Source organism: Sparus aurata, chromosome 16 (genome assembly GCF_900880675.1).
Source record: "Sparus aurata chromosome 16, fSpaAur1.1, whole genome shotgun sequence".
Lineage (NCBI taxonomy): Eukaryota > Metazoa > Chordata > Actinopteri > Spariformes > Sparidae > Sparus > Sparus aurata.
Window position 1 is genome coordinate 7,889,673 of NC_044202.1, and position 111,603 is coordinate 8,001,275.

General features: G+C 41.5%; 8 protein-coding genes and 10 gene segments (V, D, J or C); 10 read left to right on the top strand and 8 right to left on the bottom strand.

Moving 5' to 3' along the window:
* The first annotated feature begins 1,182 nt into the window (after positions 1-1,182).
* LOC115566363 (Ig kappa chain V region Mem5-like) lies at positions 1,183-58,727 on the top strand. The segment is given in 4 exon segments: positions 1,183-1,272; positions 1,381-1,682; positions 57,267-57,300; positions 58,135-58,727. Coding segments are annotated over 4 exon segments (708 nt in total).
* On the bottom strand, positions 3,979-4,691 carry LOC115566372 (Ig kappa chain C region, B allele-like). The segment is given in 1 exon segment: positions 3,979-4,691. A coding segment is annotated over 1 exon segment (312 nt).
* Positions 6,160-6,828, top strand: LOC115566368 (immunoglobulin lambda variable 3-25-like). The segment is given in 2 exon segments: positions 6,160-6,271; positions 6,364-6,828. Coding segments are annotated over 2 exon segments (378 nt in total).
* LOC115566365 (Ig kappa chain V region 3547-like) lies at positions 7,957-8,664 on the top strand. The segment is given in 2 exon segments: positions 7,957-8,022; positions 8,109-8,664. Coding segments are annotated over 2 exon segments (360 nt in total).
* LOC115566367 (Ig lambda chain C region-like) lies at positions 8,970-10,763 on the bottom strand. The segment is given in 1 exon segment: positions 8,970-10,763. A coding segment is annotated over 1 exon segment (405 nt).
* Positions 13,681-14,583, top strand: LOC115566366 (Ig kappa chain V region 120-like). The segment is given in 3 exon segments: positions 13,681-13,780; positions 13,862-13,956; positions 14,065-14,583. Coding segments are annotated over 3 exon segments (465 nt in total).
* Positions 14,798-16,632, bottom strand: LOC115566373 (Ig kappa chain C region, B allele-like). The segment is given in 2 exon segments: positions 14,798-15,384; positions 16,307-16,632. A coding segment is annotated over 1 exon segment (312 nt).
* On the top strand, positions 16,880-19,741 carry LOC115566374 (immunoglobulin lambda variable 7-43-like). The segment is given in 3 exon segments: positions 16,880-17,093; positions 17,186-17,265; positions 19,309-19,741. Coding segments are annotated over 3 exon segments (399 nt in total).
* Positions 22,691-28,335, top strand: tspan37 (tetraspanin 37). Of its 3 annotated transcripts, XM_030392214.1 has the most exons (8): positions 23,741-23,943; positions 25,124-25,315; positions 25,390-25,464; positions 25,585-25,683; positions 26,504-26,656; positions 26,773-26,856; positions 27,001-27,113; positions 28,226-28,335. In XM_030392214.1, exons 1-7 carry the CDS (start codon positions 23,881-23,883, stop codon positions 27,076-27,078), a joined length of 744 nt encoding a protein of 247 aa, XP_030248074.1. In that variant the 5' UTR covers positions 23,741-23,880; the 3' UTR covers positions 27,079-27,113; positions 28,226-28,335. The 3 variants fall into 3 exon arrangements, with proteins under 3 accessions (XP_030248075.1, XP_030248073.1, XP_030248074.1); XM_030392215.1 differs by lacking the exons at positions 23,741-23,943; positions 28,226-28,335 and adding an exon at positions 22,691-23,051 and having other exon boundaries at positions 27,001-28,050; XM_030392213.1 differs by lacking the exon at positions 28,226-28,335 and having other exon boundaries at positions 23,670-23,943; positions 27,001-28,050.
* Positions 28,235-36,655, top strand: elavl1a (ELAV like RNA binding protein 1a). 4 transcript variants are annotated; one of them, XM_030392211.1, is made up of 7 exons: positions 28,235-28,382; positions 29,788-29,847; positions 31,546-31,726; positions 32,216-32,319; positions 32,929-33,082; positions 33,213-33,438; positions 33,705-36,655. In XM_030392211.1, the coding sequence occupies exons 2-7, from the start codon at positions 29,812-29,814 to the stop codon at positions 34,027-34,029; spliced, it is 1,026 nt and encodes a 341-aa protein (XP_030248071.1). In that variant the 5' UTR covers positions 28,235-28,382; positions 29,788-29,811; the 3' UTR covers positions 34,030-36,655. The 4 variants fall into 4 exon arrangements, with proteins under 4 accessions (XP_030248071.1, XP_030248069.1, XP_030248070.1 ...); XM_030392209.1 differs by having other exon boundaries at positions 28,236-28,382; positions 31,534-31,726; XM_030392210.1 differs by having other exon boundaries at positions 28,236-28,382; positions 32,929-33,091.
* On the bottom strand, positions 37,738-47,776 carry slc1a8b (solute carrier family 1 member 8b). Its single transcript, XM_030392207.1, has 11 exons — positions 47,250-47,776; positions 45,755-45,834; positions 45,107-45,322; positions 42,445-42,487; positions 42,119-42,332; positions 41,108-41,207; positions 39,741-39,974; positions 39,453-39,647; positions 39,232-39,366; positions 38,997-39,144; positions 37,738-38,389 (listed from the first exon to the last, which is right to left on the bottom strand). The coding sequence occupies exons 1-11, from the start codon at positions 47,406-47,408 to the stop codon at positions 38,243-38,245; spliced, it is 1,671 nt and encodes a 556-aa protein (XP_030248067.1). The 5' UTR covers positions 47,409-47,776; the 3' UTR covers positions 37,738-38,242.
* LOC115566371 (Ig kappa chain C region, B allele-like) lies at positions 49,808-52,229 on the top strand. The segment is given in 2 exon segments: positions 49,808-50,760; positions 51,643-52,229. A coding segment is annotated over 1 exon segment (312 nt).
* On the bottom strand, positions 52,507-53,207 carry LOC115566370 (Ig kappa chain V region 3547-like). The segment is given in 2 exon segments: positions 52,507-52,980; positions 53,088-53,207. Coding segments are annotated over 2 exon segments (357 nt in total).
* Positions 58,728-59,107: 380 nt separating the features above from the next.
* On the bottom strand, positions 59,108-62,159 carry LOC115566064 (uncharacterized). Its single transcript, XM_030391809.1, has 5 exons — positions 62,105-62,159; positions 61,713-61,990; positions 59,869-59,966; positions 59,693-59,787; positions 59,108-59,584 (listed from the first exon to the last, which is right to left on the bottom strand). The coding sequence occupies exons 1-5, from the start codon at positions 62,145-62,147 to the stop codon at positions 59,274-59,276; spliced, it is 825 nt and encodes a 274-aa protein (XP_030247669.1). The 5' UTR covers positions 62,148-62,159; the 3' UTR covers positions 59,108-59,273.
* A 1,087-nt stretch (positions 62,160-63,246) lies between these two features.
* LOC115566257 (serine/threonine-protein kinase PAK 2-like) lies at positions 63,247-77,428 on the bottom strand. Of its 8 annotated transcripts, none has more exons than XM_030392052.1 (16): positions 77,145-77,428; positions 75,009-75,073; positions 71,067-71,260; positions 70,879-70,985; positions 69,311-69,458; positions 69,198-69,214; positions 68,979-69,092; positions 68,553-68,676; positions 68,387-68,450; positions 68,210-68,258; positions 67,809-67,921; positions 67,607-67,724; positions 66,616-66,715; positions 66,330-66,526; positions 66,073-66,210; positions 63,247-65,831 (listed from the first exon to the last, which is right to left on the bottom strand). In XM_030392052.1, the coding sequence occupies exons 3-16, from the start codon at positions 71,242-71,244 to the stop codon at positions 65,745-65,747; spliced, it is 1,554 nt and encodes a 517-aa protein (XP_030247912.1). In that variant the 5' UTR covers positions 71,245-71,260; positions 75,009-75,073; positions 77,145-77,428; the 3' UTR covers positions 63,247-65,744. The 8 variants fall into 8 exon arrangements, with proteins under 8 accessions (XP_030247912.1, XP_030247911.1, XP_030247916.1 ...); XM_030392051.1 differs by having other exon boundaries at positions 75,009-75,076; XM_030392056.1 differs by lacking the exon at positions 77,145-77,428 and adding an exon at positions 76,200-76,219.
* Positions 77,429-78,018: 590 nt separating this feature from the next.
* Positions 78,019-86,992, top strand: hltf (helicase-like transcription factor). Its single transcript, XM_030392047.1, has 25 exons — positions 78,019-78,173; positions 78,869-79,071; positions 79,163-79,329; positions 79,468-79,613; positions 79,761-79,852; positions 80,120-80,191; positions 80,573-80,764; positions 81,019-81,093; positions 81,259-81,316; positions 81,437-81,500; positions 81,818-81,885; positions 82,218-82,265; positions 82,371-82,481; positions 82,580-82,671; positions 82,776-82,925; positions 83,030-83,162; positions 83,281-83,416; positions 83,904-84,083; positions 84,216-84,331; positions 84,431-84,612; positions 84,839-84,961; positions 85,417-85,529; positions 85,619-85,799; positions 86,225-86,305; positions 86,493-86,992. Exons 2-25 carry the CDS (start codon positions 78,874-78,876, stop codon positions 86,634-86,636), a joined length of 2,922 nt encoding a protein of 973 aa, XP_030247907.1. The 5' UTR covers positions 78,019-78,173; positions 78,869-78,873; the 3' UTR covers positions 86,637-86,992.
* A 663-nt stretch (positions 86,993-87,655) lies between these two features.
* Positions 87,656-97,985, bottom strand: gyg1a (glycogenin 1a). The gene is made up of 7 exons (XM_030392058.1): positions 97,831-97,985; positions 94,654-94,789; positions 94,376-94,550; positions 93,991-94,153; positions 92,848-92,974; positions 91,904-92,141; positions 87,656-89,989 (listed from the first exon to the last, which is right to left on the bottom strand). Exons 1-7 carry the CDS (start codon positions 97,970-97,972, stop codon positions 89,822-89,824), a joined length of 1,149 nt encoding a protein of 382 aa, XP_030247918.1. The 5' UTR covers positions 97,973-97,985; the 3' UTR covers positions 87,656-89,821.
* Positions 97,986-102,464: 4,479 nt separating this feature from the next.
* Positions 102,465-111,005, top strand: pls1 (plastin 1 (I isoform)). The gene is made up of 16 exons (XM_030392048.1): positions 102,465-102,682; positions 103,629-103,721; positions 105,193-105,353; positions 105,443-105,572; positions 106,027-106,159; positions 106,598-106,679; positions 107,436-107,601; positions 108,247-108,389; positions 108,483-108,578; positions 108,706-108,901; positions 109,152-109,230; positions 109,603-109,717; positions 109,810-109,943; positions 110,031-110,154; positions 110,253-110,386; positions 110,472-111,005. The coding sequence occupies exons 2-16, from the start codon at positions 103,652-103,654 to the stop codon at positions 110,608-110,610; spliced, it is 1,902 nt and encodes a 633-aa protein (XP_030247908.1). The 5' UTR covers positions 102,465-102,682; positions 103,629-103,651; the 3' UTR covers positions 110,611-111,005.
* Positions 111,006-111,603: the final 598 nt, after the last annotated feature.

The window sequence follows — 111,603 nt, forward strand, 5'->3', positions numbered from 1 at the left end:
CCTCACCAAGCACATAATACTTATTGATATGAATATTCTATATTGTATACTTTTATTACATCTTTATTTCATATAAAAGATTAACACTGTTACGATAACCAACATCCCACAGTGTTCATTTTCACCTTCCATTTTCAAGATAAGAAATAAGCATAAACATGAGAAAAGTATATCACATGTAAATCCTAACATACAAAACCCTGTAACATAACTTTAAAATTATACATTCCAAATGATCAGAAGTGTAGTTATTCACTTTCTTGCTGACTGATACCACTCATATCAGTCCATTAGCAGTTGCCTAGCTTATCTTAGCATGAACGCTAGAAGTAGGGGGACACAGGTTTCTTGGTTCAATCCAAGTGTTGGGAAATCCATATTTACATTAGAATTAACAAACATAAAAAAATTAAAATTCTGACACAGGAACAAACAACTCCACAAACACTGAAATGAAAACTAAACTTAAATGGATAAAATTGAGAAGGGAATGAGGTGCAGGTGGAGATACAGGTGAAGAAGCGCAGGTGAGGAGAATGAGGTGAAGAAACAGGAGAACAGGAAAGGAGCTGATTGGCTGGTGAAAACACTGGGAACAGGGCGGGGCTAACGAGGCTGAAGCAGGACAGGTGTGGAGGGAGACACAGGCCGGGGAGGAGCACAGGAACAAAGGAGGGAAACAAAGTGCAGACAGACCACAAACATCCAGAAAACACAATAAAGCAGGCAGAAATGTCAGAACCACGACAGCTGTAGAGGAGTTGATGGTCACATTTACTTGTCTATAGGGACATGCCAGCTGTTTCCACATGTTATCAGTCTCAGCTAAGCTAATACGCTAACCTACCTCTTGGACTATCAGTTTCCTTCAGTGTTGATGAAGTGTGCCAGCAGGGGGTGATATAGACCTGTTAATGAGGACAAAGTCATGTGAGATCATAAAGATGTGAAATGCAGGATGTTTAAAATGAGGAGAAGAAATGTAAAACAGCTCAAAGTCAAAATTTTCCAGATGGACTTTAAAGTGTCACATGATCCTCAAGATGATGAGCTGTCACTCCACCTCACCTCCTCTGTTTCTGTTTCACATCAACAGGTGTGTGTTTGCCTTCTTAGATATATTTTGCATGATTTTAATGCATCACTGCTCCTCAGAGTTTAAGTTCTTATGTCACAGAGAGTCTGAACTGTTTCCAGGCACTCACACTGAAAACTGCATCAGGATGATGTCGCCAATAACTCTGATTGTCATGTTGGGTTTTCTGAGTCAGGGTGAGAGATTTTGAAAACATTTAGTGGAGAGTCAGTGTGTTCCTTCCACTTAATTCATGTTTAACTTGCTTCATTCTTTTTTACAAGATGTGTCATTTCTCATTTCAGAGTCTTCTGCAAACAATTTTCTGACTCAGGCTGACAAATCCAAGTCTGTTAGTCTTGGAGGGACTGTGACCATCAGCGCCACAGGGAGCTCAGATATTGGTGATGATCTCAGTTGGTACCTTCAGAAACCTGGACAGGCTCCCAAACTCATGATATATTATTCATCAGAGCTCAACTCTGGAACTCCAACTCGATTCAGTGGCAGTAGATCTGGTTCTAGCTACACTCTGACCATCAGTGGGGTTCAGGATGAAGATGTAGGAGATTACTACGCTCTGGGCTACCATAGTGATTACACGTTCACACAGTGATTCAGAGCCGTACAAAAACCTCCTTCAGTTTGACTGAAGTGAAAACGGCCTGCTGCAGGTGCAGAGGGTTGGTGAAGAGACTGTGATGAGGAGAACTGGTCCAGTGAACACAAGAGTCATCAAGCAGAACCACAATGAATCTAAATAAAACTGATACGCAGCCCTAAACTTCAATCCTTTTCAGTAAATTCGATATAATTCGTTATAAACTGATGAAGACCAGTTTTTGTTGGACTTTAACCACTGATACAAAAAAGGTACAATGACGTCTCTGTTGATAGCTGCACTAAACTGTCTCACTAAAGACAGTCCAAAGCAGGAATGACATTTTTAGTTTATTACACTTTATTGTATTCAGTAAAATGATTTCATGTTTAAAATGTAAGATTTTATATTCAGATGTCCCAAAGTAGAACCTTCTCCTGTTCTTTCATGTATAATCTCACAGCAGTTACGATGCTGAGATGATCAAGAAGATTTTTTTCACGATAAAAAAATAAAATACACATCTAATAAAAGAAACACAAAGACACTGACTCTTTATAATCCACAGTTTTATTAAATGATGATTTCATGTTTAAAGACTCTCTCTGAGAAAAACTCATGATAATCAGCAGAAGTTGAAAAGTAAAGAACATTACACTAGAATGGTACAGGTGGAGAGACAGGTGTAGAAGCTCAGGTGAGGAGAATGAGGTGAAGAAACAGAAGAACAGGAAAGGAGCTGATTGGCTGGTGAGAACACTGGAAACAGGGCGGGGCTAACAAGGCTGAAGCAGGACAGGTGTGGAGGGAGAAGCAGGCTGGGGAGGAGCGCAGGAACACAGGAGGGAAACAAAGTGGAGACAGACCACAAACATCCAGAAAACACAATAAAAGCAGACTGAAATGTCAGAACCACGACAGCTTTAGAGGAGTTGATGGTCACATTTACTTGTCTATAGGGACATGCCAGCTGTTTCACATGTTATCAGTCTCAGCTAAACTAAAGCTCAATTAAGATAACATTCCTCTTGCACACATCAAATTGCTTCAGTGTTGATGAAGTGTGCCAGCAGGGGGTGATATAGACCTGTTAATGAGGACAAAGTCATGTGAGATCATAAAGATGTGAAATGCAGGATGTTTAAAATGAGGAGAAGAAGTGTAAAACGGCTCAAAGTCAGAATTTTCCAGATGGACTTTAAACTGTCACATGATCCTCAAGATGATGAGCTGTCACTCCACCTCACCTCCTCTGTTTCTGTTTCACATGAACAGGTGTGTGTTTGCCTTCTTAGATATATTTTGCATGATTTTAATGCGTCACTGCTCCTCAGAGTTTAAGTTCTTATGTCACAGAGAGTCTGAACTGTTTCCATGCACTCACACTGAAAACTGCATCAGGATGATGTCGCCAGTAACTCTGATTGTCATGTTGGGTTTTCTGAGTCAGGGTGAGAGATTTTGAAAACGTTTGGTAGAAATTCAGTTTGTTCCTTCCGCTTTATATTTGTTTAACTTGCTTCATTGTTATTTACAAGATTTTTCCTTTTTTTCATTTCAGAGTCTTCTGCAAACGATTTTGTGACTCAGACTGACAAATCCAAGTCTGTTAGTCTTGGAGGGACTGTGACCATCAGCGCCACAGGGAGCTCAAATATTGGTGGCACTCTCAGTTGGTACCTTCAAAAACCTGGACAGGCTCCCAAACTTCTGATATATTATTCATCAACTCGCTTCTCTGGAACTCCGTCTCGATTCAGTGGCAGTAGATCTGGTTCTAGCTACACTCTGACCATCAGTGGTGTTCAGGCTGAAGATGTAGGAGATTACTACTGTATGGGTGTTGGTTCAACGTTCACACAGTGATTCAGAGCCGTACAAAAACCTCCTTCAGTCTGACTGAAGTGAAAACGGCCTGCTGCAGGTGCAGAGGGTTGGTGAAGAGACTGTGATGAGGAGAACTGGTCCAGTGAACACAAGAGTCATCAAGCAGAACCACAATGAATCTAAATAAAACTGAAACAGACTCACAGACACTCTTCAGTATACAGTTTTAAACTTCAGTGTCTCTGCACAATTTGATGCCGAAAAGCAAAATCAGCCAAGATTGATAAGAATCCATACAACATATGAATGTCTTGTTTTATCACATTATTTTTTAATGTTTAATAGAGTATATGTCATGTTGTTTCTGCATGATGAATCCAAAGTGTTTAATTCTCCACAGAGAGGAGTATCAGTTGAAGTTATAAACCATTTTATTTCTTATGACTCTTCAGAAGATACAAGACCAAACACTTCATAAAGTTATTGATCACTTCAAGCTTTATTAGCAGAAACATGAATCATCATCATGACAGTTTTTAAGCACACTCACATCAAGCTGCTGAGCTACACACATCACTCTCTAAGTTGTTGCTGTCCAACACTTTACAGCAGTGTTGTTCTCTGTCACACAAAGCTTTAGTTTCCTCTACAAACATTCAAACTCAGACTGATCAGAGCAGCAGGTGTGTTCCTCCTGCTCCCCCCACACACAGCTCCTGTCCTGGGCTTCAGCCGGCCCCTCTAGGCCTTACACTGGCTCCTGTGGAGGGACTGGGTCTGGCTGTGGTCATGATGGAGGACCTTGCAGGTGTACAGCTCTCCTTCCATCCAGCGCTCCCGGCTCAGGCTCAGGGTGCTGCTGCTGCTGTAGCGTCCGCTCCTCTCCTCCTCCGAGCTGCTCAGGACCCCCTCTGTCACCTCCGTACCGTCCACCTCCCAGCGCACCGCGGCTCCCTGAGGAGAGTAGCCGGTCAGCAGGCAGGCCAGTGTGGCCGAGCCCCCGGAGAGCTGCTCAGAGGAGGGGGGAAGCAGAGAGACGGAGGGCCTGACCATGGGGCCCGCTGGAGGGGAGAGAGGAGACACACAAGGAGCAGATTAACTTCCAGTGCAGGACAGACAGCTGGACATGAGACACTGATGAGACATGACAGAGGTTAACACTGCTGTGGATGAGCGGTGTGCATGAAACTGTGATTAGACCGAGGAGAGGAGGTGACACATGGAGGAAATGAGAGTTTGACAGATACAACTAAATGATAAAAGTTGATGTCACTTTGACTTTTAAAACAATTCATCTTCTACTGTGACACTCAGCATGAATCAATAAGGATTAGATGATAAAATGCAAAATGACTTTGGTGTAAATCTGATTCAACAATTTCTGCAATTTCAACAATTTCTGCATTATATTGTTTGATGATAAATAATTCAACCCTTCAATGATTTTCTCTTTTAAAAATCTAACATCTGTCTCCAGTTGAAGACTTTAACATCTGTCTGTTTCACTTCCTGTTCACCACTTTAAACTAACGAGCTGTGAACACAAAATACATCTTTACTGGATGTCCATAAAAACTCACTTCTGTAGATATGAATGCTGCAGCATCAACGTTAGATTTTGTATTGAACAATTGTTGGATTTTATAAATATAAAAAATTCAAAGACAATATCTTCCACTAGTGTTAGAAAGTTGCTGAGAAATGTTACAACCATAATTTACTAAAAAACAGATGTTCTTTGTAGAAATAAGAGAAGAAAATTCCAGGTATTTGTCAAATGTTATACCACATCATCAATAACACTGAAAGAATATTGATCTCAGAAAAAAGGTTTCCAAACTGAGTTATCAGACCAGCTCAATTTCTATCAAATATATCCACAACATGTAAATCATACAGAATAAATTCTTGTATATCACATTCTGATACAAAACTTTGTCTAATATTTTTAATGTTCCAGAAATAATAAAATCTCTGGTACTTACAGTTAATGATGAGTTTGGTTCCTCCACCAAAAGTGTACCACAGTGATACAAACTCATTAAGTGGCCGTACAAAAACCTCCTGCACTGTGAACAAGCATCTATCCACTGAAAACACTCTCTGATTTTCATGATAGCACAGAAATATTTACATTTGTTGAATCTACAAAGATTGTTCAATGTTATGGATTAAAATTGAATAAATAAGAATTATTTCATTCATTTTCCTTGAATTTTCTCCTCCTGACAGAGAAACAATCACAGTCTCCTTGAAACAAGGTCATTTCTTCACAGATTACATCAGTTTATACATGGTTAAATTAACATGATGCTTTTTAAATAACCATAATTTACTGGTAACTTATATTGAACACATATTAAATATATCATGGATCTCCAGTAAACCTTGTGAGTGAATGAAAGGCAGACAAACAGACATACCATACCAACCACAGTGGATACAAACTCATCCTTAAATCCTCGACTGCACTTCTAATATAAATATGTTCCTGTGTTCCATTAAGATCATAGATGGTGTAAATCCAAGCAGTGTTTCTCCTGATGTTGTGTCCCACGTTGCTTCAGTGTGCTGAGAGCAGAGAAATCATTTCCATAGAGAGGAGGCTTTGCATGGTCAGCTGATCCTCCAGTGAACTGAGAAGGTTTATAGTCCTGTGAGTTCAACACTGCAGGACTCACATCTGTCAGTCAACACAGCAGAAAGCACAACCACCATGACTCTCATCACCATCCTCATCTGGACGCTGGCCTGCTGCTGTTTTACAGGTTGGTTCACTCAGCAACATTTCAGACATGATGTGCTGCCTTTTCTCTCATTGATTTCTGCTGATAAATCAATGATTTGTTTTTGTGTGCAGGATGCAGCGGTCAGGTGACTGTGACTCAGCCTCCAGTAGTGACATCTGCTCCAGGATCCACTGTCACTCTCACCTGTAAAATAAACCCAAAGTTTTATGTTTACTCAGATGGAGATAGTAGAGTACACTGGTACCAGCAGAAATCTGGACAAGCCCCAAAATTGGTCATCAACTTGGGTAAAAATCCTACAAGTGAGTTTTCATCCCGATTCTCTGGTAGAGGAGACGGAGTGAATGCTGCGATGACCATTAGTGGAGTTCAGGCTGAAGATGCAGCAGTTTATCACTGTCAGAGTTACCACGATGGCCCAGTGTTCACACAGTGATTTGTCATCGTACAAAAACCTCCCTCAGTCAGACTGCAGAGACTCTGAGCTGTTACAGCAGGAAGCGACTGCAGCTGCTGAAGAGGAAGAGACTCTGACACAGACCACTGAACACAGAGCTGACAGGAACCTCACCAAGGACACAATACTAATTAATACGAATATATCATATTTTATACCTTTTATACATTTTTAATATCAAAATGAACATTGTTATGTTTACCAACATCCTCCAAATTCGAACTTCAAAAAGATAAAATAAGCACAACACCTTAAAAGTGAAGAAGCTCAAGTAAGGTGAATGAGATTAAGAAACAGGAGAACAGGAGAGGAGCTGATTGGCTGGTGAAAACACTGGGAACAGGGCGGGGCTAACGAGGCTGAAGCAGGACAGGTGTGGAGGGAGAAGCAGGCCGGGGAGGAGCACAGGAACACAGGAGGGAAACAAAGTGCAGACAGACCACAAACATCCAGAAAACACAATAAAAGCAGACAGAAATGTCAGAACCACGACAGCTTTACAGGAGTTGATGGTCACATTTACTTGTCTATAGGGACATGCCAGCCGTTTCACATGTTATCAGTCTCAGCTAAGCTAAAGCTCAATTAAGATAACCTTCCTCTTGCACTATTAGTTTCCTGACTGAGGACAGGGCTCAGGCTTTCTCTTGTTTTATTTAGAGAATGATGATATTTTTCTGATGCATCTTGACCTGGAGATAGAAATTAAATTCTGTGTTTTTCTCACTATAACCTGTGAAAGTTGTGTCTCACGACATCAGGTTCAGACAGCTCTGTTTTACCAACATTAAATAGGACTCTATACTATCACAAGTCACAACTTTCTACCAAGATGTCTCAACAACAGGATTTAGGTAAATAGTGAATACATTCAAAATCAGTCGAAAATCATGTCAGTTCACAGTGAGGTCAGTGTTGTTGAAGTGTGCCAGCAGGGAGTGATATAGACCTGTTAATGAGGACAAAGTCATGTGAGATTATAAAGATGTGAAATGCAGGATGTTTAAAATGAGGAGAAGAAATGTAAAACGGCTCAAGTCTACATTTTCCAGATGGACTTTAAACTGTCACATGATCCTCAAGATGATGAGCTGTCACTCCACCTCACCTCCTCTGTTTCTGTTTCACATGAACAGGTGTGTGTTTGCCTTCTTAAATATATTTTGCATGATTTTAATGCATCACTGCTCCTCAGAGTTTAAGTTCTTATGTCACAGAGAGTCTGAACTGTTTCCACGCACTCACACTGAAAACTGCATCAGGATGAAGTCGCCAATAACTCTGATTGTCATGTTGGGTTTTCTGAGTCAGGGTGAGAGATTCTGAAAAACTTTGGTGGAGAGTCAGTTTGTTCCTTCCACTTAATTTTTGTTTAACTGGCATCATTTCTCATTTCAGAGTCTTCTGCAAATAATTTTCTGACTCAGGCTGACAAATCCAAGTCTGTTAGTCTTGGAGGGACTGTGACCATCAGCGCCACAGGGAGTTCAGATATTCGTTCTGATCTTAGTTGGTACCTTCAGAAACCTGGACAGGCTCCCAAACTCCTGATATATTGGGCATCAACTCGCTTCTCTGGAACTCCGTCTCGATTCAGTGGCAGTAGATCTGGTTCTAGCTACACTCTGACCATCAGTGGTGTTCAGGCTGAAGATGTAGGAGATTACTACTCTCTGGGCTACCATGGTGATTCCACGTTCACACAGTGATTCAGAGCCGTACAAAAACCTCCTTCAGTTTGACTGAAGTGAAAACGGCCTGCTGCAGGTGCAGAGGGTTGGTGAAGAGACTGTGATGAGGAGAACTGGTCCAGTGAACACAAGAGTCAGCAAGCAGAACCACAATGAACCTAAATAAAACTGAAACTAACTCACCAACATTCTTCAGTATACAGCTTTAGACAATAAGTTCATGCAAATTCATTCACTTTCTTCATAAATAAACTGTGAATGTTAAATTCTTGTTAACTATAACCAGTGATGTCAAAAATAATTTCTGATAGTGACACAGAACAGTCTGAAATAACAACAGTCCATGTAGGAACACATTTTGTGTTGTGTACTATATCTTTAGTAATTAATCCAAATGATTTCGTAGTCAAAATGTATAATTTTATTTTTAATTGCCAGAAAGAAATTAAAAAACTCATAATTTCATGGACCTTTAAGTAGTTAATAATATCAGGAATCATACTGAGATGATCAAGGAGATATTTTTCATGATGAACATGATAACAAATAGAAACAAAAAGACACTGACTCTTTATTATTCACTGTTTTATTAAATGATAGATGAAGTTTCTCTTAGAGTGAAACTGATCATATTCAGTTTGAAAGTCAAGAAGATGAAGAAGAACATGAAGAAGATGAGTATTAGACAGCAACATGCAGACTGAAACACTGAGCAGAGAGCTGTGAAACCTGCAGAAACATGTGAACAGAGGAGATCTGGAGCTTCATCAAGATCTCTATGAAAGCAGCAGCATCATCTCCAGACAGGAAGTGTTGCTGAAGCTCTACTCTGAGCAGCGCTCAGGCTCCAGGCTTTGAGTGACGGGGCTCTGTCCATTCAGACTGGCCTCACAGCTCACTGAGCCCGCCTTCCTCCACTGGTCTGCAGAGAGGCTCAGGGCGCTGCTCCAGCTGTAGCGGCCGTCCGTCCCCAGGACCTCCGGGCTGTGTGACGCCCCTGAGGAGCTGCTGCTGCCCCCCACCTTCCAGCCCAGCCTCCAGGTGGAGGGGAAGCCCCCGCTGGACAGACACACCAGTGTGGCACCTCCCTGCTGCAGCTCCTCTCTGGAGGGGGGGAGGACGGTCAGGGTGGGCCGCACCACACCCACTGGAGGAGAGAGAGAGAGGGGGGAGGAGAGGGGGAGAGAAGACAAAGTCATGAGAGTGAAGGCTTGGTAATAAAGACACATGACAAACTGCTCATTTCTTATATTTGATCCAATCAAACAGAATAAGTTGTGCTGCTGCTGCTGCTCTCATAAATCACTCAGTATCAGACCATCAGACACACGATTCAAGTGGAAATGCAACTAAAAAGCTTCACTGATGAAGATTATTGACGACATCTTCACATGTTTTCATAATGTGTGACAGTGAATAACTCGTCCCTGTGATGATTTTCTTCTGTTCAAACTGACAGAGCTGAAACACTCATGTGAACACAGTTCAAACCTTTGTCATCTGTCTCTTTCACTTCCTTTTAACCACATGTGAAATGAATGAAGCGTGAACACAAAGATAAGCTGCATTTACTGATAAAATCATATTTGTGTTAAACATTAATACGATTTTATTCTAAAACTGTTTGAATCTTCAAAGTAAAAAACTTGAAATCAAATATAACAATGAATTTAAGTTTCGAGCATTCAACGATTACTTAACGTAAGGTCATCCTGCACATTTTTAAGCAGAAACCAATTCAAGTAATGATAAAGAAGAACATTAAAAAGTATCTGAGCAGTTTTATGTTCCATAAAGTTTTACTGAACACTGAATACATTTTGATTTCTTCAAACTTTTGTCTCAGACTGAGAGATCAGCCTCACTTCAGATAAAAAATAAACATTTTCAATAACATACAAACATTAAACTTGATCAGAATTTTGTTCAATACTTTAAAAAGTTATATTTGCTACATGTCGTATGAAATAAAAATCTCTGGTACTTACAGTCAACTACGAGTTTGGTTCCTCCACCAAAAGTGTACCACAGTGATACAAACTCATTAAGCTGCCGTACAAAAACCTCCTGCACTGTGAACAAGCATCTATCCACTGAAAACACTCTCTGATTTTTGCAGTAACACAGAAATATTTACATCTGATGAATCTACAAAGATGGTTCAACGTTATGGATTGAAAATATTGAGGAAATAAGGATCATTTCATTCATTTTTCTTGACTTTTCTTCTCCTGACAGAGAAACGATCACAGTCTCCTTGAAACAAAGTCATTTCTTCACAGTTTATATCAGTTGATACATGGTTAAATTAACATGATGCTTTTTAAATAATCATAATTTACTGATAACTCATATTAACAGATATTAAATATATGATTTATCTACAGTAACCCTGTGAGTGAATGAAAGGCAGACAAACAGACATATCATACCAACCACAGTGGACACAAACTCATCCTTAAATCCTCGACTGCACTTCTAATATAAATATGTTCCTGTGTTCCATTAAGATCATAGATGGTGTAAATCCAAGCAGTGTTTCTCCTGATGTTGTGTCCCACGTTGCCTTCAGTGTGCTGAGAGCAGAGAAATCATTTCCATAGAGAGGAGGCTTTGCATGGTCAGCTGATCCTCCAGTGAACTGAGAAGGTTTATAGTCCTGTGAGTTCAACACTGCAGGACTCACATCTGTCAGTCAACACAGCAGAAAGCACAACCACCATGACTCTCATCACCATCCTCATCTGGACGCTGGCCTGCTGCTGTTTTACAGGTTGGTTCACTCAGCAACATTTCACACATGATGTGCTGCCTTTTCTCTCATTGATTTCTGCTGATAAATCAATGATTTGTTTTTGTGTGCAGGATGCAGCGGTCAGGTGACTGTGACTCAGCCTCCAGTAGTGACATCTGCTCCAGGATCCACTGTCACTCTCACCTGCACAACCAGCCAACGTGTTAATCTGAATTGTAATGGCATTCAATGTCTGCACTGGTATCAACAGAAATCTGGACAGCCTCCAAAGCTCATGATAAAATCTATAAAAACACTTGCATCAGGAACACCAGCTCGGTTTAGTGGCAGTGGAAGAAGCTCTGCCTTCACTTTGACCATCAGTGGAGTTCAGGCTGAAGATGCAGCAGTTTATTACTGTAAGAGTTTCCATGTTTGGGTGTTCACACAGTGATTTGCCGTCGTACAAAAACCTCCCTCAGTCAGACTGCAGAGACTCTGAGCTGTTACAGCAGGAAGCGACTGCAGCTGCTGAAGAGGAAGAGACTCTGACACAGACCACTGAACACAGAGCTGACAGGAACCTCACCAAGCACACAATACTCATTGATAATTGAATACTGTCATGATTACCAACATCCAACAATGTTCATTTTCACCTTTCATTTTCAAGATATGAAGTAAGCTAAATATATGAAAAGTGTATCACATATAAACCCAAATATACAAAACCCTCTTACATAACTTTAAAATTATTCATTCAACATTTACAAAAGTGTACTTTTTCGCTTTCTTTTTGACTGATATCACTCTTATATCAAAACATTAGCAGTCGGTTATCTTAGCTTTGCATGAAGGCTGACAGTAGGGGCACACAGTTTGCCTGGCTCGATCCAAGTGTTAGAAAGTCTATATTTACATTGAAATGACCAAATATTAACAAACAAAAACCCTGACACAGGAACAGGCAGACAACTCCACAAACACTGAACTGAAATCTGGACTTACAGTTTTTCTCGATTGCTAAGACACATTTCTTGAAAGCTTCTCTCCTTCTCTCTAAACTGTGAACACAAACCCCAATTTTCAAGCTACACTCACAAAACCTCAGACTCTTCTTGCAAAACCAAACTTTCACCTCAAAACAGTTCAATCTGTGCCCAAAACTGAACTTTGTTGTCAAATCGTGCCCCAAGTCAATCAAAATTAAAAACACTCCTGAGCAGTCACTAAACACTACATAGAAAAATAGAAAACACAATGCTCAGGACATGAAGCTGAATGCATGTTGCAAAACAAAAAACCTGTGCATTTAGCACTTGTACAAAAAGACAAAAAACAGAAATCTTGTGCATTTACAGTACACGTAGCACTTGTACAAAACAAACAGAAATCGAATGCATTTGCCACTTGTGTACAGTAAGCCCATGTAAAAAATAAAGTACAAAAATATACACATAAGTGCATTTCTCAGCCACAGCATCATGTCTCCGTACTGGGTCAGGCCACAGGACCTCATCCACATCACATGCCACATTTTGCCTGGCCAGGCAACGGGGGAAGAAACCCCTGGCATGCCGTATCCAGGCTTGGCATGCCTCCACACCTATGTCACCACAGGCTAATTCCATGGCTTGGAGGAGACCACCTCGACCACCTCGACCACCTCGACCTCCTCTCACACGAACTCTTCCTCTCAGATTTCTATCCATTGTAGTGCCTCACAAACCAGTGCTCTCTGAACTGGCTTTATATATTCCCTCACATCATTAGCCACAAGTGTGATCAATTTTGAGTTGTTGTGTTCAAGTGGTGACACCCGTGCTTATATTGTGTTTGACTTTTGCCACCTGTGCTCACCATTATGCAGCACAGGTGCATCACAATGAAAATGTGTTGGGAAGTTGTGTCTAAACAGGTGAAAAGTGCTCATGGTTTTGCCAAAAGAGTGATTGATTCAATCAGTGGGTTCAGGCAACAGAGAAATTGGTTGAGACAACAGGGTTTAGTGTTTTAGCAATTGAGAAAAACTGTAAATGGAAAAGAAACTAATGATGTAATGAGGTGCAGGTGGAGAATGAGGTGAAGAAACAGAAGAACAGGAAAGGAGCTGATTGGCTGGTGAAAACACTGTGAACAGGGCGGGGCTAACGAGGCTGAAGCAGGACAGGTGTGGAGGGAGAAGCAGGCCGGGGAGGAGCACAGGAACACAGGAGGGAAACAAAGTGCAGACAGACCACAAACATCCAGAAAACACAATAAAAGCAGACAGAAATGTCAGAACCACGACAGCTTTAGAGGAGTTGATGGTCACATTTACTTGTCTATAGGGACATGCAGGCTGTTTTACATGTTATCAGTCTCAGCTAAGCTAAAGCTCAGTTGAGATAACCTTCCTCTTGCAGTATCGGTTTCCTTCAATCTTGATGAAGTGTGCCAGCAGGGGGTGATATAGACCTGTTAATGAGGACAAAGTCATGTGAGATCATAAAGATGTGAAATGCAGGATGTTTAAAATGAGGAGAAGAAATGTAAAACAGCTCAAAGTCTAAATTTTCCAGATGGACTTTAAACTGTCACATGATCCTCAAGATGATGAGCTGTCACTCCACCTCACCTCCTCTGTTTCTGTTTCACATGAACAGGTGTGTGTTTGCCTTCTTAAATATATTTTGCATGATTTTAATGCATCACTGCTCCTCAGAGTTTAAGTTCTTATGTCACAGAGAGTCTGAACTGTTTCCATGCACTCACACTGAAAACTGCATCAGGATGATGTCGCCAATAACTCTGATTGTCATGTTGGGTTTTCTGAGTCAGGGTGAGAGATTTTGAAAACGTTTGGTGGCGAGTCAGTTTGTTCCTTCCACTTTATTTTTGTTTAACTTGCTTCATTGTTATTTACAAGATTTCTCATTTCTCATTTCAGAGTCTTCTGCAAACGATTTTGTGACTCAGGCTGACAAATCCAAGTCTGTTAGTCTTGGAGGGACTGTGACCATCAGCGCCACAGGGAGCTCAAATATTGGCAGCTATCTCAGTTGGTACCTTCAGAAACCTGGACAGGCTCCAAAACTCCTGATACATTCTTCATCAACTCGCTTCTCTGGAACTCCGTCTCGATTCAGTGGCAGTAGATCTGGTTCTAGCTACACTCTGACCATCAGTGGTGTTCAGGCCGAAGATGTAGGAGATTACTACTGTATGGGTGTTGGTTCAACGTTCACACAGTGATTCAGAGCCGTACAAAAACCTCCTTCAGTCTGACTGAAGAGAAAACGGCCTGCTGCAGGTGCAGAGGGTTGGTGAAGAGACTGTGATGAGGAGAACTGGTCCAGTGAACACAAGAGTCATCAAGCAGAACCACAATGAACTTAAAACTGAAACAGACTCACAGACACTCTTCAGTATACAGTTTTAAACTTCAGTGTCTCTGCATAATTTGATGCCAAAAAACAAAATCAGCCAAGATTGATAAGAATCCATACAACATATGAATGTCTTGTTTAATCACATTATTCTTTAATGTTTCATAGAATGTCATGTTGTATCTGCATGATGAATCCAAAGTGTTTCATTCTCCACAGAGACGGGTATCAGTTGAAGTTATAAACCATTTTATTTCTTATGACTCTTCAGAAGATAAAAGACCAAACACTTCATAAAGTTATTGATCACTTCAAGCTTTATTAGCAGAAACATGAATCATCATCATGACAGTTATTAAGCACACTCACATCAAGCTGCTGAGCTACACACATCACTCTCTAAGTTGTTGCTGTCCAACACTTTACAGCAGTGTTGTTCTCTGTCACACAAAGCTTTAGTTTCCTCTACAAACATTCAAACTCAGGTTGATCAGAGCAGCAGGTGTGTTCCTCCTGCTCCCCCCCACACACAGCTCCTGTCCTGGGCTTCAGCCGGCCCCTCTAGGCCTTACACTGGCTCCTGTGGAGGGACTGGGTCTGGCTGTGGTCATGATGGAGGACCTTGCAGGTGTACAGCTCTCCTTCCATCCAGCGCTCCCGGCTCAGGCTCAGGGTGCTGCTGCTGCTGTAGCGTCCGCTCCTCTCCTCCTCCGAGCTGCTCAGGACCCCCTCTGTCACCTCCGTACCGTCCACCTCCCAGCGCACCGCGGCTCCCTGAGGAGAGTAGCCGGTCAGCAGGCAGGCCAGCGTGGCCGAGCCCCCGGAGAGCTGCTCAGAGGAGGGGGGAAGCAGAGAGACGGAGGGCCTGACCATGGGGCCAGCTGGAGGGGAGAGAGGAGACACAGAAGGAGCAGATTAACTTCCAGTGCAGGACAGACAGCTGGACATGAGACACTGATGAGACATGACAGAGGTGAACACTGCTGTGGATGAGCTGTGTGCATGATACTGTGATCAGACAGAGGAGAGGAGGTGACACATGGAGGAAAGGAGAGTTTAACAAATACAACTAAATGATAAAAGTTGATGTAATTTTGACTTTTAAAACGATTCATCTTCTACTGTGACACTCAGCATGAATCACTAAGAATTAGACGATAAAATGCAAAATGACTTTGGTGTAAATCTAATTAAACATTTACTGAAATCTTTATATCTGCTTTATACTGTTCGACAATAAATCATCCCTTCAATGATGATGATGATGATGATGTTTAAAAATGTAACATCTGTCTCCAGTTAAAGACTTTAACATCTGTCTGTTTCACTTCCTGTTCACCACTTTAAACTAACGAGCTGTGAACACAAAATACCTCTTTACTTGTATGTTTATAAAAACTGACTTCTGTATATATGAATGCTATGGCATCAACGTTAGATAATATATTGAACAACTGTTGAATTTACAAATAGAAAAATAATGAACATATTTGTTCTGATTATTAGAAAGTTGTTGAGAGAATTGTAACAACCAAAGCTTACTAAAAACAGATGTTTTTTGTAAAAATAAGTAAAAGAAAAGTCAAGGCATTTGTCAAAGACCATAACACATGATCTATAATTCTAAAAAAATATTAATCTCAACACAAATGTTTCCAAACTGAGTTACCAGACCACCTCAATTTATATCAAAAAATGGTCACAACATAAATTAAATAGAATAAATTCATGTTCATCACTTTCTGATACAAAACTGTCTAATATTTTTAATGTTTCAGAAATAATAAAATCTCTGGTACTTACAGTTAATGATGAGTTTGGTTCCTCCACCAAAAGTCCACCACAGTGATACAAACTCATTAAGTGGCCGTACAAAAACCTCCTGCACTGTGAACAAGCATCTATCCACTGAAAACACTCTCTGATTTTTATAATAACACAGAAATATTTATATTTGTTGAATCTACAAAGATTGTTCAATGTTATGGATTAAAAATATTGAATAAATAAGAATAATTTCATTCATTTTTCTTGACTTTTCTCCTCCTGACAGAGAAACGATCACAGTCTCCTGAAACAAAGTCATTTCTTCAAAGTGTATGTATCAGTTGATACATGGTTAAATTGACATAATGTGTTTTAAATAATGATAATTTACTGATAACTCATTTAACCAGATCTTAAATAAATGATTATCTACTTAACCCTGTGAGTGAATGAAAGGCAGACAAACAGACATACCATACCAACCAAAGTGGACACAAACTCATCCTTAAATCCTCGACTGCACTTCTAATATAAATATGTTCCTCTGTCCCATTAAGATCATAGATGGTGTAAATCCAAGCAGTGTTTCTCCTGATGTTGTGTCCCACGTTGCCTTCAGTGTTCAGCTGAGAGCAGAGAAATCATTTCCATAGAGAGGAGGCTTTGCATGGTCAGCTGATCCTCCAGTGAACTGAGAAGGTTTATAGTCCTGTGAGTTCAACACTGCAGGACTCACATCTGTCAGTCAACACAGCAGAAAGCACAACCACCATGACTCTCATCACCATCCTCATCTGGACGCTGGCCTGCTGCTGTTTTACAGGTTGGTTCACTCAGCAACATTTCAGACATGATGTGCTGCCTTTTCTCTCATTGATTTCTGCTGATAAATCAATGATTTGTTTTTGTGTGCAGGATGCAGCGGTCAGGTGACTGTGACTCAGTCTCCAGCAGTGACATTTACTCCAGGATCCACTGTCACTCTCACCTGTAAAGTAAACCCACAGTTTATTGTTTGGTCAGATGGAGATAGTCATGTACACTGGTACCAGCAGAAATCTGGAGAAGCCCCCAAATTGGTCATCAACTTGGGTAAAAATCCTACAAGTGATTTTTCATCCCGATTCTCTGGCAGAGGAGACGGAGTGAATGCTGCGATGACCATCAGTGGAGTTCAAGCTGAAGATGCAGCAGTTTATTACTGTCAGAGTTACCATAGTATCAACAGTGTTTTTGTGTTCACACAGTGATTTTTCATGGTACAAAAACCTCCCTCAGTCAGACTGCAGAGACTCTGAGCTGTTACAGCAGGAAGCGACTGCAGCTGCTGAAGAGGAAGAGACTCTGACACAGACCACTGAACACAGAGCTGACAGGAACCTCACCAAGCACACAATCCTTATTGATAATTGAATACTTTTATGATTACCAACATCCCACGATGTTCATTTTCACCTTACATTTTCAATTTATGAAGTGACCAAAATATATGAAAAGTGCATCACATATAAATCCAAATATACAAAACCCTGTAACCTAACTTTAAAATTATACATTCAACATTTACAAAAGTGTACTTTTTCGCTTTCTTGTTGACTGATATCACTCTTACATCAGCACATTAGCAGTCGGTTAGCTTAGCTTTGTATGAAGACTGAAAGTAGGGGGACACAGGCTGCTTGGCTTGATCCAAGTGTTAGAAAGTCTATATTTACATTTAAATTACAAAATATTTACAAACAAAAACCCTGACACAGGAACAGGCAGACAACTGCACAAACACTGAACTGAAATCTGGACTTAAATGGAAAAGAAACTGATGATGTAGAAAGGTACAGGTGGAGAGACAGGTGTAGAAGCTCAGGTGAGGAGAATGAGGTGAAGAAACAGGAGAACAGGAAAGGAGCTGATTGGCTGGTGAAAACACTGGGAACAGGGCGGGGCTAACGAGGCTGAAGCAGGACAGGTGTGGAGGGAGAAGCAGGCCGGGGAGGAGTACAGGAACACAGGAGGGAAACAAAGTGCAGACAGACCACAAACATCCAGAAAACACAATAAAAGCAGACAGAAATGTCAGAACCACGACAGCTTTAGAGGAGTTGATGGTCACATTTACTTGTCTATAGGGACATGCCAGCTGTTTCACATGTTATCAGTCTCAGCTAAGCTAAAGCTCAATTAAGATAACTTTCCTCTTTCACTATCAGTTTCCTGACTGAGGACAGGGCTCAGGCTTTCTCTTGTTTTATTTAAAGAATGATGATATTTTTCTGATGCATCTTGACCTGGAGATACAAATGAAATTCAGTGTTTTTCTCACTACAAGCTGTGATAGTTGTGTCCCACTGCCAGAAGATTGACATAGCTCTATTTTACCTACATTAAATAGAATGCTATGCTATCACAAGTGTCAACAACAGGATTTAAGGAAAAGTGAATACATCCAAAATCCGTCAATAATCGTGTCAGTTCACAGTGAGGTCAGTGTTGATGAAGTGTGCCAGCAGGGGGTGATATAGACCTGTTAATGAGGACAAAGTCATGTGAGATCATAAAGGTGTGAAATGCAGGATGTTTAAAATGAGGAGAAGAAATGTAAAACAGCTCAAAGTCTAAATTTTCCAGATGGACTTTAAAGTGTCACATGATCCTCAAGATGATGAGCTGTCACTCCACCTCAGCTCCTCTGTTTCTGTTTCACATGAACAGGTGTGTGTTTGCCTTCTTAAATATATTTTGCATGATTTTAATGCATCACTGCTCCTCAGAGTTTAAGTTCTTATGTCACAGAGAGTCTGAACTGTTTCCATGCACTCACACTGAAAACTGCATCAGGATGATGTCGCCAATAACTCTGATTGTCATGTTGGGTTTTCTGAGTCAGGGTGAGAGATTTTGAAAATGTTTGGTGGAGAGTCAGTTTGTTCCTTCCACTTAATTTCATGCTTAACTTGCTTCATTCTTTTTTACAAGATGTGTCATTTCTCATTTCAGAGTCTTCTGCAAACAATTTTCTGACTCAGGCTGACAAATCCAAGTCTGTTAGTCTTGGAGGGACTGTGACCATCAGCGCCACAGGGAGCTCAAATATTGGTAGCTATCTCAGTTGGTACCTTCAGAAACCTGGACAGGCTCCCAAACTTCTGATATACACTTCATCAACTCGCTTCTCTGGAACTCCGTCTCGATTCAGTGGCAGTAGTTCTGGTTCTAGCTACACTCTGACCATCAGTGGAGTTCAGGCTGAAGATGTAGGAGATTACTACTGTCTGGGTGACCATGGTGGTGCAGCATTCACACAGTGATTCAGAGCCGTACAAAAACCTCCTTCAGTCTGACTGAAGTGAAAACGGCCTGCTGCAGGTGCAGAGGGTTGGTGAAGAGACTGTGATGAGGAGAACTGGTCCAGTGAACACAAGAGTCATCAAGCAGAACCACAATGAACCTAAATAAAAGAGAAACAGACTCACAGACACCCTTCAGTATACAGTTCTTAACTTAAATCATTTTCACTAAAATCAATATATTTAGTTGTAAACTGATAAAGACCCAGTTATTGTTGGACTTCAAGCACTGATATATATATATATATATATATATATATATATATATATATATATATATATATATATATATATATATATATATATATATATATATATAAAAAGCTACAGTGGTTTTAATAGCTGCACTGAGTTGTCTGACTAATGACTGTCCAAAGCAGGAATGACATTTTCAGTTCATTACACTTTATTGTATTAAGTAAAATGATTTCATGTTCAAAATGTGAGATTTTATACTCAGAGGTCACATAGTAGAACCATCTCCTGTTCTATCATGGATAATATAACGATGCAGAGAAGATCAAGAAGAGATTTTTGATGAATATATAATTTTAAAAAACAAAGACACTGACTCTTTATAATCCACACTTTTATTAAATGATGATTTCATGTTTAAAGTCTCTCTCTGAGAATAACTCATGATATTCAGCAGAAGTTGAAAGTAAAGAAGATGAAGAAGAATATGCAGAAGATCAGTATTAGACATCAACATGCAGACTGAAACACTGAGCAGAGAGCTGTGAAACCTGCAGAAACATGTGAACAGAGGAGATCTGGAGCTTCATCAAGATCTCTATGAAAGCAGCAGCATCATCTCCAGACAGGAAGTGTTGCTGAAGCTCTACTCTGAGCAGCGCTCAGGCTCCAGGCTTTGAGTGACGGGGCTCTGTCCATTCAGACTGGCCTCACAGCTCACTGAGCCCGCCTTCCTCCACTGGTCTGCAGAGAGGCTCAGGGTGCTGCTCCAGCTGTAGCGGCCGTCCGTCCCCAGGACCTCCGGGCTGTGTGACGCCCCTGAGGAGCTGCTGCTGCCCCCCACCTTCCAGCCCAGCCTCCAGGTGGAGGGGAAGCCCCCGCTGGACAGACACACCAGTGTGGCACCTCCCTGCTGCAGCTCCTCTCTGGAGGGGGGGAGGACGGTCAGGGTGGGCCGCACCACACCCACTGGAGGAGAGAGAGAGAGAGGGGAGGAGGGGGGGAGAGAAGACAAAATCACGAGAGTGAAGGCTTGGTAATAAAGACACATGACAAAATGCTAATTTCTTATATTTGATCCAATCAAACAGAATAAGTTGTGCTGCTGCTGCTGCTCTCATAAATCACTCAGTATCAGACCATCAGACACACGATTCAAGTGGAAATGCAACTAAAAAGCTTCACTGATGAAGATTATTGACGACATCTTCACGTGTGTTTCATAATGTGTGACAGTGAATAACTCGTCCCTGTGATGATTTTCTTCTGTTCAAACTGACAGAGCTGAAACACTCATGTGAACACAGTTCAAACCTTTGTCATCTGTCTCTTTCACTTCCTTTTAACCACATGTGAAGTGAATGAAGCGTGAACATAAAGATAATCTGCATTTACTGATAAATCATATTTGTGTTAAACATGAATACGATTTTATTCTAAAACTGTTTGAATCTTCAAAGTAAAAAACTTGAAATCAAATATAAAAATGAATTTAAGTTTTGAGCGTTCAACGATTTCTTAACGTAAGGTCATTCTGAACAATTTTAAGCAGAAACCAATTCAAAGTGATGATAAAGAAGAACATGAAAAAGTATCTGAGCAGTTTTATCTCCCTTGAAATATTTACATATATACTGAACACTGAATACATTTTGATTTCTGCAAACTTTTGTCTCAGACTGAGAGATAAGTCTCACTTCAGATAAAAATAAACATTTTCAATAACACACAAACATTAAACTTGATCAGAATCTTGGTCAATACTTTATAATAGTTATATTTGCCATTTGGTGTATAAAATAAAAATCTCTGGTACTTACAGTCAACGATGAGTTTGGTTCCTCCACCAAAAGTCCTCCACAGTGATACAAACTCATTAAGTGGCCGTACAAAAACCTCCTGCACTGTGAACAAGCATCTATCCACTGAAAACACTCTCTGAATTTCATTTTAACACAAAAATATTCATGTTTGTTGAATCTACAAAGGTTATTCATTGTTCTGGATTGAAAATATTGTATAAATAAGAATAATTTCATTCATTTTTCTTGACTTTTCTCCTCCTGACAGAGAAACAATCACAGTCTTTTTGAAACAAAGTCATTTTTTCAAAGTGTATGTATCAGTTGATACATGGTTAAATTGACATAGTGTATTTTAAATAATGATAATTTACTGATAACTCATTTTAACCAGATCTTAAATAAATGATTTATCTACTTAACCTTGTGAGTGAATGAAAGGCAGACAAACAGACATATCATACCAACCACAGTGGACACAAACTCATCCTTAAATCCTCGACTGCACTTCTAATATAAATGTTCCTGTGTTCCATTAAGATCATAGATGGTGTAAATCCAAGCAGTGTTTCTCCTGATGTTGTGTCCCACGTTGCCTTCAGTGTTCAACTGAGAGCAGAGAAATCATTTCCATAGAGAGGAGGCTTTGCATGGTCAGCTGATCCTCCAGTGAACTGAGAAGGTTTATAGTCCTGTGAGTTCAACACTGCAGGACTCACATCTGTCAGTCAACACAGCAGAAAGCACAACCACCATGACTCTCATCACCATCCTCATCTGGACGCTGGCCTGCTTGCTGTTTTACAGGTAGGTCCACTCAGCAACATTTCACACATGATGTGCTGCCTTTTCTCTCATTGATTTCTGCTGATAAATCAATGATTTGTTTTTGTGTGCAGGATGCAGCGGTCAGGTGACTGTGACTCAGCCTCCAGTAGTGACATTTACTCCAGGATCCACTGTCACTCTCACCTGCAAGACAAACCCAGCTGTTTACAGTGGGGATCGTCTGCACTGGTATCAACAGAAATCTGGACAGACTCCAAAGCTCTTAATATACTATGTGAGCACACGCCAATCAGGAACACCAGCTCGGTTTAGTGGCAGTGGAAGCAACTCTGACTTCACTTTGACCATCAGTGGAGTTCAGACTGAAGATGCAGCAGTTTATTACTGTAAGAGTATCCATAATTTAAACAATGACTGGCCGTTCACACAGTGATTTGTGGTGGTACAAAAACCTCCCTCAGTCAGACTGCAGAGACTCTGAGCTGTTACAGCAGGAAGCGACTGCAGCTGCTGAAGAGGAAGAGACTCTGACACAGACCACTGAACACAGAGCTGACAGGAACCTCACCAAGCAAAAAGTGAAAAAGTCCTAAAATATCTTATTTCACTGGAAGACACTATCAGTATATATCTACTCTGGTCCAGGCCTGGGTAAGACTTTTCATCTCTCTTTTTGACGTTATCCTACTTAAAGCCAAAAGAGGGCAGCGTTGATCAGATATAGAATTGCAAAGACACATTACAGGTGTCACAGGTGAATGTTAAAAACACTTTAATTCAGTTTGAATGACATAAAGTATCACTGCCCATCAGACACGGGGTGTCAGGTCTTACATATAACTATACAGACCACTTAAATAAAGTAGCATCAGCCTACTTCCAGTGAAAGTCCTGCTGTATGTAAGACTTATCAGAAAAATGTGCTTAAAGTTTCAGAAGTCTTCATTTTGCTGAGAAATCCTGTCATGGTTTGACTATAATGTTGCTGCTGCATTATAGATGGTTGAAGGTTGAGCTAATTTGAACAACTTTATATGCTGTTGGGTTGTTTAATCTACAGGAATGCTCCATATTCCATATAATCATCATGTGTTGATCATTTAATCCTTCAGGTTATCAGAGATATTCAAGTTAAAAAATCAGCAAATAGAGCACATGCTTTCTACTTGATGTGAAGGTTTTGAAAAACTTGTTGTGAGGCTGTCAGGCACATGCAGCCCAGAGTGGAATGACAAGTATGTCGTTATGCTCCACCTCTAACCAGTTATAATGCCTGTAAAACAAAGCTGAGGCTGTGGTTTACTGTCAGAGATGTTTGGGGAAGTTGATCTTTAGCCATCCCGGAAGGAAAGTTGCAATAGTCTGCGAAAACTCTACATGAAAATGACTTGCCTCAGCGCTTCATCCAACAGACTGATATCGTCTCTTTACATAAAAGCTTCATGGTTCAGTTAGGACCACCTTTGTGTTAGCGCTGAAAATGAGTGATCGGAGACAGAACGCTTTAAAAACAGCTCTTCAGCTGATGTGTCAACTTCTGTGGGTATGTAAGACAATCAGTTTCTGATTTGCTATTCAATATTGCAAGTGATGACACTTATACAGGTTTTATTAATGAAGTTACCATTTATTCCTGTATGAAATTATGTGACAGCAGAGCTACAAGAAGAAGAAATCACCTCCAGCGTTGTGTTTGAATGTTGCCCTTAAAACACATAAATATGACTGATTACACTCATCATGTGACACAAGAGTGCATGTGCAGAAACAGGAACTGAGAAGAAATACAGCATGAACACTGCAGAGAAGGGCAACTGGAAGTGAACTGGCAGCTCTTTTTTTATTATATCTTTAACACATATCTATTTTAAAAATATATATATATAATAATATTGTAATTTGTCACTACACAGGGCTGTGATTGTGTTGCCATTTAACTCATTTCTATTGTTTAAGCAGTTCTGTAAAAGCCTTTTTATCAATAAGTAAAGATATCGTGTTAAAATACTACCTTGGTAAAAGTGAAAGTCAACCGTACAAATAGTTCTTGAATAAAAGTCTAAGGTATCTGATGTTAAATGTCCAAGTAAAGGTAAATTAAACAAAATGTTGCATGTCGCCTATGTATATATTGTTCACTATGGATCGATTGATGATCGGCCTGGCTGTTTATGATTTTCTGATTATCAGAATCAAGAGATTAGATGTCCGATAAAACAAGAAACATTTTACTTTACATGGTTCGGTTGGAGCTTGCAATCTGCAGAGTAATTAGTAACTTAAGATAGCAAATAAATGTGAAATTGGAAGAAAGCAGAACATTTGTGTCCAAAAAGTAATGGAGTGCAAGTATAAAGTAGCAGAAAATTGTGAAATACTAAGTAATTAAAATGTTTACTTAAGTGCAGTACTTGAGTAAGTTTAGTCAAATAAATATAGCGCATGTATAGTGTTATAATATTATTTCACTCATGTAAATAATGTAACAGATATTAAATGTAATGGAGTTTTGAAAGCAATGTTCTGTCAGAAATGTACACAGGTATTATGATGTACTGTATACACTGTATACTGTGACCTGGATGACCCTAATTGACTCTAATTATCAATGTTTGTGATTTCTCTTAAAGCCATATAGCGTTGTCCTGTCTAGATTCTGGCTATCGGTGAGTAGATTTACAATGTATCCACACTGAAAAACATTGCATTCTTGTATTTTCCAGGTGGTGGGGTTGGTGGTGGGCCTGAGTGGAGTCTACCTGCTGATGAAGTTCAGACAGAACAGCTTATTTTTCTCTCACACCTACATCACCCTGCCGGCCGTCTTCGCCCTCTCCAGTGCCGCGTTCCTGGTGGCCACCGGCTGCCTCGGCTCCTGGCTGAGCATCAAAGATTCCACCTTTCTGCAGGGACTGGTAAGGTTGTGTGTGGATACCTGTATGTAAGTCAGTGTTTGAACCTCACATAATGAAACTGTTTTCTTCTCCAGTTTGTTTATCTGCTAGTTTTGGTCTTTTGTCTGGAGAGTACAGCATCAGCGTTGGCTTATTTTCAGTCAACACAGGTACGTGACCTACATACCAAAATTCACTGGACAGCATGTGTTTTCACGATACTGCAGATTATTCTTGGAATACAAAATAAAACACTGATGTTGTTTGTGCAAACTTCATTTTTTGCTTAGCTGGATTCAGAGATAGCTCCCCTCAGACGAGTGTTTCAGAAATACAAAGGCAGCAGCCAGGACCCCAACTCCCGTGCAGTGGATGCTACACAAGCAGAGGTGTGTGTTCATGTAATAAGTCCTGCGGCATGTTTATATCTGATGCTTAAAAGTGATGTAGCATTTCAAAATGTCAGAAACACTCTGAAATTGATCCAAAGCAATAATACCTGGATAGAACAAATACAGCCAATAATTTGCTTCATCAAAAGGCAACGAGCAAATAGTGACATGAAATCAAGCAGCAACAACTAAAGAGGAACTGCTGAAATAAGTATTAAAGGACAAGTTCAACTAAACATGAAATTTTAGTCATTATCTACTACTGATTGTTAGAAGTGCACTACTTTCTGAGTCTGATTTCTCCCCCCCCAAACTACATAGTACACCTTGAAATCAGGTGAAGTAGATGGTGACTTGTTTGATAAAATGTAAACCCAACCAACGTGCAGTCGAGCTCCTGCAGACGCTGTGTGTGCTAATGGTTTCTGCGTTAAAACGATCGCAAATAACATCTTTTCAAATCACTTTGGGATCTCATGGCGAATGGAGACCATGCAGAACGAGCTGTATGGAGCCATTTTTTGTTTTTAAGTTCTATTCTTTTTCTCCTTTTTTTACACTTAAAAACAGTTTCCATGCTGTTTTGCTGTGATGCTTCAAAAATGTTTTACAGGCTACAAAACTTCTCTTGACTGTCTATCAGCATTGGGGTGAACGTGCCCTTTAAATACCCTGTGGTTTGTAATTCCTCTAATGGCCACTAGATGCTCTCTTTGATGTAAAAATCTTCCATCTTCCCTTGATAGCGTATTATCTGTTTTGGTTTAATTCTGATTGATAGTGACAGGGTGTCTTGTCTTCTGATTCCTGTCTTTAGTTGCAGTGTTGTGGTGTCCATGACTACAAGGACTGGCTGGACACCTCCTGGTTTAACCGTACAGGAGGACACTCGGTTCCTCACAGCTGCTGCAACTCTACCTTCACCTCCTGCAACGGCACTTTGGACCAGCCATGGCAGCTGTACACACAGGTAGACATGAGCTTACAGACAAACTGCGCTCTCATGAACATGAAAAATCTCCGGTGTTAATGTCTGGCTGTATCCTTCTGTTTCTCTCTTTCTTCTCGAATGCGTCTCCGTTTCAGGGCTGCCAGGTGAAGCTGGAGATGGTCTTCCAGTTTGTGCTGAGTTTCATCATCTGGGGCTCCCCACTGGTGTTTTTGGTTGAGGTACGAAAGACTTCAAGCTTGGCATAACATGTTCATGTGTTAAACGAACAAGCTGCACTACCACGTTTCATTTTCAAATTATTGAGTATTATCTTATCTGGCTGTTAACTAGAATCCTCTCCTTTCTTTCCTCTTCTCGCGCAGATTGCTTTGTTTCTGACGATCACACAGCTGATGAGGGAACAACCGTTAATTGAATATCAAGTCCTGGGCAAAAACTAAAGACACTGTGGCAGCTGGGAGAGCTCAGTCCAGATGTAATAATACTACATTATGCTATATTATATTGTGTAAATGTGCATCAAGATATAATAGGGATTGTTGTCAGGACGATTGCTCCTGTGCTGGAGACCTCTCACCCTCACTACTGCTGACTAATGCAGATTTAGATAGATAGAATTACTTTAATGATCCCAGACTGGGAAATTATGAGTACTCCAGTACACTACAAAACATTACAGTTTCATTGTATGATACTGCTCTGGTCATAATAGGGCAGACAGTTCTCAGTGATGTATGCAGTCCCTTGTTTCCTACTCTGTGTGCCCACTCGCTGCATTGAGTGTCTCTGCATGCATTACAATGTACTGACCATGTGTAGGCTACTGTTTGCCTACACAAACAAAACAAAACCTGCAAAAACACACCGATAAACTAACATCCTCGTCTATTTTGAGTTAAGATAAGCTTTACATCGTGCATGGCCTCTTCAACCAGATCAAAATCCCAAATTATTGTTTTAGCCTCATGTTTATTGCAAAATCATTCCCTTTTTTTTTTTTTTTTTTTTTTTTACCTGAAATACCTTTTCTCCCTCTGACCTCATCAAAACACAACATGTGGTACAAGAACTATTGAAATGTAATGTTTGCTCTCACTGCAAACTGGGTACGCACGTTTGATGACGGTGATCAGTACAGAAACCACAATCGAGCATTGTGGTATCACTAAACAATATTTCATGTTTTGTACGCATTGGCAACGATGTGTCTATTTTAGGGGTCAAACTGGAGATTCCAATTGATTAAACAATGTTGAGTATGTTTTTTTTATTCTTAGGGTACAAAAACCAAACCAAAATCATGCAGCAAGTCTTTGTTGTTGGAAATGTAATGTAGTTCATCTTATAAGTCTGTTAATGTGTGGTTTATCCCATATAATCTGTCAACACCTCCAATAAAATGTTTATAGATCGTACATTTTTAGTCTCCATGAGATTTCCTTACAAATCTGTAATCTGCAGTTGTATCAAAATGAGTTGCATAGTATTTGAAAACTGAATCTACAATATATCCCAGTAACACGTGATTTAGCTCTGTTTCAGCAGTGCATGTTGACCTGGATCTTGACCACGCTGTCTCCTCTGCAGAGGCGTGGCTGGACGCGGGTGGGCGTGGCGCGTCTCGTCACGTAGCTCCTTCCTCGGTTTCTTCACTGCGTGAGGCCGACTTGGAGGGAAGTCAACGGTGCAAAGAAGGGAAAAAATAGGAGTAGGCAGCACAAACGAAACTACCTACTAAACTCTGGTAAGATTACAAAATGTCGCCATGTGTTTCCTGAGGCCTCTCAGTTGTAATACGTTGACATTTCGGTGTTTGTCAGTCGGGAATGGCTGCCATGCCGCTCCTCTGCGGCCCGGGGAGCCCTTCATTAGCTAGCGGTGGCTAACGTTAGCCTCCGTGGCCTGTTAGCAGGCCGCTGTGGTTTGGGCGCGGGGACTGAAATGCATTGATCCGACGCTCTCCAAAATAGGGGCACGGTGCTCTACGTTAGCTAACACAGCGAGACACCGCCACGTAACCTGTCCTCTTTACGTAACGCGAGTGGTTGTGTTGTCTGTACGCGATGAAGATTAAGATAGTAATAGCATGCCTCGTTTTTGTCACAATTGTTTGGACATTTGTTTACCCTTCTAATCAGGGGAGCGATGGGAGCATGCAGCTGCTAGCATGCTAACGCTAGCAGACGCTAGCCAGGCCTCTACACGTTTCCAGATCAACTCATGAAGTGACGTTATAAAACGAAACTGCTCAATTAAAACTGAACATGTGTTTGCAGAAGTCAATGTTTAGCTATTTTCTGTTGTAATTGTAATAGTTGCTATCGTATTCTGAGGGCTGTGTCGCCCCTCTGCAGCACCTGAACATACTGAAGAAATACGAGCAGGTTTTATGACAGCTACATGAGCTGGTTCTGGAATTCAAGTGCTAGGTTAAAGGTGCTTATCCAGAGAAAGCAGGTGACATTGTGAGGAAGCCCATCTGATAATTATACTCTCTGCTTTGCATTCATTCATTCATTCATTCATTCATTCAAACTCCACGTCTAAATTATGACCCAACCCTCCTGCCACAACAGCTCCACTGTGATGCTGCTCTTTCCACTGGTTAGTAGATAGAAAACACTGACACATTAGAGTAGTTTTCCACCAGGAGTGCTAGTGCTTACTGATCTAAAATGTAGGAGCACTATTTGAATAAAATGTATTAGAATAAACCTGTAACTTCCTCACTTTAATAGTGGGTGAGTGATGCTTTAGTTATGAATGCTTACAATACAGGAAACATCCAGCGATTCTTGTCATTCTTGTTAATATTGACTTTAAATTATCCCCTGGTTATGCAGCTTCAACAACCGACTGTTTTGTTTCCTGAAGACATGTTTTGTCTCATCTAGAGGTTTTTTTTTATTCAGCATTTCTTCATGACCCCCCTGAAGAGCTAAGAACCACATAAAATATTTACAAATATTCAATTTGTGGTGATGTTGTGTTTTGCCTTATTAAGGAAGCAGATGTCAAACTTTTGTCGTCCATTCGGTTGTTATTAAGCGCATATTTTTTTCATTTAATGTTCCCTAGACAGCAAATTTGCCTGGTTGCTCACTGCCACATTGACAGAGTTGTTTGATTTTTGTCTTCTCTCCACTCAGCCTCCGGAGCAGTGAAGTGTCTTCATGGCAGTTCGTCGAGGACACATTAAGTACTTGAAAGTGAGTATACGAGTATACAGCATGTGGCCTTTATAACTGAATGTCAGCAGTGCGTTTTAGATGTTTTGATTCATGATGAGTCTGTTGCCAGTAAATGTGCAGGCACACTATACAGTTAGACTTTGTGCTCAAAAAGGAACATAGCCCTGCTGTTGTTTGTGTAGCAGATGTCGTGACTGTGCAAAGTGATTTTGCTGGAACGATTGATTTGAATATTTGTTAAAAGTGAGACGGCATTAAGAGAAATCAAACACACACACACATACATACCAGCTCCCAGCGGCTATGCCCATGTTTACTAGTTTAATACAGGACTCTCATTCATCCTCTCAGGCAGCGTATCTTACCCACCAGAATACACAATCACTACCCTTCTCTTGCATGAATGGACCTCTGTCAGGTTGACCGCTGGACTAGTTCCCATTTCAGGCCTGATCCCATTTCAGCCACAAGCAAATGTGTCCACCAGGACAAGCTCTGCTGAACAGATAGCGGAAGCTGCTTTTTAAAAAAGCGTTTTGAAGTTGGGCTCTACTCTTATTGTGAGCACTTAACATTGTTAACTAAACTAATCTCAGACCATTTAGATTAAAAACTGACCTGTGACTCTGTTACTTACCTACTTTTCAGATGTAAATCTCAAATGTGTGGCCTTTACATTGCAGACCATTGTTTACGTTTGAAGAAGACTTAGTGTAAACCACTGAACTGAGAACAAGTTGCAGCTTAACTACAGTCACATGCTTGTGTGATATAAGTAGTTATTGTCATGTGGCCATGAACCTTTCAATCCCTGGTTTTCTGTCGCATTGGAAACTGCAGTTACACCACATGGACACACTTACAATTAAACCCTCTGAAAGGACTCAGTGAATGTTTTGGCATCTAAACTTAATGTAGTCCCTGATTCCTCCGGCCAGCTGATAATTTTGCATTTTCATGAATCTGCCTAACGTCTTTTTGAAGAGTGGAGGACGAAGAAGATTGTATTTTAGATAAAATATCTCTCAGTGCATGTGCCTTATAGTGTTGTACCCGCTGTGTGCTCTAGTTTGTGTTATTGTATTCCTGTCAGTGCTGTGATGGGGTTGCTTGAGGTAGCAGGGTCAGTGAGGCCTGAAGAGTATAAATGATAGGACCTCTATGGCACACTGGTTGTTCGCTGTATTTTGACTTTGTGCTGCTGGCCATGAAAGTCATGTGTTTGAATTGATTTCCTTTTGCGTTTGTGCAAGTGTAGAGTTGACGGCCTTTATTCTTGTTTTATTAGAGAAGGATCAGGCTGTTTTTGTGCAGCAAACATTTTGAAACCAGTGTAGGGCTGCAACTAATGATTATTTTTATTATCATATGATCAACTACTTAATTCTATCCAACTTATTCATTGCAAACATTATACTGTTGGTGACTTATGGGCGTGGCATCCAGCACGTCCCATCACTTAACTGAAACAGGCATTTTCCACGGTTAAAGGAAGCTAATCCTCATTCTTGGAGTATATAACAGGGTTATCATTTGTTCATGAAGATTTAGGCTTTATCAAGGAGATACTACTAATACTGTTATAATGACTGTGGCTCTGGCTAAGATTTCTAAAGCCCCAAAAGTCTTGCTGGTATGTTGGGGTTAATTGTGTCATTCCCACCCCTGCGTACTTACCTTGCTCTGTGTTTTTCTGCCCACCTGGCCGACCTGCAGGAGGTGTATGACATGTCTAACGGTTATGAAGACCACATGGGAGGGGACGAAGGGAAGGACTCCAAGACCAACCTGATCGTGAACTACCTGCCTCAGAGCATGACGCAGGACGAGCTGCGGAGCCTCTTCAGCAGCATCGGAGAGGTGGAGTCCGCCAAGCTGATTCGAGATAAAGTTGCAGGTATGCCCCGCTCTGAAGCGATATCACTTGTGACAGACCAGATCGACATTTAAACACAAGATTTTGTTTTAAATGGCAAAAGATTTGCAAAGCACTACAACCTCTGACTGTATCAGTGGTGGTTCATCTTAATGACTCTGAGAATAGTTCCGCCTGTCACTCATTTTCACATGACCTTGTCGTTACCGACAGGATGTCCTTTAAAGGCCTGTTTTCTGGCTCCTCAGTGATATTATAATAAATTAATTTTTATTGAAATATTTCCCAAATTGTTTTCCTACTTCAGTTTTTTTTTACCACCACAAAGTTTTTATTTATTCCAACCGCTCCAACCCTGTTTAACTGTAGACAGTTTGTTTGTTTGTTTATTTGTTTGTTTAGACTAGCATGCAATGTTAAGATTTGCTTTTGTTTATTTGTTTGCAGGTTTTTTTGAACTATACAACGTTTTTTTGTTTTATTTTATTGTTTTCCTTTTTTTTTCTCTAGGCCACAGTTTAGGGTACGGATTTGTTAACTATCTTAACCCTAGTGATGCAGACAGAGCTATCAGTACACTGAATGGACTAAGGCTACAGTCCAAAACTATCAAGGTAACGTGCAATAAGGTGTTCTACAATTCTCAAACCAAAGATGTCATGTCATATAACTCTCCTATGGCTCCTGTGCTGTCCGCTAACTAGCTAGTACATGTCAGCCCGAGGAAGTGATACTGCTTTTACAGCTCAGCTCACCTACTGCCCTATCTGACATGTCTGAGTTTGACTTTAATTTTACTTATTTTATTTGACACATTTTGTTGAACTTAGTGTATTTAATGCCTTAAAAAACGTGCCTTTTTCGATCAGCTTGATTTCCTTTTTGTTGCCGTTATGCTTCTGACTCATTTTTGCTCCGATTGAAGACTTAATACCTAAAACTACTTAGGTGACAGTTTGCTTATTTGATCATTTCATTTCTTTTGTAACTTTCTATTCCAAAAGTGTTAATTTTGTTGAGACAAAACCTTTCAGATGAATAAATTCATTATTGTATCGTATAAAACACCTGATATAATTGCCCTCTAAATCCAAAAGATTATTAGAACGTCAACAGTTTAATAGATGTCAATACTTGTACTTTTTGATAGTTTTGTTTCTTTTGTTTTGTACACAAATGTCAAACGCCTTTTAATCCGAAAAATTGTCGCTTCCTGTTGCCAGGTGTCATACGCACGCCCCAGCTCTGATACAATTAAAGATGCCAACCTATATATCAGCGGCCTGCCAAAGTCCATGACCCAGAAGGACGTGGAGGACATGTTTTCACGTTACGGTCACATCATTAACTCTCGTGTACTTGTTGATCAGGCCACAGGTACGACAGGTGAATGACTTCCTTGCTTTTCAAAAATACAGCAACACACGGAGCCTTTACTGACAATGATATAAAGCAGCGGTTAGGCTGCTTGTATACAGATTGTCACCAGCTGCTTTCTCCTGCCCAGGTTCATCTCGTGGGGTGGCTTTTATCCGGTTTGACAAGCGGGCGGAGGCAGAGGAAGCAGTCAAGAACCTGAATGGCCAAAAACCACCCGGAGCCGCTGAGCCAATCACAGTGAAGTTTGCTGCCAACCCAAACCAGGCGAAGAACACACAGCTCATCTCGCAGCTTTACCACAACCAGTCCCGGCGCTTCGGTGGGCCCTTACACCACCAGGCACAGCGGTTTAGGTAAGAGACTTTTATGACTGTGTGCGTGCACTCAGTCGGACTTTTCTATTTTCAGCCCAAATATCTTCAACTCCATTAATTTTAACATTAGATGGCAGCAGTTAATCAAGAATGGGATTGGCAGAACAATCTGTAATGAAAATAAGAATTGGTTTGCAGCAGACCTAAAATGAGCAGCTCGCCGAAAGAACTGTTGCAGTTTTGGTGAACTTTCACTTCGGTTTTAGCGTTAATCGACGATGTACTTCTAACATTCTCATTTCCAGGTTCTCCCCCATGGGTGTCGACCACATGGGTGGCATGGGAGGGGTCAGCGTTCCCGGGAACTCAACCTCCGGCTGGTGCATCTTCATCTACAACCTGGGCCAGGACGCAGACGAGAGCATTCTTTGGCAGATGTTCGGTCCCTTCGGCGCCGTCACCAACGTCAAGGTGATCCGTGACTTCAACACCAACAAGTGCAAGGGCTTCGGCTTCGTCACCATGACGAACTACGAGGAGGCGGCCATGGCTATCGCCAGCCTGAACGGCTACCGGCTCGGAGACAAGATACTGCAAGTGTCCTTTAAGACCAGCAAGGGCCACAAGTAGAGAGCGAGTTTGGACAATCAGGTGTAGAGGAGAGATGAAATGAGCTGTGGCAGGCTTTTAATGCAGAGAGAAGTTTGCAAAGTCTGACACATCTGTTTGAGTTTTAGTGTATTCAGAGTTAAATGAGATGTTCACTCTCTGCACCTTTCTACTTGTCTAAAAGTTGTTGTTTTTTCATCTTTGTACTCATGCTTGGGGCTTGAGGACACCCGGTAGTTTTCATTTTTAAGGAGGGAATGGAGAAGGAAAAATCTCATGAAACCCCCAAGATTACTTTTGAAAATTATCTTAAAAGCTAAAATACTGTCTGTATGTGTTGCATGTTTAACTGTGGGGACTAGATAAAGTTTTTAGCAGTGCACTGAAAATACGGAGCATAAGGAAAGCCCTGAAATGTGTTCCTAAGTATCAGCATTTCAGTGGATGATTAATTGTAAAGAAGGGGAAGAACAATATTTTGCCCGTAGGCAGTGGTCCTTTCATTGCGCTCAGTTCTGGGTCCTCGTCAAAAGTAGAAATAGATGCCTTAAATTATCATAGAGTGGATGCAGACCTACGAAACCACTCACTGTCTTGAGTTAATCTTAGAGCAAAGCACTTTTAACCAATCTGTTTTAGGTTACCATGAATATCAGTCTGTTTGATGTTGATCAGACTTTTTGCCTGCCCTCCGACCAGGTTGAAGGTTTTAAACACGACAAGCTCTGGAGGGAAATGTTTTTCTGTTTTGTTCTGTCCCTGTGCAAAGTGTCTTTTTATTATTATAAATTGTATTTCAGAAGAGTCCTGTTGAATATGAACCCGAGTCAATGATAATGGAATTAAGATGGACCAAAAGCAGGGAGAGATTAGATCCTACAACACCACAAGAGTTTATGTGAGGAGATGCACACAAAGTAATTTTAAACCTTTTAATTTTTATTTTTGAGAAGGTACTTAGGTTTTATCTGACGCTGACTGAGAATAACATCGATTTGGCTCAGTTTGCCGTCTGTTCTGTTTAGTTTTCCCTTTTTTCTTTTAATTATTTTGTTTTCCTTTTGTTTGGATTTTTTTCCATTTTTAAAGGCATAGATTTTTGTTGCACTGTAAGTTACAAACTTGTTTTAACGAGTGCTTATCTCAAGTTTGGAGAGACATTAATGGCCTTTGTTTATGATTTCAGTTTAAATTTGCTTTCTTTTTCTTCCTTTCTTTTGTTTTGGTTGTTTCTCTTTGAGCATAAACCATTAAATTTTATTTCTTTTTGCTGAAAGTTTTGTTTGGTTTGTTTCTTTTTTTATTTACCTTTTTTTTAGGATTTGGTTTGAAGTTTTGTTCTGTTGTTTTTCTAGAAGCGAAGCTGCAGTGTTGATGAAAGATCCCTGAAAAAGTTTCGACTGGAGGCTTTTGAACATCTTAGACGGGCTTAAATTAACAATATGTGGACCAATTATAGTTGAGACAAGATTATTTAACCTGCACACAGACACTTGAAGGAAAGTGACAGTCCAGCAACCAGTTGCCTGTTGAGCTTGAACCACTGAAGAGCAACATAACTTGAAAAGCTGAAGCTGTATGATGGCACTTGGGGTACTTAATGGTACTTAATGGCTTATTTATTGACATCTGACTCACTAAACCTGCTTTTGAATCCTGGATTATTTACATTTACACTAAATTTGTTGACTCCAGTGTTGTAATTATAAAGGGAAGCCGGACTGTAAATAAGTTTATACTGTTTACTTGCAGATTTAGGCCTTTACACCTACAGCTGTTGCTCTGATCTTTGTCTATTGGAGATTAATTCAACAAGTGAGGACTTTGCTTTTATTACTTGCCCAGTGAGACACTTCTGATATCATTCGTCAAGATTATTGGCATATCGCAGCTTTTAAGAGTAAAGAATTTGGTAGATTGTCTTGTTTTTACACGTCGGTTGAAAGGCGGAGCTTTAGCATCGGTACTAGAACTTGTTCTGGCTGTAACCTGACCGCAGTAATTGAACAGATAAACACAGTGATAGTTACAAGTAGCAAATGATCCTTGCTCATGTGTATTAGGCTTTTCACTTTTAAAACCAGTTATAATCCCCCCCCCCCCCCCTAAAGCTTAATTTAAATGCCTCTTCAATCTGTGCCCTCTCTGAGATGAGTTTTCCCATCACATGCTTCAGATTTTGGTCTTAAAAGTGATTTTTTTGATTTAGTATTTTCATCTTATTTTTGTGTCATGAACCTTAACTTTGTGCAATATTTCATGACTTGCTCAAAGCAGGTGAAAGAAATTTGTTGTAGTCTTGGCCTCATCTTTTTTTATTCCTTTTTTTTCTACTGACGTTTTGTTACTGCTTATTTTTCTCAGCAGTCCAGTTGGAGTTGCATGAAAGATGCAAGCGAGTTTGTTTTAGGGGCAGTCAGAATAAACTGCATTCCGCCTTAATTTATAAGAGGAAATGGTGTATTTTACATCAGAGCAGGCGCAGGTATTTATTTGACAATGTATGCGGACATACTTGTTACTTTGTTGGAGTGTTTTTACTGATTGATTTTTTTGTTTTTCTTGCTTATGAAGGACACTAAATTGAAGTCCATTAAATGTCTTCTAACATTGGATCATTTCAATAAAAACATGGTGGCTTTTCAAAGTTGAAAGAATGAAATGTCTCTCGGGAAGCTTTTTGTGGATTTGCTGAAAAAGTGATTCTCTATGCAAACGCTAAGTGTATCGACATGTCAGTGCACAGTTAGTCAAATTCAGTCATCTACTCAAGCTGATGGAAAGACAGGTGAAGTCTGCCGCGTTGTTTTGTGGACTGCAAAATTGCACCACCGTCATCATCGCTTTACATCAGCATGACTGAATTTTCACTTTCAGGTGAACTGTATTTCCTGTTTTAACAAGTAGATGCACAAATGAAGTGTAATTTAATAGCATTGTTATGATGCATCTTGTGATGTCCACTGGCCGTTAGCTTGGTCACATTGTGTTGGCCCAGTTATTACCTTCTGGGACCAGGAGGGGGAGGCATGTCTCCATATTTCCTGTTCTACACCACCATGAACACTGAGAATGTTTTTCTGCACCACCTGTAACGTCAGCGTGAAGTTACTTGACACGTAGGTGATGTAATTTAGTATGGAGGAAAAACTGCCTTTACCAAAAAAGACTATTAAACCCATGGAAAGAAAAGGCAGCAGTATAGCAGCTCTGTAGCATATATCTGCTTGATATTGCATCGCAGTAGGTTGTTCAGAGTGATCCCCTTTATCCTATGATAACTCTGCATCCATAGAGCTTTCTGCACGAGAGGCCTATGTTACATTTTGTTTGCCACTGGTCTGTGTCTTAGTGGTTGAGTTTTCCATGTCAGTGCAGAGATGTTTGAGTGTAGTTAAGAGAGCCACTAATCAGAAAAATCTCATTTGATAGCTCTAATAAATTATCAATGTTCAGCTTGGCTACCCCAAAATCTTTAAAGATACCCACTGGTAAAAGTAGAATAATAACAGACTTTAAAAAAGTTCTGAAAACATTTTCCGATCTAAAACATAACGAGTCATTGACAGTATTTGAAATAAAGCAGGTTTTATTAAAAAAAAAACATGAACACACAATTGAAAGCATAGGTATAAAAACACATCTAATCAAAACCATGTAAATATTCTTATTCATGTTTCAATATCTATGCATAAATGCATTGTCTAACATAAAGGTTCACTTCAATGAAATACAAATTTGCTTGTTGTTGATCACTTACAGTTTACTTTAAAGTCTTTCAAGTTCTCAGATTCATTTTCGAGACTGAGATCATGTTAAGGCAACTCAAAACCTTGACTGAAGTCTAAAAAAGGCCTCGTTCAGACCAAATCAGGCGTAGCAGGAAAAAAAAATGCCAGAACTCTGAATCTAAACCATCTGATTTGGTCTGAACACATGGCCGTGAATCTCTGCTACCACTGACTGATAAACACTAATCCATCTGCTACACGTCAGCGCAGCACATTATCATGTCTGCAGGTGCATTCGGAGTGTCCGTTCAAGATTTAGGTGTTACGTGTTCTGTCTAATCTGCGTGCAGACAGACAGTGCATCAAGTAATGAAGGTTTAGGTGAAGGCTGTCACCAAGCCGGATTTTTCCGGGCCCCAGACGACGCCACCTTTGGACCCGAGAGGTGAATCTCTGTGCTGTAGAAGGCAGTGTCTCTTGCTATCCAATCGTGTAAAGGTGCTTTAGACTTGGCAGAGGTTGTAGCAGGCCACGGGTCTCTCAGTCACGCAGTCTCCATCCACATCGAACACGTAATCGCAGCGGTGTGTGATGAGAGGAGCATCAGACAACGCCACGCTCTGATTGCCAAAGGAGATGACCGTGTCTCTCTGTGGGGGAGACATCACAGACAGAACAGTTTGTTAAGATGGAAATCAACTGGTTTTTGTGGATTCTGACTCTAAGATTTGTATTTTTATGCAAAAAATTATCTTTTCTAAATATCAGTTATTGGTCTCCTTGATTTCTAGTAGTCAATATCGACCTTTGACACATAGAAACACCCAAGAAGTACTTTTTGCAACTGGAAAATCCTTGCCAGGTATTTGCATGAGCCATGTTTTTATCAGAGGCTGTCACGGGCTAACTTCAACCAATCACAGCAACGAACCATAAGACTCTTGACTTCAAGGCCTTTTGAGAGAGGACTGGAAACACCTTCATTGCAGTGCTTTGCTCTTCCTTCCCTGAAGGAATACTTTCCAGTGCTACAGTAGAATCAGCGCTAACCTCGTAGTTTCTGTTTGTCAGCACACCCTTAACCCCACTCTTTGCTTCCATTGGTTCCTTATAAAACACAGATTGGTTGGAACCAAACTTTAAGCCCGGTGAGGGGATTCTCCTGTGATTTACTGATCTCTTGAATCCACCTGCCTCACAAGACAGGCCACATACACGTCCATGTTGCCCTGAGCAAACAGAGATTGTCCTTCTTACCCGTTGGTTAGTAGCTCCAATACTGGAAGGAGTCGGCGTCTCTGTACCGGTAGTGGCTGCTTTCTCAAAGTCCTTCTTGCATAAATGAGCCATTATCCCAGCCGCTAAGGCATCCCCGAGAACGTTGATCATAGTCCTGAACCGGTCGCTGAGAATCAGATGGAAAAATAACCCTGTCAACCTCTAAAAGACCCAGAGATGCTCTTTAAAGGATAGTCATTTTTGTGGTACTCACAGGACCCAATCGATGGCCACAATCAGCGAGATGTCAGCAGGCGGTAGCCCCACGGAAGTCAGGACGATCACCATGGTAACCAGACCCGCTTGAGGTATCCCAGCTGCCCCGATGCTGGCTGCTGTCGCCGTTATACTGATAAGACAAGAGTCGGGGAGAGTTAAGAGATGTGATATAAAGACCTTGTAATGCAGAGATAACGAGCTCAGAGTTTAGCTCACCTTATAGTGACCAGCTGGCCAAAGTCCAAGTCATACTCATTGACCTGAGCGATAAAGATGGCCGCCACCGCCTCGTACAGGGCCGTGCCGTCCATGTTGATGGTGGCTCCTACCGGCAGCACGAAGCGGGCGATCTGCCGGTCCACCCCGCAGTTCTCCAGGAGACACTTCATGGTGATTGGCAATGTGGCCGAGCTGTAAAGGAAGAGGAAACAGTCAGGGTTCTCCATGGGCTTCATTCCGAAGATGATCAACTAGAACCGGTAAAAACAAACGGCGTCCTCTTACCTGGATGACGTGGCCAGCGCGATGACCAGGGCCTGCAGCAGCCCTCTGATGTAGGGGAAGGGATTTTTGCGAGTGAAGAAGTAGAAGAAGAGAGGCAGCAGGATGAGGCCGTGCACAAACAAACCCGACAGGACCGTGATGAAGTACATGCCCAGCTTCTCTCCCAGGTGGGCCGGGTCGTGCATGTCCAGGATCTTCCCTGCCACAAGGAACACGATGCCGAAGGGGAAGTACCTACACGGAGGAAAGAAGAGGAGGGCCATGATCATGGATGTCCTACCCTTCACTTTTTGGCAGAGAATGTGCATGAGCATAACAAAAATAGTCTAAATAGTCCAACTTAACTGAGGTTTTGGAATCAGTCCAATAGATCACCTCAGTTAGCGACCAGGACACAGCTGCTGTATAATCCTTTGGGGCAACTCCGACCAATAAAAGTGCTTGTTTATGCCACTGACAGGGGGAGGTTGCGCACTGACAACATTACAGAAAATAGTTCTGTAGAGATTTACCTTTTTATCAAATGATTAGATCCTTTTCGTAACCAGAAAAACAAGTCTTGTTCGAGGAGAAATCTCTTGAGAGCAAGAATTTTATCTCCAAAGTCATAAATGTACAGTCATGGTTGCGACAAACGATTTCGCTGCAGCTTTTTTTGGTCATTATTTATTGCCCTCGAAACTTTTCACGACACCCTCAACGCACATGTTGTATGAGTTGATAAGAAAACAAGGGATTGGAGTGTTGGACGTTCGAGAAAACACTGTGGCTACAGTAACATCACACTCGCACACACTCTTTAAATTAACCTGCTGTGACAGCTTCATCTCCTCTGTAGCCTGACTGAAGGGATTTGCTCACATTCAGCCACAAGAGCATTAGTGAGGCTATGCAGCCATGTTGGGCCAGATAAGACTCTCAGTCTGGCAGTGCAATTCATCTCAAAGGTGCTGAAGACAGGTCCATCAAACTTGTCTTAATGATGATCCACAAGCTTTGCGCACACGGGCATTTTCAAGTTGATAGAGGTCACGGCCTTCCCCCTGAAAATGCTGTCGTATTGTTTCAAGAATCAAAGGTCTCATTTGTATTTACAGTTATTCAGCTCTAATCCTATTTGTGAAAGTGCCTCTTAGATCAATTCACACTAATGCAATCCAAGGGCTGACTCATCACCTCCTGCGAGGGGCTGTTAGGACACCTCAACAACACCTGTAACTCCCTCTGGTGTTTATTTTTACACGTAATCTGGCTCTAAACTCTGTGTGTGTGTGTGTGTGTGTGTGTGTTTGTGTGTTGTCTGTCTTTTTTTGGACATGTTTGCGTGCGTGACACTCTTTTTTAAGGGGCCGTGTGTGCTATCTTACCACATGGCAGCGTTGATGATCTTCATGACGCATTCGTTGATGCACTGGCACACGTTGACCAGCGGCGCTCCACGCTCTCCCATCTTCCCCAGCAGCAGACCTGAGAATGGGAACATTCAGTACATTGACACATGTTTTTGTTGTCCCTTATGAGTTGCCTCTGATCAGGTGTTAATTTAATACTTAATTAATGGTTAACAAGTCATGCATACGTGCCATTAATCAAGATAACTTGTCAGGTTGTGAAATGTCCCTTTGGCTTTATCGTAAAATAGTTGCGGGGTAATTTTTCTGCAAAATGAGTATTTGACTTTAGAAGCTTTAAGTATATTTCACCCAAAAAAAAAAAAAATGTTTTAACTTTTACTTAAGTAAAGAATGAATATTTCCACCATCACTGGTTGCTAGAATATGGGGGGATTCATGGGTCTTCAACTGAGGGTCAAGGATCCCTAAGTGGTCCTCAGAGTACACTAAGTTGTGTTTTTTTATTTCTATTTATTATTTTAAATAGCTATTTTTTAAATAGCTGTGCTTCACCTATGTGTTAGGGGTCCTTGGTTGTGTTGACCAAGTTGATGAAGACGCAGGTTGTCGGGTCAATGTTTATCAATTTGTAAGAAATCTAATCAGCTTGTTTTTGACTGCTTGTGTGCTTGTTGGTGCAGGCTTATTTTTAATAAGTTATTAGTGTGCTGCTTTCCCTTTAACTTCTATCTGAGTCTTCTTGATGAACTAAAGTACCAAGAAGTGTCACGTTGGAGCAGAATAAACACCAGCCAGAGGGGATTTTTCACAACCTGGCAACCCAAAAGTTGTAAGTAGGGAATAGAATAATGGCTTGTAATAGATCTACAGAAGTTTAAATTGTACCGGATATATTAACTGTGTAGTCGTTATATGTAAAAAGCTATAAACCTTTCAGTGAGTTATTACAAAGTCTCACTATAAGGATTATTTTTGAAATAAGCAACATTTTGAGATGTTCAGTGAGCTCTGTGATGATCTTACCCATGGTGGCTGAGAAGATGACAATCCCCAGTACGTTCATGCCCTTGCTGGTACTGGGAACAATCTTGTACTTGATGTCGGGTGCAGGGGTAATCTCCAGAAAGACTGGGTGACCCAGCTGAGGGTTGTGGTAGTCGGGCATGACGTACACATAGTTGGCCTGAGACTCTTTAACATCAGCGTTCTGCACAATAGGAACCAGGTCGGTCCGGTACTGGAGTGGGACGAAAAAGGAACAATCACAGAGAGCTGTTAATATCAGGATGTTGAACATTGAAGTAATTTAGTAGTATAATGAAAGCCACTGAGAGATTTTGTTCACTCACCTGCTGAAAAGTTGCTTCGATTAGATTTGACGGGATCATGTTTCTGTAAAAGACAATAAACAAACAAATCAGATCATGTTGAGTAAGAATTATAATTCAGCAGTACAGCCTGGCAAATAGCTTCGATTAGAAGTGATGAAAGCTTTGTTAATGTTTTGAAGATGATGGTCAAACTGAAATCTTGTCGATGGAAACAGGAGTGGAGCAAATATTCTAACAACAATGTTTATATTCATGGAGTCGTTAATTTTCAAATTTCCACCAATGATGAAGGAGATTTTGTCCGCTGCCAGTGAAAACGGCAAAGTGAAGGTGACGGGAACCGATCTTACCGACAGTGGTGTCATTATTCTATAGATATTACACTGTGCAATCAGCATTTAGTTCATGAAGATGAGGGATGCACAATATGGATTATTTCCGCCACGTCAGCCATCGTTCACACACACTCTTCTCTGTGTTTATTGGCATATTGAAAAAAACAACTTTCAAGGTGCGATAAAAGTAAGTAAAAGGAATTTGGCTTCATTGTATCAGCTCTATTTATCGGTTTGAATTTCACCACATCTAATGAATGGCTGATAAAATAAACAACAATATTTTTTGGGTCTGATAAAGATTGTGCATCACAAATAAATATACGTTAAAGTGAAAAAATTGTTTACTAGCAGTTTAGACAAAGTTTTCAAAGCAGGAATGTACAATCTACATGGAAATGCTTCTTATGATTGAGTAAATTATTAGAACACAACACTGTTTATGTTATATTATTGACAGTCTGACCTTACATGCAACTCATGAAAACCAACAAAATACCTCCCAACAAAACTAGCAGAGACTTTCCACATGACGAAAAGCCCTTCACACGTTAGCAAGGTGAGGATTGCACGGGGACAGCCAGGATCGTGTTCCAGGACTGTATTTATACAGCATGCGTCAATGACACTGACCTCAGGTAGGAACACGTAAGAGTTGGACTAAATGTACACCTGAACTCTGGCTTACAGCAGCACACCAGCACGCTTAAATAAGGCTTTTGGAAGAAGGTATTAATGAGCCTCTGGCATGAATGGCCCCAGCAGTAAGCCTAAACACAAACACACACACACACACACCGGTCTGCAACATTGCGTAAGGACCTTCTCAGAAAGTGCAGGCTTAACAGATCACATTAAGTGTCTCTCTATTCTTAGCTGACTTGCTGCATAGAGGTGATGCTGCAACTATCTTGCAAGCACATTTTCCCTTAATTGCTCACTTCCTTCCTCTTCTGACTGTAAGACCTCCAGGTTTTTTATGTAGATATTATAGATTTTTATCACATATGATAATCAACTTAACTGTGCCCCATTTTATCAGCTATTTCACATTTTTCATCGGATGCCTGCTGTTCGCTAAATATTAGAAGAAACATCATTTTCAGCTTTGCTTGCTGAGAGTTGTGCAAAGCCTGACTTGTTATGTTCTGAAGCTGTTGTGTCGGCTCCCAGGATCAAACTGAAGCCGTGGGCTTTTGCAATTAGGGGGCATCCTGTTCCGGAGGAAGCCTGAGGGAGGTCACAGGGTCTAAACCGGATCTGTATTGGTTTTAATTGGTCTGTACTGGTCGTCCGTATGTGTTAAATGGTATTACAAAGCAAATCCTTGTCCTAAGGACTCAGGTTAGGTAGCAATGTCCTCTAATGAGGGATGTGCTTAAAAACAAGCAATAAAGGGGGAAAAAAAACTAGTTATATGCAGGCCAACCACTTTTGGTCCAGACTGACAAACGTCAAGAACTGTTGTATGGATCTCTGTGAAATGTACTTCATATATTCATGGTACCCAGAGGAGAGACCTAGTGACTCCTTTGAGTTTTCGTCCAGCACCAGCAACGGGTTATAATATTAATTCACCCTGTAATAAATCCCAGTATCTGGTAGCTGAGTTGGCACAGTTTGTGCAGACGCTCATGGTTCTCAGTTGATGAATTGTGATGACTTTGGTGATCTCCACTGGCACAATTTGAACTTTTACGCTAGGGGCTCACAAAAAATGTGCAGGAAATCTAATGTGTCTGAACAGGAACTTTGATTGCAGTAGATGCATAATATCCTGACTAATACATCCAACGATTGATGGAATATTGCAAGGATTACCATAAGAACCAAGCTCACACACACAGCAAAATTGATGAACAGATGCAAAGCCCAGCTATTACAGTTTTGCAGAGATGAGCCTTAAAAAGTTATCATCCACTTGAAACTCTACTATCATCCGTTTTAAAGATATATGAAAAAAGTTAATAGGACTGGATTGGTCCACTATTTATGTTGTTCTGTTGATAATTTGAGTTAATTTTTTTACCTTCTCAACTAAAGTTATACATATTGCCCCTTTAAATCCGTACATGCTTTTGTTGCTAGGAGGTTTAGTGGACCAACCTGTGGAGAACCCCCTGATTTCTTTTACCTTTTCCACTGCGTTCATTGTTAGCATGCTGACGTTAACATTTAGCTCGAAGCACTGCTAGGCCTTGACACAGCCTAACTCTGCTGTTTGAATGGCTGGAAACTCTTCCATCATGGAAAGAGGGATCACAGGTAACATCTGAGTCAAAGTGTTCCTATCTCTGTGTTCATGTTGTCATTGTGTGAACGTGTTTGTGTCCGTCAGTATTCACCTGATGAGGTCCAGCAGGGCGTCAGCGGAGGTCATAACAGGCCCTGAACTTGCATGGTGGCCATCTTTTTCTGAGCCTGTCCCCGGGTGGATGATGAGCACCAGCACGATGCCGACGATGACGGCGATGAAGGTTGTCCACAGGTAGTAGGTGATGGTCAGGACTCCCAGCCGACCGCTTGCCTTTGTGTCCATGGCTGACAGGCCGGACATAAGACTGGGTGGGATTACAGGAAACGTTATATTAACTTTAAAGTGGCCGAAACAGTGAATGAAAGACTTAATTCGTTTAGTTTCAATGTGTGTTTTCTTTTAAGGACAGTGTTCACTTTTTAGATGCAGGCGTTATAATTTAAAGATCGCAGATTTCTTGTGTTAAAATCAGTTTGTTGATTACTTTAAACCGAAGACAATGAGAGAAGGATGAAGGGATGATGTTGAGCATTATTTCACGGATCAGATTTAAATTCAGCCACCAGGATTACCCAGAATTCTCGTTTTTCATTGACGAGGGACTCCAAAAGTCCAGATTATGTGTGATACAAATATAACGCTAGTTTTCTGTGGTTGATGCAGCTGTAATAACAACAGAATGTTTATCTGTTTGGTGTATCAGAGGAGTGTCAACACAGGTGAGGCCTTTTCCTACCTGGAGGTGATGAGCGGCAGAATCAACATCTTCAACATCCTCATCAGCAGTTCTCCAGGGAAGGAGAAGTAGATCTTAGCCTGTTTGAGAGAGAAACACCTGAAGTTTACCATCACACAGACCAAATTATATCTCAAGCTGAAAATCCTGTCAGGATGTTTCTAGTGTAGTTCAGAACAAAACAATGTTAGCTAAATAAATCCAGTCGTCGATTTATGCCACCCAAAGACTTACAGGATCTCTTTTTGAAAGGACACTTTGGATGGGAAGGTTGTAAACAAAGGAGATTCGATGAGTTGGTAATGAAACTAAAAAATCAACAATTTTTTAATTGAATCGTTCAGTTTGTTTTGATGCAGTTTCAGATTCAGCACTTGGAGAACAATGGTGTGTATTACTAATAAAACTAATTACATTTTCTTTGGGCCAAATATTTTTTTGCTTTTGTTGAAATCAAATTCTCCAATAAATCAATTTGACAAATAATTTAAAGACGGTTATTTGTGTCATTCAGAGTAACTCTTTGAGATCGATTGCTACTGTCCCCTTGATGCTCTTTGTGCCTCCCAAATTTGTTTCTTTGCAGATGATGACGCTGTGTGTTTTATGGAAGGCTGCCAGCACGCAAGGTTAGATTGACTTATCACTGATTCAGCCGCTGCCAAAACACATGAGCTTCTCGGTCCATTTACAGCATGTTACATCGCTGCAATGTAGCGTCAAGAGCCTTTAGACAGACATTTATAAACATTTCAGAATAAGTCTGATCGTGTAAATAACATCTATCCTTTAAAGTATAACAGATGGTCACAATTTGAGTACATAGGACTAACTTCTTAGCGAGTAGTTACACATCCAGATGTCAGGGAGCATCTGTATGATTCATTTTGAGCCATGGTTCTCGCCTCCTGATGAATGTAAGTTCAATATTCACAGCTTTGTTTTGGTTCCCTCAAACTACTGAGGGAAATATTTGGCTCTTCGCTAACCGCCTGTCTGCTGTTGGATGATCAGCAGGTAGTGTAGTGTGGGTTTATAGAGCTTCATTTTAATGAAAACATCAAGACATCGCGCTGTGAGCCTGAGAATGAAGCAGAACAGTAAAGTTGTTGCTTTAAAACCAGGACAATGAGTTAAAAGATGCTATAACACTTAAACCACTATTCGAAACACCCTCCTTCTAGTGCTCAGGTGATCCAGTGTTTACCTAGAATATATCTGTTTTAGCTGCTTCAACTGTTTCTGCACCTCTTCTGATACCTTTAGCTCTCTGACTCACCTATCTGCTTTTGCTCTCACTGTGACATAACCAGCTTTATCTACAGTGTCAGGACACATGAGGTGTGAACTCGAACAGGCTGGCTGTTACTTCCTTTCATTAACGTTGAGTTAATTTGCACTCGTTGTCAAATATCCCACTACTTTCTATCAACTTAAGACTAACATCCAGTCACATTGCCCCCCGTTGAATTCAAATCGATCCATTCATCCATACCTGTGTGGACAGGTTCAGTGACCTGAGTCCAAATCCAAGCACACAGCCCGTCACCACAGCGATGACCGACAGTGTCAGCAGACCGTTCCTCTTGCAGTAGTCCCTGATATACGCCCTGCATTTCGACGACAACACGCTCTTAAACATCTTCTCAAACATGATTCAAACTCAGTCCGTGTCCCAGCAGGCCCCCCCTCCACCCTGAGCAGCGACAGTTATCCTGATATCCTGGTCAGTGAAGTTGATCGGTGTGTATCCACCAAGAGCCGAGGCAGAGGACTGAGTCTGATCCAGTGTTGGTCCTCTCTTGCACTGGGGAGCTCATCCAGTCTGAGAGAGGAAGTGTCGACGAACTGATTCCTGGTAAAGCATTGCCTAAAAGGATTATCCCTATCCCACGCTGAGGGAGACTCCTCCGCAGCCACTTAAGCTTTGTTAAAGAGGCTAAAGCCAAGACTTCGGTGCTGATCAGCTCCGCCATTTATAGCTTATTATGAGTTATTACGCCGGACCCGTAAGTCATCTCATTCATAGAGCTGCTTGAGCCTTGACCTCTGCGACTCTCGTGTAATCAGAGTCGTAGCACCACCAACTTTTGCCCACCTTCAGTGAGTCATGTTTTGGGTTATTTAACAATTCAGCCAACATTTAGTAAACAGACAAAAGTTATTGAAATGAAATACAAATAAGACCAAGCCAAAAAAGATAACATTGGCATGAACATGAATGAAGTGGCCGCTGATATTTGTCACACAGCAGCGTGCAGGTGAATGAGCTGCACTGTGCAGGCCGGATTATCAGAGGGCAGAGGCTAAAGGTAAGACACAGGCATCAGTCCTCGATGTTCAGGACAGTCGCTGACACATGATCTTACCATGACGTTACACTCTGTCCTCTGTGCAGAGAGGTCAGGGTGTGCGTTCAGAGGCCCTTAACTTCAGGAAACTGCATTTTGGGGGGTAAATAACGCCTTGTTGGTCGAGAGAAGCGCTTAAATTAACTTGAGAAGAATGTATTTGCAGTCAAAGGATCACTGCTAAATTGGTGTATCAATCTACACAATATTAATCTCCTGCTGCAATTTCAGCAGAATCAAACCTAAAAAAAGATGTAATCAGAGTTATTAATGTACAGATAATAGGAAAATAAGTCAAATGAAGAATCTAAAGAATGTAAATGACAAGCCATTGTTATCAGCCGTTCCGGTTACTCCAGCGTGTTGTTGATCCTCCAGCTGACCTGTCTCATCTGATTTCACAGTCTCCACGCTGACCTTGGAACAGATCCAAATTGGACTGTCCAACAATGCCTGTAGACGTCACCTTTTAACCAATCCAATCACATTTAATCCTCGTCCTGAATAATGCACGCAGCGAGATCAGCGAATGATGGAAAAGTGAAACACGCACACTCAGAGACATTTGTTTCCATTTCAAATGTCTTTTCTTTCCTTTAAATATTCATTTATTATTATTATTCCAAAGCATTAAAAACTCTGAATTTGAGACTTTCAAATTGAACAAACCTAAACTTTCTGCTAGATCTGAAAATAACTTGAAACCACTGTCACCAATGTTATGCATTCCCCTTTTCAAATAAAAAAATAGCCAAAATGTTCGACTCCAAACACACATCCTTAAAGCTGGTATGAATACATTTTTGTAGTAAATAAGAATGTGAGAACAATGGCAGCTTCCCTTTTGCTTGACAGGGCTTTATAGTGAGATTCAACTTATTATTTAGCTGTCTGCAACTTAAATGTTTCGGTTCAGTCTTGCTGCTCTCATAGCAGCTGTTTTCATAGTCATATATAGTCATCACAGTGGAGCATTATCAGCTACTGAGCCAGATATTTCCCCAAGTGTTCAGTAGAGACCTAAAACAAAGCTAAATGAGTGTAAATAATGGACTTACTGTTTATTCTCCAACTCCAACTAAATCATAATGGTGCTTTGTGACTTCTGGATGCAATATCAATTTAAGGTGATGATTTGTCAATGTTGTGTTTGCAGCGCAGAGCACATAACGTTTCTGCAAAGCAACAGATCAGTTAAAAAAACGTATTGTTAACGTGTTTATGTTTCATTGCGTAGATTTTTCAGTTTTTCTCATGTCACAAGACAGAAATAGAGATTGGGAGAGAATCAGAGAATAGCACGTGCTTGGTGAGGTTCCTGTCAGCTCTGTGTTCAGTGGTCTGTGTCAGAGTCTTTTCGTCTTCAGCAGCTGCAGTCGCTCCCTGCTGTAAGAGCCCAGAGTCTCTGCAGTCTGACTGAGGGAGGTTTTTGTATGACAGCAAATCACTGTGTGAACATATCAACGCTGGTTGTAGTGGGTTCATTCAAACAGTAATAAACTGCTGCATCGCCAGTCTGAACTCCACTGATGGTCAAAGTGAAGTCGAGGTTGGTTCCACTGCCACTAAACCGAGCTGGTGTTCCTGATTGACGTGTGCTCGCATAATATATTAGGAGCTTTGGAGTCTGTCCAGAATTCTGTTGATACCAGGACAGACGTTCATTACTACTTTGTTTATAAGGACGTTTGGGTTTGTCTTGCAGGTGAGAGTGACGGTGGATCCTGGAGTAAATGTCACTACTGGAGGCTGAGTCACAGTCACCTGACCGCTGCATCCTGCACACAAAAACAAATAATTGATTTATCAGCAGAAATCAATGAGAGAAAAGGCAGCACATCATGTGTGAAATGTTGCTGAGTGAACCAACCTGTAAAACAGCAGCAGGCCAGCGTCCAGATGAGGATGGTGATGAGAGTCATGGTGGTTGTGCATTCTGCTGTGGTGACTGACAGATGTGAGTCCTGCAGTGTTGAACTCACAGGACTATAAACCTTCTCAGTTCACTGGAGGATCAGCTGACCATGCAAAGCCTCCTCTCTATGGAAATGATTTCTCTGCTCTCAGCACACTGAAGGCAACGTGGGGCACAACATCAGGAGAAACACTGCTTGGATTTACACCATCTATGATCTTAATGAACAGAGGAACATATTTATGTTAGAAGTGCAGTCGAGGATTTAAGGATGAGTTTGTGTCCACTGTGGTTGGTATGATATGTCTGTTTGTCTGCCTTTCATTCACTCACATGGTTTAATGTAGATGAATAATATATTTAATATCTGTTTAATATGAGTTATCAGTAAATTATGATTATTTAAAAGCATCATGTTAATTTAACCATGTATCAACTGATATAAACTGTGAAGAAATGACTTTGTTTCAAGGAGACTGTGATTGTTTCTCTGTCAGGAGGAGAAAAGTCAAGAAAAATGAATAAAATTATTCTTATTTATTTAATATTTTCAATCCAAAACATTGGACAATCTTTGTAGATTCAACCAATATAAATATTTCTGTGTTATTATGAAAATCAGAGAGTGTTTTCAGTGGATAGATGCTTGTTCACAGTGCAGGAGGTTTTTGTACGGCCACTTAATGAGTTTGTATCACTGTGGTGGACTTTTGGTGGAGGAACCAAACTCATCATTAACTGTAAGTACCAGAGATTTTATTATTTCTGCAACATTAAAAATATAAGATAAAGTTTTGTGTCAGAATTTGATAAACAAGAATTTATTCTGTATGATTTACATGTTGTGGATATATTTTTATATAAATTGAGCTGGTCTGATAACTCAGTTAGGAATTGTATTTTGCTGAAATTAATATTCTTTCAGCATTATAGATAATGTGTTATAACATTTGACAAATACCTGGACTTTTCTTCTCTTATTTTTTCAAAAAACATCAGTTTTTTTGGTAAATTTTGGTTGTAACATTTCTCAGCAACTTTCTAAAATTTTTTTTCTAAAATTCAACAATTGTTCAATACAAAATCTAACATTGATGCCGTAGCATTTCTATATAAATAGGTGAGTCTTTTTATGAACATCCAGTAAAGATGTAGTTTGTGTTCACAGCTCGTTAGTTTAAAGTCGTGAACAGGAAGTGAAACAGACAGATGACAAAGTCTTTAACTGAAGACAGATGTTACATTTTGAAGGGTTGAATGATCTTTTGTCGAACGATATAATGCAGATATCAAGATTTCAGTAAAATGTATAATTAGATTTACACCAAAGTAATTTTGCATTTTATCGTTTCATTCTTACTGATTCGTGCTGAGTGTCACAGTAGAAGATGAATTGTTTTAAAAGTGAAAATTACATCAACTTTTATCATTTAGTTGTGTTTGTTAAACTCTCCTTTCCTCCATGTGTCACCTCCTCTCCTCTGTCTGATCACAGTATCATGCACACAGCTCATCCACAGCAGTGTTAACCTCTGTCATGTCTCATCAGTGTCTCATGTCCAGCTGTCTGTCCTGCACTGGAAGTTAATCTGCTCCTTGTGTGTCTCCTCTCTCCCCTCCAGCTGGCCCCATGGTCAGGCCCTCCATCTCTCTGCTCCCCCCCTCCTCTGAGCAGCTCTCCGGGGGCTCGGCCACGCTGGCCTGCCTGCTGACCGGCTACTCTCCTCAGGGAGCCGCGGTGCGCTGGGAGGTGGACGGTACGGAGGTAACAGAGGGGGTCCTGAGCAGCTCGGAGGAGGAGAGGAGCGGACGCTACAGCAGCAGCAGCACCATGAGCCTGAGCCGGGAGCGCTGGATGGAAGGAGAGCTGTACACCTGCAAGGTCCTCCATCATGACCACAGCCAGACCCAGTCCCTCCACAGGAGCCAGTGTAAGGCCTAGAGGGGCCGGCTGAAGCCCAGGACAGGAGCTGTGTGTGGGGGGAGCAGGAGTAACACACCTGCTGCTCTGATCAACCTGAGTTTGAATGTTTGTAGTGGAAACTAAAGCTTTGTGTGACAGAGAACAACACTGCTGTAAAGTGTTGGACAGCAACAACTTAGAGAGTGATGTGTGTAGCTCAGCAGCTTGATGTGAGTGTGCTTAATAACTGTCATGATGATGATTTATGTTTCTGCTAATAAAGCTTGAAGTGATCAATAACTAAAATGAAGTGTTTGGTCTTTTATCTTCTGAAGAGTCATAAGAAATAAATTGGTTTATAACTTCAACTGATACTCCTCTCTGTGGAGAATGAAACACTTTGGATTCATCATGTAGATACAACATGACATATTCTAATACATATTAAACAATAATGTTATAAGATAAGACATTTTGAGGTCATTTATATTCTTTGTTTTATATCTAGCTTGGCTGATTTTGCTTTTTAGCATCACCATTGTGAAGAGACACTGAAGTTTAAAACTGTATACTGAAGAGTGTCTGTGAGTCTGTTTCAGTTTTATTTAGGTTCATTGTGGTTCTGCTTGATGACTCTTGTGTTCACTGGACCAGTTCTCCTCATCACAGTCTCTTCACCAACCCTCTGCACCTGCAGCAGGCCGTTCTCACTTCAGTCAAACTGAAGGAGGTTTTTGTACGGCTCTGAATCACTGTGTGAACGCTCCACCATGGTCACCCAGACAGTAGTAATTTCCTATATCTTCAGCCTGAACACCACTGATGGTCAGAGTGTAGCTAGAACCAGATTTACTGCCACTGAATCGAGACGGAGTTCCAGAGAAGCGATCTGATGAAGTGTATATCAGGAGTTTGGGAGCCTGTCCAGGTTTCTGAAGGTACCAACTGAGATCAGCACCAATATTTGAGCTTCCTGTGGCGCTGATGGTCACAGTCCCTCCAAGACTAACAGACTTGGATTTGTCAGCCTGAGTCAGGAAATTGTTTGCAGAAGACTCTGAAATGAGAAAAGACAAATCTTGTGAATAAAAAGAAGCAAATTGAATAAAAATCAAGTGAATGGAACAAACTGAATTTCCACCAGATGTTTTCAAAATCTCTCACCCTGACTCAGAAAACCCAACATGACAATCAGAGTTATTGGCGACATCATCCTGATGCAGTTTTCAGTGTGAGTGCATGGAAACAGTTCAGACTCTCTGTGACATAAGAACTTAAACTCTGAGGAGCAGTGATGCATTAAAATCATGCAAAATATATTTAAGAAGGCAAACACACACCTGTTCATGCGAAACAGAAACAGAGGAGGTGAGGTGGAGTGACAGCTCATCATCTTGAGGATCATGTGACAGTTTAAAGTCCATGTGGAAAATTTAGACTTTGAGCTGTTTTACATTTCTTCTCCTCATTTTAAACATCCTGCATTTCACATCTTTATGATCTCACATGACTTTGTCCTCATTAACAGGTCTATATCACCCCCTGCTGGCACACTTCATCAACACTGACCTCACTGTGAACTGACACGATTATTGACTGATTTTGGATGTATTCACTGTTTCCTTAAATCCTGTTGTTGACACTTGTGATAGCATAGCATTCTATTTAATGTAGGTAAAATAGAGCTATGTGAATTTTCTGGCAGTGGGACACAACTATCACAGCTTATAGTGAGAAAAACACTGAATTTCATTTCTATCTCAAGGTCAAGATATATCAGAAAAATATCATCATTCTTTAAATAAAACAAGAGAAATCCTGAGTCCTGTCCTCAGTCAGGAAACTGATAGTGAAAGAGGAAAGTTATCCTAATTGAGCTTTAGCTTAGCTGAGACTGTTAACATGTAAAACAGCTGGCATGTCCCTATAGACAAGTAAATGTGAACATCAGTGGCGTGCACAGGTAGACAATAGGTGGTGCTAAAGCACCTGCCCTTTGCCCTCTGGACCAAGCAAGTGCCCTTTTGAAAGTAGTTTTTTTTGTTTTTTGTTTTTTTGTGGCCCATGCTGACATGATCATCTATAAGTGCTCGTCGATTAAAAGCCTGTGATAATAATGCCCCAATTAATATTCCCTCCACCCCCACCCCACCCGCACACACCTCTGTCAACGTGAACGCGCAGAGCAGACACAAACGGAGGTGCGTTGTAGCAGCAGACAGTGCACAGCCGCAGCCCACACACACCTCCTCCCCTGCCCACCAACACATAAATGAATCGAGTCGAGTGTGTTGTTTGCCCCCTAAGCCTCAGTTGCCAAGCTATAACTTGCATTTATTTGTCTCTGTTGTGAAGTAGCCTGTCTCAACGCCACACAGCTGGGCATAAATTAGCTGACTGCTCACCTGCTTAACAAGCTAGACGCTACCCAAAATCAATAATAGATATGACGTGATGATGACCACCGGTAGAGTTTGTCATTGGTATCCTACAGCATGTGAATCTATCAGTATACTTAATTAAGATGAATATTTAGTAGGCTATTGTGTAGGTTTACATTAGGCTACATAATTAACACTTGCAGTGATTTATTCGCTAAATGACAAACAGGCAATTCCCAATTGCCTGCAGAAAAAGTAGCCCTGTGCCTTGTTGAAATATAACCAAACAGTCTTATTCATATTGTTGGTCTCTTTTTATTTACCAATTGCAGCAGAATGTCTAGAAAGGAGAGGATAACGAGGAAAAAGAAAGGGAGCTACAGCAGGCAGCCCAGGGGAGCAGCTCTCTGCTCTCCTGGATAAAAGCATCCACCAGCACCAAGGAGGATGCTTCTTTAGAGAGTGGTAACGCTCACTCTTCACTCCTTACTTCAAAATGACACTTTGTACACTTCTTTTGTTCTGACAGGGGAAAAAGAGCACACTAATCTATCATTGTAGCTTGTAACTTGCTTAAAACCTGTGCGTTCATTCCAAAGAAATAAAACAATAGATAGATAGATAGATAGATAGAATTACTTTAATGATCCCAGACTGGGAAATTATTTAATAGTGATAGACTGATCAGCACTATAGTGTGAAACTGTACCAGTTCAAAGGTCAAGTAATTTTATTAAGATATTGACATAAATAAATATGCAATTACATTCAACATGTGCCTGTAATGTTTATTTATTTTTTAAATCTCACTCTGCTATAATAAGGCAGCTGTCATGAAGTGCCCTTATTTCTCACTGAGCACCTGCCCCCAAAAATGTCTGTGCACGCCACTGGTGACCATCAACTCCTCTAGAGCTGTTGTGGTTCTGACATTTCTGTCTGCTTTTATTGTGTTTTCTGGATGTTTGTGGTCTGTCTGCACTTTGTTTCCCTCCTGTGTTCCTGTGCTCCTCCCCAGCCTGCTTCTCCCTCCACACCTGTCCTGCTTCAGCCTTGTTAGCCCCGCCCTGTTCCCAGTGTTTTCACCAGCCAATCAGCTCCTTTCCTGTTCTCCTGCTTCTTCACCTCATTCTCCTCTCCTGAGCTTCTCCACCTGCACCTCATTACACTGTCAGCTTGTTTTGTGTTTATGTTCAGATTTCAGTTCAATGTTAGTGGAGTTGTCTGCCTGTTGTGTCCAGGTTTTGGGGGGGGGGGGGGGTTTCATATTTTTGGTAACTTCAGTGTAAATGAGGATTTCTAACAATTGGATGGAGCCAAGCAACCTGCGTCCCCCTACTTTCAAGTAAAGCAAAGCTAACCAACTGGTAATGGACTCAAAACAGAGTGATATCAGTCAGTAAGAAAGTGAATAAGTTCACTTCTGAAAAATTTGGATTGTATAATTTCAAAGTTATGTAACCTGTTTTTTTTTATTTGGATTTATATGTGATACACTTTGTTTTGTTTATTTCGTATCTTGAAAATGTTAGGTGAAATTGAACATTGTAGGATGTTTGTTATCATAACAGTGCTATTTTCTTGTGAAATGAAGATGTATAAAAAGTATGAAATATAGTAAAGTTATATTAATAAGTATTGTATGCTTGGTGAGGTTCCTGTCAGCTCTGTGTTCAGTGGTCTGTGTCAGAGTCTCTTCCTCTTCAGCAGCTGCAGTCGCTTCCTGCTGTAACAGCTCAGAGTCTCTGCAGTCTGACTGAGGGAGGTTTTTGTACGACCACAAATCACTGTGTGAACACATCAGCACTGTTGATATAGTGTACACTCTTACAGTAATAAACTGCTGCATCTTCACTCTGAACTCCGTTGATGGTCAAAGTGAAGTCTCTCTCGCTTCCACTGCCACTAAACCGAGCTGGTGTTTCTGAATGATGTACGTTTAAATGTCTCATTTGGAGCTTTGGACTCTGTCCAGCTTTTTGTTGATACCAGAACAGACATAAATTTACACCACCACAGATGTAAACAGGTTCGCTGGTTGTACAGTTGAGAGTGACAGTGGATCCTGGAGCAGATGTCACTACTGGAGGCTGAGTCACAGTCACCTGACCGCTGCATCCTGCACACAAAAACAAATCATTGATTTATCAGCAGAAATCAATGAGAGAAAAGGCAGCACATCATGTGTGAAATGTTGCTGAGTGAACCAACCTGTAAAACAGCAGCAGGCCAGCGTCCAGATGAGGATGGTGATGAGAGTCATGGTGGTTGTGCTTTCTGCTGTGTTGACTGACAGATCTGAGTCCTGCAGCGTTGAACTCACAGGACTATAAACCTTCTCAGTTCACTGGAGGATCAGCTGACCATGCAAAGCCTCCTCTCTATGGAAATGATTTCTCTGCTCTCAGCACACTGAAGGCAACGTGGGACACAACATCAGGAGAAACACTGCTTGGATTTACACCATCTATGATCTTAATGGAACAGAGTAACATATTTATATTAGAAGTGCAGTCGAGGATTTAAGGATGTGTTTGTGTCCACTGTGGTTGGTATGATTTGTCTGTTTGTCTGCCATTCATTCACTCACAGGGTTTACTGGAGATAAATAATATATTGAATATCCGTTTAATATTAGTTATCAGAGTTTATGATTATTTAAAAGCATCATGTTAATTTAACCATGTATCAACTGATATAAACTGTGAAGAAATGACTTTGTTTCAAGGAGACTGTGATTGTTTCTCTGTCAGGAGGAGAAAAGTCAAGAAAAATGAATGAAATTGTTCTTATTTATTCAATATTTTTAATCCATAACATTGAACAATCTTTGTAGATTCAACCAATATAGATATTTCTGTGTTAATATGAAAAGCAGAGAGTGTTTTCAGTGGATAGATGCTTGTTCACAGTGCAGGAGGTTTTTGTACGGCCACTTAATGAGTTTGTATCACTGTGGTGGACTTTTGGTGGAGGAACCAAACTCACCGTTGACTGTAAATACCAGAGATTTTTATTTTATACAACATATTGCAAATATAACTTTTATTAAGTATTGAACAAGATTCTGATCAAGTTTAATGTCTGTATGTTGTTGAAAATGTTTATTTTTATCTGAAGTGAGACTGATCTCTCAGTCTGAGACAAAAGTTTGCTGAAATCAACATGTGTTCAGTATTCAGTGAAATTTTAAGGAACATAAAACTGCTCGGATGTTTTTTGATAATCTTCTTTGTCATTACTTTGAATTGTTTTCATCTTAAAAATAATCATAATTAACGTTTCAATCGGAAAAACTGAAAATGCTAAAAGCACAGCATCAATATTTTTATATAATAATGTTTAACACTTAAAAAGTTTTTAGTTTTAAAATCTGCTTCCTCTTTAACACAAATAGTATTTTATCAGTAAATGCAGCTTATCTTTGTGTTCACGCTTCATTCATATCACATGTGGTCAAAAGGAAGTGAAAGAGACAGATGACAAAGGTTTGAACTGTGTTCACATGAGTGTTTCAGCTCTGTCAGTTTGAACAGAAGAAAATCATCACAGGGACGAGTTATTCACTGTCACACATTATGAAACACATGTGAAGATGTCGCCAATAATCTTCATCAGTGAAGCTTTTTAGTTGCATTTCCACTTGAATCGTGTGTCTGATGGTCTGATACTGAGTGATTTATGAGAGCAGCAGCAGCACAACTTATTCTGTTTGATTGGATCAAATATAAGAAATTAGCAGTTTGTCATGTGTCTTTATTACCAAGCCTTCACTCTCATGACTTTGTCTTCTCTCCCCCTCTCCTCCCCCCTCTCTCTCTCTCCTCCAGTGGGTGTGGTGCGGCCCACCCTGACCGTCCTCCCCCCCTCCAGAGAGGGGCTGCAGCAGGGAGATGCCACACTGGTGTGTCTGTCCAGCGGGGGCTTCCCCTCCACCTGGAAACTGGGCTGGAAGGTGGGGGGCAGCAGCAGCTCCTCAGGGGCGTTACACAGCCCGGAGGTCCTGGGGACGGACGGCCGCTACAGCTGGAGCAGCACCCTGAGCCTCTCTGCAGACCAGTGGAGGAAGGCGGGCTCAGTGAGCTGTGAGGCCAGTCTGAATGGACAGAGCCCCGTCACTCAAAGCCTGGAGCCTGAGCGCTGCTCAGAGTAGAGCTTCAGCAACACTTCCTGTCTGGAGATGATGCTGCTGCTTTCATAGAGATCTTGATGAAGCTCCAGATCTCCTCTGTTCACATGTTTCTGCAGGTTTCACAGCTCTCTGCTCAGTGTTTCAGTCTGCATGTTGCTGTCTAATACTCATCTTCTGCATATTCTTCTTCATCTTCTTTACTTTTCAACTTCTGCTGAGTATCATGAGTTTTTCTCAGAGTGAGACTTTGAACATGAAATCATCATTTAATAAAATTGTGGGTAATAAAGAGACAGTGTCTTTGTGTTTCTTTTATCATATATTCATGAAAAATCTCTTCTTGATCTTCTCAGCATCATAACTGGTGTTATATTATACATGATAGAACAGGAGATGGTTCTCCTTCGTTACATCTGAATATAAAATCTCACATTTTGAACATGAAATCATTTTAGTTATTATATAAAGTGTAATAACATAAAAATGGCATTCCTGCTTTTGATCTTTTTTGTTTTAGACAGTTTAGTGGAGCTATTAACAGAGACACCATTGTAGCATTTTTGATATCATTGGTTGAAGTCCAACAAAAACTGGTCTTCATCAGTTTACAACTAATTATATTGAATTTTATGAAACGGATTGAAGTTTAGAACTAAGTGTGGAGAAATGTCTGTGAGTCTGTTTCAGTTTTATTTAGGTTCATTGTGGTTCTGCTTGATGACTCTTGTGTTCACTGGACCAGTTCTCCTCATCACAGTCTCTTCACCAACCCTCTGCACCTGCAGCAGGCCGTTTTCACTTCAGTCAGACTGAAGGAGGTTTTTGTACGGCTCTGAATCACTGTGTGAACACTCCACCACCGTGGTCACCCATACAGTAGTAATCTCCAGCATCTTCAGCCTGAACCCCACTGATGGTCAGAGTGTAGCTAGAACCAGATTTACTGCCACTGAATCGAGACGGAGTTCCAGAGAAGCGAGTTGATGAAGAACGTATCAGGAGTTTGGGAGCCTGTCCAGGTTTCTGAAGGAACCAATCAAGAGTGCTACCAATATTTGAGCTCCCTGTGGCGCTGATGGTCACAGTCCCTCCAAGACTAACAGACTTGGATTTGTCAGCCTGAGTCAGGAAATTGTTTGCAGAAGACTCTGAAATGAGAAAAGACAAATCTTGTGAATAAAAAAGAAGCAAATTGAATAACAATCAAGTGAATGGAACAAACTGAATTTCCACCAGATGTTTTCAAAATCTCTCACCCTGACTCAGAAAACCCAACATGACAATCAGAGTTATTGGCGACATCATCCTGATGCAGTTTTCAGTGTGAGTGCATGGAAACAGTTCAGACTCTCTGTGACATAAGAACTTAAACTCTGAGGAGCAGTGATGCATTAAAATCATGCAAAATATATTTAAGAAGGCAAACACACACCTGTTCATGTGAAACAGAAACAGAGGAGGTGAGGTGGAGTGACAGCTCATCATCTTGAGGATCATGTGACAGTTTAAAGTCCATGTGGAAAATTTAGACTTTGAGCTGTTTTACATTTCTTCTCCTCATTTTAAACATCCTGCATTTCACATCTTCATGATCTCACATGACTTTGTCCTCATTAACAGGTCTATATCTCCCCCTGCTGGCACACTTCATCAACACTGACCTCAGTCTGTGAACTGACATGATTATTGACTGATTTTGGGTGTATTCACTATTTCCTTAAATCCTGTTGTTGAGACTTGTGATCGCATAGCATTCTATTTAATGTAGGTAAAATAGACCTGTGTGAATCTTTTGGCAGTGGGACACAACTATCACAGCTTATAGTGAGAAAAACACTGAATTTCATTTGTATCTCCAGGTCAAGATGTATCAGAAAATTATCATCATTCTTTAAATAAAACAAGAGAAAGCCTGAGCCCTGTCCTCAGTCAGGAACTGATAGTGCAAGAGGAAGGTTATCTTAATTGAGTTTTAGCTTACCTGAAGACTGATAACATGTGAAACAGCTGGCATGTCCCTATAGACAAGTAAATGTGACCATCAACTCCTCTAAAGCTAAATCAGCTCCTTTCCTGTTCTCCTGGTTCTTCACCTCATTCTCCTCACCTGAGCTTCTACACCTGTCTCTTCACCTGCGCCTCAACATATCGCCTGTTTGTTTTGTGTTAAAGTTCAGTTTTTTTTTTGTTTTTTTTTTTAAATGTTTATTTGAGATGGACATAGCAATTACATTGGACAAACCATATGCATTGTTTAAGTGTTTTAGCACAAGTGCTAATTCACAACACTTAAAATAATAAGAGTGGAGAAAGAAAAAAAAAAACAGGCAAAGATAGGAGAAAAAAAGAAAAGAAAAAACAGCAACAAAACGAGAGAAAAAAGATATCAAAGAAATACAAGCAATAAAAATATATGATAATATAAGATATATAATATATAAGTATATTAGTGTGAAAAAGTATTGTGTGCTTGGTGAGGTTCCTGTCAGCTCTGTGTTCAGTGGTCTGTGTCAGAGTCTCTTCCTCTTCAGCATCTGCAGTCGCTTCCTGCTGTAACAGCTCAGAGTCTCTGCAGTCTGACTGAGGGAGGTTTTTGTACGACCAAAAATCACTGTGTGAACACATGAGCACTGTTGATATAATGTTGACTCTGACAGTAATAAACTGCTGCATCTTCAGTCTGAACTCCACTGATGGTCAAAGTGTAGTCAGAGCTGCTACCACTGCCACTAAACCGAGCTGGTGTTCCTGATTCACGTGTGTTTATAGATCTTATTATGAGCTTTGGAGGCTGTCCAGATTTCTGTTGATACCAGTGCAGACATTTAATGCCATTACAATTCACATTAACAGGTTGGCTGGTTCTACAGGTGAGAGTGACAGTGGATCCTGGAGCAGATGTCATGGCAGATGTCATGGCTGAGTCACAGTCACCTGACCGCTGCATCCTGCACACATCGATGATCAATCAAGCACCCAGTCATGCACATTAAGATGAAAATGGCAGCTTAGATGAATGCAGAAGATATTTATGTCTCTTTTAAAACTGAAAAGGGAACTGACTGACTGTGAGGGACATGAAAATCTAGGTTTCAGTTCTCCTTTGAGTGACGATGAGATACCATAAGTTCCTGTAAATTGTGGTTGTGCTTTGGGTGACTGCTAATGTTCAGGTGAGCAGTGGTGCGTATCAGAATCTCTTGCAAAAGGTCCCAGCTGCAGCTAATTTGAGGGAGGTTTTTGTACGACTCTACATCACTGTGTGCGGAGCCCTACATATGCTCCCATGCAGTAGTAATCTCCTGCATCGTCTGCTTGAACTCCACTGACTGTTAGAGTGAACACAGGTTCAGAACCGCTGCTGCTGAAATGACCTGGTGTACCAGACTGACGGCTGCTTATTTTGTAAAACAGCAGTTTGGGAGGCTGTCCGGGTTTCTGCAGGTACCAACTGAGATCGTCGTCCACTCCTGTACTGGCTGTGCAGCTCAGAGAGACCGTCTCTCCCACACCGACAGACTTTGTCGCAGGAGACTGAATCACAGTTGGATTCGCTGTTGATCCTGCGAAAAATGAGTGACATTTCCAATGTAAACATGCAACTATAACTCTGCATCAGTCATAGAAAGGCCAGTGCAATTATCCAAACGATCAGAGCAGGATCTCACCCTGAATGTGGGCTGCCAGCATCAGCAGGAAAACCAGTGACATCTTCAATATGGATGTGTGTGTTTGTGTGTGAGAAAATAATAAAATTGTGGTGTCCTCTGCACAAGAGATGGTGCCTTTAAAGACATCTGATGTGGGAGGATTCAAATTATAATGTCTTATTCCTGTGAGAGTTGACTGCGTTTCGTTAAGACAAATGCTGCTCTCTTGTGTCAGAACAGGAAAATGTCACGTCATGGATGGATAATGAGATGATGAGCCTCTGTGGGCACAGACTTGTACTTTCTCAAGGAAAGACTATTTGTAGTTGTAGTTTTTTGTAATTGTTCTGTAATTTTGTGGTTGATATGCCTAAATGTGCAGTCATTTTGCATCGCTGTATTTTTAAAGTCTTTTTGCATCCCCCTTGTTTCTCATCTCTCTGCAGTTGTTTAGGATCCCTTGGGGGTCATTTTGTCTAATTGTGGTCCGTTTCTGCTTGTTTTTCATCTCTTTGTGGTTGTTTTGAATCTCATTTCGTCTATTTGAAGTTGTTTGGCATCTCTTTGTGGCCATTTTGCAACATTTTGTAGCGATTTTGCATCTCTGTCATTGTTTTTGTATCTCTTTGAGGTTGTTTTATATGTCCTTTATTGTCATTTTGCATCTCTTTGAAGTTGTTTTGAGTCTCTTTGTGGTATTTTCTTTGTTCTCTTAATGGTTCTCTTAATGGTTATTTTTGTCACCCATTGTTTCGCATCTCTTTAAAGTGGTTTTCTGTCTCTTTATGGTCATTTTGGATCGTCAAATTCATTTAGCCACGTAATCATCTTGCATCTCTTTTAAGTCATTTTGTGTCTGTGTGTCTTTTGATGGTTGTTTTGTCTCTGTGTGGAGTCACTTTCTTGGAAATCGTCTTTCTTTGGTTATTTTGTTTCTTTTTGTTCTGCTTGTGGTTATTTTTTTTAACTCTTGCAGTCATATTGAATTTTTCTTTAATTTGCTTTGTGGTCTCTGACTATTTCCTGTCTCTGTGAAGTTGTTTGACATCTCTTAGTTTGTCAATCTTTTTATGTCTGTATCTGTGATTTTGCCTCTTACTTTTTAATCTCTTTGTAGCTGTTTTTCACCCCTCGCGCCCATTTAATAAACCAGACACAAGCCTATTGAGGTCCACCTTTAATAATAATTTACACACTGTATGGATTTTATTCAACACCAGAAGTCGTCGGTTTCATGATGAACACAACACATTCATTTTAAAGTCTGCAATAATTCATATCACATGTAAAAATGGAATGTGTGTTCTGGTCGAAAAGCCACATAACTGTGTTTTCCAGCCTGTTAACAGTATTTGCCAGTACTCAGTGTTTGTGTCAACCTGTTGAGTACCATACGAGTAGATCTAAAAAGGCACATTTAATACACATTTTTAAAATGCTTTCCAGTGATTGTCTAAACTTATAGAAAAAAAATAGGTGTAAACCAATCACATGTGGTACTCCAAGCAGGTTCAAACAAACAATCATTCCCAAATACTGCTTGACTCAGGTCTGGCTCGAGTGTTTTCAGGCTTATCAATACATTTTTTTATGGTTTGAGTCCATAAATGCAAAGTTCAGGGAACAGAGGATGAACTGGTTCACAATAACAAGTTGAAAACACAAATTTGTCTTCTGTTGTGTTAGTTACAAATATAAAAACAATGATATACATACTTTTTTCAAAGCCGTTAAAAAAATACAGGACATCACCAATACACAATATACAAAAAGTCTTCCTCCAGTTCAACACTTACAGACAGACAATTTCAAACAGTATTTTGTGCTGTACTCGCACAGCTAAAGACAAACAGAAGAAGAAAAACAAATGTGAGTTTTGGAGACAACACGCTCGAGAATTCAAGGCATTTTTTTTTTTATCAGTGTTAAGATGGGTTCTTACAGTTTAGCCTGCAGAGAGTTTGATAGCAGAAGTCTGACTCATTTTAAAGGTGCAATTTGTAAAAATTTTGTTTACAAGAATCAAATTTCTTTAGAATCAACTAAAAAATAAGAGTGATGAAGGTAACGTGCTCACAGGCTGAACGCTCCTGTGCTAACGGTGCTAACACCAACCCAACCTGGTAGCTGTATAGCTAACAGTCATGGATGTATAAACAGAATGCAGTCAGCAGCATTTAGGAGATACTCTCATGACGGGCTGGACTTTTTTGTTTGTGAGTATGAATTTAACAGGAGGCCAAATTTTTACATATTGCACCTTTAATGATATAGTGTGTTTTGGTGCCTGGTAATACCCAAAACTGCCAGCAGGGGGCTGAAACTCTCAACTTTCAAAAACACGACACCGTACTCTTATTTAAAAAAAAGAAAGGGGGACATTTTCAGGGACAAAAAACAAACTTGAGTCCCATTCCTTTTCCTGGAATGGTTTAATTTTCAGTGAGATACAGGGTCAAACAAGGACACTTGTATGGCTTTTTTCCCCTGAACAAAGATCATACTGTCCGATGCCGGGCCACAGTACAGCACAGTATTGGCACATTTTAGTTTTTCCGATGCCAGTTTCACAACTTTTGGACCCTGACACATGTGTAACCATAGCAACAACGACCAGTCATCAGTCGCAAACGTCACTGTCTCTCCACACACCAAAGCTATAGAATCCTCTCCATCGTCAACTCTTAAGATGAACAAGGTTTCCTTATTTCTAATCACCTAAACTAAAAATTGAGCTGTGTCCGTCCACGCTTTAAGACCTGATGTTTTTTGTCCAACAGCAATTCACAGAGCAATTCAGCGCTGATACTAGCTCCGAGCAGGGGGTTCCCAACCTCTGGCTGATGGACCAGCACTGGGTCTTGGGTCGCTCAGTACAGGGGCCATGAAAACCCAGTAGGAACTAAGAGATGTGATGTAATTGCCATTTATGTACACTTTTGTGTGATTTATTTTCCTGGAGATGGTGACCCACATTCATATCTCAAGGGAGATGATTTTAGCTTTAACATAAAATATTCCAATAAAAAAGATGTTATGTATGTAAAAGTGTAAGAACGATAATGAAAACATTTTTTTCATGCGCATTCACGCACGCCCACCTCCTGGGCCGGCAGAAAAATTATAGCTAATGTCTGGTCCATGTTGTCAAAGAGGTTGGGAACCCCTGGTCTAGAGCAATCAACCAATCACTGCAGAGACAGAAATTCAGTTAATTTATTAAATATTATTTAATCAATGGCAACATTAGGAGTTCCCCTTTTATTCAGTCAAAGCTGCTGAACAGGTAACTCCCAGAGCTGAGATAAAATCATTTGTTTTTTATGGCCTTTGGTGTGCGAAGAGTCTTGAACCTTTGCAGCAGGGATCCCACATTCCTGATAATGCATTCTGTAGCAACCAGTATCAACATCAACAACACACACACATGCTCTGGCTGCAAGAAATAGAGAAACACATCATGGCTGTGTGCAGCTTTAGAACAAGGCACAAAGGAGATACATCTGGCATCAGTACAGAAACACTGGAAAAGAGTGGAGAGGCAGTTTGTGACTCTTCGAGAAGGTCGCTGATGGTCGTCATACGTAGACCAGTTAGATGATGATGGCTGGTCTGGCTGTCAATGGCATTAGCACTTATAGTCTTTAGAGACTGGGATTTAGCGGTTGCTCCTCATGGCGTCCTTGGCTGCCAGGATGAGCGGGGTGAGGCTGGACAGAGGCTTGGCCACCTTCAGGAATGGATGCTACAGACAGACGGAGAGAGTGAAAGAGGAGGGAAAACATGAAATTTAATAAGTAGAGGAATTTCATTTCAAACAAAATTTCAGGATAAACTCCGATGACATAAACATACAACATGCAGTGCAAGAAAAGGTCACACACAACAAAGAATTAAAATATACCACGCTGGGCTAATGGGCAGTTTTGACTATTTTCTGACCCTTCTTGGACAATTACACAATTAACTGAGTGATGAAAGTCTACCTGGAGCAGTTCTCTGCCTGATCCTCGTTTCTCCACGTCCATCTCCAGACAGCGGGACAGGAAGGATCTGAAGACCGGGGACAGCTTCTCTGGACTCTGCAGCTCAGGAGTCCCATTGGTGGCGATTAAATACAATGCCTACGATGGTGAGACAAAAGCAGTGTATAATAACCCCGAAGCATTTTAATTACATCCTGCTTTCTTTCCGTATCGCCACGCAGAAAAAATATCACGCACATCAGAATCCACACACTCACCCTGAGAGGGTTCTCATTGAGATACGGAGGCTCTCCCTCCACCATTTCTATCGCCATGATCCCCAGAGACCAAATGTCCACTTTGGGTCCGTAGGCTTTCCTGGTCACCACCTCTGGAGCCATCCAGTACGGGGTCCCCACCATGGTGCTGCGTTTGCTCTGCTCTGGGGTGATCTGGGCGCAGAAGCCGAAGTCAGCTGCAGAGACAGAAAGAAAATGTCTGTTAAGACCAATTTATTCGCAGCCACGTTCACGAGTTCATCTTTGCCTGTGCATTTTATCTTACTAAGTTTGACAGATCCGTCCATCCCCAGCAGAACGTTGTCACTCTTGATGTCTCTGTGGATGACCTGGTTGGCATGAAGAAACTCCAGAGCCTGGATGACCTGGATGCAGAGAGGGAGAAAGGAGAGGATCCATAAAAGAGTTTCATCGAATTTGTTCAGAATAATCAAAGGGTAAAATAACACTAGCATTGATCCTTCAAATACTGCTTGATGACAGCTAATTAATTGCTTTGACTATTGATCACTCTTCGATGGTCATTAACATAACAGCAACATCGCTAACCTAGAAGTAAAAGTGCGTATTTAATGCTAATATTTCAGAATTTAGTAGCTTTAGTTAATTATACAAAATATAAGATGTACACTGTGAGCTAGTATTCGACCTCTAGCAGCCCTCTGGAACAATTCAGACAGTCAAGCAAATTGGAGACCCGCTCACGTTCTAAGAAACACATTCCTGACATCGTTTCACACTAGTCTAATGACCTACAGATGGCAGTAAAGCACAAATTAACACATCAACGTTGCGTCAAAGGCAGTGAAGACAAAGAAGAATGCAAACTGATGAATGAACAGAAACAATGCAGGCTTCTAAATGTAATGTAGTCGATGCATTCGACGTGTGCGTTAGACCGCAAGGAAACACACAGTCGTTTTTCCTTAAGTAACTCAGAATGAGTGTATCCTTACTCATTTCCAAACCAAGTTCAGAAAGATTACAAAGTGATTTCACGTCTATAACTTGAAGCAGAAGAAAAAAATATGTCCCACATAAGTGTTGGGCCTGTAAAGCTTGATTTCCTACTCTGGCACTCTTGAAAATTGATAGGCAAGTGGTTTATGTGTCATACTGCAGTACAAATAGGTTTCATTGTTCTATAAAATCACAAAGGAACTTTTGAGCCGTTCATTTGATACATGTGACGTGGATTGTGTGACACAGGTGCTTTGACGGGTTTTGTAAGTTCGGCTGCCAGCAAAAAATCCTACCTCCCTGCAGACGGCGGCGATCTGAGCCTCGTCCATGCACGTCTCCGTCACGACATCGGTTAGGGAGCCGCCAGCCAGGTACTCCATCACCACGAAAAGCTCGTCTCCTACGAGGAAACTGAAAATAAACAGGCACACAGTCAAATCACGGGTGGTGCTATGCGCGTAAACTGTGCGCTTGTCAGCGTGATGGCGGCGTTACCTATCTACGAAGTTGACAATGTTGGGGTTCTTCAGCTCCTTCATGACCAGGATCTCGTTGATGATCAGCTCTTTCTTTGGCTGCTTCTGCAAGTTGATCTGTTTGATGGCCACCTGCAGAAAACACAACATCCTATAAAAGAAGTTCCACCAATACACAAACTCTGTCTAGGTTATTGCTAGATTTACGTTGCCAAGAAAAACATAAATAAATCAGTTTTGTAAAAAAAAAAATTTTTTTTCAACATAATTTATGCCAGTTAAAATAATATTACATTCAAAGGAGGTAAAACTGTTTAAATCACAGGTACTTCTTCAGCCCTTCTACTGATATTTATGATTTTTTTCTAACTTTCACATCACTTTGAGGGGACACTGGGATGACTGCTGATGTAACCTTACCTCCTGACCCGTGGAAACATCTATGGCTGTGTAAACTGTGCCTGAGGCCCTGAAGGTTAGAAACAAAAATGGTGGAGGTGAAATAAATAGATTTTCCATATTTGTTTTTCCAACTATTTAAACTACTGGAACAGCAACAGGCTAAACAGACTCCTGTTACCCTGAATTCTGACTCACCCCTGGCCGATCTTCTCATAGCGAGTGTATTTCTTCTTGGGATCTCCAATACTGACAATGGTTCCTAAGAGACACACACACAAAAAATGTGTTAAGTCAGCTCAAATGGAGCCTAAAATAGCTGCGGTTCTGCCTGCGATGTGTAATTTCCGATGTTTAGACATACTGAGTTTGTCCATGATCTCCTCATCGGTCATCTTGCCAGGCTTCTTCTTCTGTCTGTCGGCTGCCTTGGAGGCGGCGTCTCCCTCTGGAGCTGGGATCGGATCTATCACCGACCTCGTGTACACCTGACACAGAACAGGGAAAGGAAAAATGAAGCAATACTGACTTTGGGGGATCGTGCACTTATTGCTTTTGGCAGCTTGTGATTTCTGGTCATTTATTCTCTCACTTTGCTCTAAAAAAAGACTAAAATTAACTCTAGTAGAGGTTGAAAATGACGACTAATGCCTTTAATTAAATGGTAAAGTAGGTGTCAGCAGGTACAACTGATTCTATTCTATGTTTTTAATTTTGTAAATGTTGCCCAACATATATAAATCCTGCATTTTCAAGTCTTCAAAAACACGACCGTGTGACGTTGACTCACTGATTTCGTGTGTTCTGGCCGCGGTGCCACAATTGGGGGCGGTGTATCGTCATCGTCGTCGTCGTCTCCACCCTTCCCACCCGATGGCGAGGTCGCTGTACCCTGCTTGCCTGACTGCAACAGCAAACACACGCAGATTAAACAGAATCCCGGTCAGAAATCGACAAATGTGTCCAATGTTGCGCCATTAAAGCAGAAGTGATGAATGGAAGTACTCACCGACTGTGAGTCTTTATCTGCAAGAGATAAAGTATAAGGACAGGGGAGTGAGTGTTTGCGGTTGCAACATTTCATTTTTCATTATCTGTTGAGCAAAAGAAAAAAAAACGGACCTGACGCGGAAAGACTGAGGTATTTCTGTTTCCCACTGGTGGAGTCGTAGAACTTGAGGATGTCGAGGACGGCCTGAGGATTCTGTTTCTGCTCTGATTTGCTGATGTTGGAGGTTTGAAGGAGACGGGCCCACTGCTCCGGCATGCCCTGGAACAAACAAACACACACATACGCGGTGAAAAACTTACACATGAATCAAAAAGAAGACACTGTGAATACAGGTCATGCACCAAAATGGCAGAAGTGAAGCTCCTGTAGCCAAGTCTTAAGCGTAAGCTGCACTGGTTGGGTTTATTTTCTTGATCAGAGATCCTTTATTGATGTGTTTGGGGCAAGAGGGTTTACTCTGGAGAGATTTAAGGACCCAGACTTTGCAACAATCTGAATTCTATCTTGTAGCTCTGTGTTTTATTATAAACTCTTTGTTGTCTTTTTAAAGAAGAATTAGAAAAATTAAATGACAGTAGTGAGGGCATAAAACCAATCACCTGTTGACCTGATACAAATCCAGATCCAACTGTCTAACAATGACAAAGCCATCAGTGCTCAGGGATTTAGGGATACGTGACATCCCTTTTAAGATACGTTTGCCTATTGGACATAAAAAAAATTAAATAAGAAGTTGAAGCTGCATGTGTGAATGTCTTCTGAATCTCTTGCGTATGCTCATGTTGCCCTCACTGGATTCATCAACACAACTGTAATAATCTCTTGGCACAACAAGAGCTGCAACTCCCAGTCCAAACAAATATTCTGGTTGTCAGTTACTCAAAGGTTATCTGAAGTCTGTTGCAACAGCTTTGCCTAAGTTCGAACTTAAGTTAAAGCACAAGTGCTTCTTAAGTTGAGAGAAGAAGGAAGGAGGAATGATTCAGGCAAAACACGTTAGACTTGATGATCAAAGAGAGTCAGCCATTGATCATCTACCATCAACTGATATCACGCCAAACTGTATTATTGGTACTTACTCTCAAACACAGATGTTTCTCCATGTACTGTATGCTATAAATATTAATTAAACAAAGTCATGATTTAACTTATGATGATTGACAGTTTAGTTTGACACATTATTTTGTCCAGTGATCCGGTTCTTTCTTGGATCTCTATCACAGCTTGTGATGCTACACTGACTTTCTGTCTACACAGTTTGTTCTTTTGATTGGACCAAGCTGTAGATGTTTCCATTTTACACGTTATGTCAGGTTTAAAAATAAAAGAATCATTTGGAGGCCCCTTTGTGAAATACACGTTGCTTGCTTGCTTTAGTTAGATGAGTATTACAATATGATTTTCATTTCTGTATGCTAAATGAGTGAAACTTTGGAAAGAGCCAGGCTAGCTGTTTCCCTTTGTTTCCAGTCTCTATGCTAAGCTAAGCTAAGTGAATGGTGGCTCGTACATTGATGGCCGTCCAAGTATATTTGGCGACCCGCTTTAGCACTTTGTACGACGCCATCCACGTGTTTTCTCATGGTGCAAAACAATTTGGTGAATCACTAGCTTGAGATGATTCTTTATATGTCTGTAGTCTGTAGCACATTGCATAGTTTTAAGATCAGATACTCACAGTGAACTCTCCAGTGACAGCATCAAAGCCCACATGGATGGTGTGTTCAAAGTCAGACGGGGAGGAGATCTCAGGCCTGTCCTTGTCCCGGTCCTTCTTCCTGCCTCCTGCAGGTAAAGGTCAGCGGGTCAATGTGCTGATCAACCACTGCGATGCACTTCTTTTGTGTCAAACTGTGTCTCTCTCACCTTTCTCTGAGGCAAACATTGAGATGATTTTGTTTCTGGACTTCCTCTCCTCAGGTACAGACGGCAGTGGCCGAGAGCTGTGATTGGCTGACTGTGAGTCCTTGGGTCCTCCTCCTTGGCTGCTCATCCTGACAGGGGGGGCGGGGGGCTTGTCCTCACACACTCCGCTGTCACACATCTACACACACGTACACCTGCACAGACGAGAAGGGATGACAATGCACACAAGAGACACAGTAAGTCCGCTGCATGCTCGTTCCCTTCTTCCTGTTTTTTTTTTACAACGCTAGCATAAGCTTTAAGACAAAAATGCTCCCGAGAAAAGGGTTCAAATCAAGCCTACCTTGTGAAAAGACAGAAACAACTGAACAACAAGTCAAGAAATAACTCACGATGAAGTAACTAGTCCGCCCATGCCGCAATCTGTGGATCGGCACTGAGTTTTGGAGCGAGGGGGAACAGAGAGTGTGAACAGGAAGCAACGCTGAGCAGGCAAAGTGACGTGTTGGGTCTCGTTCAGTGCTACCAATTAATGAGGAAGGAAAGGAGGCACAGAGAAAAGAGAGAGAGAGAGAGAGAGAGAGAGAGAGAGAGAGACAGACAGAGAGAGAGAGAGAGAGAGAGAGAGAGAGAGAGAGAGAGAGAGAGAGAGAGAGAGAGAGACAAAGAGCGCGAGAGAGACTGAGAACGGTATTGTCATTTTGGTTAAAGGGAGAGGAGTAGTAGTGAAGTAATAGACGCTGAAACCTCCGAAACATGGCGGAGACAACAGTCGAGTACTGTACTCAGTAAGTGCAGGAGAAGCTTATAAAACACAGTGATTGTTTCACATTAAACAATGGTTTCTTTCCTCTCCTCCAAGCGTCTGAACAGCAGCGTCTACCGTCCCCCTTGTCATTCTTCAGACGTCTTTGGGGTTGTTGGACATTTTAAAGAGGGAACTTTAACTCTCTAGACTAAAATAACAGTTCAAGGCCGTACACAATATTTGAGAAAAAGCACAGATCTGACAGAACTTTCTTTCTCCACAGGCGACAAAGAAGCATCCTGTGTTAGTTACTGTTATTCGTTAAATGCAACAACTCTCAAAATCACACGAGTGATTCGGGGAGTCTGGGGAGATCGGAGTTATGAGTTCAGTGCTGACACTGGCAGGTGAAGCGAGCCCAAATTTCTAACATTACACTGAACCACATTAGACACTGTTATTGTGGCTTCTTCTTGTTGTTGCCTCGGCAGAGCGTCAGTAGAGCAGAGGAGGGCCTACAATGTGATCAGATTGCTCAGGACAGATGTTGATACCAGGTCTGAACAGGGCCTTATTTATTGATGAATCAGTATGAATAACCCAATAATGTCACACAACGTTCCAGTCATAGGATAGTACTTTCAGTGCTTTCAGTTTAACTTGTAGTATTTTCACATTTATGCATTGGTTCTTGATTTGACTACTTCTTCCTCTTCTAATAACCTAATATGGTGAAAACTGCCATTGTGGGCACACACACACAGACACACACACGCAGACACACTCAACCACAAAAGCACCTCTTTCAGGCTTGCAGAGCAAGCAGTTCGATCCACTCATGAGCTGCAGCCTGCTTTTTCTGGTGACATCACAGACAGGAAACAGGAAGCAAACAAAGGTTTCCTCACTTCCTGTGTCTGACCGCTGATGACACAGCTCGTATCAAACCGGGATTAACAGATGTGGCTCGGGCAGGTATGTCTGTGTGACCTCCTTTTCACACATGAAGCCTGCATCTGCAAGAGTGCAGCCGGTCTGACTCAGCCCCGACACACAACTCCACAAAATCAATGACATTTGGCTCCAACTGGGAAGATACCTTACTACACACTCATTTCCTTAATGCCTTCAAACAACACACGCAACACTGCGCCTTTGGGTTTATTGAAAAAAAAAAGCCATTTCACACAAGCTGATGTGTCCCATGTTATAGCTTCAGGCTAAAAGTTACAGACACATCAGCACTAGCTCGACTCAAGGCTATACTTTCATCTCCCTGCATGTTTGTCTGAAGCGATCCCAGCAATCACTGCTACGGACAAACACTTAAGCCCCATTACAAAAATACAACCACACAAGCTAGTCCACCTACACTGAATGAGACACTCCTCTAACTCTCTTCACGCCCCCAGACGTCTTTTCAATCCCCTCGCCTCCTTCGCGGAAGCTGCCAAGCACTCACCTGTTTGTAACTCTTCTGCGTCTTACAGAAGACCAGCTGAACAATGAAAATCTGTTGTACTCCCAGCAAGCGTATGCAGTTCTTTCTCTGGCGCTCATCTGTCTCACTGTTTCCTTACTCTTCTTTCCCTCTTTTCAGGCTCTTCGGGGCAGGTCTTAGCAGGCTGCCTCATTCCTCAGCGATCTTGGATGGGACATGTGTATTCTTGCCCCGACAGGATAAAATTAGCCCCAGTAGTCCAGCCTTAATGTGCATTTTCAAAGTCAGTGTGTGTGTGTGTGTGTGTGTGTGCTAGTGTGTGTGTGTGTTAGACTGAATGTTGGGTGCTGGCTGGCCAAGCAGAGACAAGTTGTCTCTCAGTAGGAATTCCATAGCTGCAGGGCTGCATGGGTTGGGTGTGTTCTCCTGTTCATCTCTGTCTCTCTCTCACACACACACACACACACACACACACACACACACACACACACACACACACACACACACAAGGCTCCTCCCTGTGCAGGCCCCATCTCTCTCACACACACACACACACACACATTCCCTACCCTAAAACACACACTCCCCTTGCCAACAGGGGCTCCATTGTGAGCACTTGAACATCTTTTGTGTCGCTCCGAGCCAAGTTTGCTGAGCGCAGCAGAGAAAAAAGTTTTTGAGGGGAGCAGGCAGGTGCACATCAGGCCTGCAGGCTACACTCGCCAGTGTTCTGTCTGAAACACTCCCTGTTACTGCTGCGCTGGTCTTACCGAATCGACAGACAGTGCTAACCCTAAACCAGTCATTAAGCAAGAAGAAACCTCAAAGATTTGCTTGTTACTGAAATGTCAGCAACAGAAACGTCAACAGTTCCTTGCTGTTGTTCTCAATTTCATGTAATCTGACTATAATGATATAAACTAGAGGACTGCAGTGGATCCCAACCTGGGGTCAGGGACCCCCAACGAGGTCACAAGATATATCTGAGAGGTCACAAGAGGGATAGAGCCAAAGAAAAATACATTTCACAAGACTTGCGTTAAATTTTTCCGACTTTTTTGGATAGTTTTACCCTTTAAAAACAAACCCAATGTGTACACACTGGCCCAAACACACTTTTCCCATACACTTATAGCATTTTATAGCTTAATTAGTGTGTAAATGTCGGACTTGTACCCACTAAAAAGTAGTTGATTGTCTCCCTTAACATTGCCAGTAGACACGTTTGTCTTTCTGTTGTATTTTTTTCCAGTGTGTGGCATTTGCTGTCACAGAAACGCCAGAAAAACGAGACCGTCGGACACAGCAGATCGTACACTTCATCAGACCACATCCAGAAGATGTTAAAACTTTTCTTTTTAAAAGTCTTAATTGACAGCCATTGTTATTACCGGGGCTGATGATGAAAGTTGCTAAGGAGTGAGACATCTCGCCTCTTTCTAATCTCTCTAATAAGAGTTGCACATGCGCAGTACTGATCAGGAAGCTGGATAACAAGGCTAGTGTGGCTGTGGCTCAGGGGTAGAGCCAGCGTCTTGTTATCAGAAGGTTGCTGGTTCTATTCTCCTGGTCTATATGTCGTAGTGTCCTTGGGCAAGACACTGAACCCGAAAACTGCTTCTGATGTGCTCGTCGGCACCTTGCATGGAGGCCACCATCATGGATGTATGAATTACTGTAAGTCGCTTTGGACATAAGCGTCTGCTAAATGTAAATGTAGTGTGGTGACAAGGAAGACATTAACAACATTTACCTTTCAAATATCTTGTCCTCTAGTCTGTCTTTCAAACTCAGCGCTGATGGAAGGATCTTTGAGTGCTGCTTTGAACAGAGACGGATAAAAAAGTATGAACAAGCCAGCCACAATAAACACATAAATAAGCGCATTTAAGAAAGTGAAACCACAGTATATTTCGCTTAAAAAGTCACTGAAATAATTTAACGATTCCTTAAATTATAGTCTTTTATCTTAATGTTAATCCACATATCAATGTATTGAGTACTCAGCTATACTAATGTGGATATGTTCCCTTTGCAACTGCAGGCTGCGCTTTCCCCTCAGATTCTTGTCTCCACGCTTAATTTATCCCCTCCAACCCTGCGTGCTTGGTTACCACACACACTATTTTACATCCAGACGGCGTCCACATAGATCTCCCATCTGTTCTCAATCCACAGACCTCTCTTTTATCCCCATCGCTGTGCCTCCGAGCCTGTCACATCCCTCTGCCCTTTATATTCTCGATTCCCCATTCTCCTCTCTCTCGCTGCATCAGAACACTTTCTATTCCCTGTGGCTGGCAGCCATCAGGGGAAGCCCACTTCCTCATCCTGGAACTCCCCGAGCACCAGAGGGTCAGAGGACCGAACCGGCCAACCAGCGTGCAGCAAACACAGCCGCCGAGCTGTTTACAGGAAGTGGACAGCAAGCCTTTTGTGTTCGGCTTCTATAAAAGGAAATTCTGCGGAGGACTTCCTGGAAGGAGTGATGAAGCCGTCACACACAATCACACACACACACACACTCTGCCCCCTTTCATTCACCTCCACAGAAACATACAGATGTAACAACACACACATTTGTACTATATGTGCACACACACACACACACACTTCACTCACTACCTTCTACAGTCACTGATTATAGGTCTGCTAGTGAATGAGGCATAAACACACTGCCCAGCTGCACAGCCACACTGAACACCTTATCCTGTTATTCATACAGCTGCCTCACCCCTGTGTCAACATTTGGACGAATCAAATCACCAACCTGGCAACCTGAAGGCCCAGGCTGCTGTCAAAACTCCACTCTACAGCTTGGACCAGGTACAAAACTCGCCTCAGCTCTCACAGTTGAAGTCTGTTAGCTTCAGGGGCCTAGTAGTGTATGAATGACTGGTTCAGTGTACCTGCAGGATTATAGGCTGGACTGTCACAGACGTACCTAATGATGCATTCGCACGCTTGCAGATAGTCGAGATTTTAGAAAATCCAGAGGCCAAAACTCCAAACTCCTCCTGAAATAACCCACATTATTCCCTCCAAATGAAATTTAGGTACATTTTTAGGGTTAATGACACATTTCTGACCACTTCTAAATGTTTCTGCTCTTAGTCAAAGAAGACTATAAAACAAAAGGTTGTACAATATGTTTAAACTCGGGTCTTTTAGGCTATATGGCGATAGATAGGGACAAGGACACCAAAAACCTCCATATCAATATTGCGGCAATATTATAAGGAAGACTATTGGCACTTTTACAACATATAAACACTAATATTTCTGATAAATATTCATCAGTCGTGTGTGTGTGTGTAGTGACTGAAGTGGGTAAAGACGAGTAGAAGGATTACTTTACTGGATTACAGCCTTTAAACACAAAATCTAATATGATATACAGTCTTAAATCACAATAACAGTATAATATCAACATATGACCCACCACTAGATAATAAACAGGTGTGTACTGTAGCTACACATACATTACACTGTATTCATGTTGTACAGAAAACACTGTAACTTTTAAAATTACATTTTATTATCAAAGTGCTACTCAGATATTTATAGGCTCCTCCACTGGCTGTTGTTGCAGATGTTTTGTATTAACATCACATGTTATTACAATACTATAGTGTCCCTGTAGGCTGTCATTACTTTGGTGTAAATTAGAAAGAAGGGCAAACCATAAATCCCACTAACACTAGGATGTGGATCTCTGGCCTGGTGTACTTTTATTTTTATCCCCTCAAGAGACTAGAAGAAGAGTCTCCACAACAGTTATACAGGGAGATGTCGCTCAGTCTGAGTGCCAAAGAAAACTCAAGTCGCCTTTTTTCAAATAAGAAACTTGTTGTGCTGATTCTGAATGAGTAAATCTTTAAAAACTCACCGGTTGCTGTCAACCGCAAAAGTATCAGCCTCACTCCGGAGAAACTCCCGAACTCCGCCCCGTCTCGGCTGGTGTCCTCTCCGCTTAAAGCCCAGATTCAGCGCCGAGATTTCTCAAACTTCCCCGGGGAGATGGAAAAAAAAAAAAGATATCGTCTTGTTATCTTACACTCTTCATTCCTCTTCACTTTCCCCCCCTACAATGTACTTTCAGCCTGGCTCTCCTTGCTTGGCCCGGGGAGGAGCTGGCTGGCGGAGAGAGGAAGCGGAACGTCGTAGAGGAATCGGAATCTCGCGGCTTCCGTAGCGCTCATTGGGCGAAACGCACAGCGCGCATAATGCAAGCGGCGAGGAAAAGGCTGCGTGCGCCGCTTTGAGCTGTGAAGCTACAGGTACACAACACAGGAAAGGAGGGAGGCTTTGATTTCAGATTTAAATATATGGAGTCTGCAGAGCATTCTTATGATAATCATATACAAGAGGCTTCAACAAATGATTATGCATTATTGATTTTTTTTCTCAATTAACCAATGGATCATTTTCCCCCCTGAAAAAAGGCTGACATAATCAGATGGCTTATTATTCAAAACCCACAGATATTCATCAGCTGCAATATTTAAAGTCATTTTAACCAGTTCCAGCATCCCAGTCAATCGGTCACTGTGAGGTTATAGCAGCTATTTCCATTTGGTCAGATTTTATTTATATAAAAGTATTTTAAAAATACAATATTCCTCTAAAACCAAACCAAATAGTAAGCCATGAAATTACTATGACATTACATATACAATACAGATGCATACATTACATGCATCATTTACTTTTACTTTAATGTCTGATACTTTCAGACTTTTACTAGGGCACTAGTTGACATGAAGTATTCATTTTTATTTTGAAGGCTACCACCGGAAGTTGAACAGTAACCGTCACTTGACGTTTCGAGATTTAAAAACATTAGCTACAGAAACGGATCTGTGGCACAAAAATTACAGTCCTATTTGAAAAGTCGACAGTCACCGAGGAGAAGGAGGTAAGAGATTGTTTATAAGAGATAAATAAAACACTCTGTAATTGTTTATGTGTACATTTATAGTTAAGATATCCCACGAGAAGCTAACAGCCTCGAACCCTATCAACCCAAGCGTTAGGTTAGCTAGCTTCCAAGTACCGTAAATGTTGATTTAGTAACGTTAACTAATATTAACTAGCTAACGTTAACCGACCTTATTTGAGCGGTTATGTGCCACAGCTGTAACTAAATAGCTCATAAGCCTGTACGGAAACACATGTATGGCATTTGGCCAGCTTGCTTTGCTGTTCAACAACGTTTTGCTCCAGTGTAGGTATACACTTATGCTATTTTCTGCATGCAAACCTCATGTTATGTGTGTAATGTGAAGAAGTATGCACCAGCTTCAACTTTTCCAACAGACCAACCAGCCAGCCAGAGGTTAGGTGTTCATGGCTTGTGTCGTCAGCTGATGCTTAAAGCATCATTATGTAACTTTCTGACCTTAAAGTAGCAGCTCAAAAATCATGTTGATGGTACAGTATCTTGTAATAGGGTGAATGGTGTCTCTGTCTCAGCCACATCACTTGTTTCTGCAACTTCAGTGAGAGGTTGGGATCATAGTGTTACATACATGTTTACTTCAACACACCTCAGAACTGTATCTATGACCTTCTGCCTGCCTGTTTGTGGACGTGTGTCTGTGTGCGCTCCAGGTGCCATGTTTTCCGGCAGGTGGAGGTTTGGTTCGGACAGGGCCGGTGAGGTGGACCTCTTCACAGACCCCCATGAGAACACTACGGAGACTCTCTTGCAGCTTCTCAGAGCTGCAGTATCTCCAGAGCCGGAAGCTGATGGCAGCGTGCTCTTTGGCCACTTAAGAGGCACTGTGGTCGGCCTTAGATATTACACAGGGGTGGTGAGGATCGATCAGTCACCTATAAAGATGTATTTACCCACTAGTGCAGGTTGACAAAAGCTTTAACACATCTGTGTTTGACTCTGGATAGGTAAATCGAGGGGAAATGGTCGGTTTAGTGCGACAGCCCCAGAATCAACATGACAGGAATGCAGTGATGGTCGCCAACATTTATGGCAACCAAGTAGGTCACATCAAGCGGGAGCTGGCAGCGGCTATGGCCTACGTCATGGATAACAATTTGGCTAAAGTAGAGGGGTGAGTAGATTGTTCTCGACTCGTCATTTTTTTTCATATTTTTCTCGTACAGTGGTTTTGAGATGATATCTAAGCTCAAGTCCATCCTGATTACAGTGTGAAGAAAACCGTGTGTGATTTTGTTTGGATATTTTTCAGGGTGGTGCCCTCTGGGACAAACAACTCGTTCACTATGCCAGTGATGTTGTCATTCTGGGGCAAAGAAGAGCACAAAGCGACTGTGAATGAATTCATGGCACGTCGAGGATTTAAACTGAACACAAGTGGAAGCGGAGGTGCAACAGGTACAGACGGGCTCAACCGTCGCAATCTCACTTTCCTCCTGATGTAAAAGCTCTCATATATATCAGTGTAGCCCACATTGTTGCATAAAAAACAGCCAGTTTTCAGTCACAGTCACTGTTTATTTGTGTGTATGTGTTTGGTTTCAGGTGCAAATCAGAAACCCTATAATAGTATGAATCAAGGAGCCCTTGCATTGCTATCGAAAAAAGGGCTGACAATCCCACTGACTGCACAAGAGGTAATATACTTATGATTCACTTAGATGGATTCAGGCAAATGGTAGACAGTAAACTGGATGTGACTTTAGTGGATAGTAAAATTGGGATACGGCACTGCCAGCCGAAGTTTAAATATTTTCAGTCAGCTAAATGTATAAATAAAAACATGTTATTGGCTTTCAAGAGCCTCTTTTTGTTTGACTTTTTAGTGCATGAAGAATTCATTGTTTTTAATGCTGAAATTATGTAGGATGACTATAGATTTACACATCGTCCTCTCTTTTCAGCTGAGAAATTCATTCGACAACCTTTTCGAAGGCTTAATGGAGAGTAAAGATGGAGAGAAAGAAGCAGCCAAGGTTTGTATTTGAACCATATACATTTTGTGTATCTGTTTGTAGTCAACATTTGTGTCATTAACTGATGATTGCATGATGATTCTTACTGTTTTTAACCCCAGATTATTTGTTATGTCCACTGAATGTCGCCCCTCCAGTCTTTGCTGCTGGTCCTTTGTAATGCTGCTAAAGCTTAATCCTAAATTGGGCACACTGATGGTGAATGTTGATAAAAGCATCGACTAAATGTCTGTGACATAATTGAAACAAACTACGCATGTTCCTCCCTTCTCTTGCTCAGTTTTTGGAGAAATGCTTCTCACCTTTACTTTTAGTCTGACAAAGTAGTAGTTGTTGTACATTTCTATCAAAGTGCAGCTTTAATGTCCTTTTTCTCTGCAGGCCGTTGGTACTCCTCTCCTGCCTCACCAGAAGCAGGCGCTGTCCTGGATGTGTGCTCGAGAAAACAAGTCTGGGCTGCCACCCTTCTGGGAGAAGAGAGGCGAGCTGTACTATAACAGCCTCACGTGTTTCTCTGCCAAAGAAATACCAGAGAGAGTTCGTGGGGGGATACTGGCAGATGATATGGGACTTGTGAGTAACACACACACCCACTTTCTAAATGTGTTACGTCTAACCTTTATGTGTTGTAATATCATTACAGTTGAAAAGAGGTTGATTGATGAATTACAAGTTGATTTATACACTAGCCCGTGATGTGATTTGGTCAGATAATCTCCAATTAAAACAAAGAAAAGATGAAGACATTTACCACAATAACCATATTCACACTGCTGCGATGTAAGCCGACCTAATTCGACACTAAAGCCCCTGTTCGTGTTTTTCAGGGAAAAACACTAACAACCATTGCTCTGATCCTCACCAACTTTCACCAAGGAAAACCTCTCCCTGTGGAGAAATGTGTAAGTGTAGCTGTTTGTTATTTTTTTCAGTTTTAGATGTGATGATTGGGCTTGAGTCTAGAAATCTTTGGTTAAGCTACCTAAAAGTGCTTGAATTATCTGCACAAACCATGTCTGAGTGACTTGTATTCAACCATTGTAAAGTGTTTGTTTACGTGTGTGCAGGAGCAGTCCTCGCCCATGAAGACCAAAACTAAACCACACATGGCCTCCAAAGTTGAAGGTACTCGCAACTTTCAATGAATGAACTGCTGTTTATTTTTTTCGTTTTTCCCACCTCATGCCTCAGTCTTCCTTTATCTCTCTTTGTGCCTGTGTGTGTGATGTTGCATCTTTGCTTCAGGAAGCACGAGTGCAGGAGCAGGAGCGAGTGATACAGCAGCATCTGGTTCTCTGCACTCAGACCTGTAAGTTTGATTTGATTGATTACATTTGTCATGCTCAGATTATATTGTAATTGCTGGGGTTTTTGTTTTAATTGCAAAATGTGATCATGCGTAAAGGTAAAAATATCACATCTAAACTTATTTTCATTCATTTTCCCATCAGTCTTTCTATACAGGTGCACACCTGATCTGTAAAATGTAACAACGATTGAGTCCATTGAGTGTTATTATTAACTAGCTGTCTTCATCGCTTCTTGTATTTTGTGTTGACTTAATTTCTTCACTAGAGTCAGTCAAGTGTCTTCTTACATGGGCTGACATTGTCTTGTGTGGGTCAGTCCTCAGGTGGAGGGGATCTCTGGTGATTCGTCAGACGTCATGGAAATTATGGACAAGCCAGACAAAAGTAAGAATCGATTCTCATCTCCATGTTTTTATCTAGTTTGTTTATCTGACTTGAACACAACAGTAATATTGGTGCTGCAATACACACCCATGAACAAGCACCAGATGTACAAATTTTGTTAGAGACATACTTACTGAAAACACCAGTCCACAGGAGGCATTTTCAAAGAAGTATTTTCTACTTAAAAAGGTAGAATAGAGAACGGTATAAATGGGACATCAGATGTGTCATCTCACCTTCTAACTTTTACATACCCGTTCCTGCTATTAGCATCTTTTGTCTTGTTCCACAGAGTTTGTGGTTTACATTTTACCTGACATCTCCGCTTACAGGTACGAGCAAAGGAAAGACGAAAGCCATCAAGCGAAAGCCCAATAAAGGTGCAAGTCCAGTAATTTTCTTGTATTTGTCCACTGTAATAGGTGCATCTTGAAGACATTTGATTTTTTTTACACTTTGTTTGAATAATTATTCTTCATGTGAAGAGGCCTCAGTATTTCTGGAGGATCTGGACTTTGCTGCAGCACTGGGTGGCTCCGCGACAGATACAGGCGTAAAGAAGAAGAAAACGGCCAAGAAGGCCACTCCCACAATCGGTGAGTTTGAGTATATTTATACCTGCTGTTTTCACTGACTGTATTCATTTATAATGTTGTGGTACTAGAGATGTTAATGTCCTTTTATGAATGTGCAGGTGCGGAATCCTCTATCATTGAAAGTGCAGAAGACTTATCAGCAAGAACGACTCTCATCATCGCCCCACTGTCTGTGCTCAGCAACTGGCTGGTAGGAATACAACGAACACAGCAAAACACACATTCGATAAAGTGAAAGCTCCTGAATTCAGCGTGTCATGCTTTTCTCCTCTCTCCTTTTGTATGTGTGCGCAGGACCAGTTTGAGCAGCACGTGCACCCTGACGTGAAGCTAAATGTGTATCTGTATTACGGCTCGGCTCGCAACAGGAGCAAAAAGTTTCTGTCCTCTCAAGATGTCGTGATCACCACCTACAACGTTCTCAGTGCAGACTTCAGCTGCAAGGTGAGCCGATGTGTTCACATGGGAGACGAAGCTAATGTGGTGCAGGATGTGCTGCTCAACAAAGTCATTTAATGAACTGTATGTTTAATTCATTTCCCTTTCAGAGTAAGAGTCCGCTCCATGGGATCGATTGGCTGAGAATTGTACTGGATGAAGGACACATTATAAGAAATCCCAATGCACAGACTAGTAAGGCTGTGCTCGACTTAAAAGCTCAGCGCCGCTGGATTTTGTCAGGTATAACTAAACTTTAAGACACACATAGATAGTCCAACATATAAATACACAAACATTCTTGGGCTCAATGATAATAGTCCACCATGAACACTCATTGTGAGACTGTCCATCCCTCCAGGTACGCCAATTCAGAACAGTGTGAAGGACCTGTGGATGCTACTGGCCTTCCTGCGTCTAAAGCCCTTCGATGTGAGAGAGTGGTGGAACAGAGTGATCCAGAGACCTGTTACTCTGGGCGACAGGGCCGGCGTGCAGTGAGTGCCCACAGATATCTCATGCACTCAAGTACCCCAGATAATGTTAGAGGTTGTTGATGTTTTATTGTGTGGTGATGCATAACATCAGCATAACCACAACCTCCAGGATGCTTTCTGTAACTTCCACGGTCTTGGCCCCTTGATAGGCATTTTGGAGGCTACTTGAGAGCAACCGGAAAGGAAGGGGATTTCCAATGTGCTGACTGTGCTGCCTGCACTTTTTTTCCTTTCAGATGGTAGAATAGTCTATCTTAACACTTCACGTTGTAGCTACATACTTTTGAATAATGTATCAGGCATCTAAGTTGTAACATTACTACTGAAGACATTGAAAAGTGTTCCTATGATTTAGACTATAGTTTGTTGTTTTAAAGGGTATCTGGAAATGCTAATAAACACTCATCCTGTTTGAGTGTTGGATGAAATTTGGTAATTGTGGTCAACGTGCAAGTATTTGTCATATTACAATTGATGCTGTGCGCAGGAACCTTCAGACCCTGGTGAAATGCATCACCCTGCGGCGGACCAAGACCAGCGAGGTGAATGGGCGCCCCCTGGTGTTCCTGCCTGAGAAGACAGTCTGTGTGGAGCAGGTCGAGCTGAGCCGGACAGAGAGAGAAGAGTACGAGCTGGCACGCAATGAGGGAAGAAACACCATCCGCAGGTATGTGTCATAGTGTACGAACACATGCATTGAATGAATTGACGACAGGACAGAAATGATTATCAGGTACAAAAGTAGTTAGTTGAAGAGGCCATTTTGACATAGTTTTCTTAACTTTTTGTGTGTGTATAGATACGTGGCTGAAGGGACGGTCTTGAGGAATTACGCTGATGTGTTGGCCATCCTGATGAGGCTTCGACAGCACTGCTGCCACCCAGACCTGCTGGCAAAAACACTCTCAGAACTGGGTATAGTATAGCTTCTGGATCCTCTATACATGTTTTAGTGAGGTTTTTTTAATCTGGCATCATTTTCCTGTTTGAGTGTATTCATCTTTTGTCTAATAGGTGCTGGCGCTACACCTGCAGAACTGCGGGAGCGTCTGATTGAGAAGCTGCGGTTGGTGTTGGCCAGCGGCTCTGATGAGGAGTGCTCTGTGTGTCTGGACTCAGTACAGCTGCCTGTCATCACACACTGCGCCCATGTTTACTGCCGGCCCTGCATTGCCCAGGTTATCAGCACCGAGCAGGTACATGTGTTGCTCGAAGTGGATAATCCTCATTTGGCAACAAAAGCAAAATAAATTACAACATAAAGTACTGATATTGATTATGACCTAAATTGTTGTTTTAATCATTGGTGTAGGCCCATTTCCTAGAAATGCCTCAGGTGTAAATCTAAATCTTTACCTCAGTTTCCCTCAGGCTGCTGATGATTAAGAGATCCATCATTTCCTTTTGTGTTTCTGTGCGTAGGACACAGCACGCTGTCCTCTCTGTCGAAGTGAGATTAAGACCAGTGAGCTGGTGGAGTTTCCACAGGAGGAAGTGGAGGAAGAAAACACTCCAAACTCTGAGAAGTGGAGGACAAGCTCAAAGGTACACTGCGTACACTGTGCTGAGGCTGCAGAACTGACAAAATGGTAGTAAAAACACTGACTAGACTTCTAAAAGATGCAAACCATTTTAAAACTTTAAAGAAAAATGTGTGTGATGTGGACTTCATCGTCCTCTCTTACGTTAATATCTTTAATGCACAAGTGCTCAATGAAAAATACAATATGCACATACAAAATTGCCTCGAATGCCATAATTCCATTCTTATCTGGACCAGTTGAGGCACAACTTGTAGCAAGACACATTGGAATTACTTTAAGAGTCATAACTTGTTACCCATTTAGTAGCTCTTCTTACACTGGTATTTTTTTGACTCCCTAATTCTTGTCTCAGAATCTTTTATCTCTTTTATATCTTTTTTCCAGCAGTGGAAAATAGACATCGTGTGCTGCCGCCTGATAGCCCTGTTGTTCCATGTTTGTTTTTTGTCCCTGCAGGTGCAGGCACTGATGGGAAACCTGCTCAGGCTGCGATGTGAAGATAGCAGCATCAAATGTTTGGTCGTCTCTCAGTTTACACGCTTCCTCACCATTCTGGAGAATCCACTGAGGTAATACCTGCGTTCAGAGTCGAGGTTCAGGATTTTTTGGAGGTCTAGAGATCTGACAGCAGCATAGTAATTGTCCTCCTCTTCACCAGAGAGCATGGTTTCACTTTTGTGCGTTTGGATGGCACCATGAGCCAAAAGAAGAGGACTCGGGTCATCCAGGAGTTTCAGAGCACTGCAGCAGACAGTCCTGCCATCATGCTTCTGTCACTCAAAGCCGGTGGGGTGGGGCTTAACTTGACGGCCGCCTCACATGTTTTCCTCATGGACCCTGTAAGTACTAGTTCAGGCCAGAAACCAGACACAGACAAATGTTATTTATACACTTCCTCTAACACCTCTCATCTTTTAAGAATTTCCTACAATCATACGCTTCTGGGAGTTTTTGTTTTTCTGTGTAACACACAGCAGTAAGAGCTCATTAATATACAGTTTGTAAGCAGCCAACAAAGCTGGAACGCTCAGTGTATACCTGGCGCTACTTTCCAGAAATGTATTTTTCATCCGTTTGAATACACACACGTTATCATTAACGTTATCATCATATCAATCTTTCTTGTGTGGACAGCCATTAAACAAAGATCACCCTCGTGATGTTAAGGCCATTATCTACATAATCTTGATCATAAAAAAATGAGATCACACAGAAAGAGATGCTGAATAACAAAGTGTAACTTGTAATGAACTGTGTGTTTAAGGCATGGAATCCTGCTACTGAGGAGCAGTGTATTGACCGCTGCCACCGTTTGGGACAGAAGAGGAAAGTCGTCGTGACCAAGGTCAGAAAAACTAGAACACCGTTTGTGTTCGTAGTGTTGTTAAGCTAAGTGCATTTTGTGTCTGTGGCAAGACATTCAGTTTTCCTTAGTAAGTTCCATACTGTCCATTTTACACTGAATGTGATACCTGAGATACATCACTCACTAGATGTTCCTTGTATCTTCATGTGTGTGTCTGTTGCTACAGTTCATTGTGAAAGACTCGGTAGAGGAGAAGATGGTGGAGATCCAGAGGGGGAAGCAGGACCTGGTGGAGAAGGCTTTTGGCTCCACGAACTCTGACAGGAAAACATCTCGCATCGATGACATCAAGGCTCTGATGGAGCTGTAGATGTCTGACAATGGGCCTGAACTTGAATATGTCAACACTGCAACAAGACAAACCTTGAACCATTACAACAGTTGACTGTTCTCTTTTGTTTTCTCAGTTCATGTCTGAGAGTTTTTGCACACATTATTAATGTTTGGTTCATATTTTGAAGGTAATATTTTTCTTTAATAGTTTAGAATTATTGTTCTATTTTAATTCTACCTGTTTTATTAACATTTTGATAATAACTCATTCACAGGATGCACCACTAGACAACCTTTTGATTTTGTTTAGTTGTGGTGGGCCGGTTTGTCTTGATTTACATTTGTCGAATTCTGCATAAAGATGTCAGAAAACGACTAGACCTTTGTTATACACTTTGGTGTGTTGTGTGCTTTATCCCATATGTTTCCAACAATGTTCAAAACCAGAGAAATCCCCAAGTTTACTCAAATGGATTCATTTGGTCGCCTTCTGCTACTTCCAGGATAGAGAAGTGGGCGAAGGAGACCAAACTTTACACACTTTAACGATACTTGTACAAGTGTTTATTTACCCCAAACAGCCAGATTACTTAACTCAACATCAGCTGTACGCTGGTGAGCAACGGCATGCACCAAGGTTGTGCATCTCTTTGGATTCAGGTCAACTTCTCCTCTCCGTACTGTCATTCAGGTAAAGTCCCTTCCCCTCTTGCTCCATGAGACAGTCAACATTATAGTACACAAACACCTGACAATGGAGGTCACCTCCCCAGATCGCTGCTGCAGTCAGGTTGATAAACTTCAGTGAAGATAAACCAACAATAATAGTTAAAAGGTCATCTCTGAGCTCTCCTGTCGGTTAACTGTGTTGGATTTCGGCAGAATCAGATACAACCGTGTGTTTTCCTCCAGAAGGTCTGGCTCTGCACATGGAATGATTTATTAGTCAATTATAATAATCATTTAAATGAAGGACCAAAAAAACACATTTTATAAAGGTCACCTTGGGTGTATACAATAGGAGTGTAAAGAAAATTGAACTCATGACAGAAGGGGTGGATAAAAGGTGTTTTTTCACCTGTTCTTTATTAGCACTTTAACAGGGATGAACAGTTAACAGCTGGGTAACAGGGCGGACCTGAATTACCCGTTGTCACTACAATTATATTCCACCTCCGCACTTATGCATATTCAGGATTTAGCAGACTGACAAGATTAAGAAACTCTCAACTTTGTCAGCCTCTTGTAGGAGTGTGCTGAATGGAGTGAGGAGCGCTATTATTACTTTACTGCTGGGAGCTAAAGATTACGGTTTAGTTTAAGGGCACACAGCTGGAGTGAAGCAGAGGAGGTATTAGTAACAAGGAAGCCGAGGACCGAGCAAATTTTGCTGTGCTACTAGCAGCAGTTACAGTAAGTGAGGTTGTTGTAAACAGTAAACGGCAATAAGGCAGCTGGTAACACTACAGACAGGAAGTGATGAAACTGATCATGGCACAAAGATATACTGACATGGGGTCTGGCGGGGACGCAACATGCGGGACACGCGTACAGATAGAATGTCCGGGGTGCACACGATTACTTACAAACTGATTTCGACATCGCTTAAGGATGTGGTCTGACTTTTCGGACCCATGTTTGAACTCTGTGCCATGTAAATACGACACAACAAAATACCAGACATTACAAAGCTGAAGTCACAGGGAGCTGGTGATGAGTGTCACAGAGGCACAGATAGGGGGATGTTTATCTATGTACTCAGGTGAGGTGAATACTGTCTGGTTAAAGCGGGCCGGAACGTGGGACTGTAAGCTGGAAGTGAGCCAGTTACTGCATATCTGCTCGAAAGTGGTTTATTGCAGGACACAACTTTTAAATCTATTGATTTCCCCTCTGCCCACGGGCCTTTTCCTTAGTTTGTGTTTGCCGTCGAAAGTTTCCACGGGTTAGGAAGACCAAATCCATCTCCATCGGATGCAAAAAGAACACTTAAAAGGCATAATATGTAACATTTCCACATTAAAATGACGAGATATAGTGAATGAAACAACTATTTGACTGAGTTGTGGACTGAACATTATCCCACGTGATTCCAAACACCCAGAGATATCCGAAATTGTTTTCAAGGTGACGATGTGTTTCATTCAGTCGCATGTCGCCCTCTGTACTTTTTTCCGTCTTCAAGGGAAACACTGGAAACACTAGATGATACGTCGGACAGTGAGGAAGGAAGTCGGCTAACTATCTCGCTATGATCCAACGAAGCCACGTCCTGTCATCAAACTACTTCTTTTGTTATTGTTGTGACTGAGAGACCCCCCCAAAAGCGGCAGAAATTACATACTGTGCGTTTAAGGAATAGTCTGGCATTTTTGGAAAGTAACGTTTTGCTTTCTTCCAGTGAGTCAGATGAGAAGATCACACCTCACATGTCCACATGGTGAAGCTACAGCCTGGCACTAAAAAGGCGTCGGCTCTTTCCGAATCAGGGCTGCTGCGATATCATGATTCTATGTGGCAGAAGCAGCCACAAGCTAGCCAGTTAACAGCTGCTCCTAGCTAATATTACCTTTATTACCTTTGAACTTTTGGACATCCTTTTATCCTATTAGACATCCGTACAGTTTTGTGATAATTATCATACAAATTGGGAGGTCACAGTGACCTTTGACCTCCACATTTCAATCAGTCTATCCTTGAGTCCAAGTAGACATTTGTGCCAAATTTGAAGAAATGACCTCAAGGCGTTCTTATATAGCGCGTTCACAGAAATCGCACGGACAAGCGTATGGACGGACGTATTGATGGACGGACAACTCGAAAACATTACACCTCCAGGCGCCGGCCACTGCTATCACTGCTGCAGAGGCATGTAACAGTGTTTGTCACAAATGTCTACTGTTCTCCGGAATAATAAAATGTTTGCCCTGGTAAAGACTATAAATATGATCGAACTGTATCAATCCTCTTTTCCTAACTCTCAGCAAGAAAGCAAATGACTGTACTTTCCCAAAATATTGAAGAAAAATGAATGATTAGAGTGTGTGGGAACAGTGTTAGACTCTCTGTCATTCAAATACACACTGACAGGTTGCAGAGAGTGAGGCTGAACGCTGCACAGGGGCTAATCGAGCCCCCCGTGATTGGCTGAGCAGTGGTTAAATCCCCACCCACACACAGCTTCCGCTGGTGCTCTCTCTGTCCATCACGCTCCCTCGCCCGCTACTTTAGGAAGGAGTCAAGCTTTCGCTCGATGTTGGCGAAGGAGTCGTCGCCCAAGTAGTCGATCTGGCCCGCTTCCCAGCGCTGCTTCCTCTCCTCTGATGAAAACTTCTGAGGAGGCGGGGCGAAATGTGTCGGCTGCCCCTTCACGTCCTCTTCAAGCTTACTCTGTGTGACAGACAGGGAGAGAATGAATGAATCATTACACGGCACAGGAGGATACTTTATAAGGACTGGTTTCTCCAGGTTCAGCCTTGCTCGGCTGAACATTGTTTTACCCTCAAGACACAATCAGCCCGAGCAGGTGTTTCGTCAGAGGAGTCAAAGTACGACTAAGAGATTTTGCAACACACTTGCGGCAGATAAGGGTTTCTAACATGAGGTTTGGCTTCCTATAGTAGGTGTACACTCAATAAGTCCCTATCTCTGCCTGAGATACTGATTTTTAGACATACAGATACTCTGGTTTGAGTGATAATCCATTTCTGAGACGTTTTTCTTTCCACAAAAGTGCAAAGTTTAACCGGATATAAGATGTCTCATGCAGCTCCAGCAAGTCAGTTCTTATTACATGTGCACCGGAGACTTTAAGTTTCCACATCGCACTCATCTAAGTTGCACAACTGTACCACCGTGATGTCACATAATCATGTAGCTGCACATACCGTACGTCTTTTGGTGAGATTTTGGGTGAGTGTAGTCAATCGTTCCTGCCTTTAGCAGATGTGAACAACAGTCGTCAAGCTGTCTGTACAAAGATCTGTTCGCACAGTGACGATCAAACATTCAAGTAAAGCAACAAGCATCTAAATACGTTGAGTGTAATGTAAGCTTTGAAAGACGAAGGAACAAAAACCTTCTGCTCACAAGTTGCCGTCCCTGAACTGTGGCGTTGAATAACGGCCGGAACATTTTTTTTTTCAGAGACATTGTGACGTCAGAGTGAAGCCGACCTTTGACCCTCTGGATATAAAATGAGACCGCTTCATGAGGTCGCAGTGACCTTTGACCACCAAATCTAAATCAGTAAATCCTTAAAATTGAAGAAATTCCCTCAAGGCATTCCTGAGATATCGTGCTCAGAAGAATGGGAGGGACGGACGACAGACAACCCGAAAAACATAAAGAATCCGTCGGCGCAGCTGCTTAATGAAACATACAGCTTTAATACCCACTTTAATACATTTTGGGTGTTTTTCCTGCTACATTCCAACTTGGTTTGATTCGACCAGTAGCTTACAGTCGCTAATGATAGAAAACTTCAGATAGATGTTAGATAACGTAGTAAGTTCCCTGTTTTTGGTATTGGTCAGGTCGCTTAGTAATGACGTCTTCAAACTAAATGTAAAACTAACTGACTTTTGAGAAGTTATATTAATTTATTATGCCATTATCCAGTAATTGACAGTCTTGCTGTTGAACAAAAGTCACCCGGACTTCAAGATTCACTTTAAACTTAAGCCAAAGCGAGTGCTAGACTTTCCTCCGCTGAGGCCGGGGCGTTTGCCTGTATAAACTTGTCAGAGTGACACGATATGGCACAACTTGAGGCAATTGGGCAAAGCTTCAGGTTTTGGCAGACTTTTTTGATTATTTCACCGCTGTACTGTCGCAACAGGCCGCTTGGAAACTTCCTGCTACTTAGTGAAGTGTTTGTTTGAGGTCTGGCCTCGCCCCCCCCTCCTCATGCATCACTGACAACGGAAAGCTGCTCATGCAGTCCCGACACGACTGAGAGGACTGGAATAACCAGCAGAAACCCAGACAACTTCGGGCAACGGACTGGTGCCAAGGAATGTGGAACCAATTGACTTTTTCTTGTTACTGTGACAACTTGAAAAACTAGCCACCTTTTTTATCTGGAGCTTAAGAGGGAGTAAAAAAAAGGCTTTGTTTCACCACTTGGTAATTGCACTGCGGGATGGATTTAAATATCTTAAATACACCTCAGAGAGAGAGAGAGATAACCCTGTAATCAGTGGTTTCGACACAGCCGGGGCACGATGGTGATGCAACTCGCCGAACGTACAGTCACAGCCGTCCACATCTGTGTCTCAACTCATGCACGACACGCTGACTTACGTCCTCGTTCGCCTCCACGCAGCCGCTGCTGAAGGGAGTGTCCCCGTAGGCCCGCTGCAGCAGGGGCAGCACGGACTTGGCGTACAGCTGCCACCACATGAGCAGGTAATCGGGGTGCAGCTGGCACTGGTCCGGGGACAGCGAGTGACCTCTGACCTCGCCGCTCTGAGCGTCGTAGGAGTGACTCCACGGCTTCACCTTGCCCAGGAAGTGCACTACTTTGGCGTCACGGCCGTACCTGCAGGAGGCAAAGAGAGCGTCAGGTGGTAGAAGGGCGGGAAAGAGCAGCTGTGGCTCAGGGGGTAGAGGTTGTTTTCGGAAGGTCGCTGGTTCGATTCCCCTGGTCTGCATGTAAAGATACCGAACCCCAAACTGACTCTTGTGTCCTTAAAAACTTATTTGTAAAAAAAGCTTCACTCAATAGTAACTCCAAAGCGACTTACAGCAAACCTAACTGACTGGGGAACATGGTACGAATGCAGTTTCCACATAATGACACTAAGATGTAACTTGTTACTTGAACCACACAGCTGAATTCTGGAGAACTGTTTTGCCAAGTACCGGAAGTTTGGTGTGTATCATTAACACGATATCACTAAATATCACGGTTATCTTCCTGCATCCCCCCCTCTTGCACTCTCTGCAATCAAACAGAAAGTATACAAGTGCAGCTGCAATCGCTCGTCTTTTCTTGAGGCAGGATGTGTGTTGTTCCGACGGTCTCTTGTAATCCAACACCCGAACGCACACACAGAAATACACAAACCTTTGAACTGACCTTGGATACGTTTTATGCCTCCTCACACATGAAAACACCCTGAAGTCTCAGCTACAGAATCGGGGCAATGAGGCGGCTGCACACGAACTCATGAAGAAACCCTGGATGCACTGATCGCGAATGTGTGTTTGCGCGTGTGTGTGTGTGTGTGTGTGTGTGCACTGACTGTTTGAAAGCTGGCAGGTAGGAGTAAATGGCGATACTGCTGAGGTTGTAGATGAAGGGAAGGTGTTTGGAGATATCCGCCGTCGCCCAGGTGTTAAAGAAGCTGTTGAGGACCCCCTGATCTCCACCTGCAGACACACATGCAATATTTTTAAACATGACATAGTGAGAAGTGGCTTGGGGAGCTCTGGTTTGGTATTACATTACATAAATACAAAGAGAACCCCTCATTCAAGATATTAACAGTCATGTGAAAACCATTCTGTGTTCTTGCTGTGAGCCATGAGAGGGGATTCAAAGACACAAAAACAAGATAATGAATGAAATTAAACTGTTTTCATGGCCTTTTTTTTATTATCCTCATAACATTTGCCTCATCTGGCCTCTCTGCTGTGGCTCTGAAATCCGGGCTGACACACTGCAGCACATACCTGACTGGTCAACGCCACACACATACCGTACATTCCCACGGAACCGTGTCCTTTCTCACGAGTATAAATAGAAAACTGAGACGCGTTGACATCGCCGGGCGAGGATGCTGCACACGGTGAATTACAGCGTGCGGACGCAACCACGTGACAGATGTATGTGGCACTGTTGACGCAGGCAAAGGTCAGGGGTGAGCTGGTGGCGCGAGGACGAGGTTAGGCCAGGTCAGGGTTAAGACGAGGACATACTGAATGAGCTAATGTTAGCATTTAGCCAGGGCAGCCTCACAGAGGAAACCAAGTCTGCATTGCCAACTTTACTTCCTTTGCTGTCTGCTTTGACGTTAAGGCTTGTGCAGGTGTATTTCTTTTGGCGTGTCTGCCTTGATAGGTAACATAAAGCTTCAGTCCTCAGTCTGGATGGCTGCTCCTCGGCTATGAGAAGTGATTTAGGAGCAAATTCCTTGTGGTTTGGAGTTTTTCCTGCTTCTAAACTGAATCTGGCGGGTAAACCAAATCTGCACTCCTCTCAAACTCCCTCCAGGGATCTGTGGTCGTGGTCGAACGCGTTATCTGGTGTAGACAAGCTACCGGAAGAACCCGCTATCAGCCAAGATCCCAGCTTCCTCGTCATTTTTCTGAATAACAGCCAGACAGCAGATACCGGCATCTGCCTCCCTGTCACTTCCCCTCGTCTCTTCGGATCACTTTCTCACCGTCAAAGCTGCCGTTTTCACTGCAGAACTGGAGCAGCTTCTCGTGCGTCTCGTTGGACGGTCTGAAGACGAACACACCTGAGTTGAAACAGTCCGGCCAACCTGGATCTGGCGCTGCGGATAGTTCCTCCCTCTCAAAGAGTTCATCTATATTTGAGAGAACCTGAATACATCGAAAGAAATGTTACTTACTCGGACACATCTAGTTTCATCTTCCCTGTTTCCACAATAGTGATTCTTGAAAAAAAAAAAAAAGTCTAATGCAAAGATGAAAAGAAAAAGCAATTCAGGTGTTTCAACTTAATGTTCTGTGTAAGGTAGCTTTAATAGCATATCTGACTAAAAGTTAAGGATGCTTTCTGCTGTCGTCAGGTCTGTTTCTCACCAGCGTGTCCGCATCCATGAACACACACTTGCTGTAGTGTGTGAGAGTCCAGCAGTGCAGTTTGGTGAACGTCACTCCCAGATCAGGACGCTTCATGAGGGACAGGTGAGCCGAATCGCCCGAGTCCATAACGTCCACCATGCGCACCTCGTCAAAAATGGAGCGTAGAGCATCTCTGCGACACAGACAGTGCGATTTATGATGTCAGTGGGCGTGTCAGATATCATTTGACTTTTTTTTTTCGTCATCCAAAGCCTCAATGGGCTTTGTGTTATTACCTGCACTGTTCTGCAACGTGAGGCCCAACCAGAGCGACCAGTTTCCTGGTTGTGTTATGGTTTCGTAACGACTGCCCGAGAACCATCGCTCCCTTGGCGTAGCTGTCGTTGGTCGCCAGTGTCACAAAAGCCTCGTCTGTTTGGAGGAAGCACACAAACACACACACACACACACACACACTGTGATCAGCCACCTGACCAGGATGTTATCATTTCTGTGTCACTCATGTCTCTTCTGTCTTTCCGCACAACACCTAGTACAACACTTGGCTCTCAAAATAAAACATTTCTTTTACATTGTCTTGATAAGAAAAAACAGGAAATGTTTGCAGAACAATTTGACGATTATTTTAACTAATAAATCAGTGGTTCCCATGTTTTTAGCAAGTCATACCCCTACAAAGCCAGTCCGATGAACTATAAAGTGGTTATAAAAGTGGATGTTACAGTAATTTCATACAACTGAACTGTTAAATGTCAAATTAAACTGCTTGCGAGCATTATAACAAATTACACAGTGCACTTTTTTCCAGCCTCTTGGCCCTTTAAGGACAGTGGGACACAACACAGGCAAACTTTGTGTTGTTGGGTCACAACCGAGCATCACTGTTCATTTTGCTCACAAGCACCAGGGTTATTGACGTGCTGACCGACAGCGAGTTGGATCATGTTAAAAAGTGGGCCGAACTGCTTCCCCGACTCCCGCTGACGCCGCTTCTGTTGTCCAGCATGTATCCTGTATGCTGAAGTGCTGAAGTAATGGATGACCCATTAACCAGGCTGGTGACGAAGATAGACAAATCAGCACCAGTTATGTAAAAATTACCTCAAAAGATACTCTCCAGCTTTTTTTTCTATCAAAGTGAGCAAACATCCTAAAAATATGAACCCTGAGAAAGCAACGTTTTGTTTACTTTACATCATAAACTTAACCCATCTGTCTCTTAATTTGACAGCAAACTACATTAAATCAACCCACATTCATCCACCTTCCCTCCTCCTGTCCTCACTGTACGACCCACTGCCTCCACTTCATCTGCGGGCCCATTGTGTGAACTCTGACGAGTCCCTCCATGCATATATTAGCGACAGCAGGGGGCACACTGTGTTGCTGCTGCCACAGTATAAAAAGCAGGCCCGGAGCCAGCAGATAGTATTCATCAAGCTGAACGTGTGTGAATGTGCGAGGGGCTTCTGGGAAACCTGACCGGAGAGGCGGTGTTGTACGGTCGCTGAGTTTCTCTTTCAAGGAACTATGAAGTGACTAACGCAAGAGTGTGAGGCGTGTCTGGAGTACAAGGCCACACCGGAAGCATGTGTTGTGTTCCCACAGTCAGTGTGACCCACAAACACCACACATCAGGGTCTGACATGCCTCAAAATATGACAAGAGATATTTATGAATGAACAGATTCTGATGAAATATATGTGAATGGTGATAATGGTGCAGGGATTGTACAAGATAATGATGTAATAATCCGATAAAATCTGCATTTATTCAAATTCCAATGTCAAATGTATGGTTGTGTGCAGATAAAATGTAAAGAGATGCTTGTAAAGTGTTTATGAAGAACAAATACACTGTTATTTTATGGAATTACATGTTTGCATCATATAAACATGTAATTCCATAAAATAACAGTGTATTTGTAATAACTAAACTCTTTGCAATACAGTAATTTTGTAGTCATTTCAGGGGCTACATTAATAATAATAGAAAATAGAAAGTGTAACACTATATAGCCTTATATAGTATTAAAAAAGGGCCGCATACTGTGGCGCACGTACGCACTGAGAACATCCAGTCAAGGTAATCAAAGACCCTACATTAACCCCGGAAGTGAACAGGATGGTCTTTAAAAAATAAAAGCACACATGACTTATGCAGGAAAGTTTTAGGGAAAGACGTAAGACTCGGGTATTTGGAACAACTTCAATTTCTGCAGTACAGAGGTTGTGCTTTTTTTTTTGCAGTAGGTGGGCACAAAACACCAGGGTGACGCCAAAAATTTTATTTTGAAAGTACCAGATAACTTTTTATACTAAAAAAATAAAATAAAATACCAGCTTCATTTTAAATAAAAATCTAAATATAAGATTGTTACACTTCTTCAGTTTACGCAGCGTATGCTGCTTGAAGAAATCGTCCATGTTGGTAATTTCAACTCGCCCACTTTGTGACACCAGGATGTGCAGTGTCACAATCCACACTTCAACTCTGAGTTCACTGAGGCTGCACATCCGACTCAGACCTCTACATTAAAGCTGGATCCAGATTTTGCTCACTAAATAAATGCTCATATGCTGCAATGATGTGTTCAGCCAAAAACTGACCGAATATCCAAGTACATTTACTTAACTATCGACAGATTTACAAGTTTACCAGTCGTACTTTACTTGAGTATTTCCATTTTCTGCTACTTTACATTTCTTTTCCACCAAGTTATGGAGGACAATATTGTACATTTTACTCACTACATTTATTTGATAACTTTAGTTACTACAGCCAAAGTAGCTGGGTATTATTGTTTTGTTTTTATTTCTAAAGTACAAAATGTTAATCAAAATCCTTCATTTCAGAACAAATAATCAGTTCACCTGTAACTTTCTGTTTATACTATACATACATGTAAATATATGTATGCTTTACTTGTATCAATACTTCTGACAAATATGTACGTTTGATATCAGATACTTTAAGACCTTTTTCTAAAAAACTATCCATATGTTTGACTTACTAGCAATATTTTCTACAATATCTTTACCTTTACTCTAAATCTTATAAGCATATTTGAAGGATCTTCATCAAGAATGAAACAAATCTCTTATATTTTTTCATTGTCCACACCAATTAACGCTTTAACTTTGAAGATTAAAACCGGAAGTGCTGGTCCTGTTGCTCGCCAGCTTAACTCTGGTCCAAACCACTGCAGCGCCTCATCACACTAAGAACCAGAACCTCTAAAACGCTCAAGTCAATAACTAACACTATAAATGTGTCCTCGTCGCTGCAGCAGTGACTCTACCAGCAGCGGTTTTCTTGCAGCCTGCGGATAAAATCGCGATGTTTCGAGAAGATGAGAGCAGTGCGCGCAGCCCCGGTCCGGTCCGGAGTGGCCGTGTTCCGGTACCAGTGCGGCGGTTGTGAGTGTCGTCGGAGCTGCCGGGGAGCCTTACCTGCCATGGTGCCGTGAGGAGAGCTCAGCCGGGTCGCGGGGGTCGTGATGGGGCAGATGTAGGGTTTGCACTGCGAAGGGCAGAGCTTCAGCAGCTGGGAGCAGTCCAACACAGGAATTAAGCCCCACATTTTCCGGGTCATGTGACCAATGACAGCTGACACGCCCCCCAGCCTTTCTCTCTCTCTTTATCTCTCTCTCTCTCTCTGTTTTCAGTTTATCTCAATCACTTTATCATGTGTGATGGGAAAACAGAGGACATTAGGCAACACTGACAGGCTTATATTCTGCAGGAATGATATTGAAACCATACAGGTAGACAGAAGCGGTCCCGCAGTGTGATGATGCTCTGTTGCAATTAAAAGTAATGCATTTAAAAGTCTGCAAAATGCATACTTAGCACATTAGTAGCATCAAAATAGACTTGAATATATATATAAATATAGATAAACTGTCATTTGAAGTACCATTCTGTTCTTCTGAGCGTTCATGTGTGAGCATCACTGTCATGCTGCAGCGGCTGACATGCTGCTGGTTAGTTTAATCTATAAAATAACCTTGTATTTGTTTATTATCTTCTTCATTAATGATCTAAATCTACCTTGGTATTTAAAAAACTAACTAGTGGGCCTATATAGGACCAGAAATGTCAGATTAAATGTTGTGGTTTAGCGTGAATAGCACCACATTGAAACAGTTAAGTAAAGTACAAATGCCTCGAAACTGTTGGCTATCACCGTCAATATATTGATTATTTTATTCTAATAGATCTGTGTTGTGTACACAAGGCAACAGTCCTTCAAGATTCTCCTTGATTAAGAGTAAAGTTATGTATGTCCCTGAGAAAAATGAAAAACAGGAAGCCACAAAACTCCCTTTTACTTTATGTTTAATTTTACTTCCTGTTATATAATTAATTAAAACGAGTGTCCTGTTTGATTAAGTTTGGGATGTTTATGGAAACTATGTCGTCTGCAGCAGCCCAGCAGCAGGACGACCTTTGGTGCGTTTCACTTTTCCGAGAAAACAGGAAGATCCTGTTACCCCATCAGTCTGAGTCAGCACCGCCCCTGTGTGGTGGTGACTTTGCATTACAGCCGGATGAAGCGTCAAACTTTGACATGCATTCATCTCACGCACACCTATCGCCACATCCAGTATTTAGAAGAAATTATAAAAAACAAAATGTGTGGTGCAGTTGGTGTAGTTGTGGTGCAGCTCTTCTTTGGTGACGCTCGGTGCAAACTCATTCTCTTCATCAGCAGTTTGAGATGAGTCACAGAGGAAAAGATGACAGACACAGTCCTTCCTTTCTGCTGCTGTCACAGCATTTAACACCCTTATCCATCCATGCAATCGTTAACTGGAATAGCAGTGCGTTTGAACAGTATGTTAATGACTAATTCTGCCCTGTTTGTGCTTTCACTCTTGTGTGCACCTCTAACCAAAAACATTCCCTCTTTTAGATGATAAAGGTACATTTGCTTTTTTTTTTTACAGAAAGGGAGGATTTCATATACCTGTTAAGTAGGAAGCACATTATTCTATGCAAAAAATATTTTTAGGCTCAAACTCTGTATATAAATTCATACTATTCAGCCTCTTTAATAGTCAACACAGTAGCACGACCCAAAGCATTCAAACAGTTTTTGTTTCCACCTCCCTGCGCATGTGCTCCAGGATGCCAGTGAATAATGCAGGGGGCTTATGAGAAAGTCTTTGGCCGACCGGCACAACTTTTACACCAGCAGCAACTGATCCTGGCTCAGGGTCCCGCACCCGGCTGCATCAAAGGCTGGAAGTGGTGCGCTTACCTGAGAGCGGCGATGAAGGAGGAGGGGGGTAACCGGAGAGCACCTCAGAGTCACAGAGTGAAACTGGGCTGATCAGGTGTCTCAGGTGAGGAGGATAGACGTGATGGAGGTGTGCTGGCTCAAAATGTAGTTCTGTCTCACTTCTGTTGTGAACAGGTATGAAAATGACGGGAGAGAGAAATTCTGCTTAGTCTTATGGGACTGTTTGTGTCTTTTCAGAGGTGAAGGGAGAAGCTGACAGGGGAGACGTGAAGAAAAGAAAAAGGTTAGGAGAGAGAGAGTGAAAAAGAGGGGCTTGAGAAGGAGAATAAGGAAGAAAAGGCCCCAATACCAATTCTGAGTCTGCAACAAGCTGATTTACTACTTTGGATTGGCCCTGCTCCGGACTGTAAGCCCTTCAGCCTGCCTGCAACTGAATGTAAGCTACTTACTCCTCTTGTTTCCTTACATTGTAGTATATTATTCTTAAAGACTTTACTACACAATTTCAAGTGGACAAACTTCGTTCTACGGCCAAATGTTGCCTGGATGTTCAAGGATCAGATGACGCTGATTCAGGACTAAATAATGCACAAAGACAATTAAAAAAAAATAAAAATCTGCAGCGGTTTTAAACCTGTCTGTGTGTTGGACACTGGGCTAAAGTGTCACTGTTTCTGTGAAGTGTCGCAGTTTAATCTAAGTGATGCAGTTGGCTCGGTGCCTCAGGTTACAAGGCATTGTGTGGCTGTGAGGCAAACGGTGCAGACAAACACAGGCCTCATGTTTTAAACATGTTCCACAGGAATAAGAAAATGTGCGCGTCATGACACTAGAAACACTAATTTAATCCTCAATACTATTTTCCCACAAACTGCAACAAGAGGACAGACACAGTGAAGTTTCAGTTACTGTTGTTTATCATTAATTTAAAAATGTCTTCAAAATCAACTGCTTGAATGTCTGTCGATGCCCTGAGCTGCATCTTAAAAGCTTATAGGACAAGCTCTAGTTCTTCCCATCTTGTATTTAAAAAAAACTGTTTATCAATGAGTAATTCTTCATGAGAATATTATTTATAATAAATAAAAATTTTTGACAATTTGGACCGATTTTATAAATTATATTTGTTGTTTTTTTTTTTTTTTTTTTTTTTTTGTTCTTAGTTTTGTCATAGTGATCTCAGAATGATGTCAGAATAATATCAAAGTTATGTCAGAATGATGTCATAGTGATGTCAGCACAATGTCATAGTAGAATGATGTCAGAATGATGCTTGTATGATTTCATAGTGATGTCATAGTGATTCACGAGTGATGTCATAGTGCTCTCAGGATATGTTGTAGTGATGTCATTGTGATGTCATAGTGATCTCAGAATGATGTCATAGTGATCTCAGAATGATTACATAGGCTGTGTCTGAAGTCACCCACTCATTACCTGCTCCCTAGTCACTATATAGGGAGTCCAACATAGTGGACTATATAGTGAGCTCATCAGCAGAAATAAAAAAGCACTTTCAGACACTTTTCTGGTTAATGACGTCACTACTGTCGTGCACGTGAAAAATGAATTGAAACCTTCATGCGTTCGTCCGCAGTGCAATGCATGATGGTAAATATTGTTTGGTAAGTGACCATCAGTTGTACACAACTTTTCGCGATGCATTGTGGGATACTTTGAGTGCACTATATTGGGTATAATATTTCCCACTAGACATTCGGACAGCACGACAAAATGGCGTCGTCACTATGTAGTGCACTATATAGGGAGTAGTGAGTGATTTCGGACACAGCCATAGAGATCTCAGAACGATGTCATAGTGATCTCAGAATGATGTCATAGTGATCACAGAATGATTTTTTAGTGATCTTAGAATGATTACATAGTGATCTCAGAATGATGTCTTAGTGATGTCAGAATGATGTCACAGTGATGGTTTTGAATGTTGACTCAGCGTTCAAAACCAATGACACCATGTGTGTTTAGATTGGTTCCCCACACCTCACTTTCACTACAAATGTCTTTCTGCCACCAGGCACTCCAGCAGCCTGGCAACACTCTCTGCTTTCATGTCTCCATTATGGACTAAATTAATGAATTGACTCGTGTTTTGTTCTGTGTTTTTTGGTGGGGCTTACTCTGAGGAAAACAAACAGGGAAAAGTTGTCTTTTTCCACTCTAATATAATAAAAGGAAACAGCCAGACAGTCAGTCCCATGGTAACAGTCTGTAACAAGTCTGTCAACTAGCACCAAAAAAGCTCACTTACCAACACGTTACATCTGGTTTGCATTATCCATGCAAAAAACTAAGTATAAAAAAACAAGCAGTAGTTTTGTGGATTTTGGGCTGTTTCCCCCATTTCCAGTCTTTACGCTAAGCTAAATTAACCATCTTCTCATACTCATATTTAGACATTGGCAGGGAAAATACCCCTTTAAATTGTATATGGATAGGTCTTGGGCAATGTTTAAGGCTTAAGATAAAATCAGTCCGATAAAAGAGCACATGTGTTTACAGCCTCAGAGATATGATGGTTCAATTCAGGGCAAATATGACCCCACAGCAGCACACTGCCAAGGGGGTGTAAATGTGTCTCACACACAAAGTATATTAAAATGTCCTTGTATGTGTTTTCAATTTAATTAATCTAGTTCTTTTTATTTTGATCTTTCATTTTAGGGTTTAAATGTTCTATTCTTCCTGAGACGCACTGAAAGACAGACATTTACTTTGACTGCAGATCAGCTGTCCAGAAGAGAGAAACAGATAAAGCTCTCTCTCTCTCTCTGTAGACAACAACATGATGACACAGCTGAGGTGTTAAATGTTAACCGTCAGACGACGCCTGTCCCAGGGTCCAGGCAGGCCAAAGGTCCTCTCTGTGCCTCTCCTGAGTGACTCCTCCTAGGAGAGATAACCAGCTCTCGAGACTCACCGGGATCCAGCTTCCGCTCTGTCCCTGGAGCTGTGGAAGACTCGACTCCTGTAGCCAGCCCGGCGGGATCTGCACCGAGAGGCTGACAACACAAGAAAAACACACAGATTCTTATGAAGGTATCGACTCTGTCTCAGTCTCATGTTGTCATTTCCTTCGTCGGCTCCTCAGCAAAGCGCTTTATTGAGAAATGCAAAGATCTCGGGGGTTTTATGGGAGACGACAGGTGTGTGAATGTGTCTGTATGTGTGTGAATAATCGGTGCAGAGTGAAGAAATGTCATGACAGTCAGACAAATTCCAGTTTATTACCCGACACTTTGTAATGTTTCTTCTACCTTTATGCCATCTCTCAGCTTGTGTTAGTTATGTTCAGGGGTTGGATGATTTTAAAATCTCTACACCAAGTGTTTGCAGCATTATAAAAGCCCTCTGGTCTCCTTTTTAGTAAAGGAACCATTACAACAATGCAGACATCGGTGCCGGTAAAAGTCGTGAACTCAAAATCTTGCTTGGGTAAAAAGTAGCTGATAATAAACTTGAAAGATCAAAAGTAATAGCATGCATTGTGCAATAAAATCTGATATGATATATCATATAAAACAATTTAGATATGAAACACTGATGAATCAAAGTATCATTTTGTGGTTGTAGCTGCAGGAGTTGGTCCCAACCTCAGGATCAGAGCCAGTTCAGGGTCAGCAAATAGATATAATAAAAGGATTGTGAGATTTTCTTTTTACCTTTTCAGACTAAAATCAACCACTAAAATGAAGTAATCTGGAGGAGAAATATCATGTGAATGTTAGCTTTATCCTGAAAAGTACCTACCAAAGCTGTCGGATAAATTTAGCAGAGCAAAAAGTACAATATTTGCCTCTGAAGTGGAGCAGAAAAGAAATATAAAGGAGCATAAAGTAGTAAGTAAAGGGACGTAAGGTGCAGTAGTTGAGTGGATGTACTCAGTAACTTTCCACATGTTGCCCAATCTTGCTAAATCACCTTCTTCCTTGTGCTCAGTACAACCCAAAAACATGTGTGGTCATCATCTGTGTGCATGTTTCAGGTATTCCAAAGCAGAAGGCAACAATGGAGAGTCACGTCACACAGATTTCCCGAGACCACCTGGACGACCTCAGAGAGGCCTTTAATAAAATTGGTCAGTTTCGCACAAACACACACACACCCTGCAAACTGTATCGGCAGAGAATATCTGACCTAAGTAAGAGTTTTACGACCGACCATAAAGTATGAGTCTTATGTAAGAGATTTTTATGGCTCGGGCTGTTGAGTGTATGCGCTCTGTGTGTGAGGTATTTTTGAAGGTATTAATAAGACATTGCCAGATTTTGTTCGGTTAATCATAACTGCGTAATTATGGAAAGCTGCTGATGATAGTGTGCCATAAAGGCAGACAACCTTTGTGTTATGGTACGATATGCAAAAGATAAACAGGCGTATTGGCTGAGATAAACAGCTGACATGCAATAGCAAAGTAACAGTAAAAAGGCACCTTTAAGACTGTGTGATTTGCTACTACTTGTAGGTAAAATCGCACAAAGTGCGAATATCTACATAATGTTGCTTTAGTATCTGGAGGGTGGGTATAATAATATGTATATGTACTGTACTAGTTTTGGCATGTTAGCATACCAAAATACAGCACAAGGGAATGTCATTAGTTTTGCAAGTGATTACTCATAAGTAGAGCTGCTCTGTATGGCCTTAATTATATATGATATTTAGGTTACGATACACGATATATATATTGATCCTTTAAAATCTCCTCAAAAGCACGTCATAAATACTGGGACTGGGTGAGAAAATCAAATATCACCATATTTTTTACCAAATACCTCGAAACTGATTATTGGAGGGTTGACTATCAGTACTTTTACAAAATATTAGCACAATTAGATTCTAAAGTAAAAGCAATGTGTATATAATGACTAAGTGGGTAAAAAACAGTCCGGTAAGTTGAGAAAATGACATCACTTTACCGTAAAGCAGCCTTTAAAACCAGGAAAAGACAACACTTCCCTATCACTGTACACTGATATCCAAAATCTTAGACAATATTTGGCCTCATGTCCTTATTATGATGTAATGTCTATATATTGCTCAGCTCTACTGATAAGTATGGGATCATTTGAATATTTGACCTGATGGTGGCATCAGAGGAACAGCTAGCGGATGAAACAAGTCATTGGAGTTTCATCCTCTGGGGATCACTCTTTGGTTAATCACTCACAACTCTCGATTGCATCGAGGCAAAAACACGGTTAGTTGGTTAGTTCAAAAATGTGACATTTATAATTCCTCACAGTCAAGGGTTTCAGTGGAGCAGTTACTATTTATAAAGCAATAACTGTTCATAAACTCAACACAACTAATTAAACTCAAATATTATTCTTCGTTTCTCTCTGTTATCTGCACTAAATTATATGTTTGGGAAATCATTAGGAAATCACAGACCTCTTACTGAAGCATTACCAGGCTTTTGTTTGTGCTTTATCATCTGAGTACACCCATAAATACTGAGCCCATCAGCTTTAGATTGATATTTGTCAAGCATTAACTGTGTGTGTGTGTGTGTGTGTGTGTGTGTGTGTGCTTCTCTGTGTGTTCAGACATTGATAACAGCGGCTTTGTGAGCGACTTCGAGCTGCAGGAGCTGTTCAGAGAGGCGAGCTTCTCCCTGCCGGGGTACAAGGTGCGAGAGATCATCGAGACCTTCATAAACGGGGACACCAACAAGGACGACAAGATCAGCTTCGAGGAGTTCGTGTCTGTGAGTTTCTGATACAAAGATTGTGTGAGCAAATGTGTGTCTTCACTCGCCTGACCACGCGTGGAGTAACACAGCCTGTCCACGTTCAGATCTACCAGGAGCTGAAGAGTAAAGAGCTCAGCGAGACGTTTAGGAAAACCATCTCGAGGAGAGATGGGATCCGCTCCTTCGGAGGAATGTCACGGATCTCCAGCGAGGGGACGCAGCACTCCTACTCTGGTGAGGGAGAGTATGCATTGTGTGTGTTGGTGTGTGTGTGTCCTAATAATAGTTTCATTTCAAAATGTCATTATTGCTGCTTACAACAACATTACAGTGAGTTATAAACCATTTATGATATGTTTTGGGGGACTGATGGGAAAGTATGATGTACGGCTAACAATTGTTTTCATCCTCAGTTAATCTGCCGTTTATTTTCTCAGTAAATAGATCGATTGTGTTGTCTTCAAGCACAGAAATGAGTGAGAAATGTGCACCACAGTTTCCTAGAGCCTGTCATCATGCCTCAGTAATCCACAACCCACAGATGTTACCGTGGAGCAGCTGTAATCCGCAAAAAAAATTCTACTGAAAAACGAATGAGCGAAATAGAGATTGGCTTACGCCCTGTTGAATGATTTCCTGATCATTTCAGTTGTTTTCATAACATGTGTGTGTGTGTGTGTGTATATAGATGAGGAGAAGGTGGCGTTTGTCAACTGGATCAACAAAGCCTTGGCCAAGGATGAAGACTGCCAACATCTGCTGCCCATGAACCCCGATGATGAAAGCCTCTTTACCTCAGTCCGTGACGGCATCCTGTTATGGTAAAACACACACACACACACACCCACACACACCCATGCACACACACTGTGTTAGACTATCAAGGTGATTTGTGACAGCGTACCTTCATGCCACTGTTACCTCAAGTATCCGTTCTTTTCTGGTTTATAGATCCTGTAATTCTTTCCCAACCCATCGTACCTGCAAATGTACAATAGTTTCTTTTATCTTGGAATGATAGTAGAGTTTATTTTTTTACGTGACATCAAAGGTTAAAGCCCGAGTGGTGTGATATTATTTTATTGCAGTTGTTATTGCAGTTCATGCCTCCTCCTACTCATTCGCTTTCATTCCTTCACTGACACGTGATGGACGGAGCACACAGAGAGCGTTGCAGTGAGGGATCAGAGATAACACGCATCTGAAACGACGTTTGGCACTTTGCTGAGACTCATTTCATGCTCCACGTTCTCTTTCAGCAAAATGATCAACCAGTCTCAGCCCGACACGATTGACGAAAGAGTCATCAACATCAAGAAACTGACCCACTTCAAAATGACAGTGAGTCGTTGCCTTTTATAAGTTTAGTAAATCCATAACACCCACACACTGCAAATCCAGAAGATCCAGAAGCACCAGATTTGTGATAGGTTCATCAACTAAAGGAATAGTTTTTGACCTTTGGACCGAGCCAGGCTAGCTGATTCCCCAAGCCCCCAGTCTTTATGCTAAGCTAAGCTAACTGGCTGTAGCTTTGTATTGAACAGATGCATATGTAAATAACATCAATGTGATAAAGAACTGGCGATATATATATATGTATATGTATATATATATATATATATATATATATATATATATATATATATATATATATATATATATATATATATATATATATATATATATATACACACACACACACACACATATCAGCTAAGACAGTAACAATTCTAAGTGTGGATCTGTGAGACAGAATGTGTGGACTGTGCAGAAACAGCTTGTTATATATTAACTTTTTACTGCTCACTTCCTTTTTTTCCCCAGTTTTATGTCTCTTGTGATGCTCGTGTTGCCTCGTCTGAAAAGAAGTAAAGAAAAGAAAATCATAGTCTGAACATATTGGGTCTTTTATTTCTCCCCTATTTCTCATCATATTTATCCATCCATCCGTCCCTTAGTATAAAGTGCTGCGTTTTATTTTGAATTAGTTATTTATTACTGGATTCAGGCCACAGAACTGTTCCTGCTCGGCTGTTATTCAGCGAGAGAATCGCTGAACCAAAAAATGAACCCACGACTCATTTGCATCCGTAGGAGAATCTGGTCCTGGCTCTGAACTCGGCCTCGGCGATCGGCTGTATGGTGGTGAGCATCGACGCCCATGATCTGATGGCCGGGAAACCCCATCTGGTCCTGGGTCTGCTCTGGCAGATTATCAAGGTTGGCCTCTTTGCTGATATAGAAATCAGCAAGCACGAAGGTCAGTGCACACACACACACACACACACACACATTAACCCAAGAGTTCACGTACCGCATGTCATAAGATTTAAATGAGGTCAAATAGATAAAAGTTTGTTACCTTCACTTACACCAGAAAATTTAGACGCTCACACATTTTTAAGGCTGAAATCTTAGTGATTATTTCCTCCCTTCTTTTCCTAAAAGGTCCAGTTTGTAAGAAAGTAGATTTTTGTGTCTTTTTCCTGACTTGTTAAATACTGACGCTTTGGGACTGAAGTCAGCCGCCATTCCTGAAGCATCAGTACATGACTTCCTCCTTTGCAGCTGTAATAATAAGCATTGCCACTAGAGGTCATCGCCTATCAAATAAATGTGAATGTGGATCGTAATAAGCTTTCACAGTCAAGTTGGCACATCCATATATAATAGACAAATCACTCTTAAATCAAGTAACTGGGATTTAGGGCTTTACATTTTGTATGAGAAGAAGTTAAATCAAAACAAAAGGAGATTTATTTTTCCTTTTCCGCTTGTAATAACACAAAGTTGATATTCCCTTCCTACACAAGCTGTATAAGTGCTTGAATTCAGAACATCAAAACAGATTGAATAAACAACCCACCTTTTTAACAACATTTAACATTTTCACATGGGTCTGTAGGTCTGATCGGCCTTCTGTCAGATGGGGAGCAGCTGGAGCGTCTGCTGTCCCTCTCCCCTGAGGAGATGCTGCTCCGCTGGGTCAACCATCACCTACAGAACGCGGGAACAAGCACCATCAGCAACTTTAGTGACGATATTAAGGTACACTTCAGAATACACAGACGCACACACAAAACGACACAAATACTATGTGTAATAATGAGTTTAACCCCTTCTTGCACTGTACCGCTATAGGACTCGCGAGCCTACTTCTACCTGTTGGACCAGATTGCTCAACATGAAGAGAGTGACTTCAAAATGAGGGTCAAAATTGACATGAGCGGCCTCAACGTGAGTCAGTTTGTTTGTATAACACATAAATGTGACAGGATGTCTTTTTAAAGGTTTCTTTGAGTGACTGATTCTGTCAGGATTATATGTACATAACGTCTGTAACGTGTTTCATGTGCACGTGAAGGAGCACAACTTGGACCACAGGGCCGAGCTGATGCTGCGACAGGCGGCCCGGCTGGACTGCAGACAGTTTGTTTCTCCTCAAGACGTCACATCTGGAAACAGCAAGCTCAACTTGGCCTTCGTAGCCAACCTGTTCAACATGCATCCTTCTCTGCAGAGGACTCAGATCAACGGCCTGGATGGTGCACATTTCGAGGGTGAGACGCGCGTGCGACACTCCGTCACTCTGTCCTGAATGTGAATCATAACGTGAAAGCACAGGAAATTGATGCCGTTCTAAACACACAATGGGTCGTAGCCCAGTAAAAAGCCCAAGAGATAGATGTTTCAAGGTGTGACAAGTTATGGCAGCCATAAATCCATATTTATCTTTCACGGAAACTTAAACATTCCAATCAGATGACAGTAAATGTGTGGCTCCTTTATCTCATCCTCATGTCTCACCAGCTGAGACCAGAGAAGAGAAAACATTCAGAAACTGGATGAACTCCCTGGGCGTCGCTCCATATGTGAACCACCTGTACAGGTAAGTCAGAAGTTACATGCCAATGTGGTTACCCTTATCAAGGAAGCAGGGCTGGATCCTTGACATTCATACAGTTATCTAGTCATAACTAAGGGCCATGGCGACAGCACACATGCAGTATATTCACGTTTTTATCTGATCTTTTTTGCACTGTCAGAACATGTTTTTGAAAGGTGTCATACAAAATACTTATAGTTTTTATCATCTATTTTTAATTCTAATGGGTTTCTTTGAACGTATGACCGTTACTAAAAATGAAACTATTGCCGCAGTGACACTTGGAGCTTAAAAATGTATGTCATGTAGTTTAATCTAACTCCATGGAGCTCCTGAGAGATGTTTTCAGTGCCTCACTTTCTCTGTCCTCTACAGTGACCTGTGTGATGGTTTGGTGATCCTGCAGCTCTTTGAGAAGATAAATATACCTGTGAACTGGAAGAAAGTCAACAACCCGCCTTATCCTTACCTGGGGGGCAACATGAAGAAGGTGTGCATGCTATGCATACATATTAAGGAAACAGAAAGCTGGTGATGGGAAAGTAAAAGGGCCGTGACATTGTTTTTCTTCATGTGTCTTAGCTGGAGAACTGTAACTACGCCGTGGACCTGGGCAGGCATCTCGCTCAGTTCTCTCTGGTCGGCATTGGAGGAGAAAACTTGAACGAGGGGAGTAAGATGCACACTTTGGCGCTTGTCTGGCAGCTGATGAGGAGGTACGTGAACAGTCTGATGCTTTGGGACGTTGATTTTGAACTGGAGTTTGGTGGTTTCAGTCGCTCATTTTGCTTACCACCCCTCAGGTATACAGTGCGGGTTCTGTCAGATCTGGGTGATGGAGAGAAGATTGGAGATCTGATCATCCTCAATTGGGTCAACACCACCTTGAGCCAGAAACGCAAGGACTCGCAGATCAGCAGCTTCAAGGTGTGTGTGTGTGTGTGTTTGTGTGAGAGAAAGCTTGTTGTATTATAGTAAACGCGAAGCTGCATTTGTGTTTGACACCGCCGCTCTGTTTCCTGCAGGACAAACTGATCAGCACCAGTCTGCCAGTAATCGATCTGATCGACGTCATCGCTCCCGGTACCGTCAAGTGGGACATGGTGAAGAGACTAGAGAAAAGAGTGATGGACGAGGACGATAAACTCAACAATGCCAAGTAAAATAAATGTTTTTCCTCGTTCAACATCTTTGCAACAAGGCCTTCATCTCCTAACCCCTCCCTCTTCCTGTTCCTCTCCTAGGTACGCAATCTCATTGGCTCGTAAGATCGGCGCTCGTGTCTACGCGCTGCCGGACGATTTGGTGGAGGTGAATCCCAAGATGGTGCTGACGCTGTTCGCCTGCCTCATGGGTCACGGTTTGAAAAAGGTCAACCACTGAAACCGACACGAACAAACCAAACGGAAACCGACCACCGACGTCCATTTCACTCCTGTGCGCTTCTCATCTTTTCCCCATCATTGTAATTTTCCTTTTTTTGACCTTTATTTAACTTTTGCATGATCACCAGAGAGAGCGAGACAACCTCTCATTCTCTCTGTCAAACAATAAGCCTGCCTGAAGTTCAAAATAATCTCTCATCAGCAAAGCCGTCGCATTTGTTTATCAGTGATTGTATTTAATAGGACATTACAGCTGTTTACTTCTTCTGTTATATGACCAGAGAACAAGATACGTCAGAAGGAAAAGCAGAATCACACACCCGTGCTTTGTTTCTGTAAATGTTGTGCATTGAATATTGCTATTTAATTATTAAAGAGAATCTCTTAATTTTTCTTGTGTGTTGTCTTCGGATACAAATTATTTAAGAACTCACTTAAACCAGGTAGATCATAACATCTGTTAGTCCATAAGTACATGAAAAAAATAACTGCAGCCATGTGTTATTTGTGTAATGATTAATCAATATAAATCAGACACGGTGTCCCCGAAAACAACCTTGAAATGAGAGGCAATTAATGGATTACCCTGTTATATAATAGTAGTTGCACGGGCGTAAGGCCACGATTTCAGACTCTTTCTTTTAGCATTAATTTAACTTTGCATATTGCATCAGAAATCAGAATTTTATGGGACTTTTGCCTGGTTTGATAAACAAAATACTCACATGTTTATTTAAAGATACTGAGTTACATGTTAAGGAAGAGCTGGATGTAATTTGATGTGTTCTCTTTTATTCTACAACGTACCGTGAATTGATCTTAAAATACGCAACTTAAGCAAATGTATAAGTCAACTTTCACCTTAAAATAACACAAGGTTACTAATACAAATGCTACTGAGAACATTTGTATTAGTAACCTTTGCACACATTTGCATTAAGGAAACTGTGGGCATGACAGAAACATATGTGATACTGGGCTGTATGAAAAC

Bases quoted from the DNA above. Each gene is read 5' to 3' on its own strand.
- tspan37 (XM_030392213.1), top strand. From the start codon at position 23,881: ATGAGTGATCGGAGACAGAACGCTTTAAAAACAGCTCTTCAGCTGATG. The intron at 23,944-25,123 runs GTATGTAAGACA...TGTATTTTCCAG, and splicing joins TGATGTGTCAACTTCTGTGG to GTGGTGGGGTTGGTGGTGGG. The intron at 25,684-26,503 runs GTGTGTGTTCAT...TCCTGTCTTTAG, and splicing joins TGGATGCTACACAAGCAGAG to TTGCAGTGTTGTGGTGTCCA.
- elavl1a (XM_030392208.1), top strand. From the start codon at position 29,812: ATGGCAGTTCGTCGAGGACACATTAAGTACTTGAAA. The intron at 29,848-31,533 runs GTGAGTATACGA...TCTGCCCACCTG, and splicing joins GACACATTAAGTACTTGAAA to GCCGACCTGCAGGAGGTGTA. The intron at 33,439-33,704 runs GTAAGAGACTTT...TCTCATTTCCAG, and splicing joins CACCAGGCACAGCGGTTTAG to GTTCTCCCCCATGGGTGTCG.
- slc1a8b (XM_030392207.1), bottom strand. From the start codon at position 47,408: ATGTTTGAGAAGATGTTTAAGAGCGTGTTGTCGTCGAAATGCAGGGCG. The intron at 42,333-42,444 runs GTGAGTGAACAA...GTCCCACTCCAG, and splicing joins TCGAAGCAACTTTTCAGCAG to TACCGGACCGACCTGGTTCC. The intron at 39,648-39,740 runs GTAAGAGGACGC...CTTCCTTTACAG, and splicing joins GCGCTGGCCACGTCATCCAG to CTCGGCCACATTGCCAATCA.
- LOC115566064 (XM_030391809.1), bottom strand. From the start codon at position 62,147: ATGTCACTGGTTTTCCTGCTGATGCTGGCAGCCCACATTCAGG. The intron at 59,788-59,868 runs GTGTGTGTTTGC...CTTATGTCACAG, and splicing joins TTTCTGTTTCACATGAACAG to AGAGTCTGAACTGTTTCCAT. The intron at 59,585-59,692 runs GTGAGAGATTTT...TTCTCATTTCAG, and splicing joins GTTGGGTTTTCTGAGTCAGG to AGTCTTCTGCAAACAATTTC.
- LOC115566257 (XM_030392050.1), bottom strand. From the start codon at position 71,244: ATGTGTGACAGCGGAGTGTGTGAGGACAAGCCCCCCGCCCCCCCTGTC. The intron at 68,677-68,978 runs GTGAGTCAACGT...GTTCTGTGTCAG, and splicing joins GGCCAGAACACACGAAATCA to GTGTACACGAGGTCGGTGAT. The intron at 66,211-66,329 runs GTGAGTGTGTGG...TCACCATCGTAG, and splicing joins TCAATGAGAACCCTCTCAGG to GCATTGTATTTAATCGCCAC.
- hltf (XM_030392047.1), top strand. From the start codon at position 78,874: ATGTTTTCCGGCAGGTGGAGGTTTGGTTCGGACAGGGCCGGTGAGGTG. The intron at 79,072-79,162 runs GTGAGGATCGAT...GACTCTGGATAG, and splicing joins TTAGATATTACACAGGGGTG to GTAAATCGAGGGGAAATGGT. The intron at 81,317-81,436 runs GTACTCGCAACT...TCTTTGCTTCAG, and splicing joins CATGGCCTCCAAAGTTGAAG to GAAGCACGAGTGCAGGAGCA.
- gyg1a (XM_030392058.1), bottom strand. From the start codon at position 97,972: ATGACCCGGAAAATGTGGGGCTTAATTCCTGTGTTGGACTGCTCCCAG. The intron at 94,154-94,375 runs GTGAGAAACAGA...CGATGTATTCAG, and splicing joins TCATGGATGCGGACACGCTG to GTTCTCTCAAATATAGATGA. The intron at 89,990-91,903 runs GTAAGTCAGCGT...TCTGTCACACAG, and splicing joins GCGTGGAGGCGAACGAGGAC to AGTAAGCTTGAAGAGGACGT.
- pls1 (XM_030392048.1), top strand. From the start codon at position 103,652: ATGGAGAGTCACGTCACACAGATTTCCCGAGACCACCTGGACGACCTC. The intron at 105,573-106,026 runs GTGAGGGAGAGT...GTGTGTATATAG, and splicing joins GACGCAGCACTCCTACTCTG to ATGAGGAGAAGGTGGCGTTT. The intron at 107,602-108,246 runs GTCAGTGCACAC...ATGGGTCTGTAG, and splicing joins AGAAATCAGCAAGCACGAAG to GTCTGATCGGCCTTCTGTCA.